The 133,257-nt window shown below is 40.4% G+C and overlaps 11 protein-coding genes and 1 long non-coding RNA gene across 15 annotated transcripts; 8 read left to right on the top strand and 4 right to left on the bottom strand.

Annotated features, from left to right (window-relative positions):
- Positions 1-2,037: 2,037 nt before the first annotated feature.
- LOC148904531 (uncharacterized) lies at positions 2,038-10,634 on the bottom strand. Of its 2 annotated transcripts, XM_089024811.1 has the most exons (3): positions 10,065-10,634; positions 9,631-9,691; positions 2,038-2,251 (listed from the first exon to the last, which is right to left on the bottom strand). In XM_089024811.1, the coding sequence occupies exons 1-3, from the start codon at positions 10,489-10,491 to the stop codon at positions 2,146-2,148; spliced, it is 594 nt and encodes a 197-aa protein (XP_088880937.1). In that variant the 5' UTR covers positions 10,492-10,634; the 3' UTR covers positions 2,038-2,145. The 2 variants fall into 2 exon arrangements, with proteins under 2 accessions (XP_088880937.1, XP_088880936.1); XM_089024810.1 differs by lacking the exons at positions 9,631-9,691; positions 10,065-10,634 and adding an exon at positions 8,278-9,438.
- Positions 10,635-10,648: 14 nt separating this feature from the next.
- LOC148904532 (uncharacterized) lies at positions 10,649-11,715 on the top strand. Its single transcript, XR_016118831.1, has 2 exons — positions 10,649-11,163; positions 11,674-11,715. It is a non-coding gene; the product is annotated as an uncharacterized LOC148904532 (long non-coding RNA).
- Positions 11,716-11,887: 172 nt separating this feature from the next.
- Positions 11,888-14,021, bottom strand: LOC116292976 (DNL-type zinc finger protein-like). The gene is made up of 2 exons (XM_031700347.2): positions 13,567-14,021; positions 11,888-12,776 (listed from the first exon to the last, which is right to left on the bottom strand). The coding sequence occupies exons 1-2, from the start codon at positions 13,911-13,913 to the stop codon at positions 12,671-12,673; spliced, it is 453 nt and encodes a 150-aa protein (XP_031556207.1). The 5' UTR covers positions 13,914-14,021; the 3' UTR covers positions 11,888-12,670.
- Positions 14,022-14,247: 226 nt separating this feature from the next.
- Positions 14,248-18,034, top strand: LOC116292975 (putative peptidyl-tRNA hydrolase). Its single transcript, XM_089024812.1, has 5 exons — positions 14,248-14,428; positions 14,723-14,936; positions 15,215-15,314; positions 16,095-16,140; positions 16,679-18,034. The coding sequence occupies exons 1-5, from the start codon at positions 14,288-14,290 to the stop codon at positions 16,916-16,918; spliced, it is 741 nt and encodes a 246-aa protein (XP_088880938.1). The 5' UTR covers positions 14,248-14,287; the 3' UTR covers positions 16,919-18,034.
- A 20,328-nt stretch (positions 18,035-38,362) lies between these two features.
- On the top strand, positions 38,363-40,446 carry LOC116308435 (uncharacterized). The gene is made up of 3 exons (XM_031718851.1): positions 38,363-38,840; positions 39,246-39,334; positions 39,803-40,446. Exons 1-3 carry the CDS (start codon positions 38,443-38,445, stop codon positions 40,141-40,143), a joined length of 828 nt encoding a protein of 275 aa, XP_031574711.1. The 5' UTR covers positions 38,363-38,442; the 3' UTR covers positions 40,144-40,446.
- A 691-nt stretch (positions 40,447-41,137) lies between these two features.
- LOC116308434 (folliculin) lies at positions 41,138-50,498 on the bottom strand. Its single transcript, XM_031718850.2, has 20 exons — positions 50,164-50,498; positions 49,974-50,050; positions 49,574-49,652; positions 49,004-49,137; positions 48,393-48,515; positions 48,099-48,164; positions 47,972-48,008; positions 47,757-47,850; positions 47,268-47,335; positions 46,365-46,457; positions 45,954-46,014; positions 45,785-45,834; positions 45,045-45,158; positions 44,494-44,547; positions 43,751-43,861; positions 42,979-43,010; positions 42,835-42,890; positions 42,211-42,313; positions 41,980-42,042; positions 41,138-41,391 (listed from the first exon to the last, which is right to left on the bottom strand). Exons 1-20 carry the CDS (start codon positions 50,230-50,232, stop codon positions 41,256-41,258), a joined length of 1,620 nt encoding a protein of 539 aa, XP_031574710.1. The 5' UTR covers positions 50,233-50,498; the 3' UTR covers positions 41,138-41,255.
- Positions 50,499-51,056: 558 nt separating this feature from the next.
- On the bottom strand, positions 51,057-64,209 carry LOC116308432 (CUB and sushi domain-containing protein 3). Its single transcript, XM_031718847.2, has 14 exons — positions 64,050-64,209; positions 59,412-59,462; positions 58,910-59,083; positions 58,187-58,360; positions 57,151-57,333; positions 56,678-56,851; positions 55,571-55,936; positions 54,632-54,808; positions 54,145-54,324; positions 53,738-53,962; positions 52,903-53,067; positions 52,333-52,506; positions 51,777-51,848; positions 51,057-51,544 (listed from the first exon to the last, which is right to left on the bottom strand). Exons 1-14 carry the CDS (start codon positions 64,123-64,125, stop codon positions 51,195-51,197), a joined length of 2,541 nt encoding a protein of 846 aa, XP_031574707.1. The 5' UTR covers positions 64,126-64,209; the 3' UTR covers positions 51,057-51,194.
- A 628-nt stretch (positions 64,210-64,837) lies between these two features.
- Positions 64,838-71,868, top strand: LOC116308431 (complement C2). The gene is made up of 12 exons (XM_031718846.2): positions 64,838-65,069; positions 65,596-65,656; positions 65,822-66,028; positions 66,697-66,867; positions 67,274-67,459; positions 67,703-67,882; positions 68,254-68,427; positions 68,588-68,861; positions 69,059-69,501; positions 69,940-70,056; positions 70,379-70,505; positions 70,902-71,868. Exons 1-12 carry the CDS (start codon positions 65,055-65,057, stop codon positions 71,503-71,505), a joined length of 2,559 nt encoding a protein of 852 aa, XP_031574706.1. The 5' UTR covers positions 64,838-65,054; the 3' UTR covers positions 71,506-71,868.
- A 1,400-nt stretch (positions 71,869-73,268) lies between these two features.
- On the top strand, positions 73,269-85,165 carry LOC116308430 (complement C2-like). The gene is made up of 15 exons (XM_089024785.1): positions 73,269-73,473; positions 75,276-75,336; positions 76,110-76,295; positions 76,687-76,873; positions 77,217-77,402; positions 77,765-77,953; positions 78,505-78,675; positions 79,332-79,517; positions 79,901-80,080; positions 80,354-80,527; positions 81,241-81,514; positions 82,175-82,605; positions 82,686-82,802; positions 83,629-83,722; positions 84,085-85,165. Exons 3-15 carry the CDS (start codon positions 76,260-76,262, stop codon positions 84,695-84,697), a joined length of 2,838 nt encoding a protein of 945 aa, XP_088880911.1. The 5' UTR covers positions 73,269-73,473; positions 75,276-75,336; positions 76,110-76,259; the 3' UTR covers positions 84,698-85,165.
- A 613-nt stretch (positions 85,166-85,778) lies between these two features.
- LOC148904533 (complement C2-like) lies at positions 85,779-93,181 on the top strand. 2 transcript variants are annotated; one of them, XM_089024787.1, is made up of 10 exons: positions 85,779-85,914; positions 87,008-87,065; positions 87,930-88,115; positions 88,494-88,673; positions 88,912-89,085; positions 89,799-90,072; positions 90,733-91,163; positions 91,235-91,351; positions 91,650-91,752; positions 92,097-93,181. In XM_089024787.1, the coding sequence occupies exons 1-10, from the start codon at positions 85,909-85,911 to the stop codon at positions 92,707-92,709; spliced, it is 2,142 nt and encodes a 713-aa protein (XP_088880913.1). In that variant the 5' UTR covers positions 85,779-85,908; the 3' UTR covers positions 92,710-93,181. The 2 variants fall into 2 exon arrangements, with proteins under 2 accessions (XP_088880913.1, XP_088880914.1); XM_089024788.1 differs by having other exon boundaries at positions 85,789-85,914; positions 87,011-87,065.
- A 427-nt stretch (positions 93,182-93,608) lies between these two features.
- Positions 93,609-100,683, top strand: LOC116308433 (complement C2). 2 transcript variants are annotated; one of them, XM_031718849.2, is made up of 12 exons: positions 93,609-93,710; positions 94,125-94,179; positions 94,273-94,458; positions 94,748-94,918; positions 95,313-95,498; positions 96,153-96,332; positions 96,655-96,828; positions 97,495-97,768; positions 98,277-98,707; positions 98,795-98,917; positions 99,246-99,348; positions 99,461-100,683. In XM_031718849.2, the coding sequence occupies exons 1-12, from the start codon at positions 93,705-93,707 to the stop codon at positions 100,065-100,067; spliced, it is 2,496 nt and encodes an 831-aa protein (XP_031574709.1). In that variant the 5' UTR covers positions 93,609-93,704; the 3' UTR covers positions 100,068-100,683. The 2 variants fall into 2 exon arrangements, with proteins under 2 accessions (XP_031574709.1, XP_031574708.1); XM_031718848.2 differs by having other exon boundaries at positions 93,615-94,179.
- A 1,917-nt stretch (positions 100,684-102,600) lies between these two features.
- Positions 102,601-116,883, top strand: LOC116308429 (sushi, von Willebrand factor type A, EGF and pentraxin domain-containing protein 1-like). The gene is made up of 4 exons (XM_031718843.2): positions 102,601-103,619; positions 111,913-112,080; positions 113,656-113,865; positions 116,702-116,883. The coding sequence occupies exons 1-4, from the start codon at positions 103,526-103,528 to the stop codon at positions 116,881-116,883; spliced, it is 654 nt and encodes a 217-aa protein (XP_031574703.2). The 5' UTR covers positions 102,601-103,525.
- Positions 116,884-133,257: the final 16,374 nt, after the last annotated feature.

Genomic DNA, 133,257 nt, shown 5'->3' on the forward strand with positions numbered 1-133,257 from the left:
GTTGATGCGTCTTTAATTGCCGCATGTATTCATGCAACTGTTCCTTGGATATCTCACCGCCGTAGTCGCTTAAGATGGTTTCCAGGTCAGACTTACTGGGTGTATAAAATACGACCAGGGAGCCTATGTTTTCCCTGAAGGGTTTAGAGACACTGGTAAGCTGCTGCGAGAGCAACCAAACGCTAATGTTGTCATGTCTGCCGCTGAAGGCGAGCTTCACTAATTCGGAAGTGCGTCTTTTTACGTCGTCCCCGCAGGCAATGTCATCCAGTATGAGTAAAGTCTGTGTATCTTTAGGGAATTGTTTGTGCCAAAACTTCAAATGGCTGGATAACTCGTTAGGGTCTAAAATATCTACGAAGAAGTCGTCATCTTTCACTCCTATGCCTTCCCAGGTGCGGTTATTTACGTAGGTGGGGCATAATAACACTATGTAGTCAAAACGGTATCTAAAGGGTCCTAATAGCTGCTCCACGATGAACTGGGTCTTTCCGCAGCCGGTGGGTCCTACTATCAGAGCGTTACAAGGCATGTGATCTGGATTCATATATAGATGGAACCAGTGGAAGCAGTAAGAATGATTACCGCCGGCGCAAAGGATAGAAAAGACACCATAGAAATGCAAAGGGAGGAGATAGACCGGTTAAAAGAGCGTGTGCAGGAATTGTATGATGAAATGTGTAGTCTGAAGCGTGCAGAACGGTTTGGTGCGGTTTTAACGATAGTGTGTTGGGCTGCGGAGTCCGTTAAGGACTTCATGAGATATCCCCTCTAGAACCTCATCGTCGTTGCTGGCGTAGCAGCGCATCTTTCATACGCATTTCAGCATAGCGACTGAAAGTACGTGCTTGTGATGGATCGTATAAGCACTGCCACAAGTGTTGTTCCTTCCTGACGCAGCCACACTTATCGCAAGTGTCGTTCCAGTAGTTTACGTTCTCCCAGGCGACCTTTTCAAATGTGACGTCGAAGTTCACAAAGAGGTTGTCTATTTCTTTTTTCTGGTTGTTTAATTGCCTTACCGTGTCGACTGGACAACAACGTTCTGCTACGTCGCCATGCTCTTCGCAGGCGACTTCTGAAAGGTCGTATCGTTTACATCTGTATTTGTGCCAGGCATCTTCAAAGGATGCGTTGCAGCTTTTGCAAAGAGATTTGAGGCAGACTCTGTGTTCCATGTGGTATGCTAGTGCTTGAGAAGAGCTTAGTACCTTGTTGCATTCTTCGCAAGTAAGGTTGTGTGCGTTGTTTCGGCGACAGACTTTGTTTTTGACGTGGTAGAAACAAGCTTGCGCGGTAGCAAAGGTCTTATTGCAATGTTCGCATGTCGTTTCTGTCGCGCGTTGCTTAAAGCAGACCTTGTTTTTGACGTGGTAGGAACGAGCTTGGCTGGTCGTAAAGGTCTTATTGCAATGTTCGCATGTCGTTGCTGCGCGTTGCTTAAAGCAGACCTTGTTTTCGGTGTGATAGTTAAGTCGCTGTAAGGAACTGAATCGTTTGTTGCAATCGTTGCACGTCATTATAGTAGGGTGTTCTTTATGCCTTATTAATAATCCTACTTCGTTGTTGCTGATAGGGTAGGGTCTCTTAAGGCCTTTAGTTTTAATGATTGGTTATTATTCTTTAATGTTTTAAATGTTATTAGGCTGATATTCTTAGGGCCTTTAGTTTTAATGATTGTTTATTATTCTTTAATGTTTTAAATGTTATTAGGCTGATATTCTTAGGACCTTTAGTTTTAATGATTGATTATTATTCTTTAATGTTACTTAAATATGATGGATGAAAAGAGGATAATATTAAGGACCCCTAAGTTAAGTCTTTACGTAACGTATTCTAAGAAATAATAATAATAATGAAATAATATTAAGGACCCCTAAGTTAAGTCTTTACGTAACGTATTCTAAGAAATAATAATAATAATGAAATAATATTAAGGACCCCTAAGTTAAGTCTTTACGTAACGTATTCTAAGAAATAATAATAATAATGAAATAATATTAAGGACCCCTAAGTTAAGTCTTTACGTAACGTATTCTAAGAAATAATAATAATAATAATGAAATAAGATATCCTTACGTCAAAGTTAAGGCGCAGGAGGAATCCTAGTAACCCTTTCAATATATGGACTGCATTACGTGTGAACTACCTGCCGACTGCATAATTCGTGAGGAGAAAAGATACGCCTGTCCTCATTGTAATAAGGTATTCCCCGAAGGATCCTTTGTTGGGCATTGGTGTCCCACAGATCCTAAAACACAAAGAGAATCTGTAAGTATATGGAGCGACTGCGATACCGTCCCATAAGCACCATTTGCGGTGACTGCGGTCAAAAGCTGTCCACCCTCCAAGCCTTACAATATCACCGCGACAACAAAGTCTGTCTAAATAACTACTGCCGCCGCTGTGATGAGCCCTTCTTTGAAGAGAACTGGCATAAGTACCGCTGCCGCCGTTACCACCTAGAAGGTATTGCCTGCGAAACCCACGGTGACATAGCCGAACGCTGTTGTCCCCTTGAAACCTCCCGGGCGCTGACAAAGCGTAAGAAGGAAATTGACCAAACCTTTGTAGGCTTTGACGATGTTGAGGGCGTTAAATGGGAGGACAGGGAACACTGGGAGGCTATTTGCGATCGCTGCTGCTGTCAACGGAGCGGACAACATATTTGGTGCTGTCTATACGACGGACCACGTCCTTTAGACCATTACCTGGCGGTACGAAAGGCTTGGAAAAATGATAAAGATATATGATTCCTCAAATCGCAGCATTCGTAGGAGGCGTCTTAATTACCGTATCCGCTTACCACATAACAGAAAAAATGAGGTCCGCCGTAGCAGACCAATACTTAACCGCCCATGAGGATGACTTCTAATCGCACAGAGGATTAGCATCTACCTTCCTTTCAACGTCGAACTTCCATCGACCGCTGACCTTACCATAGCTGCGTATGTGTGTGAATTCCTCACCTTGAAGGACATACCGCACGCAGTCCGGTGCCCACAGTGTGCACTCTTTACCGTCGTGTTCCAAGACCAACCTTAAACGGCTAATGTCTTCGAACACAACATAATTTTTTATTCTGTATGAAATGCCTTGGACTAATTCACGCCAGTGTGTCTGTTCAACTATCATTATATCTATGAAATATTCTTTGGTGAGTCCTTAACGTATCCTGCGTCTTAAAAGCCTTATCACACCAAGGACAAGGTATGCGAATGCCTTCCGCGTAATGGTCGATCTCCCTGCATATAAGGTCGTAATCATTGCACACCATAGTTAGGTAACCATTTGCTTTGTATTGTGCGAGTAATGCCTTTTGTTTTGAGGATAATACGCCGTTACCCTTAGGTGTCTTCAACTCCAAGCATAACCCATTATGTTTTTTATGTGCATTGAGAACTAAGATGTCAGGCTGACCTGCCTGGTAACCTTTCTGCCAACATACTATTCTTTTTCTAGCTGAGTCCTGTAGTTCTCCAAGACCTGGTGCCAGCAGTAGGATAGGGTGGAATCGACGTATGTAGTTTACGACCTTCTTATGCAGGTCAAATTCATTTTCTATTTTGAATATTAACTTATTAGGACTGTCAAAGCGCCGCTCTATTTCATACTTACCTGTTTTCCTGAGGGTAGGGAGAACATCGCCTAACACCCAGTTTCTGAACTCCTTAGCTACGGACTTTTCAGATCCGAATATTAACTCATAAAGACCCATTTCAGTGATGTAAACGGTATGTGGTTGCGCATTAGGGGTGTCAGTCAGATTGACACCCTTTATAGACCCTAAAGTTACCTTGTTTTCCTCTGAGACGTGTGCTCTAGCTGCATCCCTAGAGTTAACGTAACCCAACGCCAAAGCCACCTCCTTCGCTTTGAAATAAAGTTTATCGCCTTGCACTATGCATTGCAGTTTGGTGTTGTTGTTTTTGAATACGCGAAGCATTATATACGTAAGGGATATTTTTATCCTTTCTTGGATGAGGGAGCGCAGTGCATTAATATGCAACACTCTTTAGCTGATTCATTTCTACAGTCAGTTGCGCGTCAGAGACAACGAAGACGTATGCGTTGATCTTGTCTGAGTCACTTGCACTAGTGTTTGGATCTCGCTTGATTTCCAGGGTAATGCCGTCCTGGGTATTTACCAGACGCAATCCCTGTCCATGTAAATCCTCGTCGTCGGTGGTTCGCATGTCAATCCACAATGCATACTTATCGGTAAAGAACTCGCCAGGTGCAACTTGATCCCCAAACTTTCTTTTTATTTCCCTGTAGATGTCTGAGGGCTTCATTCCCTGCGAATACACCTTATTTGGAACTCCATTGATGCTAATCCCGACGTTGGTGATGTTGGGGTTATGAAAGGCTTCAGAGTCGCGCTTACCGGCTTCATAAGGTTTGATAAATACCAACATCAGCCCTGTAAGACTACGACGTGGTAAATTAATGCTCTGAGTAATTACCGCGTCTGTCTTATCCAGGAAACTAAAGGTTTTGTACATTACCGCGTGGTCATACAAGAAAGCCTTTCCGGAGCTGTATTCCATGCCAGCGCTGCGTGCTAAATCTTCGGAATGTATGGTTTCATACTGCAATTCCAGGTTGGTAATGGCGTATGGATGAATACTTCCCGACAACGCAGTGCTTAACCCACCAATGATGTTAGTTATGTTGGCTAAGGTCACTTCAAACTGCAACTCACTCAACTGTCTAGGATAATAAACTCCGTGGCTGGTAATAGCCTCAAAGTCCAATGGTATTACGTATTTAGTACCATAGGCTGTTTTAATGGCCTTTGCATCTGCCACTGCGGTTTCTCCGCTGCCGTCAGTAGGTTGTGTCTTGGTAGGAGTCCTAACCTTACGTAAGATTGTGCTACCAATACCCTGCTCTATCTTTTGTGCCCTTTCGAATGCAGTCAACCACAGATCTTTGTAAGTGGTGTAAAGGTCATAGTTGTTTAAGTCTAAGAGGGATTCCCCGGCAAACTTTACTCGCATCTTTGAAACAATGTTGCGACCAAGATTGTTAACGATAATCCTTTCATCTGCGACGGTAGGTTGCACCGTCAAATCAAACCTTAACGCCAGGGTGCCAGGAACTAACACTAGGTTATCTGTTAGGCGGGGCACACCTACGTACAGCGTTTCTCCAGGTTTAGCGCTGCTTGGGGTGAATGTGACTCGGTGAAAGGTGCGTTCTGCTTTCAGTCCGCCAACCTGCTTAGGTAATACGTTGGGATTTAACTTTGAGCTTATCATATATAATGGAAGTAGAAGGAACAGATTTTGATCCCACCACTGAAGAAGGTCAAGTCGATATTAACGACGAAGAATACGACGCATGGACTAAAGGCCCGGAAACCGACCCCTTAATCTACGACGCAGCCTTACACGATAAATATGGTAGTAGATGGAAAAGCGCCAAGGCCGCCTTAAATCGCATGTGGCAATCAAGACACCACGGCAAACCCATCCCTGAATACTTGGAGCTTCAAAACATGGGCGGAGCAACCGCGCGGGAAACTGTAGAGTGGGCAATGCAAGAGCTAAATGAGCGTTATTCCCGTTTCGATGCTGACGACGTAAGGCTCACAGAACGCGGAAACAAAGTCCTCATAAGCGTCCAGGACCTGAGATATCCTGACAAAGACCGCTGGACGAAACCACAACCCCTCTTTGATAAAGATGGTGAAGTTAGGGGTGACGTGGCGAGATTAAAAGGCTTCCAGCGTGCCACTAGAAGCATGTTAGAAAGGTTGGAAACCCTGAATGAAAAGGTCGCGCTAGAAAAGCGCGTCGAAGGACTACAAGAAACGTTGGAAGAAAGGGAAGCAGATTATATACGACAAAACCGACTACTCCTTGATACTCAAAAGAGAGAAGTTGACGACAAGAACCAAAGAATAATAGAAATGAGAGAACAAAGAAACAAAGCCCTACGTGATAGGGACCAAGCCCAAAAGGCCTTCGAACTTGCCTTGCAAGACCTAGACATAAACAAGGAAGAAGCTAGGAACTTACGTACCACCATAGCTAACTCTTTAGAGGAACGGCGGCAGTTGGTTGCCGAAATTAACGCTAAAGAAGAACAAATCCGGCAAAGAGATCAGGCTATTGAAGACCTGGAGGGACAAATAGAGCGGCAGCAGGAAATAGTTGCGGATCAAACTCGCCCCGAAGAGGAAAGGGAAGCAGCTCAAAAGGAAGTAGAAACCCTTCAGGAGCGCCTTGCAGAATTACATACGCAAAAGGAAAACCTGGAAAGAGAATTGGGGCTTACCACCAAGGAAAAGGTAAAAAGAGCCCTTTTGAAGTATGGCGTTCCGCTGGCATTCGCGGTCGCTATTTCAAGCGTAGTAGGAGTTATCCTATCCGCGCTTAAGGCTACGGGCGCGGGCGTAAAGAAATTAGGCAATGGGCTGACGGCCTTGGGAAAAAAGATGGCAGCCGGTCTTCCTGGGCTGCTGGGTTCGGTTGTTTCCTTGGCACTTAGGGCCGGCGGAGAACTGTTGAAGTTTGTGGGGAATAACATTTGGATATTAGTAGTAGCTATTGGGGTGGTACTCTTGAAGAAGATGAAGGTTTAATCTTATCTGGGTACGTTACTGGTGGCTTATCGTCGTCAGGCATCCGAGGTGTTCTCGACTGGGGATAAGTAAAGATAGTATTCGCGCCGCCTTGATAATGCGAAACTAAAGGTATGAAAGTCATAGTACTAATGGTCTTATGACTCCAGGTAGCATCCACCGGGGGGCCAGCTGCCGGATAGGTGGTATTTATCCCAACAATACCCGAATGGGTGCTCCTTGTGTCGCTTGGACGAATTTGAAGCCTCGCATGTTGACAATTAGCTATTATGTGAAAAGTCACCGGTGTTAGGTTCTCCGAGCTCGTGGTCGTGGGCTCAAAAGTGAAGTGGGTTAAATGCCTCTTATTATTTTTTTTCCTGTAGGGTAGTAGTGGGTGGTCATTCTCATCAAGGATTCTAAACCCAACATTGCAATCATTCCACGTACTAATGTTAATAGTGCATATGATCATACCAAGACCTCCAACCTTCACCTGCAGGTTGGTATCATGCCAGCTATCGTCAGAGTACTCCTCCTCCTCTAAATAATAAAAAAACGAATCTTCCTTTACATGTGGGTTATTCATATATACCAGGAAATAAGTTCCCTTCTAGAGGCTAACTACCGTAAGCACGCTAATAGTCTTGTGATTATAATTGTAATCTCTTTTATCATCTATGCTATTTACCGTAACCTTCCCCGTATCGTCTACTCTTATCTGCAGCTTTACCTTCCCATGACAATCGGCGACCATATGAAAAGTCCAAACGGAATGATTTTCAAGGCTGCTGGGGTTAGGCTCTACGGAAAAATGTGCAGGCTCCCTGTTATTATCTTTTACGCGCATGGGCTGCAGTATTCCGTTGTCGTCGCAGAAACGAAATCCTACGTTGGCATGACTACTTGCGCCAATGCAAATACTACAAAGGATTAACTTCTTTCCTGAGTAGTTCAAATTCACAGACATCCCTGTGACATCAACCCAAGATGCCTGGGTGTATCTTTTCTCACCTTTGTAAGTCGTATAAACACAATCTACTCCAGCCATGTAGGGGTTGTTCATCGCCATATATAATAGCTCAGACCAATGCTTGCAACTGTTAAGCCGGCTTTTAGTAAGTTATGGTTATATTCCTCAGGTATCGCAGGTAGGACCTTCTTTGATGGTTTCTTAACTGTGGGTAGCTTCGTTTCGTGTGACTTTTTTGGCTTCTCTACGAAGTGAGGAATGTTCCTAAGAGTGTCAGAGTTCACGTCGTTCACCCCAAACTTCATATCCTTAGTAGCTCGCTGCAGTTTGTTGTTGTATCCTACTACAGAACCAGTATTTATAGATAAATTACTAGGCATTAACCAACAACCCGGGGCTACTGCATAGTCCAACCTTGCCTTAGAATTTTGTATAGCTAGTTGGTAACGCTGTACGCCCTTGCTAATGTCGCCCTCCAAGATTGAACTTTCAAATAAGATCAAGGCTTCGGCTCGCGTCTCTTCTGCGGCGCCCGTATTTCCGATTATGCTGGATCGGGTGTTTACCTGAGCTCCAAGGATAGAATACACGTAAGCTTCTATGCTGCGGTTTAAACGGGCAAGGCCGGCTTTGGTTAGTCCTTTACCTTCTGGGGGTATGAAATTAAGATATTGCTTTGTTTGCTCGTCGTTGGTAATTTTGATAATCAGTGGATTAGCCCCTGCATACTTACCGCCCTCGTCTTTGAACAAAGGTCCGTCTCTAACTTCCTTAGTGGTCTTAGCGTTTGGTTCAAAGAAGGTGCTACTGTCGTGAGTTTCTTTGTGATACCCAGTGTTCCATCGTAGATTCAACGCATGAACTTCCTTATCACTTAGCTCGTGTCCACCAATCCCCCAATAAGCCCAAATATGCCCCAGACCATTGTTAGCGCCGGCAGTGCATCGGAAATCCTTCCCTACAACGTCAAACTCCTTACAAAGTCTGTCATAAGCCGGCACGCTGTATTTATTATCTCTTGGATAAAACGTGGCATCTCCCGGCAGCGCAATAACACCCATTTCATGCAGTATTCTTCTAACCGTGAAGTGAAAATGAAACATAAATATTGAATTCTTCATCAAGCTTGCGCTTACACCACAGCCGCTAGTGGCACACCAAACTGCAAAGTTTAGTTGCTGCGGCCAATAACGCATGTTAGGACCACTTAACCATTCATGAGATTCCTTAGCGGTGGTATGAACAATGGGTACGTCTTTGAAGATATCCCGCACCTTTAACGGAAAGGAATGCTTGTTAGAAATCCGCATGTTCAACGTTAAATCCAAGCTTGGGTGTTTATCAAATGAAACTGCAGGTTTCGGATAAGTACTGGTACCCAGCAATAATTCCTTTGACCAACTGGGTTCAACATGCGTTGGCGCTGGCGTTGGCTTATGCATTGGCGAATGCTTCAGTTGATCGTCTATTTGATTAACCAGCGTAGGCTTCAAATCCTCGTTGCTGTACATCCTAGAGCCGTTATAGTAAATACCATCGGGTCTTCTTTCGAACTTACTGGGGTCTGCATGTGGAAACATCTTCCTAAATGCTCTCCAATTCCAGTAATCCCGGTTGTCGTGATGTGGCTGCTCCTCAATATCATTCCCAAAAGCGTCGTACATTAGTATATATAATGGATGTTATACCATCAGCGCCTCCACTTTATCCTGAACTTCCTAAGGAACCTAACGAATTAAACGCTGAAAACTTTCGTCTGAATAAAGCGAACTTAATCCTGGCTTACTTGGAAGGGCAGACAAAACACTACGAAAAAGTTAGGAAAAAGTATGCTAGAGCCCGAAGCATATTACATAAAATCGCAATAACTTCCGGCTCCATGTCCGTGGCGTTAACAGGCACTGGCGTTGCTACTTCGCTTACTGGACCTGGGGTAATTGTTGGAGTTCCTTTAGCTAGCGTCGGCGCCGCCTGCGGCATCGTTTCCGCTGTTACAACAGGCATTATGAAACAGTTGTCAAGCAAAATATCCAAGCATGACACGACAATAGCTCTGTCAAAGGCTAAAGTAAATACTATCACTGACCTTGTCTCAAAGGCTTTGTGTGACAGAAAGATAGATGATGTAGAATTCTCGCTTATTCTAGCTGAAGAGGAAAAGTATGAGAAATTAAAGTCGGATGTAAGAAATAAAAAAACAATTGTAAGAGATCTTTCCGAGGAATCTCGCAAAAAGATCTACCAAGAAGCAAAAGAAGAGCTTCAAAGAAAACTCGCTCAGTAAAGATTTGCTTTGAAAAGAGCGTGACAGGATTCTATTTGCATATTGAACGCCGGCTGTCATATGCAAATTGACTGAATTACATCATCGCCTTGGAATCCATTCTAACAGGGGGTGGTTGGAATCAATTTCGTAAAATATTTCATAGATTACGTCAGGGTAATAAGGAATATCCTTATTCAGCTGACAAAACATCCACTCGGCTCTGCTCATATCAGAAACCTCAGGAATAGACTTACCGGTAATTTCAGACAAAAGATAGGGAATAGCTTTGTAATACTTCCCTAGCTTTAATTTTTCTAGCGTTTTCCGCAGGCTTTGTGGCGTTGGCTCTTCTAAGTGGTCTATAATTCTTTCCATTACTTCGTTATCTAAATATACTGGCTGATGACCTTGTATGTAACTCATCCAGCCTCTGAAGTATTTTATTCTTTTGTATGGAGTCTTCTTACGACCTCCATTGGCGTAATATTGCTCTTTGGTGGCATTTGGTACGGCATTACGAATATTCTTACCACACTCGTAACACTGTGCTGACGTGTCGTCTTCTATTTGCATTTTCTTACCACAACAAATATACTTATTTGGCTTAGTAGGTACAAACTTGGGTTTTAAGCACTTTATACAGAAGTCAAAAACAAACTCTTTACAATCTTCGCACTCCATATATAGACTAACATATCTTACATAGACGCGGGATGCGGGTAATCGCGGTACGAATCGAGGTGGGTACTTTAGACGGGTAATCCTCCGGTTGTCGTTGCGCTGGAACCCCCATCCCCTATACTACTCTCATATAAAATTTTTCTCAGAACAATTCAGAACATACTGTATTCCTCTGCTATCATTATTTTTAAATTAATTATCCTAGACTTACAGAGAGAAAATATAGGATACACATGCCTAGTCTGCACATATTTTGGAATTTGAATTTCATTATTTTATATTAAATGAATCAGCATTAAAAATAGAAACGTTTGAATGATAAAATATGAAACTAATAAGCCTCAAATAAAATTTCTCTCAGAACAATTCAGAACATACTGTATTCTACTGCTATTATTATTTTTAAATTAATTATCCTACCTAAGAGAAAAAATATAGGATACAAATTCAATATGCATTGTTAGAAACATAGAATCGAGGCTCCTCTGTCTTTGATTATTTGCATGTTAATTCTGATTTGCCACATTATGTTTACTCAATTACATCACAAGCTATGCCACGTGTAATACTGACAGGAAATGTTAGCTTCGTTCCCAGTTTTAGTTTAGTTAGTTGAATCGTCCACGAAAGAGTTACCCCCTGGCCCTTTAGAGTGCAAGCGGGAACAGATGTGTAAGTACAGTAATTAGCTTTACACCTTGTCTAAGCCTTAGCCTCGGGCATAATAGCCTTTTAGTTACTTTATAAGACCCGTCTATGGTTTATACCGTGTTTAGTCAAGCACACGGCAACGCCCTGAGATTTCTATTGCTTAACAAGCATTCAATTTACAAAGCCAGGCCTATATCTGTATTTGTACATTTAAATCTGTACCTTTAAGTCTAAAGCCTTTATTGATCTCATTATCGCTAGTACGTTTTCACGTCGCTTGGAGTGGCACACCCTAAGGCACAGCCAAAATCGCATCATTTATATTAGTATTCATAAGAGTTTATAGTAGTTATTTGATTGCTATGTTATCATAAAAACTATATAAGTATCATTCTACTTGTACCTTTAGTTTCTTAATTTTTTAGAGTTTGTCATACTAAAACTATGATCGGAACGCATGTTATTCTTCATGCGTGATTCTCTTGTAATCCTATCATTTAGTAATTATGTCATTGATTGTATTGTTTTCAGTTTACGTTTGATTATCGTCAATTAAAATCACCGTCAATCACAGCCGATTTTCCGTGGTTCCTGACCTTATTCAACCAGTAAAGCTCCCTGCACACTAAGCTTGCCGCGACAAGTTGTTTAGCTCGCTCTTCAACGCTCGCCGTAAGCCTAGCGCAACATGCATATTTTATAATTATAGACAATTGAATTAAAAAGTTTTTGAGTTGAACGCTGGTAAGGTATTTAATTTGTATTTAATCAACTCTGTTACTTTAAATGGATTAAAAACATTTTTTACTGTGAAATCTTTGCCTTGAGTTTTCAAACTTTAGTTGAAAATTTTATGTCCCTTTAGTCATTTGAGGGAACTTACTTATGCAAATAACCCATGAAAATGTGTGGGTGTAGATACTTCTTACTCATTGAACTTAAATAAACTTACAAAAGGTTTTAGAAATACAGGGTCAAAACAGGAAAATTAAAATTTATTTTTGAAGTAGCCATTACAGTACAGACATAATCATAGTAAAGTATTCTTAGAAATCAACTTATAATTTGTATAGGAAATGGCACGATCTCGAGTACGATTTGGAAATTAATAGACACGAGTAATGTTTTGAAAGTTCTTGTAATTGCACGAGCCTTTAGGCGAGTGCAATTAAAGAAATTTCAAAACATTACGAGTGTCTATTAATTCCAAATTGTACGAGAAGATTGTGCGATTTTTTGTTTATAGTTCACTCAACAAAATTTCAGTAAGAAATGCAAAGTGACGCCGTTCGTCTCTGTCTATTTGGCGGCCGATTTTCAGTCCATCGCGCAACTGAAATGCATAAAAAAGATTAGTTCTTATTAGTTTTTGCCAGATGTCAAATCAATCTTCATTGCTTGCTCCTGATTGGCTAAAGTTGGAATGCTTTGCTTTCTTTCTATGCTATGATAGGTTAACTTCGTAAACGTGTTCTCAGTTGCAGCGTTTGCATTATAGAGCATGAAAGAATTTATAGCAGAATTCAGTTTATTCTTGTTTTGATTCATTGTTGAGTAAAATTTCAGATGTACAATCATCACTGACTTGTTTTTTCACTGTTTCTCCTTTCTCTGCAAGTATGTCTTCAATGTTTCTAAAAAAAGATAAAATGTACCTGTTAGACATGGGCAATAGATCTGGAATTCCTCGAACTGAATTTCCTTCGTTTTTTCGTGCTTAATGCTTGAACGAAATAATTGGTAGTATTCAGACTGGTTCCATTACATTTTAAAATGTTTATCAGTTTGAAGTCCCCATTAGACAATCTGTCATTCACTTGCCCAATGTAGGGATAGGGGTGGGGAGTGTGACAATCCTCATCTCCACCCCTCTACCCCCAGAAAAGGTGACTTAAAAACGGCACAACTGAAGATTACATAAGTTTGCATACAACCAGACCAAAGCTGAAGAAAATTTAACACCTAACTTCCTATCATAGTGTACCATAGTAGTTTTCATATGAGTAGGAATCATATGGTATTAACGTTTAGCTTACACGTATGTGCATGGGATAACATACATGTCGTAACATAGAAATGACTTCCCATTGTCTTCCAGTAGTTAATATCCAGTCGCAGCACATATAGTTACAGCTTCGGTAATTACGTAGATACAGTAAGGCTACAGTGGGTAGAGGGCACACTTTCGAGCGCATTAAACATGTGCCTTTGGCTCGGGAGATCTGGGCAACCACTCCCCGCGTTATCAAAGTAAAACAAATTACCTTTACCTATCTTTACCTTTTTACAGTATGACTAAGGATTTGTCATAATATTTCCCTCTCATACGAAACAGCTATCATAATTCATAATGACTTTAAAAATGAAAATATAAAAAATATAAAGAGACTTATATGCACATTTTCAACAGCTTTCAAAATTTACCTTTTTTCATTATAAAACCATCTAAGATTATCAGCAATAAGATGATTATTCTCACATCCCGGACACTTGACAATAACAACACCCTTAGTATAAGCCTGTTTTGAGATGGTTTTCTTTGATCTTGTATTACAAACTTTACAAGTATAAATCAGATGGAACTTTTCCACATCCATTTTACCAAGAGCCGCATTCTCGCAGAAAAACCGCTTGAAATTCGCTGAATATGAACTAGAAGTTACTTTAGTCATTGGGCTTTTATAGAATATAGTTTTTTTAGGTAAAAATTGTGGTGTGACGAGTTTATGAGAAAGCATCCTACACGTTACCCTGACCCTCGATGCGGCCATATTGCTTTGCAGGCAAGTACTTCATGTACGACACTTATAAAGTAAGTTCATGTTAAATAATTACAGATTTTGTCAGCATGAAGTATATACCCTATCCCCCGCTGTCTGTATGAATTCGTGGACTCATAAACCACAGGTTCCTGTGTATGGTTTATAAGGGAATGTATGGTAGTTATGATATAGTATGAAAATAAAATGTTTTACCCAATAATTTGCCTCAAAACTTGCTGCAGTTGTTGCTTTTACTTTGTTCAGTCTTCTGGCAAAGTTTCAGCGCGATTTGAGGCCGTTTAGTGTTTTTTTTACAAAATCCACTCTTCTACCTAAATTATTTAACACAGGAACCTTGTTTGGGCTGCCTGTGTATAAACAAGATGGCGGCTGGATTTTTAAGAAGCAGTTTTTTTCGGAAAATTCAGTCCCTTCTAACTCTCCCACAAATGCAAGAAAGTCGTATCATTAGGAGACGTAGTTCTTCTACCCGCTCGTCGACATCAAGTGGACCTCATTATCTGGTAAATATTTAAAATTTAAAATTCACTTTTTTAAAGGTGCATACTTAACACTGGCTGCAAGAGTGAAATTTTAGACAGAAAAGCTTAATTTTGGTTATGTTCCAGTCTAGTTTCCTTACGAATCACTGAATCTATTAACTTCTTAGTGTAGTTGCTTGCCTGTGAACATAGTTTAGAGGGGACTAACCATGCTGTGAAAAAAATTACCTACATTTTGGTCTACATCTTGTGCTACTCTTCTCTTTTGTGCTTTAGTCATTTTTTGGCCGTTTACGTTATTTGATTAATTTGCAGGTAGTTGGGCTTGGTAACTATACCATGCCAGAAACAAGGCATAGCATAGGAATGGCAGCTGTCAATCACCTTGCTGACAAGCTTGGAGTCAGTTTTCAGTATGACAAAAAATTATCTGGGTTATATGGGATAACACAAATTGATGATGCTGATGTCATTCTTCTAAAACCTAAATTATTAATGAATATCAATGGAAGAAGTGTAGTCAAAGTTGGTAAGTTGCAAATTTATTTACTGATGTAGAGCAAATAGCTGCAATAGTTTTTGCATGTCAAACGCATTGCAGCATTGATGTGAGATTTGTTTTCAATGATGTTGAGATAAGGCAAATATGGTATGGTTATACGATAGTAAGGCTACCAATCCAATCTGTTGTGCTGTTTTCCTGTGTTTAACCTGCTCCAATGTACATTTTGTATGTCATTATCATACTTTTCTCACTATGTACCTGCATAAACCAAACAAATGACTTTGTGTGATCTTTTACTCTAGCTTCTGCATATAAAATAGAAGCAAGAAATGTAATTCTTGTCCATGATGATTTAGATAAAGATCTTGGTCGGTATAGCATCAAGCATGGCGGTAGTGCAAGGTGAGTCGATGACCATGGAGATACAAGTAGTAGCATTACAATACATATTTAATTGGAATAAAAGATTAATCTAGGAAGCATGGGTGTCAAAATGATGAGAGGTGAGGTGACCCAGTTTTGGTTCCTGAAACTGTGCATGTTGTGTCATTGCTTCCATCTTGGTTGACAATAACATAGCATTCCTCATGCAGTAGCTTCTCTTGTTAGATCAACCAAGATGGCGGCTGTTTCATTGTTATTCATATCTCAATGGATTTATTTTTCTTGAGGAAAAAAGGCCAAACTCCTGCCTGGAGCTTGGTTTTTTCCTGAGAAAAATTAGCTTGAAAAAACTTATATGTAATTTACATTAAGATATAGATAAGTTATAGTGCTTGGGAATGAGGTTATTCCGTGCGAAAGCCCTTGGAATTAAATTTGGAAAAATTAATTTCCATATTCTCATCTTTGCATCACAATTACCGCTACCTAACATCTATTTCACCCCGGTCTGCTCTCAGTCTGACCTCTAGCTCAGCTGGTAGAGCATCAGTAGTACAATTCCGAAGGTTGTGGGTTCAATTCCCAGCGAGGTCGGAAATTAAGGGCTTTCGCCCGGAATAACCTCCTTCCCAAGCACTATAACTTATCTATATTTCCATATCTTCATGTATTTCATAAGTCCTATGCTGTCCACATATTCTCATCTTTACAGTAATTTACATTAATTTACCAACAATTTACAGATCACAAAAAAAATCTAATACTGAAGGTGTTTATTGTAATGCTATCTTGTTTCAGAGGTCACAATGGCGTGAAGTCAGTGATAGGGTCTCTTATGTCTTGTGTAAGTTTATATATTACATTTAATATATATATATATATATATATATATATATATATATATATATATATAACACCTGCACTGATTAGCTGGCTTCTGTTTTACAACAGTGGTCAGAATTGGCACTTGTCTGGTGAATATCTCTTACGATGGTCCTCTTGACTGGTCACATTGACTGGACACCTTGACTGCATGGTCACGTGTTGATCAATCTCTTGTCACCAGCTGTCATGTCCAGCTGAGCAGCTATTGTTCTAGCTATGTGTTCAGTGTTTCAGCAGGTATTGTTTTTAGCTAGTAAAGTAGCTGGTAGAGCATCGGCAGTACAATTCCGAAGCTCGTGGGTTTGATTCCCAGCGAGGTTGGAAATTAATTTTTCTGAATTTTATTTCCAGGGGTCTTTTGCCTGGAATGACCTCATTCCCAAGCACTATAACTTATCTATATTTCTATATCTCAAAAAAAAAAAAAATGTATATATATAATTGTAAAAAAGTAATATTTGAGCAATAAAAACTATGTTCATTGTTTATCCTTTTAGGAAATGGAAAGGTTTCTTATTGGTATTGGAAGACCAAAGTACAAATCAGAAGTCATTGATTATGTATTACAAAAATTCACCCCAGCCGAAAAGGAAGTTGTAAAAGACATTGTAGATGAATGCAGTAATGCTATAATTGCGCATCTAAAAAGCTGTACTTCAAATAAATCCGAAAGTACAAAATCAGAAAACAAAAGAACTACAAAAGGGACAACAAAACTAGAGACTTCAGATAGTTGATATTTTAAAATTTTTAGAACTTATTAAGATGGCTTCAGATTGATGGTTTTCAACCATTCCCAAGAGAATTAAATAATAAAAGACATGTCGGCCATGTTGGAGGATATAACAAAAGAATCCATTAATGTTCCTCCAACATGGTGGACATGAAAACCATCAATACTGTAGTTTCAGGCTTTAAAGTAATAGAACTAGAAATTATTTTATAGAATATACAGGGCCCGGTTGTACGAAGCCTGGATAGCGCTATGAAACGGATAAATCTTATCCAGTGGATAAATTTATTGGAAAACAGCATTGACTTATCCACTGGATAAGGATTTATCCTCCGGATAGCGCTATCCAGGCTTCGTACAACTCGGCTCAGGTCTATATCTTGATACTCTGATAAGCTAACCATATAGATATTTGACCACATAGTTTTCCAGTTTTTATTTTTTTAAAATGGAACACATGCAACTGACTTTTCGTGACGTCATCAAAATAAAAATTCTTTAAGTTCTGGTGTTGCGCATGCTCATGCACAACCTGGCACGCACGTGAACAAAAACTATATGGAGCCACCTTAAAATATATCAATTTGTTATGATGAAAAAAATAGGTTATTTAAAGGCCAGGAAGTCTGGATAGGGAAAAACTGTGCCTAAGGTCTATAATGGTGTCAGTCCATTTTCGAGACAAAGGGCAGAATTTTTGCCTATCTGGACTGACTTCAGGATGGTAAATAACTTAATAAATTATTTATTTGCACTACAAAAAAAACCCTGGTGCATTGCAGTTTTATTGGTAGGATATGTTACACTGATATGCAACATAACTTGTCACGCATTCTATCATAATAAATAATTTACACCTGATGAAATATTATTGGCTGTCATAACAAATCGTTGCGTGACAAGTTGCAGGAAGGGTGTTACTCTAGGCAATGTCTTATCTTATAGATTGTATTTCTTGCAATGATTGTGGCAATGCTGCAAAAATACCAGGGGGGGTACTCCCATATATGGACTATACAGGGATGATCTGCTGAACAGGGTATGGTTTCTCGACTTCTTGTCATAAACATGGTATGCAATTTCACTCAAGGTCCAAATTCTTCATGAGTTTCTTGTCATATTCAGGGTTTCTACTTTCGTATTGACCAAAACTGGTTATCATGGTCGTAAAAAAAACTATATGCGAGATGACATGATAATTGAAACAGGAAATTGCGAGACCAGCTTCAAGAAACAGGGCCTAAGGTTGATTAGCAACCTGAGTAACTTCTAGTACGACATGTTTTTCAATCTCAAAAAAAAAAAAAAAAAAAAAAAATGCAGACAATTTGCAAAGGGTATTTCAAAGGCTGCGGAGTAGTACCACTGAAGCCAAAGTTCTAAGCTTAGTCTGGTAAGCCTGTCGTTGCATGAAATAAAGATCTAGATGTCCGTCTGTTACTGGTCCAAAGATTGGACATGGATTTTTGCTTCACCAACTTTTCAACTTTACCCACCCCTCCCTATTTGTTTTTTCTACTTCTTTTTAGTTTTCTTTTTTAACAGTGACTACATTTTGAGACTACTTTGGCAGGGAACATTAAGCTATTTCATTAGACAGCAATAGCTAATCTATTCAACGTACGTTGTATTTTTGGTGGCTGAGGCCGCCAATAATGGCAAACAGTATCACGTGCGATATTCATTGTCTAGAGTGGTTTTACTCGGACCGTGAAATCCCACCTACTTTTCTTTTGTGTCTACTTGACTATTATGTACACAAACTACTAGAAACTGCTTCACGGTCTGAGGATCACTCCGTATTATGTCTGACACAGTTGACCTTCATAAAAGAAGAAGCGTATGACCAGTTGGCATCATTTCTCATTACACACGAGGTCCAGAGTAGAGCAGAGCGAGGTACAGTGCAGATACAAGGCATAAAAAGCGCAAGATCCAGAGCCAGAGCCGTCAAGTAAAGGGAGTACCGTGTGCACGGCGTACAAATGAGACTCTACACAATCTTTGCTCTTCTCATCGTGGTTATCCTCACTCTCGATGCTCTAGGAGAATGCGAGGGAAGGTTTCGAGGGTCCAGATCACGGAGCAGTAGTTCCAGATCAACGAGATGGACGACTAGTAGGACCCGATCGACCAGTATTACCAGGACGAACGTTAGAAGTCAACGAAGATGTGGGGGATCCTACACTAAGACCACGAAAACTCGGAAAGTTTCGATAACTCGAACCTTGAAAACTTAGACCCATGCATCATCCAAAACAAGATTGTAATCACTAAAAACTGTACGTGAATTCGACATAAATTAGCGGAAAAAGACAGAGTAGTATAGGGAATGGGGGTTCCAGCGCAATCTCGACACGGGCAAGACCCGCGTCAAAAATCCATCTACGGACGACCCCCACTCCAAGTGTGGTTGAGGGCAACAGCGCACTTAAATATGTTAGTCTATATATGGAGTGCGAAGAATGTAAGAGAACTTTTAAGAAAGAAGCGGATTTGAAAAAGCATTTGAAAATGAAGACGAAGTGTATGAGCAGTTATGATTGTGGATGTGGTAAGAAGTTTGAGACTAAGGTTAAATTGTTTTGGCATTGTCAGGACTGTGAGTACGACTACGACGACCTAAAAAGTGCTTGGTATTAGGTATAAAATATTTCCTATTATATAGATGGAATCCCAAAGCAACTTCAGCACGGTGTCAATACCCGGTAACGGTGAGATTGACGTTAGACAGTTTTGGCGTCAGTCAGAAAGGAAGGTTAAAAGGACTCTCCGAAAAGGTATAGAAGAATTAGGAGCCCTGAAAGCGAGCATAATGGTAGAAGTAAGTTTGTCAAAAGACGAGGTAATGACGACAGCAATGTTGCGATCAAAGTCGTTAGTGATATTAGAATCCACGAATCTGGATAGGTCACTCAGTGAAGCCTTAGAAGCAATAATGGAGTCGCTGTCTAACTACACGAAAGAAGGATCGGGTTGGACAGTAGAGGAGGTTGAAGGAATAGAGATAAGTATGGCCAGGTACGTACCCATACGAGGGGGGAGTTACGTACCGCTACCAACGTGGGTAGAAAGGAAGAAGGCTATTGTAAACGTGAAGAATGAAGACAATCGATGCTTTATGTGGGCAATCAGGTCTGCACTGTATCCAGCAGAGAAGGATCCCTGTAGGACAAGTAAGTATCCCACAGACGATTTAGAGTGGGATGGTGTGGAATTTCCCATGCAGTTGATAGACATCCCTATATTTGAGGAAATAAACGATCTAGCAATTAACGTTTACGGAGTCAGAGAGCAGACGATAGTACCGTTAGTTCTGTCAAAAAGTAAAGGAGAGCGCGTACATTTATTCTACCACGGCGGACACTACTCATGGGTTAAACACATTAGCAGACTATTCTACAGACATACTAAGCACAAAGGCAAAAAGTACTTCTGCGACTGCTGCTTGCGCGCTGTCATTTACATCCTTAAATGCCCTAAAGAAACACGATGAGATCTGCCGCGGAGTCGAAGAAGTGGCGCAACGGATCCAGATGCCCACCAACAAAGAGCTTTCATACGCAAACCATCAAAAGCAGATGCAAGTGCCTTACGTGATATATGCAGACTTCGAAGCGTTGATAACTAAGGAAGAGCAGAAACGTGGTGCCACGAATAAGATAGGATTACACGAGATCTGCTCCTTTGGTTACATAGTAGTCAGATCAGACGGTAAAGCAAACCCTCCTGTGATTTACCGAGGTAAGAACGCAGCTAATGAGTTTCTAGAAGCATTGCGAGAAGAGGAGGGGGAGATTAGAGAACAATTAAGACGTCCAAAGAAGATGGAATTTACCAAAGAGAACCAGGAGGCTTTTAACAAGGCAAAAAAATGCCACATTTGTCAACATACGCTTCTTCAGTTTGGAAGACGAGCCAAGAAAGCGTGGGATGAAGATGGAAAGTATCTAGGAGAAGCTCATTTTAAATGCGGGAAGTATGCTAAGAAAGGTGAGAAGCCGGGAAAGCCCTCCACGCACTGCATTCACTGCCACAAAGCATTTGTTGAGGATTTCTATGTGGATAAGGTTAGGGATCACTGCCACATCACGGGTAAATACAGAGGAGCGGCTCATTGGAAATGCAATATAAACTTCAAAGTAAATCCAGACATGGAGATTCCGGTGTTCTTTCACAACCTCCGCGGTTACGACTCCCATTTGCTACTACAAGGAACAGACGGCTCCGACGTCAAATGCATACCCAACAACAAAGAGCGCTACATGTCCGTAACTGTGGGTAAGCTAAAGTTCTTAGATTCGCAGCAGTTTATGGCGGACTCCTTAGCAAACCTCGTAAAGTATAACACCAACTTTCCCATTTCCAGTCAATATGGCGCGGAAAGGAAAGGAGTCTACCCATATGAATACATGGATTCCTGGGAGCGATTCGAAGAACCCCTACCACCCAAAGAGAGATTCTACAGCACCCTAAACGAGTCCGGTATAAAGGACGAGGAGTACCAGCATGCGTTAGATGTGTGGGAAAAGTACTCCTGTGAGAATATGGGAGAATACCACGACATCTACCTACGTTCAGACGTAGTGCTGCTCGCAGATGTTTTCCAAAGCTTTCGAAAGATGGCAATGGAATACTACGGGTTGGATCCCGCTAATTTCTACACGGCTCCTGGGCTCAGCTGGAGTGCTTTGTTAAAGAAGACAAATGCGCAGTTGGATCTCCTAACGGAGTACGACATGTATCGGTTTATGGAAGACGGTATTCGTGGCGGCGTATGCGGACCCAGCCGACGTTACGCCCGCGCAAACAACCCCTTAGTAGAGCACGACCCAGAGAAACCAACCACATACATTTACTACCTGGATGCGAATAACCTTTATGGTTGGGCAATGTCACAGTACCTACCTGTGAGAGACTTCGAATGGGATCCAGTGAAGCCGATAGACTTCTACATGCAGGTAGGAAAGGAGGAAGACAAGGGTTACGTCTTAGAAGTGGATCTGGAGTACCCAGAGCGCCTGCACGATGAACACAATGAGTTCCCCTTAGCACCAGAAGCGATAGAGATACCATTTAAGCAGCTAAGTCCGCTGCAAAAGCAAATGTGCCCTGGTTACAAACCGTACAGGAAACTAACTATGAACCTGATGGATAAGAAGAAGTATGTGGTACATTACCGCAACCTGCAGTTCTACGTGCGACACGGAATGCGCGTAGAGAAGATCCACAGAGTCCTAAAATTCACGCAGGAACCCTGGATGCGCCCCTACATTGACTTTAACACGCAAAAGCGTACCGCAGCGAAAAATGACTTCGAGAAAAACCTCTTCAAACTGATGAACAACAGCGTGTTCGGAAAGACAATGGAGAACATCCGCAAGCGCGTAAGCGTAAAAATAGTCAGCACCAAAGAGGAAGCAGAAGCATACGTGTCACAGCCAGGCTTCGTTAGATACGTAGAAATGCTGAACTTCTACGTGATTCACATGAAAAGGGCAAACCTCTTACTAAACAAGCCCGTTTACACAGGCTTTACGGTGCTGGATCTATCGAAGCTGCTTATGTACGAGTTCTACTACGATAAGCTTAAGCCAAAGTACGGAGACCGCTGTCGCCTCCTGTACACAGACACCGACTCCCTAATTCTAGAAGTGCAAACGGAAGACGTTTACAAAGACTGCCTCCCCGACATAGACGAGTACGACACCAGCGGTTACCCGAAGGAGCACTTCCTTTACTCTGCGAAGAATAAGAAGGTAATTGGGAAGATGAAAGACGAAATGTTAGGAAAACCCATAGTAGAGTACGTGGGTCTGAAACTAAAGATGTACAGCGTGCTAAAGTTAGACGGCGTAGAAAAGAAAGCTAAAGGCGTAAAAAAGTACGTGGTTAAGAAGGACATTACGCACGAGTCCTACCTCAACGTATTACGAACACGCAAGGAACAGCGGCATAAGATGAACAGCCTGCGCAGCTATGGTCATCAGATACATAACGTCACGCAGGAGAAGGTGTCACTGTCTGCATTTGACGGTAAGCGATGGATGTGTGATGACGGAGTGCATACGATAGCATTCGGACATCACACGATAAGCAGTTCTTCCATGACGAACCCACGTGTGGGGCCATCGTGAAGATAATACAAGATGGGCTGACCCTTCTTAGCTATTACGCTTCGGATCTGGTAAGTTTCCAAAGACCAATTAGGATCCGTAGCTCTTTTGGATCCTCCTTCTAATTCACCCGGTCCGTAGAGATATCGGACTGTGACATTACCTAATTTTTTTTCATGGGGGAAGACCGCCCTTGAACTTCTGACGTAGGACTTGTGTTCCACGTGTTTCTTTTTTATGGCATCCTTGGGTTTTATCCCCGTAGCCCTGGCCGCCTCGTTGTTCAAAGCCGCGACGACCTGGGGGAGCCTCTGAGTCCATTCCCTGTTGCGTTTGGAGGGATCTTCCAGCTCTTTCCAATACTGGTACCCAAAGAGACGCTCGGCCAGGGTCTTATTAAATCTTTCGACAATGCTCTGACCCCTGTGGTACTCTGCTTCGGCTCTCCTAATTTTGGTGCTGTGGTCTTTCAGGGTCTTGGTAACCACGCCCATGAACTCTGTCCCCGCATCCACTTGCAGCAGCTTAGGCCATTTCAAGACGCGCTTATAAATCCTACCTAGGGCTTCTGCGACTTCCCCAGAATCCTTGCTGGTTATGGGTTCGGCGTCCTTGTATCTGCTTGCGATATCGACTACGGTCAAAGCGTATCTATAGGTCTTTTTTCTCACCTTGTCGTGCGGTAAGAAAAGCAAATCCGCCTGATGAACTTCATTAGGGGTATTTACGGTAAAGCTGGGCCTGGGAATGTACTTAGGCACGGGAAGATAAACCTGCCAGAGGGTTTGTTTTTTCAACCAGTTCTTAGCCGTTTCTTCTGATACCCTGGCCGCGGTCGCGAGTTTCTTGATGGCCGACGCTCCTTTCCAATAGCCTTCAGGCCCATAGTAAATCCTCTTGAGTTTGTCCTCTACGCGGCCCATTATATGAATTCCAGGACGAGATTGATCTTGCGTCCGTTGAAATCCACCGTCTTTCCGTCCACTTTAATGGTGATGTTTATGCTTTCTACCAAATTAGACAAGTCATAGCTCAAAGAAATGGGAGTGTATTCTACTGGGTCAAATGGATTACCTTTGGGTAGAAACTTGGACATAAGAGAAGACTTTTCCCCATTGCTGTAACTATTGACCAAGTCGCAATAGACTTCGTAAGAGGATGCGACTTTCCATTTCACATCATATGTACTGCCGCTATTTATCGTGGTACTAGTAAGGCCCAGGAGTTCTACCAATGAACTGTCCTTCAAATTGGCGCTCCCATTATTTCTCTTGAATGTCATTTCATGGGGCAATCCTGTGGTAAGAGTATATCCATGCTTTGCTAGCTCCTTAGCCAGTGTTATAGGGGTGTAATGGGAATCTGGTATTTTTGGTTTGGTGCCGGAAGTTCCGATGACAAAGCCATTGATCAAATTATACCAAGAACTGTACAAAGAGCAACTAACCAGCCGAACCTTATGGGCTTTAATGGGGGGATTCAGATAAGTGGTAAAGTTATTCTTATTGCTTTCCAAAAAGACGATCATTATATTAGATACGCCAAAGCTACGCCTCCCGCCAGCCCTGCGACTCCTACAAAGACCAATTCATTGTCTTTTTCTTTCTTAGAAGGCTGGTAGTAATTCTTGAACTGGGGCTTTCTCATTCTAAAGTCGGGGTGTGCTTGCGCATAGAGCTTAAAGGCGTAGTCTGTGTTTTCGAAGTTCTTATCCGCCTGCATTTTGTCTTGGTAGTTCTTGTCCAACCAATCCCTGTAAGCTTGTCTTTTTTCATTCCAAGCCGCCACGTCCCGCTGATATTTCTCCAGCGCTAAATCATGCCTTTTCCTTTCGGCAGCTAAATCTCCGCTTTTGTCGCCTCTAACTAATCTATCCAAATATTGACCACCATAATTAGCTCCAGTGAATGCTAAAGCTGCAATGACTCCACCTGCGATTAAACTAGCCATATATATTACACCGTAGGGAGGTACTTTTCCTTCCGTATGTAATCCTTTACCATGATAGCCCCGCCTACGGCAGCGGTCATCTTAGCAAAATTAGCGAAGCTCTTGCTTGGGTCTTCAGTAAAGTCTTCTTTGAGCACTTTCTTACCTACCCAACCAATACCCGCAACGATGGAAGTAATAATAGCTGCTTCTTCAACAGTTTTTAACAACGCGGTCGACATTATATTACAGAGCGAGAAGGAAAATCTAGGTCGCCACGGCACGTGGTGATAAATCTACTCCATTTCAGGGATCTTACTTTTTCTAACAGCCGGCTCCACAGGTGCGTGCACGGGCGCGTGATATGTTGGCGGTTCTACTTTTGGCTTCGTAGCCCGCCATTGTAAGTAAAGGCTGCCTGCTGCTATAGCAACTCCTAACGCGCCAATGACGTACCCAGGATTAATGAAGGATTCCTCTTCTTTTTCCTCCACCTTTTCTTCTTTTTTGGCTTTGTTCTTTTTATTCATCTCCGCGAGCTTCTTACCGGCAGCGACTCTGCCTGGAGATTTAACCTTGGTAATCTTTTGCTCCTCTTGGGGCTGCTCTACCTTCGACTCTGGTTCACTCATTTATATCTAAGGACTTGAAGGACTTGATAAGTACTTGACTAAGTACTTAAGGACGACTTGGAAATAACCTGGGCGCGACCTGACCAAGTACTTAAGGACGACTTAACTAAGTACTTGAGGCGACTTGATCAGGTACCTCAGCAAGTGCTGCCTGGAAGACCTTTTCGACTTCTCTGTCCTTTTTGAAGTCCTTCCAAGATGTTCCGAAGGAACCTAGTACCTCCTTCAAGTCGACATGCTGAGCTACGTGAAGTGCCGCAGAGGCGACTGCCATTAACTTACCGCACTTCAAAGACAACCACCCGCAGGTTATCTTAAGTTCTTGGGCGATGACATAGTCATCACTAATGTCCTTCCGTAGTTGCTCCACGTCGTCTATGGGCAGCGCAAGTCCGAGAAGCTTGGTGGCCAGCTTAATGGCTGAGTCTGCTACGGCGTCCGTGGTCTTACTTGCAAGGGCGGCCTCGTACCTCTTATGGAACTTCTTAACCTCCTCTTCTGACAACTTATTAACCTGCTCATGGGTAAGTTCCTTGCCTATCATTTCTTTGCACTTTCCCGAAGACACAAGGATGTTAAGTTGTTCCTTGAGGTTACTTTCATCTAACTGCGCGGGGACTTCATCTAAGAGCTGCTCAATGTCCATATATGTTAATGGAATACGGAAACCTCAAAGAGAAGATCATTTTGGAATGTTGGTGCGTCTTTAAGTGGCGCATGTATTCGTGTAACTGTTCCTTGGATACCTCACCGCCGTAGTCGCTTAAGATGGTTTCCAGGTCAGACTTACTTGGAGTATAAAATACGACAAGTGAACCTATGTTTTCCCTGAAGGGCTTAGAGACGCTGGTAAGCTGCTGGGAAAGCAACCAAACGCTGATATTGTCATGCCTACCGCTGAAGGCGAGCTTAACGAGCTCGGAAGTGCGCCTTTTTACGTCGTCCCCGCAGGCAATGTCATCCAATATGAGGAGTGTCTGCGTATCTTTAGGGAATTGCTTATGCCAGAACTTCAAATGGCTGGATAACTCGTTAGGATCTAAGATATCTACGAAGAAGTCGTCGTCTTTCACTCCTATACCTTCCCAGGTGCGGTTATTCACGTAGGTGGGGCATAATAGCACGATGTAGTCGAAGCGGTATCTAAAGGGTCCTAATAGCTGCTCCACTACGAATTGGGTCTTTCCGCAGCCGGTGGGTCCTACTATCAGAGCATTGCAGGGAATATGGTTCGGATCCATTATATATACGATGGACCCAGTGGACGCAGTAAGAAGGATTGCCGGCGACGCAAAAGATAAAAGAGACACCATAGACATGCAAAGGGAGGAGATAGACCGGCTGAAAGAGCGCGGGCAGGAATTGTACGATGAAATGTGCGGTCTGAAGCGTGCAGAACGGTTTGGCGCGCTGATAACTATGGCAACGTGGGCTAAGGAGTCCGTTAAGGACTTCATGCGATATCCCCTGTAGAATGTTGACGTTTAGGTTAAATCTTTGTTAAGACACCACAGAAACTATTTAAAAGGTGTCTCAGAATGTTAACAATAAGGTTAAATCTTTGTTAAGTATATATGGAAAGCCCGTAATGGTTAGTAGGCGGCTTAAAATAGTAAAGTAGGGTTCGCGCAAAGAGTCTCAAATCCCATTTTTATTTTTATTTATTATCATTAAGAATAATTAAGGATATTTAATAATAATAAATAAAAATAAGAACCCCTTTGAACAAAGATTTAACCTAAACGTCAACATTCTGAGACACTCTTTGAAATAGTTTCCAGGCATCCTTAACAAAGATTTAACCTAAACGTCAACATTCTGAGACACTCTTTGAAATAGTATCCGGGGCAAAAGAGTCCATTAAGGACTTCATGCGGTATCCCATATAAGGGTTATTAAATCCTTATTATATATGGAGTGTGAGCGGTGTAACAAGGAGTTCAGCAGCAAGCAAATGTTAAAATACCACGTTGAAAAGAAGATGTGCGCTAAGAAGGCACGCGAAAGGCGTTGTAAGGAGTGTAATCGCCTCTTTAGCAGCGCGCAGATGTTGGATTACCACGTGGATAACCGCGTTTGCCTAAAGAACGTATGTGAGCGCTGCGAGGAGGACAAGAACGACGAATGGCATCGACATCGGTGCCGCGGCAATTACGACCTGCTAAGCGTGGCTTGCGAGGAGCACGGCGACGTTGCCGCACGATGTTGTCCGCAGGAAACTCAAAGGAAGTTAACGCGCCGGAAGAAGGAAATTGACCAGCGCTTTGCGGAGTTTGACTGCGTCGAAGGCGTAAGGTGGGAGGATAGAGAATATTGGGAGGCAACTTGTGAGCGCTGCGGCTGTCAAAGAAGTGACCAACATATTTGGCAGTGCCTCTACGAGGGTCAAGGCGGCTTTAAAGAGTACTTAGATTGCTTCGAAGCTTGGCATGCCGGCAATGAGGCCGCAAGGAAAGCCCGTAATGATTAGTAGGCGGCTTAAGATAGTAAGGTAGGGTTTGCGCAAAGAGTCTCAAATCCCATCCTTATTTTTATTTATTATTATTAAGGATAATGAATAATAATAAATAAAAATAAAGACCCCCTTTAAAGGTATATGCTAGCCTACGCAGCCGCCTTCTTTGGAGGATTCCTGATCGCCCTTTCAATATATGGACTGTATTACGTGCGAACTACCTGCAGACTGCATTACCCCTTGTAAGCCGCGTAAAAAATACACCTGCCTTCATTGCGACAGGGTATTCTCCGAAGGATCCTTTGTGGGGCATTGGTGCTCCGCGGATCCTAAAGCGCAGCGGACTTTAGCAGACGCGCTTAACTACAAAGAGGAGATGGAGTGACTGTTCTTTCAATGTCAAACTTCCATCGGCCATTTACCTTACCATAGCTGCGTAAGTGGGTGAATTCCTCGCCCTGAATTACGTACCGCACGCAATCCGGCGCCCAAAGGGAATATTCCTTGCCTTCTAAGTCTTTGAGGACTAACCGTAAACGGTCGATGTCTTCGAAGACGACGTAATTTTTTATTTCGTATGCTTTACCGTGGACAAGATCACGCCAGTGAGTCAAGCTGAGCTTCATTATACCTATGGAATATCTTTAGGTGCGTTTTCAAAGTGGCGTAGGACTTAAACCGCTTCACACAGCCCTTACAGGGAATACGAATACCATCCGCGTAATCCATCAGGGCACGGCAGATAATGTCGTAATCGTTGCTAACCATCGTTAGGTAACCATTTACGTCAAGCTGTGAGATTTTCTTAGATTGCTTCGCGGATAAGACGCCGTTTCCTTTTGGGGTTTTCAACTCAATACACAACCCGCGGTATTTCTTATGCGCATTTAGGATTAAAAGGTCGGGTTGACCGGCTTGGTAGCCTTTTCGCCAGCAGGTTATTCGCTTGCTGTCTGAATCTTGAAGTTCGCCAAGACCCGGCGCTATGATGAAATCGGGGTAAAACCTACGTATGTAGTCGACTACCTTCGCGTGTAGGTCGGCTTCATTTTCGATCTTAAATACTAACTTGTTTGGGCCGTCGAAGCGCTTGTTCATCGCATATTTACCCGTCTTTCTCAACGCGGGTAGGACTTCTTCGAGGACCCAATCTTGGAATTCTTCTGCCTTTGCCATCTTCGAGGAGAATATCAACTGATACAATCCGGATTCGTTCACATACAGGGAATGTGGGTGTGAATTGGAAGGGAGGCGATTCACCTCCATTCTAAGTTCGCTAAGCCTTACCTTGTATTTATCGCGAACGTGCACCTTAATTGCATCTTTTGGGTGTTCGTAGCCCAATGCGGCCGCTACTTCCTTTGCTTTGAAGTACAATTTATCGCCTTGCACGACTTGCAGTTTCGTACCGTTGCTTTCAAATACGCGAAGCATTGTATATTCAAGAAATATTTTAACATTGACGACTTCATTCCTCAGCCGTCCTAGTAGGCAACGCTTTTCAATTGGTTCATTTCTACGCTTAACTGCGCGTCAGACACGACGAAGACGTAGCAGTTTATTTTATCACCGTCGCCCGCGGAGGCATTCTTGGTGCGTTTGATCTCCAATGTTATGCCATCCTGCGTATTTACTAGACGGAGGCCTTGACCATGTAGGTCTTCGTCGTTAATGGTGCGCATATCAATCCACAGCGCATATTTATCCTTAAAGAATTCCTCGGGGCTAATTTGGTCGCCAAACTTGCGCATGGCCTCTCTGTACACGTCTGCGGGCTTTATCCCCTGGGAGTAGACCTTGTTTGGAACGCCGTTAATATTCACGCCGACGTTAGTAATGTTGGGGTTGTGAAAGGCTTCGGATTCGCGCTTACCGGCCTCGTAGGGTTTGGCAAACACCAACATTAACCCCGTGAGACTTCTTCGGGGGAGGTTAATGCTTTGGTTGATAACCTCATCCGTCTTATCCAGGAAGCTGAACGTCTTATACATCACTACGTGGTCGTAAAGGAATGCCTTTCCGGAGCTGTATTCCATGCCAGCGCTACGGGCCAGCTCTTCGCTGTACACGGTCTCATACTGTAATTCTAGATTAGTGATAGAGTATGGGGTTGTTGTGGTAAGTGCAGTGCTTAGCCCACCAATGATGTTATTAGCATCTGCTAAAGTTACTTCAAACTGCAGTTCGGATAACTGTCTTGGGTAATACACACCGTGATTCGTGATTACTTCAAAGTCCAGCGGTATGACATACTTGCTACCATAGGCGGTCTTTATTCGCTTTGCGTCTGCCACTGCGGTTTCTCCGCTGCCGTCAGTAGGTTGCGTTTTCGTAGGTGTGCGGACCTTACGTAGAATGACACTACCAATTCCTTGTTCTATCCTTTGCGCGCGGTCAAATGCTGTTAACCATAGATCCTTATAGGTGGTATACAGATCGTACCTATTTAAGTCCAGCAAGGATTCCCCAGCAAACTTGATTCTCATCTTAGAAACGATGTTGCGACCCACGTTGTTAACGATAATCCTTTCGTCTGTGGGGCTTGACTGCACCGCTAAGTCGAACCTTAAAGCCAAGGTGCCAGAAACTAAGACTAGGTTATCCGTTAGGCGGGGCACGCCTACGTACAGGGTTTCCCCTGGCTTTGCGCTGCTGGGGGTGAATGTGACCCGGTGAAAGGTGCGTTCTGCTTTCAGCCCGCCAACCTGCTTAGGTAATACGTTGGGATTTAACTTTGAGCTTATCATATATAATGGAAGTAGAAGGAACAGACCCCGACTTTGATCCCACCACTGAGGAAGGTCAGGCTGACATTAACGACGGTGATGAAGAACCGCTGCTTCCCACCCAACAAGTCGACGATTCCCTAAGGGATAGGATTGCAAAGGCCCTAAGACATCCCAAAGCACGCGAGTACACGTTTCCGCGTGAGCACATAGAGCTTCAAAACATGGGCGAGCCGGAAGCAGCCGCGCGGGAAACCGTAGAGTGGGCAACGCAAGAGCTAGAGCTGCGCTACGACAACTTCGATGCTGACGACGTAAAGCTCACGGAAAAGGGAAACAAAGTCCTCATAAGCGTCCAAGACTTAAGATTTCCCGACAAAGACCGCTGGACAAAACCGCAAAACCTCTTTGATGAGGAGGGCAACGTTAGGGGTGACGTCTTGAGATTAAGAGGCTTTCAGCGTGCTACTAGAAGCCTGTTAGAAAGGCTGCACAACTTAACCGAAAGGACCAACGCGGAAAAACGTGCCGCGGATCTGCAAAGGGAGTTAAGAGAAAAAGATGTAGAATATGCAAAGCAAGGTCAGCTACTTGCCGATGCTGAAAAGAAGTCCGCCCATCAAGATGAAAGAATAAAAGAAATAGGAAATCAGGTGGATCAGGCCCTGCGCGAATTAGACAAAGCACGGGAGGACTTAGGAGAAGCCCAAAGCTCTGGCGCCTCAGTGGAAGCGCTGCGGGAAACGTTGGAAGAAAGGGAGGAGGAATACATGAAGCAAAACCAGCGGCTTGCCGACGCGCATAGGAGGGAAGTCGAATTTAAAAATCAAGAAATAAGGGAGCTGGTAGACCAAAGAACCCAAATTCGACGCGAAAGAAATCAAACTCAAAGGGCTCTTAACCTCGCCCTGCAAGAGTTGGATCTAATTAAAGACGATACCGATAACCTGCAAACCACCATAGCCGGCTCTTTAGTGGAACGGCGACGGTTAATGGCTGAAATCAATACTAAGGAGGAACAAATCCGGCAAAGAGATCAGGCCATCGAAGACCTGGAGGGGCAAATAGAGCGGCAGCAAGAAGTAATCAATGACCAGGCGCGCCCCGAAGAAGAAAGGGAGGCAGCTCAAAAGGAAGTAGATACGCTCGAAATACGCCTTGCGGAATTACAAGCGCAAAAGGAAAAGCTGGAAAAGGAGCTGGGGCTTACCACCAAGGAAAAAATAAAAAGAGCTCTGGTGAAGTATGGTATTCCGCTGGCATTTGCGGTTGCTATTAGCACCGTAGTAGGAGTTATCCTATCCGCGCTTAAGGCTACGGGCGCGGGCGTAAGCAAGTTAGGTAAGGGACTAACGGACTTGGGAAAAAAGATGGCAGCCGGTCTTCCTGGGCTGCTGGGTTCGGTTGTTTCCTTGGCACTTAGGGCCGGCGGAGAACTGCTAAAGTTTGTGGGGAATAACATTTGGATCTTGGTCGTCGCTATTGGAGTGGTACTCCTGAAGAAGATGAAGGCTTAATCTTGTCTTTATATATTACTGGGGGCTTATCGTCGTCGGGCATCCGAGGCATCCTCGACTGGGGATAAGTAAAGATAGTATTCGCGCCGCCTTGATAATGCGGAACTAGCGGCAGCACACTCATGGTGCTAATGGTCTTATGATTCCAAGTGGCATCCGTCGGGGAATCTCTTGACGGGGCGGCATTTATCCGAAGGTAGGCAACGTCGTTGGGAAGAACTTGTAACTTCGCATATTGGCAATTGGCTATCATGTGAAAAGTTACCGGCGTTAAGTCTTCTCCGCTTCTTGGAGGGGGTTCCGACGAGAAATGGGCTGGGTTCCTGTCGTTATCTTTTTTTCTGTAGGGTAGTAATGGATGGTTATTCTCATCAACGATCCTAAACCCGACATTACACGAATACCCCGTCGAAATGCTAATGGTACACATGACCAATCCCAGGCCCCCAACCTTTACCCACAGCCCGGTGTCAAGCCAATGCTGTTCTAAGTAGTCCTTCTCCTCCAAAAAATGTAGAAACCAATCTTCCTTCGCGTGTGGGTTCATATATTTCAGGGAATAAATTCCCTTCTATAGACTCATTACCGTAAGAGTGCTAATGGTCTTGTGATTGTAGATAGTATCCCTTTGATTTTCTATGCTGTTTATGCAAACACTCCCGGTGTCATCTACTCTTATCTGCAGCTTTACCTTCCCGTGGCAATCGGCAACCATGTGGAAAGTCCAAGCTGATAAATTTTCGGCGCTGGCTGGGTTGGGCTCTACGGAGAAATGCGTAGGCTCCCTGTTGTTTGTCTTATTTCTCATAGGCTGCAGTATGCCATTGTCATCTAGAAACCTGAAGCCCACGTTGGCGTGACTGCTCGTGCCAATGCAAATGCTGCATATTATCAACTTCTTTCCCGAGTAATTCAAATTCACGGACATGCCCGTGACATCAACCCAAGAGCTCTGGGTGTATTTTTTCTCGCCTGTGTAAGTCGTATAAACACAATCTACTCCAGCTACGTAGGGGTTGTTCATCGCCATATATAATAACTCAGAGCAATGCTTGCAGCTGCTAAGCCGGCCTTTAGTAAATTATGGTCATATTCCTCAGGTATCGCAGGCAGGGCCTTCTTTGATGGTTTCTTAACTACGGGTAGCTTCGTTTCGTGTGACTTTTTTGGCTTCTCTACGAAGTGAGGAATGTTCCTAAGAGTGTCAGAGTTCACGTCATTCACCCCAAACTTCATATCCTTAGTAGCTCGCTGCAGTTTATTGTTGTATCCTACTACAGAGCCAGTATTTATAGATAAATTACTAGGCATTAACCAACAACCCGGGGCTACTGCATAGTCCAGTCGGGCCTTAGAATTTTGTATGGCTAGTTGGTAACGCTGTACGCCCTTGCTAATGTCGCCCTCCAAGATTGAACTTTCGAATAGAATCAAAGCTTCGGCTCGCGTTTCTTCTGCGGCGCCGGTATTCCCCACTATGCTGGATCGGGTGTTTACTTGGGCTCCAAGGATAGAATACACGTAAGCTTCTATGCTGCGGTTCAAACGGGCAAGGCCGGCTTTGGTTAGTCCTTTACCTTCTGGGGGTATGAAATTAAAGTATTGCTTCGTTTGCTCGTCGTTGGTAATCTTGATAATCAGTGGATTAGCCCCGGCATACTTACCACCCTCGTCTTTGAACAAAGGTCCATCGCGAACTTGCTTGGTATCTTTAACTGGACCCTCCAACCACCACCACTCATTCTTCAAACGATAGTGGGTTTCTGGGTGGGAAGCCATGGTCCATTGTAAATTCAACGCGTGGACTTCCTTATCACTTAGCTCGTGCCCACCAATCCCCCAATAAGCCCAAATATGCCCCAGCCCATTGTTAGCGCCCGTAGTGCATCGGAAATCCTTCCCTACAACACCAAACTCCTTACAAAGCCTATCATACGCGGGAACGTTGTATTTATTATCTCTTGGATAAAACGTGGCATCTCCCGGCAGCGCAATAACACCCATTTCACGTAGTATTCTTCTGACCGTAAAGTGAAAATGAAACATAAATATCGAATTTTTCATCAAGTTCGCGCTCACACCGCAGCCGCTAGTGGCACACCAAACCGCAAAGTTCAACTGCTGCGGCCAATAACGCATGTTAGGACCACTTAACCATTCGTGGGCTTCTTTCGCCGTGGTATGATTAATGGGTACGTCTTTGAAGATATCTCGCACCTTTAACGGAAAGGAATGATTGTTAGAGACCCGCATGTTCAACGTTAAGTCCAGGCTTGGGTGTTTATCGAATGACACCGCGGGTATCGGATAAGTACTGGTACCCAGCAATAATTCCTTTGACCAACCGGGTTCAACATGCGTTGGCGCTGGCGTTGGCTTATGCATTGGCGAATGCTTCAGTTGATCGTCTATTTGATTAACCAGCGTAGGCTTCAAATCCTCGTTGCTGTACATCCTGGAGCCGTTGAAGTAAATCCCATCGGGTCTCCTTTTGAACTTACTAGGGTCTGCATGCGGAAACATCTTCCTAAAGGCCCTCCAGTTCCAGTAATCCCGGTTGTCGTGATGTGGCTGCTCCTGTATATCATTCCCAAAAGCGTCGTACATTAGTATATATAATGGATGTTATACCATCAGCACCTCAGTTGTACCCAGATGTTCCCTATACTACACCTAACGAACTAAACGCCGAAAACTTTCGTCTGAATAAAGCGAACTTAATCCTGGCTTACTTGGAAGGGCAGGCAAAACACTATGAAAAAGTTAGAAAAAAGTACGTTAGAGCCCGGAGTACGCTACATAAGATTTCGATAACTTTGGGGTCTATATCTGTTGTGTTAACGGGCTCCGGCGTTGCTACTTCGCTTACTGGGCCGGGAATAATCGTTGGAGTTCCTTTGGCCGGCGTTGGGGCAGCCTGTGGTATTATCTCGGCTGTTGCTACGGGTATTATGAAAAAGCTATCCACGAAAATATCCAAGCATGACACGACAATAGCTCTGTCTAGGGCTAAAGTAAATACTATTACCGACCTTGTCTCAAAGGCTTTGCGTGACAGAAAGATAGACGACGTAGAATTCTCGCTTATTCTGACCGAAGAAGACAAATACGAGAAACTAAAGTCGGACATAAGGAACAAAAAAACAGTCGTAAAAGATCTTTCCGAGGAATCTCGCAAAAAGATCTACCAGGAGGCAAAAGAAGAGCTTCAAAGAAAGCTTGCTCAGTAAACATCTGCTTTGAAAAAAGCAAAACAGGATTCTATTTACATATTGAACGCCGGCTGTCTGGTTCATATGCAAATTAGTTTCACAAAATATTACACAGCCTGCATCGTTTTCACAAAATATTACACAAATGTGAAAAAACTTGTGTAAAATCATCTTCTCGGAAGCAAAACAGGATTCTATTTACATATTGAACGCCGGCTGTCTGGTTCATATGCAAATTAGTTTCACAAAATATTACGCAGCCTGCATCGTTTTCACAAAATATTACACAAATGTGAAAAAACTTGTGTAAAATCATCTTCTCGGAAGCAAAACAGGATTCTATTTACATATTGAACGCCGGCTGTCTGGTTCATTTGCAAATTAGTTTCACAAAATATTACGCAGCCTGCATCGTTTTCACAAAATATTACACAAATGTGAAAAAACTTGTGTAAAATCATCTTCTCGGAAGCAAAACAGGATTCTATTTACATATTGAACGCCGGCTGTCTGGTTCATATGCAAATTAGTTTCACAAAATATTACACAGCCTGCATCGTTTTCACAAAATATTACACAAATGTGAAAAAACTTGTGTAAAATCATCTTCTCGGAAGCAAAACAGGATTCTATTTACATATTGAACGCCGGCTGTCTGGTTCATATGCAAATTAGTTTCACAAAATATTACACAGCCTGCATCGTTTTCACAAAATATTACACAAATGTGAAAAAACTTGTGTAAAATCATCTTCTCGGAATCCATTCTAACAGCGGGTGACTGGGGTCTATTTTATAAAATATTTCGTAAATTACGTCAGGATAATAAGGAATATCCTTATTCAGCCGACAAAACATCCACTCGGCTTTTGTCATATCAGAAACCTCAGGAATAGACTTACCGGTAATTTCAGACAAAAGATAGGGAATAGCTTGGTAATATTTCCCTAGTTTTAATTTTTTCAACGTTTTCCGTAGACTTTGTGGGGTTGGCTCTTCTAAATGGTCTATGATTTTCTTCTTTACTTCGTTGTCTAAATATATCGGATGTAAACCTTGGATATGACTCATCCAGTCCCTGAAGTATTTTATTCTCTTATATGGCGTTTTCTTACGACCTCCATTGGCGTAATACTGCTCTCTGGTAGCATTTGGTACGGCATTACGAATATTCTTACCACACTCGTAACACTGTGCTGACGTGTCGTCTTCTATTTGCATTTTCTTACCACAACACCAAAAGGGTTCTGGCTTAGGTATGATAACTTTAGGTCTTAGACAAATTATGCAAAAGTCGTTAACGAACTTCTTACATTCTTCGCACTCCATATATAGACTAACATATTTAAGTGCGCTGTTGCCCTCAACCACACTTGGAGTGGGGGTCGTCCGTAGGTGGATTTTTGACGCGGGTCTTGCCCGTGTCGAGATTGCGCTGGAACCCCCATTCCCTATACTACTGACAGAATGTACGACATACTGCAACTAGTTTTATTAAAAAATCCTTGAGGCTGCTTTCTTACGTATCACGTGTTGTGTATACTGATCGAAAAATTCCGCTCGCACTAAAATTAATGTTCGTTAAATTTATGCTAAGAGGGGTTAAAACACAAGGTAGAGGTCAGTATTCGACAGTTAAGATAAACGTAAGAGTATAATAATAATATGTGATTCTTATATAGCGCATTTTCACATTGTCTCAATGCGCTTTACATGCAGTGGAGGACTTTACGGGCTGCGTCATTTTAAATGCATTTTAAAGCCGTCATTTGTCTTTGGTGAGAAGTTCTGCCACAAAATGTAAAGTGAAATAGTAAGAAAGCGATGAAAACGTGGTCATGTTTGCCGATCACGAGAAAGGAAAAGTGGGAATCTTGATCTGTCCGAGGCAAATTTTGCTTGCAACTTGCTACCGTCTGGGGGAAAAAAAACAAACAAAAAACAAAAAAAAAAAAACAGACAATGCCGAGTGTGACACTCTTCTTGCAACTTGTCTTCTGCAACGATTTGCGGAAATACCCAACCTCGTTCCCAGAGCCGTTGTTTCTTTAGTGCGCAGTGAGAAATAACGGCTTTAGTTTGGAAACGAATGCCAATGTTATACGATTTTACGCGTGCACTGTAGTTAGCATGAAACATGCCTGCCGGGCATGGCTGCCGAGGAAAACGCCCAGTTTGCGCTTCTCAACCACTTGAAAAACTTTCTCTAAATGCACATGGAGCCAGGGAATTTAAAGCGTATCATGATGTAGATTTTAAGGCTTTACACCGGAACTCAGCATTTACTAAGATGGATGATACTTCACTTTGCGCATTTGAAAACTTTTATATCGATATTTGCGCAATATAAAATAATTAGTTAAGTTTTTAACGTGCAGTGTCCCAAACTCGGAATTTTAATAGATTGTCTTGTCAATGGATCGAATTTTGTAGAATGGATGGTGCGTCTAGTGACTCAGTTCCGGTCGGTCGTTCAGTTTCAGCTCGAAGCGCGTTTGAGCAAGAAACGTGGTGTGAAGACGGTTGCGTAAAGGTCAGACAGGTTCAAGTTTCACTCCTGGATGAAATACCCTTCTACGATTTGAACGGAATAAATAGTCGAATTTCTCCCGATGTTTTGCTCTTTTTTCCTTATCCGCCGTTCTTGTCAGCCGTCGGAAAAATGCAAAAAATAAAATGAAATAAAATAAATAATAATAATAATGAGAAAGAATCTCAAAAAGAACATCTAGACTGTTTTATTTTTTACGAAAACGCAGCAGGCGCTTGGTATGCTCATCGGTATGATAACAAATCAATGATAGATAATCTGGCTGACAAAATCCAGATAAAAAGTACACGTCATTTCATTATTGCGTCCGGTACAGTTAACTATAAAAGGCGTAAGATCCAGAGCCAGAACCGTCGAGTAAAGAGGGTACCGCACAACTAAGGCGTAAAAATGAGACTTTACACAATCGTTGCTCTTCTCATCGTGGTTATCCTTACTCTCGATGCTCTAGGAGAATGCGAGGGATGGTTTGGTGGAAGGTCAAGATCACGAAGCAGTAGTTCTAGCAGCATGTCACGGAGTACGTCTGTTGGGAGATCGCGTGGCAGTAGTCGACGGACGAGTTCTTCTAGGAGGACTGGAGGGATCTTCGGCGGTGGATCAAGGAGAAGCAGCTCTAGATCAACGAGCAGGACTAGTAGGACTCGATCGACAAGCAGAACTAGTGCGGGTAGTCGACGGAGGAGCTCTACTCGAAGAACTAGTGGGGGATTCTGGGGTGGCAGTCGAAAAACCAGCAATAATTCTCCCAGCAAGACAAAGACAGTTAGCATCAAGAAAACCGAAAGGTTAGAGGTTTTTTCCCCACACAAAGCCAATTTAGATTCAAGAGAATACTTGTCGAAATTCGTGTTGCTATTTCAAACCCTAAAATAACCTCTGGGCTAATCAGTCACGGCACGGCTAGCTGTAATTTAGCGGAGGAAAAGCAGAGTTACCGGAGAAAACACCTCAAATCAAGAAAAAAAAAGCTCGATACAGGAATTTTGCTTTTTTTAAAAAGAACACTATTGATACAGCTTTTACTCCGACGAAGGACTAGCGTCCGAAACGTCAGTACGTTTTTTCATCTTTTCACGGTGTATAATTTACCTTTTTATCATTACTGTTTCATTAGAAACACCGACGCAGCTCACACTAGTTTTTAGCTAGTTATCTCTTATTGATAAAGACGTTGATCTCTCATGTTTCAGAGGTACGACGATCACTGCTGGTAAGACAAAAGCTCACGTCAACAATTTTGGAAAGATCCGAGACAGAGATGAAACAGGACACAGAACTGGTAAGAGAACTAGAGTTTGAAGGCTCGCTTGTGTTTTTAAACTCTACCGATCCATACAAGGCTGGATGAATAGTGGTTGATTTTATGAATACATCGTAAGCATGTGGCTCTGATTTTTGCGGCGGGAGGAAAATAGGACTCGAAGCACAGGAGAGAACCAACAAGCATCTCCATTCACATGCCAGGTTTATTTTACATCATCACGTTGTGGCAGCCATGACAGGAGGCAGGAACAATTGATAATCTGATTTTCATGAGAAATTATCCAGTTTCCCGTCATGGCTACTATCCAAAACGGTGCGGTGAGAGGTGGGGCATTAGTAGCGCCATAGTTAACTATAGTAGCGTACACCATCCGTGCTCCCCTAACATTAATATCGTCCATACGCCGCAATTATATTGTTACACTCATACCTTAAATCTAAAGCTGCATTAAAAGCTATAATCAAATCAAATTCTCTTCCAAAGGTCTTGGCACCCTTGCGAAAAAGATGGTTTCACAACCAGGAAAGACTATCGACGCCATTAAATCTTTCGCCAAGAGTTACAAAGATATGAAGAAAAAGAACGTCGTGGGTGGAAACCTCCCTGCGCATCGCCAAGCCAACAAAGACGCCACCTCGAAATCCGATGCGCAAACTGCCGGCGCAATCAGCGCACTCAGAGAACAATACAAGAACTTTCGCATCAAGCAGAACAAAGACGGTAGTATTCATATCGGTGATACGAGGACCAAGAAAGAGAGAGATGACACGATGAATGCCAATAAGCAGGGAAGGGACGATGCTAAAAAGAAGGGATCGAACTGATTGCGCAGAAAAGTAGGCTTCCAGGGGGCAAGCCTGTAATTCATAGCTAGTATTGTTTTGTATTGAGGAGGTATTTTACTGTGACGTCACGCTAACAATTTTTTAAAAATTTGATTTATTTTTTCGTTTTAGAAAAAAGAGTTTGCAGTCAAATTTTTCATAAAGATATTAGTAAAATTGCTGTGAGTTTAGTAAAGATTGTTTATAATCATGCTAGAGAACGTATGCACAGTTTTAAAATTTACAACTTTTATTGAGAAATGTGTGCATCGCTTTTCCGCATTAAAAATGTCCTTTGCATGATTTAGCGTTGATCAATGGATGCGGATCTCCGAGATTACAGGGTTAATTTCAAACCTTTTCCGTGGAACCGAAAGTTCAATTGATTAGTGCATATGGTACTATGGTACACTCATTATTTATATCTAGAATGGTATGAATCAAAACTAGTATTACAAAAAAAAAGTATTATTATCATCCCTTTTGTATGAAAATGTTTAGTCCACCCCCTCTACGTTTGTGTGTGCTTGTGGGAAATTCAAATGATCCCATTCAAGACCATCCTATTCCCCCCCCCCCCTTATCTGTTAATTGTATGACAGCCCCCTCCCCCAGATATAAATATTATGCTAGATCCCGTAGATCCCGTTCACATATCAAACAATGAGTGTCAAAGCTCTCTTTCCCGGTCTTAAAATAAGGGACTGAGGAGAAGCTTCTTTTTTTTTTCGTATTTTTTTGTAGTTTTTTCTTGTTTTTCGTCTTCGCCAAGCTAGTAAATGTCTCTCACCCGTTTCGCCAGCCGACGAACACGCTTGTCCGCCATCTTTGACCTCAGGGTAAAGACCCGCAATCCAAATATTGAATTATATGGTTCCATATATGGGGTGACCTTTCTCAACTCCAACTTTGACACTAATGTATGGAGCAAAACTTGATATGCAAAAAGGACACAAACATAACAACATAAACAACACAACAGCACGAAAAAACATTATTTCAAAAATCACTGATTAATTTAAATTATTTCTAAACGGGTACCATTATATACAAATATTTTATACACTGCCTGTGTCATGCGTTTCGTCGAGATTCCCCATGTTCTATTTTTGTCACGAGGGGGGAGGGGACGAGGGGCTATTTCCTGTGCAGGTTAGAAGATGGTTGCGGTACTGACGGTTCAGGCCTGTCATCCAAAACTTAAGCACGATTTCATCTTCTGGTTTAGTGCCTAATACTTGAAGTAGTCTGCAACAAAAGTCAAAAGAGCACACTTATAAATTGATGTATTTATTTAACTAACTAGTTATTTATCTCAATTGTTTATGTTGTAAATGTATTGCTTTACTGCGATTTACGATATATGGATTATATATATTTTTCCTTTTATTTCTAATTCCTTCCATCTCTTTCTCATTCCATTTAATTTCTCTGTTTTCTTCAGTTTCCTTTTTTCCAGATCCTTCCATTAGATTGCCTTCACTTCTATCTGGCTCTTCTTTGTACATCTTTTCCCTTCTTTTTCTTTCCCTCTCTTTACTCTTCTTTTCCTTTTCTTTTTTCTGCTAACTCAATCTCCCTTCCCTTCAGCTTTCATTTCAATTTTTTGTTCGCTTTCCCTTGTTCTTCCCTTTCTTTTCTTTTCTTTTCTTCCCTTTCTATTTTCGTCCTTACTTTTCTTCTGGTCCACACACTTCTCCCTGCCCAATACTCTACTTCGCTTCACTTCCCTTTCCTTTCCTTCCCTTCCTTTTCTTTTCCTTTCTTTTGACTTTTCCCAGTAGACTTCACATCCCTTCTCTTCTCTTCATTTCAAATCTTGCAAGTAAATCTTACTTTTCCTTGTCTTCCTTGCTTGTTGGCCCTGACCTCGCAAACTTGAAAACAACTTTCACTTTGCTAAATAAAGACAAAAATATACCGTTATTTCATTGTATATGAAACAGTTCGGCATAGTTTGGAAGAACAGAGTGACTGACAGCTTGAATTTGAATTTAAAGTTGACACAAACTATATTCGTTACTTTGTTGAGATCTTGCGATCAGTATATCAAGCTAGATTACTTACTCCATCCATTCTTCTTTCAGGCAAAGCAACATCTGCTCCAGCACTTTGTCAGAGATATTATCAATTGACAGACAGTGTTCTATTTTATGTAAGATTGTTGGGGCTGTAAAATGAAGAAGATAGATTTTATGTAGACGCTTTCTCGCTTCATGTCTTCTCACAATCAAGGGTCGTGTAGCAGTAGTGTATTTCCCTGAGTGTTTGTTAGGTTTTCTCCCTTTATTCGAGGATTTTTCTCCAGGTTACTCCGGTTTTCCTCCCTCTGCGAACCCCAACATGCTAAATTTCAATTTGATCTGAGTTTTAGCCATGCCCAGACTTAAATCAGCCTAGAGGTTGTTTCAGGGTTCAATCTTTGAGTTAGCCATGACCTGACTTAGATCAGCCCAGAGATTGTTCCAGGGTTCAATCTGTGAGTTAGCCATGCCCTGACTTAGATAAACCCAGAGGTTGTTCCAGGGTTCAATCTGTGAGTTAGCCATGCCCTGACTTAGATAAACCCAGAGGTTGTTCCAGGGTTCGATCTGTGAGTTAGTGGTGCCCTGACTTAGATCAGCCCAGATATTGTTTCAGGGAATTGGTAAAAGTTTTTTCATCAAGATATCAATAATTTCAAGGACTTACATGGCGCACTTTCTTTTCCACAAACTGTAAAATCATAGTCGGTAAAAGTTTCTTCACTGAGAAAATAAAGATAATACAGTACCATAGATTTGTTAGGGGCACCTCCACATAACTGAGGTCTTTCAGTAATTGAAGAGGGCTTACCTGTCTGAGGAGTTTTCACTTTGCTCTGTGATCTGTAAAAAAATGAATAGAGGAATATAAGGATAAAAACTAGGAAAGCAATTTGTATAAAGAAAAAAATACAATAAATGAATAATGAATGAACGAACGGATGAATGGAATGAACAAATCAAATGAATGGAAGGCCTATGGGTGTGTGGAAGGATGGTCAGATGTGTGGGTGGGAGAGTGGATGGATGGATGGATGGGTGGGTGGGTGGATGGATGGATGGATGGATGGATGGATGGATGGATGGATGGATGGATGGTCAGATGAGTGGGTGGGAGGGTGGATGGGTGTGTGGATGGATGGATGGTCAGATGGGTGGGTGGATGGATGGTCAGATGGGTGTGTGGATGGATGGATGGTCAGATGGGTGGGAGGATGGATGGTCAGATGAGTGGGTGGGAGGGTGGATTGATGGATGGAAGGAAAGAAGGATGGATGGTCAGATGGGTGGGTGGATGGATGGTCAGATGGGTGTGTGGATGGATGGATAGTCAGATGGGTGGGAGGATGGATGGTCAGATGAGTGGGTGGGAGGGTGGATTGAATGATGGAAGGAAAGAAGGATGGATGGATGGATGGACGGATGGATGGATTAATGGATGGATGTTCAGATAGGTGGATGAATGGGTGGGTGGGTGGATAAATGATCAATTGGATAGGAAAAAGGATGGATGGATGGGATAGATATATATGAATAAATGGGAACGGTTGATTGCACAAGCGATAAACATCTAACCAACATACATGATGTATTGGATGATTTATATCCAAGAGAACAAAAAGATCTGAAGACAAAATGTGGACAGGAATCTCTACACTTGGGGCCAAACCAAGAAAATTACATCTCCAGGAATCCTACAAAAATATGTAGACAAAACATTAATGACATACCATTGAATGCATTGATCTGCTGTCAGTTATAATCATGAAACATAGTGGCCTATAATGATGTGAATATATGTATGCATACCATAAACCTTCGGAAATAAGCGCTAACTCAATGTTCATGGTTGGGAGGCATATTTTCAGGGTCGGCTTATAGCACTACATGGGTGGATCCAGGATTTTGTTCAGGGAGGGGTGCTGCACACAAAGTTAACCCAGGGAGGGGTGCACCCCTTAGAATTAAAGGGAAAAAACAATATAGGTTGTCTTCGAAGTAGGGGCACAAGGTGGAAGCAAGGTGGGAGGGGTGCGCACCCCCTGCATGTCTCCCCTGGATCTGCCCCTGCACTAGTTGCTGTGACGTAAGTTATAGTCATCACTATGCCAACCAGAGATCAATTCACAAAGCAGCTTGACAAGAACTATTGTGATAATGGTTATCAAATGAACATCACAATGCTAATTGTAAGCATGAACTAGTGTTAATTGAGGGGGGAAACAGACTGGGGAATTTTTGGAAGACACTTTGGGTCTCTCAAACTACCATATTTAGTGTTGTTATCTGTGTTTGTCTCATTTGCCAGTGAAAAAAGGGAGTTTACCTTGTACTCTGTACTGTATGGGATGCAATTACAACAGCCACTAGGAATGAGAATCTAACAATGAAATAAGAAGCATATATTAAAGCCTTTAACATTTTGGGTTGTTTTCAAAAATATCCATATCTTTCCCATGGCCATGGAGCTCGAGTGGGATCAGAATTTCCTGGAAGGAACGGAATGTCTGACCTGAAGCTGTTATGTGTTGCTCTCCCATGGAGTGGGGGGTTGGAATTTCCAAGCGATGTTGATCTATATTGTATGGTTCCAGAACATATATCCACACCTCCCCAGTGGATGGAGGGTGATCAGAATTCCCAAGGGGTGGTGAGGGTTATAGATAAGCCTACCCTGGTATATTGTACAGTTTCCAAAAATATCCATACCTCCCCCATGGAGGGGGATAGGAATTTCCAAGGGGGGTTAAGGCTTAGTCTGAGGAGAGTATATTGTGTGGTTCCAGAACAAATCTATACCACCCCGTCCCCTGGAGGGGGTCAGAATTTCCTAGGCATAGGGATGGTCTGCAGGAGAAGGCATTTACAAGTACTAACCTTGAGAGCATTCAATGCTGATGCAACAGTCTTCCTGTCCCTACCCCTGACAATAAGTTGATTGCCTTGAATCACATGATATGCTAACATGTGAAACTGTCTGGTGCCAAGAATCTAAAAATATAAAATAACCCACTCAGCTCTCACATCACCTCTCTCCACCAAGTCATAGAAATGGTTACCACAAAGAAAATTGCTTTGGGCAAGTGGTGCCTGACATAGGCATAGCCAGGATTTTCCAAAGGAAAATCTTAAAAGCCACCACTTTGTTGCCACGAATAGAAAGGGTGGGGGTGCTCGGCCTCCCCCTTGCCTACGCCCCTGCTGGAGGTGCTGCTAAACTGAGCACCCTGTTTGACAGTAAAAAAAATTTCACCAATAAGACTCAAGTATCTCTGATATTTTCAACTGGGACGGACTTCACCTTTAAGGGTCATTTAATGCTTTTAGGTCCTTTTACAATATATTATAGCGCAGCGCACTGATTCTAAAATAGCTTAAAGATTCGAACAAACCTTGCATTCTGTTTAACCACTACGAACTGATTTCATTATTTTTACTTAAAGTTACAATAACAACCCATGTAAACTAAGATCAACTGTGATTGGCTGTGAAAATTATCTGCTGAAAGTAAATTTGTAAGTTTGTTTGTCCAAATTTCGCCTTTGTCTTCGTTTTTATGACGTCATGGTTGCACTGCTCTATTACACAGTCATCCTTGTCATGACTTCTAGACTTACCTTAACCATGTGTCTTAGTGATGTAAAGAGAGGAACAGGCTCACTTGATTCTGTTAATAAACAGGAACATACAACTGCTATAAATTTCATATTTGAGTTTTGGAAGGGAGTGAAATAAGAAAATATTAAACAATCTGACTTGTAAATTAAAGTAAAGAAGATGACTCACCATCATGTTCACTTAAATCTGAGGTGAATTCTGACTCATGATCGTCAGCAAGAAGTTCTTCCTGTGAACAGAATGACAATATGAAATTACTGCTTGGGCAATCTATAAAACACATCTTTCTTGTGCTGAAGGATGGGAGATTCTTCAGAAGGGAGGTTAGGCCAGCTTTCATGGAGGATTTTCAATTGATTTCATTTTTCTTAATTTTTCTACTAAAAATTAAGCATTCCCTCATGGGCGCATTTGATCATATTCACATGCAAATTTGCACCATATAAGTATTAAATCATTGTTATTGTTATTAGGGTGATAAGTGCATGGACATGAATCCACTGATCCTGTCTTAGATCCACAATTTACTAGCAGTATATTTTGGGCTTTGTAATGTAACTGCAATACAGTATGCCTTACCTTTGGTGGACCTTCCAACAGTTTTTCTGAGATGCGATTACCACAAGCTTTCAGCATCCATGCAAATCTTTGATGCAACATTGCAAAAAGATTCTAAATGAAACAAAGGCTTCATGGATCAATTTACTCACTCGCACATGCTGCACAGTACATGAAAAGAAGCACAAGTGGATCCAAGAGTTTCTTTTTTTGGGGGGGGGGGGGGGGGGGGGGGGGGGGGGGGAGAGGGGTTGAGGTGGTTGCTAGTTCTAATCTCCCCTACAGCTGTTCTTACTGTAGTGTCGTCATGCAATGCTCGCTCTCCACAAATGGGGAGTGTGTAGTGGAGAGTCAGCATTGCGCGATGACAATACTTCTCTTCCCAGTAGACCGAGGTAATTGTGATTTTTTAATCGCCTTCGTAGCGTCTGTTATGTTATGCGCAGGTACATTTCAAATTGACCACGTGATGCCAAGGTTGTACCACGAGGACAATATTTTTACACCACGTGATCAAAATTCAGTCAAGTTTTAATCACGTGGTGTAAAAAACTTGTCCTCGAGGTACAACATTGGCATCACGTGGTCGATTTGAAATGTACTTGCGGATAACATAACAGACGCTACGAAGGCGATTAAAAAATCACGACTACCTCGGCCTACTGGGAAGAGTAGTAAGAACAGCTGCTGGGGAGACTAGCTGCTACCACAAATGACAAGAATCTTAAATTTTCTTTTTTTTTCTTTTCTTTGATATCAATTTTGACTTAAATTGCCGCCACCAATTGCTGACTAAAAGAAAGCAGGGTTAGGTCTTGATTAAAAATTGGCAAAGATTGGGGGGCGGAGGGGCAGAAAGAAGGGGAGATAGTTACGTTTGTTAACCCAATTTGTCACACTATTCCTAATATGTACCACAAATACCTTATCCTTTAAGAGATCTGATATGGAGCGATACACTTTGTGCCCACCACGCTGCCTACGGAACTGGTCTACAATGGGAAAAACACGTCATCAAACAACAATATGCACCTGAGTCCTTTTAATTTAGGGATAAATATTTCCCATTTCATATACCTGCATGTGTCGTTTTCTAGAGTATCACAAGAAACACATGAATATATGGATACAAATGGATCAAAAAACCTAAATTGGTCCACAAGGGCGGATCCAGCCAAAATTGGGGGGGGGGGGGGGGGGGGCTAACTTCCATCAATGGAAAACAATAAAAAAAGCATCTAATTCTTCAGTTTTTTTTTCTGCTGAAGGGGCCGGGGTGGCTTCAGCCCCCCTTTGTCCCCCCTGGATCCGCCCTTGGTCCATACATGCAAGATTAGGTTAAATGTAAACTGATAAATCCAAAATTGTGAAAGATAAATTTACAAAATAATAATTCAAAGATGTCGTTAGTACCTGGAGTAAGGACAAATCCTGAAGTTCCACCTGATTGCAATCCTTGTCCTTTTTGAGCACTTTCTGCCTGCTCTGATTCATATACTTTATTCGACTATAGGAAAATAATGCCAAAAAATGTACTAAGAAAAACTTACATCTGGTAGCATTGTTACAGGATCCAGAGAAACTAGTACCATTAATGCAATGAAATAAAATGAATTTTGTTAACAAACCTTAACTTGCAGTTCATCTATCAATTCTCGAAAATGGCTAATAAACAAAATTAATACCTATTAGACGATTATGTTATCATAATGGAAAATTGGAAAACGGAACTAAATTGATCTATTAATAACATACCTGACGAGGAATGGCCAAGAATTTATCAGATAAATTTTATCTTTCATCACACAAATAATGCTATACCTGCATAATGAAAAAATGGAAGAACATGTCAAGCACATGCATGGAAAAAATACTTAAAATAATTGATTATTTATGGAGAGATGCAGATAGTGTTGAGAAGATCTCTGTTGCATTGTGCTTGTCCCGACGCTTTTCTAGACTCATTATGCTAATCCTTTGAGCTTATGACTGCACACAACACATGCATATGTCATTGATATTTTATACAATTCAGGAATTGCACATTACCATCTCTGGAACCCTCTGGACTGCTTGTCTTTCAAGAAGAAAGTATGTGTGAAGACATATCCTGTTGCTTCCTCACCAAAGAACATTGGTCCTTCACGACCTGGACAAACTTCACAACTCAAGCTAATTTAGATGGAAAGGAAAAGAAAAATAGAAGGAAGCTTAAAGGAGAGGTGTACTATATTGCATGGCCATGGGGTAGAATCATGAAAAGAGTTTAATATGTGAATACTTAGCAATACCAACTTTATCTATACAGGATTTACTGTACATTATTGACAGTTATTTAACTGATAAACTCATGGTTTTTAACAACTCTCTATCGATTAGGGACCATTATAAGATATTTACCAGCCTAAAGTCAGTTAATTAGATAGGGAAAAACTGTGCCCACAGACTTGAAAAAAGACATTGGACAGTGTATTCAAGACCTTGGGCAAAGTTTTTCCCTATATCCGGACCTTCTGGCTGGTTAATAACATATTTATGCTGGACTACATAGATAGTGCCATGGTGGCTAGTTTCATCCAACTCCTCCTTTCTAATTGCTAGATCATCAGAGCTTATGGATATTTTTTTGGGGAATACAAAATAAAAATATGTGATGATACCTTCGAACACATGCCTGTCTGACAATACTATATAACTCTTGTTGCCCTGGGTTACGGTTGCTATAGTAACTGATGTGGGCTTCTTTGTCAATACTAATGTATCCAGAATGAGTGGAGTCAAGTGAGTAACATGCCTACAAGAAAAATGGATTCATTTATACTCTTAATAATTTAATAACATAAAATCAGATGTCAATACTGAATTGGGAAATGTTTGTCTAAATGACCATGCATGATATTAAAAGAAAAATGAAAAAGCTCAAGCATAGAAGACAGCGATGGCAAAACAATGATGCAAGCAAGTTTTCAAAATGGTTTTTGTGCGCTTGCCATTGTCGATGTTCTTGGCGTCGCTGTTCTCGTCGCTGTTATACTAGAGAGACTAGCAATGCCAAGAATGATGGTACGCACAAGAAATTAACTGTTTTGAAAATATGCTCGTATCATAATTTTGGCGTCCTTATCCTTGATTCTTGAAGTTCGATCCTACTGTTGGGAAGCAAGTTCATATAGGTTGACAATTTAAAAATGAGAAATAGTGTCCGTGACTACTTGTGCTAAGTGTATTACCTCACACTGGCTTGATTTGGGTGTCGTATTGTTACTTGCTCCCTCGGATGTACTTGTTGATATTGAACGACTAAAACACCTTACAGAAACGTAAAAAAAAATACATGTGAACTAATAATAATATAATGATAATAATAATGATGATATTTATATTTCATGATAATACAATATGGAATACCACAAGTTAAAATATAAATTACTGAAACCCACACCAAAAATAATCCAAATTTACCGCATCACCACAAACCATTAAAACCCAAATTTTTCCCAACTTAGTTGAAACTTTTCATTACGATAACTAACTGGTAATATGCCAGTCGTTCTAAAAGTTATTTTATGGGAATATATATATGATTGACAGCATCTCAACATTAATTTTGTGAATTGTATTTGATCTCACCTTTTAGCACAAGAACCACAGTCTGAGGAAGAAAGATTATCAGCTCCTATAGGATCGTGTTCCTCACAGTGAAACGCCTACAATTTGTACACAAATAAGTACTGTTTTTATGTAAGAAAGGAATTCGCAAAGGTTGTCGTTTTTGTAAAAATTACTGTGTAGTACAAAAATATCAGCATTCTTTTCTTACCTGAGTGCAAAATAGCACCGTAGGACCATGGTATTCACAGAAATGACACAGTGCAATAATAGCATTCATGATTCTAGCGAATATTTCAACAACAACAACAACATAATGGAAGAAAAATCTCTAAATTCGTGCAGATGAAGACGTGACCCAACGACAACATCCAGGTTTAAAGAAAAAACAGGCAAAAATCTCGAAAAGAAATTGTTTCTTAAACCTGAGAATTAATCTTTGCGACTTTCCTAAGGTCCTTGTAACGAATACATAAAATTCTGCGATATTTTCCAGGAATTTTTAGATATTTTTTCGCTCTGTTTTACTTTTCGTATTTGTTCTATTCCAACATGATTGTCATGTGACTGAATATAGCGTGACATGAGTCATGTCACGCGATTAAACTTAGTACCCAGGATTACAGAGACAACTCAAAGGTATCCCAATCACAGGTTTAGGATTTTGCCGAAAGAAAATAAAAGTTGAGAATTTATATAGGGGTTTGAATTCGGGACTTGAATAGGTGAAATATAGGGGAAAAAAGGGGGGAAGGAACTGAAAAACAGGGCAGAAAAAAGGGAATGAATAAAATCCAAAATTAACTTGGAGATTATAGTGCGAAAAAGAGATTTGAAAAATTGGTGAGAAAATTGTAGAAAGTAAAAGGAGGGAACCGGAACGACAAAAATAGGAGGAAAGTAACCAAAAGAAAGAAAATAGGAAGGGAAGGGGAGGAAAGAGGGAAGGAAGGGAGGAAGGAAGGAAGGAAGGGAAGGGGAGGAAAGAGGGAAGGGAGGAAGGAAGGAAGGAAGGAAGGAAGGAAGGGAAAAGGAAAAAAGAGGGAAGGAAGGAAGCAGGGAAGGAGAGAATAACCAAGAAATGAAGAAAAGAAGCAAAAAAGCTCAATTCTACTTTTTTTAATACCAAATCTTAGCATCGGCTCCCTGTGTCTCTATTTTATGACATTACACCCTTAATTATAATCTAACAAATGCTACTCCCCTTTACACAAGCTAAATAGAAGTTACATTTTATGCACTTTACAGAAAATCTCTAGGTACAATCAACTGACTGCCACACTTTTTTTCAATCTGCTTCCAAACTCTCGTATTCCAGCCGCTGGTATAAGACTGTGGGCTCACAATTACCCCACTCTTCGAGTCAGCGGTTTTGTCAGTAGCGATCCCACCAATCAGGACGAACTTCTTGTTCATTGGGATGTGAAGGCAGGAGCAGTTTGTTGTCGACCCGTACGGGACACTGATGATGGTTTTGCCCTTGGTCACGCTACTAGAGGTGTCCTTGATGACTTGATGGATCACAAGGTGGTAACGCAAGAGATGTTTCTTCTCGTCTTTGGGCAGAGCTGAGATCACTCTTGCCAATATGGCTAAAACGTAAAATGCAAACATTAACCGGCCATCACGAGATTTTGACACACGGGAGTGTCTTTCTAATAATTTCATTCGGGGGAGGGAAAAATGGATAATTGAATGGGAGCTAATTGCTGTAAATTTTTTATAACAGTTGTTAAAAAATAAAATGAAAAGAAATGAAAAATGGAAAGTACATTGACAAAAAGATAAAGTAAAGGAAAAAAATGGAAATTAAATGATACTCACCTAAATTACTGTTTTGACAAGCTTGATGTAGCCTTACGCGAACACAATTAGGACAACTTCCTCTTGCTGCAACTAAAAACCATAAAAATGTCCATGTTTAGAAAATATTTCTATACACTTTTAGCCTTATCGGGCAAATTTAATGCAGATCCATTTTTATTCCTCAGGGTTTGTTTATATAAACTATTTCCACTCAATTCTCAGCTCACTTCTACACTCATCCAATCCATTTCAGGTACATTCCTTATTCCTATACGTTCATCCCATCCATTTGGGATGCATTCTTATTCCTATACGTTCATCCAATCCATTTCAGGTAGATTTTCATTACTATACGATCATCCAATCCATTTTAGGTACATTCCTATTCCCATGCGTTTATAATCCATTTAAGTGCCCGCTTCTCATACTAGCCATATCTCTCATAACTGCAACTTATAACTCTATAAATGTTGATTATATCCATATACAAAAGGACAATACAATCATTAACTATAAAACATTATCTTTATTATATCATGTGAATTCTTATTCCTATGCGATTAGATGATCTCACCTTTTCCTGGCCTACATCTCCTCAAACACAGCTGCTTTGATAAGAAATTGTTCTCGTTACCATAACAACCACCATAGTTGAACCTTTTGCATCGACCGGTCACAGAGTCAAAGGTCCATCGGGAAACTTTTTGTGTACATGGCCCACGATTGACTGGCTGTTTACAGATATCCCCTTTGAATTAAAAAAATATACCGTATTTAGTCGTTTAAGCGTCACCCACAATTAAGCGCCGCACTCAAATAAGCGCAGCACCTAAGTACAAAGTTATTAATAAGCGTCGCCCCCGAAAAAGCGCCGCTTTTATCCATTAAAAAAGAACAAAACAAAAAACAAAAAACAAAAACAAAAAAAAAAAAAAACAACAAAAAACAAAAAACAAAAAAACAAAACAAAAAAAAAACAACAAAAAAACAAAACAAATACAACAACAACAACAAAAAACAACATTGGTACGTTTGTATTCGTGTTGTATTAAATGATTGGTAAAACATAATGGTAAATAATGTAATATGGTAAAAACATGCAGGGGGTCCATAAAAAGGTCAGAACTCTTATCTCTTGGCTCACCAAGGCAAGTATGGTTGCAAAGTTGTTTTGTTTGGAATCCATTCCAGCCACTTGGATGACATCCACCAGCGATGAAGTACTGACACTGTTGGCTTGTGGAGTTGAAGAAGTAACGGGGAAAGTAACCGCGACATACACTGTAAGGAACTATCTGGCATAATCCTCCTGGAATGAGGCAATCAAATACGTTCATAAAATTCGAGCCCCGCCGTGCTCGGTGTCGTATGTGAGTAGAGTTGTTTGTGCTTCAAGGGTTTTTCTCCGGGTTCTCTGTTTTTCCTCCTTCCTCAAAAATTAACTTCTAAATTCCAATTCGATCTTGGGCATTCACCTAGCATGGATCTGAGGGTTCCGTTCGTGATTGTCCCTCTCTGTGATTACAGACAAAACTGGTAGAATTTTTTAAAAAAGATTTTTTTAAATGGATCAAGAAAACGGTCATTTAAGGTGCTCGGACTGCATGACTAATAGACCTTATTCGTGGCGTGACAAAGTTCCCGATTCAGCGTGACAAACCTCCAAAGGATTCATTTTTGTTTTTGCTCTTCGAAAAATTCGTGAGTGTCCCAAAGGATACGAAAGAAATAACGATGATATCCCGACGAGTTTCCAACCAATAGCTGTTCATTCTCCTATAGAGGTCTGTCAAATTCAATTGTGAAAACTTTGTCACAGCACGAATAGGGTCTATTCAATGCACATTTTATTCCAAGTGGTCGCTCTAGGGAGGTCGTCGTCCATGAAGTTGCCTTTCTTGATTTTGCGTCCCATTTGGTTTGGGAGCACACACACCGTACATTCAAAAAGTCTATTTTACGGAAGAATAGTTAGTTACCTGGAACGCATCCTCCCTCATCAACCATTGTTATCGTCTTCCCAGTTCGACAGGCTGTTGCAGACATGATACAATGACTGTTGTACGAATTACCATCCGATCCACAGACCGGTTCGTAAAGCGCTCGGCAGTCTTCGTTCTCACGACAGACGCAACGTGGGCCAACATCTTTTACGTACTGACATTTCTCACCAACCGTGTTGCATTTGAAGTCATCGCACACATCTTGTGGAATATAAGCAAAAAACATGTTACGTTTGGGGTGCTACCGTACAAAATGAAAGATATTTAATCCATAGGCGTGCCCCTTCTTTCATAGTTCCGCCGGCAGCCAAAAAAATATCGGAGCGATGAAAGAAGGAGCCAACGTAAGGACTAGAGAATGCTTATGTAGTATCTCTACTCACTTTTACAAACCGGTGGAAGATGAGACCAGCTACCATTCATGGTGCAAGTTAGTTGTCGCTGACCAACCAAAGCATAGCCATCATCACAGGAGAATTCCAAAGTGCTTCCAATTGTAAAGTTATTCCCTGCTCGTTTTCCATTCCTTGGTGGGAAAGCGTCAAGATCATCACACGAGGAGACTTATTTAGGAAACAGAAAAATCTTTTAATTGAAATGACACAAAAAAGGTACAGTGAAAAAAGAGAAGAAGAAGAAGAAGAAGAAGAAGAAGAAGAAGAAGAAGAAGAAGAAGAAGAAGAAGAAGAAGAAGAAGAAGAAGAAGAAGAAGAAGAAGAAGAAGAAAGAAGAAGAAAAGGAGAGAAGAAGGAGAGGAGGAGAAGAAGAAGAAGAAGAAGAAGGAGAAGGAGAAGAAGAAGAAGAAGAAGAAGAAAAAGAAGAAGAAGAAGAACAACAACAACGACAACAACAACAACAACAACAACCTACTGGTGCACTTAGGTGTTGTCCCTGTCCACGTCCCATCCTGCTGACACAATCTTGTTTGGGATCCAGTCATCTTGTACGTGTATTCACAAGTGTATATCACCTCCATACCAGGAATGAACTCCATCAGGTCATCTTCTCTTGAGCTGAACGCTGGACGACCAGGATCGCTGCAAGTGGCTAAGAGAGAGAGAAAATACATAGTGCTTTCATCTAAAAGGGCTTCTTTTTCTCTTGCGCGTCTAATGCTATCAAATTGTATCGAAGGTAAGGGCCTAAGGAATTCAAAGGGCTATGATAAAAATATCAACAACTGTTTTTCTCTCAGGAAGGAGCAAATATTGTGTCCCTGTTCTTTCAGTCTTCTTCGGTGGCAGAAATATGTATTGAAAAAAAACACAATTCTTTTCTTTTTATTCAACTACATGTACGTTTACAACATATAGAGCAATGTATATTTAATAAAATTAATTATGCCTGTAGAAAATGAATACGTACCTTCCTAGAGGGTGACTTTTCTATAGGTTTGTATAAACTGTAAGAATTGCTGTTTTTATCCTTAATGTGTGTGCGTCTGTCAAATGTAACACCCATATTCCCATATTCACAGCACATTATTACAATGATTGACATGGCTTTTTTGAATTACCTTTCTGCTGATACTGAAGTGCGCAGTGTCCACTTCACTCCGTTTCTCTCTCTCTCTCTCTCTCTCTCTCTCTCTCTCTCTCTCTCTCTCTCTCTCTCTCTCTCTCTCTCTCTCTCTCTCTCTCTCTCTCTCTCTCGGTGTCACATCTATTGCCTTTGCATAAAGGATCGCAAAGACTTGAATCAACAATCAAGTGTGTGAGGTGACTGGGGATCAATCTATAGATGCCCTGAGTGCACAACAAACAACTGATTCCCAATAAATAATAAATAAATAATATATAATCAACTTACAGCAGAAACGTGGAGGTTCAAGTGTTCGGATGTTATCCAGAGGAACCTCTTGGTGATCATTCCTCCCATCAAACTGGACACCATATAGGCTCCCACTGTTCATTCTTACTGTACCTAGCATGAACTTACGATCCTGTGAGTTCACTGCCAGAACGCGGGTACCATTAAATATCTCACTTTTTGATGGTATTCTGTCTTCTACCATGGCATAATGTTGAGTTCCTTTTCCAAGGACGAGGATGTCTTCTTCCTCGTCTTCTGCCTCGTAGTACACAGTCACCTGGTTACCAGACTTGGATTGTACTGTTCCATGTTTGAAGTGAGAAGGTTTTCGCACAAAAACTGGTGTTCCAACTCTAGCGCACTCTAGAACAAGTCAAAAGCAACGTGAATAGTCTACCAGACTCCATCGCACACTTTCTTTTGTTCAGTTAATTAGCACCAATAGCCAATGTCCAAGAGCAGGAACCTAGCACAAAGCATGATGGTAAACTGAGTACTTACGCTTTTTCAGCTCCTCTAAAAAACCCTCTGACAATTTTTCCTTCCACATTATCTATGAAACTGTAAGCATTTCAACAGACAAAAATAACAGTCAATTTTTTCTGATAATTCTATTGATTTCCTTGCTTGTTCTGATTTGTGTAGTGTTCGGTTTTCCGTAGTGCTTTGTGATAAAGATTCGTGCTCGTGCACATTGGCTATTGTCTTACTATTGTCATGAGTAAAATACACATTTGAATAAGAAAAAAAATTCGCCAAGCATTAAGGTAGTGTTTCAAATGTCGCCCATACAAACGTCCTATTCTATAATGCAGTATACAATATAGGTTGTGCGCAATTACAACGCATAAAACGTGCACTCGAGGAACATTCCAAGTTGCGCATCAACTGCCTGAAACTGATAATGAGGGTGGAATGGAGTACATTATGCACTCTTACTGTCACTTTGCAGTGTAGTTATGTCCAGGGTCGATTCTTCTCCATGAAGGATTCTCCGGTTTTCAAAATAAACATGTGAATTGAGTGTTGTGCGTTCTAGTACTGGTAGTATTATTTTATAGAGAAAATTGGCAATCATACTAGCAGCATAGACATGGAACTCACCAAAGCATGTTGGTTCGGGCCCTGTCCATTGTCCAGTTTTCAAGCATTTTCTCCAGTGAGAGCCGAAGAGTGTGTAACCAGGATTGCAAAAGAAGCGCACGATTGATCCCTCGGTGTTGTTATCCATTTGAATAGCTCCATTCAGAAGAACTTTGGGTCGAGGACATCGAACCTCTGGAAAAAGGAAAAAAACAGATGTGTTACGACTTTATGGCGCACGACCTTTAATCAAAAGTAGCATTTTCACCAACTTTGACCAAGAATAACACCTGCAATAAACAAAAAAACAAAAATAAACAAAAATCGATGTCACAGTTTTGGTTGAATTTTTTCCAAAACCAAACTGCAAAAAAAAGATTGATTGAAAATTGATATCTACTTCATTGCGGTGTAGCGTAAATTCTGACAAAATTTTCTCAAGACATCATGAAGGCGGTAGATTTAAAACACAAATAGGAAACTTGTATTTGTACCTTTGCAAACTGGTAGAATTCCATGCCATTTACCATCATCCCCACAATAGATCTTCTGGTTGCCTTCTCTGTAGTACCCTGGCTTGCAGACATACTCAATCTGATTTTTATACACCAAGCCACCTTCACCATAGAGGAAAAGCTTGGAATGCGAAATGGACGGCGGCTCACCGCATGGAATAGCTGTTTGATAAAATTGATATAAAAAAGCAAATTAGTCAATTTTAATAATGGTAATTTGCTCATGTGCGCATGCCCAACTGGTTATTGATTTTGTTCAGTAAGGCGTACTCAAAAGGCATCAAAGATTGGCCGACAATACACCTTTTGCTGTTCATTTACAGAAAATGTACATTCATTTGTGCAAATAGTTGTATCAATAACGTGTAATGTACTTTCATCAACGCCGCAAGTGACATCAATAGCGCGGATCAACTTTCAATAACTTTTTATTTCTCTTATTGTTTATTCGAATCATGCAAATGTTTGTCGAACCACGCTATAGAATATAACGTTGACCCTCATGATTGTCCAAGCGCGTTATAGATTGTCAATGATTATGCTAATAGCACTAATGAATTTTCACTTTCGGGTAAATGATTGTCCATAAATGCTATTGTTTGTCTTTTGGTGTTATTGAAGTTGAATTTCGCGCACAAGAAAATACATTCCGCGCATATGAATGTACAAACGCGCTATTGATTGTCCTTTGATGCCTATGAATGTACACGCATATTCAATTATCGTTATTGAAAGTTGATCCGCGCTAATGATGTTACTTGTGGTGTTGATGAAAGTACATTACACGTTATTGATACAACTATTGGCACAAATGAATGTACATTTTCTGTTTATGAACGGCAAAAGGTGTACATGAAATCTTTAGTTTTCAAAATGTCTACCCCAATCTTTGATACGAGTAGCAATAAACATTTGATATTCTATTAAAATGTATAGAGAATTATATTTGAGTTGAATAAAATGCGCGCACGATTTTTCGACGTCAAAGCAATACATTTTGCACTAAGTATCTTACGTCTGCAAATCGGTTGTGAATCGCTCCATGTTCGGTTTGCCTGGCAAGTACGCGTAGCTGGACCTTCTAGAAAGTAGCCTTTGTTGCAGGAGAAGCTCACGGTGTTGGAATACTGGAACATCATCCCAATCCTCTTGCCATTGAACGGCATTCCAGGGTCGCCACAACTTCGAGCTGAGAAAACATAATGTCGTATATCAATGATGAACCCTGCTTATTTTCTTCGACTCAGGACCCAAACGAATAGCCAAAGAATAGACCTTTTCACTGATGCGGCAGCCATCTTGATTTATGGGATGCCAAGGAGCAAACGTAGAAAATTCTTATAAAGCATAGAGTGACGGGGTTACGTTGTCAAATGATTTGAAGTCTTGGTGTTTTGAATTTTGTTCCAACTACCAAAAAAGTCAATTCACCATTTTCCATACATCGGTTCACTGGTCAAACACAAAGCGCTCAAGCGAGACGACAAGATACTTTCAAAGGATTATTCAAATTTGAACCTTGCAACCTCGGCTGAATGCTTTGTGTTTGACCAGTTGACCAATGTATGGAAAATGGTGAATTGCATTTTGATGTGCTTCTTTTTGAAAAGCGTAACGTTATATATATAAGAATATACCCTGACAGCTGTGCAGTCTATAATTTTTACAATAGTTGCCCCCTCGGCATCCCATAATGTTACAGAATTCAAAATGGCCTCCTGCGAGGTTATAACCATACCTATGCAAGTAACGTTGCTATCGGTCCATCTACCGTCTTTCTTGCATACAGCGAAAGGGTATCCTCTCCTAAAGAAGCCATCGTTGCACATAAGATGGATGATTGATCCAGCGTCGTATTGGTCTCCTTTAATGTACCCATTGAGAGGTGATACTGGGGATGGACATGTGATGCCTGGACAGAAATATAAAATAGATGTGAATTGAAATGAGAAGCAAAAACAAAAATTGTAATAATCGTAATAACATGAGACATTTTTCGGCTGCACGGCAACGCGGCAAAATTAGGGTATTGGTGCTATTTAACAAAAGATTTCTTATTAGCATCCATTGTTATCGCTACAAGAAGGCTGTCATGTTTTTGGCTTTTCCTGCACTCTCTTGGAAATGCTTCCAACCGATTTATTGAAATAAAAGGGTTGTTAGCCTGTCCACTTTTTCTCAGGGGGGACAAGAGACACTGTTTTGGCCAAATACAACCACAAAATATTGGTAGCAATTACCTGCAGTTGTCGGGAGAATCTCAGAACTATTGGTAGAAGCAGTAGTCTTTACTGGAAAGCAAAAAAGAGCTATGTCAGGGTGAAACTTTTACTAGTACATAACAGATTACGAGACAATTTTATGTCGTTATTAATATTCCTTGTGAAACTTTTTTTAGTTGCCAATTAAGTAGTGTGCGGGGGGGGGGGGGGGGGGGTATTCAGGTTAAGGGATACTCCTTAGTCAGGTAAAGGGGTACTCCTAAATCAGGTGAAGGGATACTCTTAAATCAGGTGAATGGATACTCCTAAATCAGGTGAAGGGATACTCCTAAATCAGGTGAATGGATACTCCTAAATCAGGTGAATGGATACTCCTAAATCAGGTGAAGGGATACTCCTAAATCAGGTGAATGGATACTCCTAAATCAGGTGAATGGATACTCCTAAATCAGGTGAAGGGACACTCCTAAATCAGGTGAATGGATACTCCTAAATCAGGTGAATGGATACTCCTAAATCAGGTGAAGGGATACTCCTAAATCAGGTGAATGGATACTCCTAAATCAGGTGAATGGATACTCCTAAATCAGGTGAAGGGATACTCCGAAATCAGGTGAATGGATACTCCTAAATCAGGTGAAGGGATACTCCTAAATCAGGTGAATGGATACTCCTAAATCAGGTGAAGGGATACTCCTAAATCAGGTGAATGGATACTCCTAAATCAGGTGAAGGGATACTCCTAAATCAGGTGAATGGATACTCCTAATTTAGGTGAAGGGATACTCCTGAATCAGGTGAAGGGATACTCCTAAATCAGGTGAATGGATACTCCTAAATCAGGTGAATGGATACTCCTAAATCAGGTGAATGGATACTCCTAAATCAGGTGAAGGGATACTCCTAAATCAGGTGAATGGATACTCCTAAATCAGGTGAAGAGATAGTCCTAAATCAGGTGAATGGATACTCCTAAATCAGGTGAATGGATACTCCTAAATCAGGTGAAGGGATACTCCTAAATCAGGTGAATGGATACTCTTAAATCAGGTGAAGGGATACTCCTAAATCAGGTGAATGGATACTCCTAAATCAGGTGAAGGGATACTCCTAAATCAGGTGAATGGATACTCCTAAATCAGGTGAATGCATACTCCTAAATCAGGTGAAGGGATACTCCTAAATCAGGTGAAGGGATACTCCTAAATCAGGTGAATGGATACTCCTAAATCAGGTGAATGGATACTCCTAATTTAGGTGAAGTGATACTCCTAATTTAGGTGAAGGGATACTCCTGAATCAGGTTAAGGGATACTCCTAAATCAGGTGAATGGATACTCCTAAATCAGGTGGATGGATACTCCTAAATCAGGTGAATGGATACTCCTAAATCAGGTGAATGGATACTCCTAAATCAGGTGAAGGGATACTCCTAAATCAGGTGAATGGATACTCCTAAATCAGGTGAATGGATACTCCTAAATCAGGTGAAGGGATACTCCTAAATCAGGTGAAGGGATACTCCTAAATCAGGTGAATGGATACTCCTAAATCAGGTGAAGGGATACTCCTAAATCAGGTGAATGGATACTCCTAATTCAGGTGAAGGGATACTCCTGAATCAGGTGAAGGGATACTCCTAAATCAGGTGAATGGATACTCCTAAATCAGGTGAATGGATACTCCTAAATCAGGTGAATGGATACTCCTAAATCAGGTGAAGGGATACTCCTAAATCAGGTGAAGGGATACTCCTAAATCAGGTGAAGAGATACTCCTAAATCAGGTGAATGGATACTCCTAAATCAGGTGAATGGATACTCCTAAATCAGGTGAAGGGATACTCCTAAATCAGGTGAAGGGATACTCATAAATCAGGTGAAGGGATACTCCTAAATCAGGTGAATGGATACTCCTAAATCAGGTGAAGGGATACTCCTAAATCAGGTGAATGGATACTCCTAAATCAGGTGAATGGATACTCCTAAATCAGGTGAAGGGATACTCCTAAATCAGGTGAATGGATACTCCTAAATCAGGTGAATGGATACTCCTAAATCAGGTGAAGGGATACTCCTAAATCAGGTGAATGGATACTCCTAATTTAGGTGAAGGGATACTCCTGAATCAGGTTAAGGGATACTCCTAAATCAGGTGAATGGATATTCCTAAATCAGGTGAAGGGATACTCCTAAATCAGGTGAATGGATACTCCTAATTTAGGTGGAGTGATACTCCTGAATCAGGTTAAGGGATACTCTTAAATTAGGTGAAGGGATACTCCTAAATCAGGTGAAGGGATACTCCTAAATCAGGTGAAGGGATACTCCTAAATCAGGTGAATGAATACTCTTAAATCAGGTGAAGGTATACTCTTAAATCAGGTGAATGGATACTCCTAAATCAGGTGAAGGGATACTCCTAAATCAGGTGAAGGGATACTCTTAAATCAGGTGAATGGATACTCCTTAATCAGGTGAAGGGATACTCTTAAATCAGGTGAATGGATACTCCTAAATCAGGTGAAGGGATACTCCTAAATCAGGTGAATGGATACTCCTAAATCAGGTGAAGGGATACTCCTAAATCAGGTGAAGGGATACTCCTAAATCAGGTGAAGAGATACTCCTAAATCAGGTGAATGGATACTCCTAAATCAGGTGAATGGATACTCCTAAATCAGGTGAATGGATACTCCTAAATCAGGTGAATGGATACTCCTAAATCAGGTGAATGGATACTCCTAAATCAGGTGAATGGATACTCCTAATTTAGGTGAAGTGATACTCCTAATTTAGGTGAAGGGATACTCCTGAATCAGGTTAAGGGATACTCCTAAATCAGGTGAAGGGATACTCCTAAATCAGGTGGATGGATACTCCTAAATCAGGTGAATGGATACTCCTAAATCAGGTGAATGGATACTCCTAAATCAGGTGAAGGGATACTCCTAAATCAGGTGAATGGATACTCCTAAATCAGGTAAAGGGGTACTCCTAAATCAGGTGAAGGGATACTCCTAAATCAGGTGAAGGGATACTCCTAAATCAGGTGAAGGGATACTCTTAAATCAGGTGAAGGGATACTCCTAAATCAGGTGAATGGATACTCCTAAATCAGGTGAAGGGATACTCCTAAATCAGGTGAATGGATACTCCTAAATCAGGTGAATGGATACTCCTAAATCAGGTGAAGGGATACTCCTAATTTAGGTGAAGGGATACTCCTGAATCAGGTTAAGGGATACTCCTAAATCAGGTGAATGGATACTCCTAAATCAGGTGAAGGGATACTCCTAAATCAGGTGAATGGATACTCCTAATTTAGGTGGAGTGATACTCCTGAATCAGGTTAAGGGATACTCTTAAATTAGGTGAAGGGATACTCCTAAATCAGGTGAAGGGATACTCCTAAATCAGGTGGATGGATACTCCTAAAGCAGGTGAATGAATACTCTTAAATCAGGTGAAGGTATACTCTTAAATCAGGTGAATGGATACTCCTAAATCAGGTAAGGGATACTCCTAAATCAGGTAAGGCAGAGTAGTTAAAGATAAAACCCGTAGAATAAGTAAAAATATTTTGGCACAAATTTTCTGAAGTTTGCAGTTGATAAAGACCGTTGTTTGTCAAAATAGATCATATTATTTCGGGCGTATTTCTTCCGCATTTCAGGCCACTTGTCACTCCCTTGAATGTTATTCTTTCCTCTTCCTGTATTGCTAAATAGGATACATTAATCTAATAGTGGTATCTTATAACAAAGATATCTGACATGGGAAAACAGTTCGTTAATGCACAAAAATCAATTCAGATCAAAAGCCTTCAAGTTAGCGAATTTGTAAGCGGGTTGTACTATCTGAAGAATTTGTTGGCCACTTTGGCAACGATATAAGGACTATATATCTCAAGACAGATTAATAAGAAAGATACAAATAAATTATTTAGTGGCTCAACAACATCAGCCTCATATTTTCCCATGAAAATTATATCAATATTATGTCTGATAAAGTAATTTATAGCGGAAGTTGGGTCTAAAAAGGAAGTTACAATCTCGCACCTTTGATTAGTTTTATCTGATCACCGGAAATACGTCAGACCGTAAGGTCAAAATAACACCACCACTAGTACCCCCCACCCTAAAGACCGTTGTCATAAATGCACCTCTCCCTGTGGAATGACAAAATACTCTACCCACCCTTCCATGGGAAAGGTAGGATTTGTCCCTTCCCCTGTGAAAAAAAGACCAGTTCCTCTAGGGAGAGTACTGTCGGTGGGAATTTTGGCCATGGTATTTTGACTGTATCCTCAAATCAATAAACAGATGGCCTCAAGGCCGCAATGTGGGTAAATACAATAAAAATCAGTAAATTTACTAAACTTTCATAGCAATAAATTGTCTTGTATGATATTAACGAGAAATTATATATCTTAAAAATTTAAACCAGCTTCAGTTGTCTGCCCGAAAATGCGTCAAGTTTTTGGAAAAAGTGAGGCTACCTGCCTTCGCAAGATACGGTGATTTCGAATGCATCTTCCAAAATATCAAAACTCGCTACACAAATGCATCGTAGATATAAAATTCCGTTGTTCATGTACGAGCGGATACGTAGAAAAGTGTGAAAAAATCATATCCTCTTATTCGCCTTTACTTACCCGACACGCCAATAGTTGGTAGAGCTTCAATAACAAAGAAGAAAAGCGAAAAGACGAAAAAATTGATGAATTTCATGGTTAAATTTCTGTTGTCCAAGTGGAACTTCAAGAAATGTTTTCTCAGCGAGTATATGGACTGTTCGACTAAGGTTACAGGATATTTCTAATCATTTGACATTTTAATGATTGATAAATAGATTTGGGATTTTTTGCATTGACTTTTGGAACCCCGTCGACATGACCTCATCTTGGACTGCATGAGTCGTTGTTTACCGAGAATTTGACCAAATCAACAATCGGAAAACGACGCTAAGAGAAAGCAATTAGAAAAAAAAGAAGATATTTTTGAACGTTTGGCTCTAATGCTTTAAGTTAAGCCAAAACGAAGAACCCAACGAAAATTTTCCTTATTGGAAATTTGCAGGCTTAAAACTCAATTGGATAATGTCCAAAAGTATTTGTCACCTTTCTGGTCCTTTCGTTACGTGTTGAGACATGAATTCATTTAGTTGCGCAGTTGAAATATCGGCATGAAAGAGAAAGAATTGTAATCAGTATAAGGTATCAGTACCAAAAATTGATTTAATGGTTTTGCAGAAGAATATAAACAGGAAGACGATATCAAAATGCAACGTAAAACTTTCATCAGCTTTCTGTAATCCCACAAGAGAAGACACAGACATCCTGCCTATCTGAAACGATATACGATATACCCAAACTCGTTGCCTATTAAGTTCCGTGGTACAGGTCACGATCGATCTGTGCCAAGATATACAGTTCATGCTTTATACTTATTGACCTTATTCTGATGGAAATTCCATACGTAATTGGCCAATGGATGTAATTCTTGGAGAAGATTAGTTGAAAGTTTACTAATGATATGGCAAGAAAAATATAATACAGAGATATAGACTTGGTGATTCTGGAAGCAGGCTCTTCTCACAAGAGGACACCCCTGAAACTATACAAGTTTATAGTGGAATTATTAACAGAATATAAGCATACATGCTGCCTTTAAGGGTAAGTTGGCACCAGTTTTGCAATTGAATGATCGATGTTTTATTTTGGACTTAAGATGTAACCGATAATTATCCAAAACATCTTCATGCAGTGCAAGCAAGCAGTTTTGCTTTAGTACGTAGCTTGATTATTACTATCCTGGAGGTTTTGCAAATGAGTATTTATTTCACTTAATGGTATAAATGCTACGTATATGATGCGATAATGCATTCAGTACGTTTTGTGCGTTGCATCTTGAAATGCCATTACGATTCTTTATTCAGTGATTATAATTTGATTTCCAAATTTTTTACCAGATTTTGTTTAATTTTACTAAGTGTTCAATGCACAAGATAAAAGTAAAAGTAAAGTAGAAGAAATGATTAATTAATCATTAATATCATTAATTGATATTACTAATATCACTTTTATCAATTGGCAGAACCAATCGGCTTTAAGTGTAACGACTAAGTGTATATTGGTAAAAGTAACGTAGAAGAAGATGCTTGCGAATGTCGTGTTTTTTTTTAAACTTTTTTTTGGACAGGAGTTGGCTGTTACTTTGTTTGTATGGATTCTCTTCGTCAATGTAGTTACTTCTGCACCAGGTAACCGATGTTGCATATAGAACTATTCTTATATCTATTATTTCGTCATACTAATACGAGCTAACTTACCGGATATGGACAGAGACAAATGTCCGTATTATAGAGGATACATTTGCAAGAAAGCATTTAATCAACTGATGTAACATGATGTAATGTTCTGTTTAGGTGGTAACCACACATGTGAAGAGGTCCTACGTAACCTCAAGAAAAATCCCCCTCCCCACACCATTATCCGCCTTCAAGAGCCGTTGAGGAAAACCTGGAGCGTCAAGTATAAATGTGTTAAAGAGGCCAAGATGGTACATGGTAGTGATACAGCTGTGAGAAGGTGTGAAAATGGGACGATGATTGGGGATGAACCGCAGTGCAAGTGTGAGTAGAGGAAATACTTATGATGCCGTGCTGTGGCCATTTATCGTAGGATATGCATTCAAGCTGTATTCACTTTTTCGCCAGCCAATCGCCTCATGCAACTAATATGCATATGTTCTTTCATCCATTTACTACATCCAACCCCTTTCCCATACTATCCATCCTTCCATCCATCCACCCATCTTTCCATTCATCCATCCTTCATTTTATCTCTCCATCCATCCACCCACCCATCCATCCATCATCCATCCATCCATCCATCCATCCATCCATCCATCCATCCATCCATCCATCCATCCATCCATCCTTCCATCCATCCATCCCTCCATCCATCCATCTTTCCATTCATGCATCCTTCACTTTATCTCTCCATCCATCCATCCATCCATCCATCCATCCATCCATCCATCCACCAACCCATCCACCCATCCATCCATCCATCCATCCATCCATCCATCCATCCATCCATCCATCCATTCATTCTTTCTTTCTTCCTTTCATTCATTCATCCATCCATCCATCCATCCATCCACCCATTCTTCCTTCTGCCCACCCTCCTATCCATTCACACTTTCAAGCAACCAACCAAAACCATCTATCCTGTCTTTCTTTCGTTCTTTCATCCATCCACAAGTCTGTTTTCATTTACCTTTTTATGCGATTTCCAGTAATTTCTTGTGGAAAACCGGTTCCAATCCCTCATGCTAACTTCAATGGGCCAAGTTTCACATATAATAGCATCGTCAGGTATAGATGCCAAGAAGGCTACCGAATGAAAGGAAGAAATTTCAGAAGATGTAAAATCAACGGAAAATGGACAAAGAAACCTAAATGCATGAGTAAGTACTCCTAGGTAGTTTTTCCCTCGGTATCTTGTCTAAGAAGGCTTATATACACGTACTACCTATTAATGTTATCCTTAGTTTACATCCTATTCAAAAAATTTAAGTGCTTTCATCTTTATTCTCATTCTCATTTTTCATACCTTCCTTCCCTTTCGTCCCTTCTTTCCCTATATTCCTTCTTTCCCTTCGTTCCTTCGTCTTTTCCTCTCCTTTGTTTCTTGCTTCCTTTCTTGCGTCGTTTCCCTTCTTTCCTTCCTTCCTATCTTTCTTTCCTTCTTATTTTGACATGTTCTGTTATTCCAATATCTCTCTTGTCTCATCTCTCACATCACTGAACGCTTTCTTTTTTGAAGTTCTAAATAGTTTGCACAAAAACATGCACTCTACTTTCCTTTCTCAGTACAACGCTGTACATCGGCAAAAAATCTTCGAATTCGGAATGGAACGATCACCACAACAGACCCCAACTACCGCCATGGAGCAACACTTGTATTCCAGTGCAATGACGATTACGAGCTCTCTGGTCAAGATACCATAACATGCATTGGGAGTAAATGGAGTTCTTACAGTCTGCCATACTGCAAACGTAAGACAATAAAGTACAAGCGGATTTTATGTGTGAATGATTGTTACCAAAATACTTGAAACAAGTTGAGGCTTAAAAACTATCTAAAAAGTTTCTTGAACAGTTTATTTGAGTCTTTAAGTTGACGTGGTCATCCACAAGCCACGGTAAAGGCCTAATTGTGAGTTACCTATGGGTTTAAAGACACTTTTCTTATTTATTCATAATGCAGTGTCCATTGATACATTCCTTGTAATTTTTTAGCCATTAGGTGTCCTTATCCTGGGATCCCCGTAAACGGCCGTCGCATCGGCAGTAGGTTCACAGTTGGTGCAACAGTTCGATTCCATTGTCAGTCAGGATTCAAACTTCTTGGCTCATCTACTCGAGTCTGCCTTAAAAATAGAATGTGGAGTGGAAATCTGGCTGTGTGCGACGATGGGCGTAAGTACTTAGACGTCTTTCTGTCACTCTAAATCTTGAAAAAATCGTATCAATAGCAATAATAAAAAATTTCTTTCGGGTGGGGTAGAGCATTCGCCTCTCACCTCTATGGTTAATAAAACCTTGGACTCGGAATTCCATGTAGGTAGATATTTTTCCTTGATTGCATGTCTCTGCAAAACCTAACATGACAAATTCTAATTCGACCCTATGAGTTTAATTAGCCCAGAGGTTGTTTCAAGACTCGAAAAAATTGATGATTACATAGATGGTTGCCGGTTGACGCCAAAAAAGGAATCAAACGGTTCTGCAAACCTTATCTTGGTTTTTATATTCAGTTTTGTTAATAACGTATTTCCTTTATAATCCAGATTCGCACTGCCCTAAGCTTGGTACCCCTATCAGCGGCACGAAGAAAGGCAATCGATATGATATCGGTTCGTTCGTGAAGTTCTCGTGCAAAGAAGGGTATGTTCTTGTTGGCTCTTCAGTCAGACAGTGTCAGAAAGATGGCACGTGGAATGGAACCGAAGCCAAATGCATGAGTGAGTACAAACTAAATAGGCTGTTACCCTTGCAGTACGTCGAAATGCAACTCAATTTATGATTGACGTACATCATCAACACACATTAGAGCATTCAACCAGACATTACTAATAAAACCGAAAAACCAACTAACCAGGTTGACCGTTTTCTCCTTGATAGACGACTTTGAGTACATGGTACGAGACTCCAACAGCACAGCCAAGATTTTAAGGCAAAATATCGACAAAATGTTAGAATACACTTGCTCCGGGGTAAATTCTACTTGCAATTTGACAGCTGTTGACATGAGAGCGCGGGCAATAAATCCTAACCACGCCGGGGGACTGGACCTCATTTTTGTCTTTGACGCATCAAGTAGCATCAGGAAACCTGACTTTCAACTTGGACTACGCTTTGCCCAAGAACTGGTGAAGCTGTTGGGGAGCACTTGGAAGTAAGTTAAGGATAATGGCGCGCGGGAGTCAGGGTTTTTTATTTTGCCTGGCATTCCTGGCATGTCTGGCATGCATCCCTGATAGATGAGAAATAGATTGATGGATGGATAAACGAAATTGAAGTACATCTAAGTGTTTACAAATACAACATGTTCAATCAAATCAACAAAACGCTGCAATGTCTTCCTATTTTCAGGCCAGGAGGAACGCACGTGGCGGCCCTTACATACGGCACCAACGCTAGGATCGAATTCAACCTGGGAGACGCCTCTGTGAACTCAGCCAAAAAGGCCATGGAAAGAATAGGCGAAATCAAACGAGCGGGCGGTGGAACTGCAAGTAGGCCAGCCTTGGACTTGGTCAGAAATGCTATTGTCCCGTTCACTCGCAAAGGTAGCCAAAAAGTGCTATTTTTCATAACAGACGGGCACTCGAACATTGGCGGAAGCCCGCGAAAAGCGGCCAAATTTTTACGCGATGAGAAAGAATTCGAAATTTACGCTATTGGTGTTGGAAAGAAAGTAATGAGAAGAGAATTAATGGAAATCGCATCTGAACCGGAGGACGAACATGTGATTTCTGTGCGGAAATACAAAGAGTTGCTTCATGCAGTAAAACAAGTTGTAGATATAAAAATAGGTAAGTCTCCTGTGTGTAGCACTAGCGCACTTGCCTCTCACCTCTAGGGTCTCAAATTCAGTTCACATCTTATTGAGTACGTTAGGTCTCTCCCTTTGATCGAGGGTTTTTCTCTGGGTTCATCGGTTTTCCTCTCCGCGCAAAATCTACATTCTAAATTCCAATTCGATCTGTGAGTTAGTCGTACCCTGACTTTGATCAGCCCAGAGGTTGTTTCAGGGTTCGATCTGTGAGTTAGTCGTGCCCTGACTTAGATCAGCCCAGAGGTTGTTTTAGGATTTGACAAAAGTTGAGGGGTTTTTCCTTTATCAGTATAGAAACACGTTTTAAGAAATCACGGATTTTGAACAATGTATTATAAGAAGTAATTAACTGGATTGTTTTATTAGAACCTAAGAAGAATGAAGACCTATTAATAATGTTTTACTTTAACAACAGACTACTCACCTTGTGGGTTTAGTCCTGTCAATCTACGTGCCAGAATCGTTGGCGGGAACAAAGCTGGTCGAGGAAACTGGCCTTGGCAAGTTGGAATACACAAACTTGACAATACCAGTATGTATTGGAGGAAGATTTTCCTGAAATCAAGATATGCATTTATTAGGGATCATTCATAATTCACGGATTGATGGGGAGGGGGGGTGCTCGCCCAACCAACCCGTAACTTATCGTGGGAGATGGGATGGGATGGGGGAGGGTGGGGGTTATTTTTCAACCAACATATTAGGCTTGCAAAGATTATATTAGTTGTGCTACCAAAAACAAAGACCCAAAGACCCAAAGATCGCTGGGTTTTCTTTCTGGATACCTTGTGTTTCCCATTGCAACATTCTATTCCCTCTTTTCATTTTAAAATAACATTTCTTTTTTCACGTAGATAAACTTGTACTGAGGTGCGGAGGAGCCCTGATCAAACCAGGATGGGTCCTTACTGCAGCTCATTGCTTCATCTCTTTGGATCCAGTAACCTTTAAAAGATACAAGGATGTAGTCCCGGCACAAATGTGAGAAAAATAACCTGAAGAAGAATATGATTGATTTTTAACAACCATTTTAATAGGAGTGTCATTTGTGATTTCATTTCTAGAAAGAAATAGATATATAGAAAACTGACAAACGAACTAACGAATAATAAAAAAGAGAAAGCCTGACAGACAGTGACAGCTTGCAGTCAAAAACAAAGCTACAGACAGTCAATCAATTCTTTAGTCAGTCAGTCAGTCAGTCAGACAGACAGACAGATTATACAAGCTGACAGACATTGACGTTCTGGTATGTGATACCCCTAATAATGATGGTTATGGGCGTATTCAGTAGTCCTAGCCCTCTCACAAAACAAACTTGTAAATAAGCAAAAAAGGCCTGAAACTGAATTTTTTACTATCATCATATTTTGACAGATATACGGTTAGAGCAGGCGATCACCACCTTACATTCAAAGAACCAACACAACAAGACGTCACGGCCAAAGACATATTCATTCATCAAAACTACAGAGACGTTCCGTTCATCGAGAACGACATCGCGCTTATACAACTCCGCGAAGACATAAAACTAGGACCATCAGTACGCACGGTTTGTCTACCAAGAAAAAACGAGTCGTTGCTTGAACCAGGACATTTTGGAATTGTTGCAGGATGGGGCGCAACTCAGGTTCTTGAGCTCAGAGAAAATCCAAAAAAGAAAAAGGCATCTTCAAAAGTACTTAGGCATTCAGCATTTACCATACAAACGAACGAACTTTGTGACAATAAAACAAAATTTTATTTTAACTCGGAAGTGACGTTCTGCGCGGGAGATGGCAAGGGTGGTAACGATACGTGTAAAGGAGACAGCGGTGGAAGCTTTGTCAGAGAGGCACTTCGTGATGGCGTATACAGATGGGTAGCTACAGGTGTAGTCTCGTGGGGGGAGGGGTGCGGACTTGTAGGAAAATACGGCTACTATACTAGGGTGGAGCGCTTTGTTGATTGGATCGAAAAGACAATTAAAGACAATGAGTAATGATCTAGAGTAGTAATTCGCATACATGTTGAAGGTGAAAGGATATAGGAAATCGATAATAGAGAAAAGAAATAATGTACGATTTCCTATAAAGTACAAAGAAAATATTTCCTGTAAATTATTTAATGAATATATATTTTTTCTTTAGTAATCATTGGTCAAACGAGTGATAGAAATAAAATAGAGCGAAATCATCAGAAACTACTGTAAACCATGTACAAAACCCAAAATGGTGATATCAAGTGGCTATAATGACGTCACACTCAATAAGCACTTTTTTATAGGAACGTTTTTAAGCTTAGACGCGGAATTAGCTTCATGAAATTGAGGCGCATAATCAAAATACATTGACTTTATTTCCTAGAGTATATTTTTTCTTCTTAGTTACCTTTAAGAATGATCAGCACAATGGATAGATGCCATCCTTGTACCATCCTTCTCCCTGGGGTGGTTCATTAATATCATCCTTCTCCCTGAGGTGATTCATTAATATCATCCTTCTCCCTGATGTGGTTCATATGTACCAACCTTCTCCCTAAGGTGGTCCATTGATGTCCTCCTTCTCCCTGAGGCTGTCCGTCAATGTTATCCTTTCCCTGAGGTGGTTCATTAATGTCGTCCTTCTTCCTGAGGTGGTTCACTCATACCATCCTTCTCCCTGAGGTGGTTCACTTGTACCATCCTTCTCCCTGAGGTGGTTCATCAATGTCATCCTTCTCCCTGAGGTGGTCCATCAATGTCTTCCTTCTCCCTGAGGTGGTCCATTAATGTTTTCCTTCTCCCTGAGATGGTTTATTTGTTCTCCTTGAGGTGGTTCAATCGTACCATCCTCCCTAAGGTGGTTCAATTGTACCATCCTTCTCCCTGAGGTGGTTCATTTGTACCATCCATCTCCCTGAGGTGATTCATTTGTACCATCCTTCTCCCTGAGGTGGTTTACTTGTACCATCCTTCTCCCTGAGGTGGTTTACTTGTACCATCCTTCTCCCTGAGGTGGTTCATTTGCATCATCCATCTCCCTGAGGTGGTTCATTTGCACCATCCATCTCCCTGAGGTGTTTCATTTGTACCATCCTTCTCCCTGAGGTGTTTCATTTGTACCATCCTTCTCCCTGAGGTGGTTTACTTGTACCATCCTTCTCCCTGAGGTGGTTTACTTGTACCATCCTTCTCCCTGAGGTGGTTCATTTGCATCATCCATCTCCCTGAGGTGGTTCATTTGCACCATCCATCTCCCTGAGGTGGTTCATTTGTACCATCCTTCTCCCTGAGGTGGTTCATTTGCACCATCCATCTCCCTGAGGTGGTTCATTTGCACCATCCATCTCCCTGAGGTGGTTCAATTGTACCATCCTTCTCCCTGAGGTGGTTCATTTGTACCTACTTCTCCCTGAGGTGGTTCTCTCATACCATCTTCTCCCTGAGGTGATTCTTTTGTACCATCTTCAATCTGAGGTGGTTCATTTGTATCATCCTTCTCCCTGAGGTGGGTAATTTGTAACTACTTCTCCCCGAGGTGGTTCTCTCGTACCATCCTTCTCCCTGAGGTGATTCACTTGTACCATCCTTCTCCCTGAGGTGATTCACTTGTACCATCCTTCAATCTGAGGGGGTTTGTCAAATAAAGAAGAATTCCTTCTCACATCTTAAGTCAATTCCCACCTCTCGTTATTCTTGTGCCATCTACTTCCTGCTTTGCTTGATTGAAATTAGAAACTCCCCCAAGACCACAAAAAAAGTTCAACTCTCTCGAAATAAATCATATTGTGAAGGTCACCTAAATATCAATTTCTGTCCCTTTGATTTGTTCAAAATTGCAAGGTTATTGAAATAATTCCAAGTGCTTTGAGACTCAGACAACTAAGGAACTTTTATACTTAAGCTTAAGTGAGTTTCAATTTAATTGAGAATTCAAGGAAATTCGCAAAGATCTTCAACTGCAAGACCATGGCGTCTATAAACTTGAAGGTATGAAACGTTAAAGTGCACATGAACCCTTCGACAATACTTTCAGTACTGATTCTACACGAAGTAAATAGTTGAATGGTAAAATATTTCTTGATTTGAGTGATGCGTTTCTAAGTTATGAAGGTTTATACTTCCAATATGCTAATGAGTGTGACGTCTATTAAGGCTTAATCAAATATACAAAATCGAACTGGTTCATAGAAACAGTATTTAAAAAGCATCATTATTTTACTCATGGTTTACATGAAAGCTATTTACAATTTTTGTTTTCAAAATGGCCAGCATTTAGTATTACTAGTTACAACAAAAACACTCAAATACCTTACCTGACGTCATCATCATTAACATATTGGAAGTATAAACCTTCATAACTTAAAGACGCATCACTCAAATCAAGAAATATTTTACCAATCAACTATTTACTTTATGCAGAATCAGTACTGAAAGTATTGTCGAAGGGTTCATGTGCACTTTAAGAAACTAGTTTTTATTCAGTAGATTTTTTTGCAAATATTTCTATGTGGAAACAGGCTTGCTTGCTTTAGCATTGTACCTAGCTGAAAGATACAAACTAGTAAGTTCAAATACTAAGACATGGACTAATCATGGAGATATTTACTGATGCATGTGTTTATTATAATGATCGCATTAATAAACTTGCAGTAACAGAAAAGAGAGCGATGATAGCATGGCAGGATACGTAAAGACTTATACAGAAAACGTTTATCAAGAACAAAGCATTCAAATGATATTATTATCAAAGATAGCGCCATACAATAACGATTCGGAAGTATCAAGCAGCATGCGAAAACAAGGCTTTATTTTATCTCCAATTGGCATATGTTTTTTCCGTGAAAATTTCGAGTTAATGAAATGCTACAAATCATGCATCTCTTGGCTGACATCCAGGCACCATGCTAAATGTGAGTTCCGGTATTTTATTAGGCTATAAAAATCTTGTTTATCCATAGCTAGCAAGGTCAACCTGTAATAAAATGCTGCCCCAACACGTCCAGCTCAGCCTGCAGGCCGTAATTTCAAAGTACCAACCTTTCGTCTCGTAATTGCGTCTGTACAAGGTCACAAAAGCGCTTGAGATTTGATTTCAAATGCTTTCGTTTTTAGTAAGTGCGCACTTCAAACTTTCAAAATATTTAAGTTATAGCAATTTTAGATCTGTAGAGATCATATTTACCTTTTTAAAAATGGTTAGAAATAGTCTGCAACAGCTTGAAAAGAAAAGTTCAGATTGAAATACTATCTGTCCTTCTAGAACATTCGGTTTCTCTCAACTGTGTGTCCAGCTAGCCTATATGGTTGGAAATATTTTTGCTTTTCTTATATTGGTTTGTGATTTTCTTTTCCTCCAAATAAAGAAAAACATGAAATAATAAAATCAACTACTAATTATTTGATATGTAAACTGAACGACAACATCAGAAGATTAATTATAACCTGTCTCTGCATGTTCCGCTTCCTGCGACACTTACCTTCCGAGTCATTTTCTGGTTTTTCTAAATAAATAAAAAAATAGTAGTTTTATCCACCGAATTTTGCAGATCTCACTGCATTTTGATAGAAGATGATAGCGGACTTCGCAACTGTATAATTGATAAATAATGACTTATTTTTTCTTAGTCCGGTTCATTTCATGCATTTTTCAAATCAGTGTTCTTTCCGTCATCATCTCTTGCCAAAGGCCAGCAATGCTATTCTCCTAGCACAAATACATAGGCTTCATGGAATACTAATATCCATGATGATGATTATTGCGTTATACTAATTTAGATCTCATTTAACAGTTCATTATATGCGTTGTTCTCGTCTTGATCGTTCTGGCGGAACCTCTTCCATGGGCAACAGGTGAGGCAAGCAATTTAGTATACATTAACATGCACTTAAATGTATTATCACTATATAATCCCATATAAGCAACTATTGTATTATTTTTAAATTCTCTTTCCTGTCCAAATTAAAGACGAATTTGGATGGTTTCCATTTGCATCTTTCCGCGAGGGAAAACTATGACCTATGGAATCAGTCTAGTATAGTTTGGGATGATATAAGTAATCTGCAATATATATAAGACTACTTGTCTGTCCAATTTGGAAATAATTGAATTCAACCGGCCTCTTGCAATTTTGTCAGTCCTCGGATTTTATTAGCATGTAGTCCTATTACCTATACTAATACAAATTCAATAATAATTTTATCTTATTATTAACTGTACACAATTGAACTCCATGCATGCATAGCAGTGCAGCATGAATTTGAAGTTCAAGGTTATAAACATCCATAGCACTGAATAGCACCCCTTAAATCCATCTTTATCGATGCGAAGAGTGAAGACTTCGTTTTCATGTTTATCCTTCCTCTATTAACTATGCATGAATCACCTTATACCCTTAAACGAAAGACAAAAACTGGCAGTGCGACCAACAAAAATTGATAGCCACAGAACCATATTGACCTTCAAGGCGTCCGTCGTATTAAAGACAAAAAGAGCAATAATTTTGTTGCGCGAAAATTCCTAAAATCAAACTTTGATTGCTTTGAAAAGGGAACTTCAAACTACAGTGTAGCTGAGATTGAGCTTTAATCTTTATATTTTCTTCTATTTTTCGGGCGGGAAACAGAAAGAGAGGTTCGCTGCAACGATCCTGGACAAATTTCTAATGGCAATCGAAGTCCTGCTGAAAGTATCCACAGCGCTGGATCCGTAATTCATTTTGATTGCGTTCCTGGATACACTATCAATGGTACTGCAAATCTCACTTGCATGAGCAATGGACAGTGGAGTGATGAGGTTCCTCTCTGCCAAGGTTGGAATTTTGTAATTAAATTCATGATTCGAGCTAGTCAGTCAGTTAGCTAAGTTCTAAATAATTTGCTGGTTGACATGGCCGCCATTACCATATTATATGTACGTGTTCATACATATATTCATTGCGACTTATCGTTCTAGTGCCTATTGGCACTAATTGGGGACATTATTATTATGGTGATTTTCTAATTTTCAGTCAGTCTCTCTCGTTTCATCAGCAAAAATGGCCGACACGGCTTTTACTTTCAGTGTAGTTTATTCTCGTGATTCAATGAATGCAAAGCAGCAATACATTTATCACTAACCAATAACACTATCATCAACAATCGTGATTATTTATATTCTCCTGGAATGATTGAAAACCAGCAATACTTTTTTCACGAATGCAGAAAAAAGTGTCATCTGCAAAAAAACCAGGGCAGATACGACATGGCATGCTGAACACAACCAATGAAACGTACAGTGCAGGAGAAGCTGTCTTTTATCAATGTCTTCCTGGATTTGAAATCCAAGGGGAAGCGTCTCTTACTTGTACTCAAAATGGAACATGGAGCAATGACCTGCCTGAATGCAAACGTAAGTTGTTTCTTTTCTTTTCTTTTTGTTGCATATTTTGTAAGGGAAGTAGGTCTGCGATAAAGGGAACACCAATGAATACCTTTTTCTTGTGAAACTTTGTGTATGAAAATGATATTCAGAAAACGCATGCCCGGCTTTGTACTTTTCTATCAACATTTTTATCAGGAGTTTTTTCTTTGCTGAACAACGACATTTTCAAATTAATATTGAATTTTCTCTTTTTTCAATTTTCGTAAAAAATCATCTAATTTTCTAAACATCATGGCACAAACGTAAAACCCAAACACACTATAGCTAGAATAAACTAAGAGTTTATATCATTTATTTATTGTGGCAACAGGGAAAGAAGTTGTCTGTAAAGATCCTGGAAGAGTGAAAAATGGCAAGCAAAGCATCTCAAGAAAGAGATACAGTGTTGGCTCAAGAATTCTTTATCGTTGTCTTTCTGGCTATAGAATTGATGGCAAAGCATTTATCATTTGTAGAAGTAATGGAAAATGGAGTCACAAAGCTCCCTTATGCGAAAGTAAGTAGAAACTATCTTTCTATTTTGCAGCAATAAATATTTTTTGCTTAAGATGGGAAAAGATAAAGCTATTTTCCCACATTTCTTGCGTTCTCTCAACCAGTATATCTGCCTTCTTAGAGTGCTCTATTTATTTAGATTACCTGACTGTGCTGACATGAATAGGCAAGCATGCAAACCCTGGACTAATAAATTTTGAAGCCAATATCTTTTCTGGCATTTTACTAAGTATTCAGAACCATTTAAATTTATTCTTCAAATTTGCCATCCAAACATTATTATCTATTAAAAACCCGTTAGTCATGCCTGTAACATGTGAGAGCACTCTTACAGACATAAGTTCTTTTTTTTTCTAACAACAGAAAGAGCTTTACGCTGCAAGGATCCGGGTAGAATCAGGTACGGCAAAAGAAGTGTTCAGATTAAAAGGACTCATCGTATTGGCTCAACAATTCTTTACCGATGCTATGCTGGCTATAAAGTTAACGGTACAGCCTCCATCACTTGCAAGAAAGATGGAAATTGGAGCAATGAAATTCCAACTTGCCAACGTAAGTACAGTTTGTCTGGAAAAATGAAGTTTAGTTATTGCACACCAAAGGAGGCTTGGAGTCTGCATGTCGTGCGCGACAACAAACTCGTGCGCAATTAGTTGTTGACCGTGGCTTTACTTGCAATTTGAACCCCTCCAAAAATTACATAATGATTTATGTGATTATCTTATATGACTAGTACCGTCATTTTTGGACAACTGCGGAACCGCATTTTCTCCTGTACGTCGAGGGTTTTCTATGGGTTTTCCGGTTAAGTTCCACAGGTTTTTGGTACAGATGCTGCTGCTGCTGATGATGATGAATTTATTTACATTTATTTTTATCTATCAATGTTGAGGCGACTTTCTATCTGATCTTCTTTGTCTTTAGCTATCTCGTGCGGAAAGCCATTTGTGAGGTGTAATCCTCGTAAACCAAGCATGTTGATGTAGATAATGATACAGATGATGCTACGGATGCTGCTGCTGCTAATGATGAATTTATTTCCATTTATTTGTTTTATCAATGTTGAGTCCAATTTCTTATATGATCTTGTTTAATGTCTTTAGCCATCTCGTGTGGGAAGCCTTCACACATCAAGCATGGTAACTACACTGGCAAAGAGTTTACCTACCGCAGTGGGGTGACTTACAAGTGTGATGTTGGATACCAGCTGATTGGAAAACCCCAGAGACGATGTAGAAGTAATGGAAAATGGACCAAGAAACCTAAGTGCGAAAGTAAGACCTCAAAGAAGTCCTTTGTATTTTTGGCATTTCAGATTTTTACAAGCATGCGAACGAATATAAAAGGAGTTGATGCACATATTATGTCAGTGCTGCATCACTGAGTATTCTTTAATTTTTGATTGGGGGTAGTAAATAGAAAAATCCTTTTTCTATTCAAGGTTGGAAAAGAAACCCCTATTTCATAAACCATGCCATCGCCAAAGGCAAGAGGCAATAGCGATAGGTGAAAAATGCCGATGATATGAGATAGGTCATTCCAAGATCCAAGAATAGCTGGAATGACTTGTGTTTCTGCTTCTTATTCTCGTCAAGAACATGGACCTTAGTGTTGAGACTGACTCGATGTTCTTTGTATTCAATGAAACCATTTCCATGTCGGAATGACCTATCGCCTATCGCCTTTGGCGATGGCAACGTTTATTGAAAAAGGTGTTACTTCGTACTGTCATTATTAGAAAAAGTGCATCTAACTATACTTGAAAGACGAAGTCCAAGATCTTAATTTGAGGTGGGGATATAAGTTGGAAACTTACAATAGGGTACTGATATACTTATGCTAAAGTGTTCGAAAGCACAGGAATCATTGTTTAGCTGTGTTTGACTTTTCAAAGGAATTAAGTGTATTTTTCACGTCTCTTTTCATACAGTTTACAAATGCAGAATAAAAGGAACTCTCGGGATCAGATATGGAACAATAAAAACCACAGACAAAACGTACTCGCATGGTTCCACACTTCTCTTCAAGTGCAACAAAGGTTATGAGCTGGTGGGGACAGATTCCATAGGTTGTCTCGAAGGAAAATGGTCTGCTCGAAGGCTGCCCTACTGCAGAGGTTTGCTCTCATTCTTTCCATAGGAACTGGTTAAAGTGGATTTATTAATCTATTTTTCATTTTTTACTCAAAGGTTTAGGAACCATGTATCTCTTCAAAGACCTTCAAACGTCTAGCATTAATCAATTCATCCATGTCCATGTTAGACCTATACTCAAATCCCGTAGGGTTTCTCATTTCAAACGGCTTTTTGCTAATACGTTTGTAAAAATACAAAAACAAAAGAAAAAGAGATACTGTTGAAGAGAATTGCAAATGCATTCAACTAGAATATAATCGGTGTAACTTTTACTATCACTTTTTATTCATCCATTTTTCATGGGCTAGACGTTTGGGCCACGACTATTTAGGAAACTGTTGATATCAAAAACCTCTCTTTATAGTCAAGGCCTGTCCGAATCCTGGGTTTCCTGACAACGGTCGCCGAATTGGAAATAATTTTCGCATTGGTCGTACTGTACGGTTCACTTGCCAGTCTGGATTCAAGCTCACAGGATCACCAGTGCGTACTTGTCTGAAGAACAAACAGTGGAGTGGAAGCGTGGCTGTCTGTGACGATGGAAGTAAGTTCCCATTTCGTACCTAAAGTTGGATACAGGAAAAGAAAGTTGTTAAACAGGCAAAAAAAGGGTAGAATTAAGCTTTTTAATTCATATGAACGAGCTAAACAAAGAAAAGAAACACAAGCTTACTTACTACTCCTATAAAAATCTGCTCAAGCTGACGACTTCCTAAAGTTTGGAAAACGAAAATGGAATCTAATCTTCTGCCTAAATTATACACAAGTGGTCCCATACATTAAAAATTTCGTTCACAATTCATTGACATGTTTCTAGGTACAGACTGTCCAATCCTGGGAACCCCCATCAGTGGTATCAAGAAAGGTAATCGATACAGCTTCGGATCCGTTGTTCGGTTTGAGTGTAAAGAAGGCTATATACTCCAAGGGTCGAGTATCAGGCGTTGTACTTTTAATGGCACATGGAATGGAACCGAAGCTAAATGTGTTGGTAAGAAAGAGTAGTTCTTTATATTTGTTGACATTTACTAGTACTTGGAAGTACGACCTCAAGGTCGAGATTGGTCCAAGTTTTGCATTTGCACGTTGCACAGTGCGGTACAATAAGGTACTGGTTGACCAGGTATTCTTGCAAATAACTGTGGATAAGGTTACCGAATGGCATGCCATCCAGGAAAAATAGTGATAATCATGTGAATGCTATAATAACCGGATATAAAATCTAGTGCTTGTTATTGGAACGTACTTTGAATTAACAAATAGACATCAGATTTTTATGTGTCTGTCCTCTTATTGACGATAAATTGCTCCATCACATTGTCAAAGTAGTGTGGATCCGCATACTACTTTGACAGTGTGATGGCGAAATTTACCGTCAATAAGAGGACAGACACATAAAAATCTGATGTCTATTTGTTAATTTAACAATACCAAAAACGATAAAAACTTCTAATTTTTAGCGATCAAAACAACCAACGGAAAGAGCGCGCGCTCGTTGACGTCAGCTTTATCTGTCTGTCCTCTTATTGGTAATAAAAAACAACCCATCAGCGCCGAGATATTTGTAATTTGTAAAATTATATTTCATAATCTAGCCTCAACGTAAGAGTTTCGTTAGTTTAATTAAGTCTATAATGTGAAAACATTCTGCGATTATCCAATATATTAAAGATCAGTAAAACTTCTCTCTTTTTTCGTACAAAGACGAATTTCAACACTTCGTTAAAAACGTTAATGCCACCGCAATTCTTTTCCGCAAAAACCTCGATGCTTTGATGGAGTACACTTGTTCTTCGGGGAACTCAACATGTAACATTAGTGGCTTGGACACCAGGGCGAGAGCCATAGATCTTGGTGCACAAGGAGGATTGGATGTTCTGTTTGTTCTCGATTCCTCCTCCAGTATTGAAAATAAAGAATTCAAGCTTGCAAAAGACTTTGCTATAGCAATTGTCAGACAGCTTGGTGCGACGTGGAAGTCAGTATTTATAATTAAAAACATTATTATAAAATAATTGTTCTTAATCTCGCCGAGATTTATTGTTGGGAGCGCGTGCTTTATGACAGCACACAGCACGCGCGCGCACTTTCAGTTTTTTTCAGTCAAAAAACTTGCTAGTTGTGCTGTGCTGTGTGGAGTTATAAAGCACTTTGGGATTGGCAGATCACTCGAGAAGTGTCGAAAAGCACTCCGCTACGCGTCGTGCATCTCCTAACACTTCTTTCGTGTTCTCTCAACCCCCGCGTGCTTTATAACTGCAGACAGCACGCGCGCGCGTTTTCTATTTCTTCTATGTATTATGACTTTTACAAAGGGGACACTTTAACCGAGTTAACCGTTTGGTTTTTACCCAGGTTATTACTACCTAAACTTTCTATTGTTTCAAACCCTCTGAAATGAAGCATTGAGCTCAAATACACCAAGTGATGAAAATAAATCTTATTTCCAATCGATTGGCTCAAGGGATGATTTACAGTATGGTTTTAAAAAAAACGTAACGAAAAATTCGAAAGTGTTCATGGTTCGAATGTCCTCACTGTAAATCAGTTTCTTAGTTCAATATCAATTTTTTCCAATATATTTTTTTGAGAAAAGGATATGAATTTATGATCAGAACATTTTTTCTAACATTTTTAGGCCTAAAGGTACTAGAATCGCAACCATCGTTTACGGTACTAGACCAGAATTAGTATTCAATTTTGGAGACCATGGAGCAACTTCAACAAATGGTGTTATAAAGAAGCTAAGTAAAATAAAAAGATTGGGTGGAGGAACTGCGACAAGGCACGCCCTGGAAATGGCTAGAAAAGCTGTGTTTGTGACAAGGAATAGTAAACGACAACGTGCTATGTTTTTTATCACTGATGGTCGTTCTAACATTGGAGGAAAACCGGAAGAAGCAGCGATAATTCTACGGAAGGAATACAACGTTCAAATTACAGCCATTGGAGTTGGGAAAAATGTACACCCTCGCGAACTTTACGCGATTGGAAAAAACGAAAAAGACGTGATTATGGTGAACGACTATGAAGAACTGAAAAAAGCAATTGATACATCTGTAAAACTTGGTAAGTTGATTGCAGCACAGTTTTGTAGCCGTTTTCTAAAAAAATATTAGAAACCTTATTTTTTGTATTAATTATACCAGATTATACTGTATGTGGAGAGAGTGATTATGACCCGCGAGCAAGAATGGTTGGAGGCAAAATAGTTGATTGTGGAAGATGGCCATGGCAGGTTGGACTTCACAGAGTGGATGAAAAACGTACGTTGATGGCATCTTAAAATATATGCAGTTCGTTACGTGACCGAAACATGATCCTCGCACTCTTTATACATCCCTTTTATCGCTGGTACTTATTGAGATGCCTATTTATTATGTTTTTGTTACCTTGAAGACATTTTTGTAAAAATTATTTTGACCAAAACGTACTGAAGGACTCATGCAGACATTTCCTTAATCTGCGTGCGGCAATCCTGCAATATTATAGTTAAAATTTTCATGTGCTGGAATGCGGATCAGATTTTAATATCCCTGAGCGTTTAAGTAAAGCTTTGAATCGGATATTAAAATCGCGTCAGTTGGAAAACAAAAAACCGTGAACCCTCGAGTTTGACAACCAATCAGATTACGAATCGAAAACAATAGAATTCGAGTTACATGTGTTGAAAGTTTATAAAAGCTATTCAAGGAGATGAAATGATGAAAGAGAAGAAATAAAAAATAAATAAACTGAAGTGTTCACGGTTAGTGTAGAACGACAGTAAGAGATATCTTGCATGGCGGCGAGCGAGAAAATGCAAAAAAGATCTTAAAAAAACTATTTAAAAAAAGACGTTTCAGGTTACAATTCTCTAGTGTTCAAATTCTGCACATTATCTTTTGCAGTAAATAATTGACTTCTTGAGCTCCTATTTAACCAATTCTTATACTGGGCATGCAATACATATCGATTCCAGGCCTCGGTGCGAGTCTGTTTATTGGTAGCTACGATAAAATAAAAGAGAACATAACAGAAACTCAATTCATTTTTTAGCTAAAGACCACTGATGTATATTCTCTTCTTTTTTTCTTCTTTTTTTGCTTTTAGATAACTTGAAAGTTTTCTGTGGAGGAGCACTGATTTACAAGAGATGGGTTTTGACTGCAGCACACTGTTTTGAAGGGCATTCCACACCAGAATTGTAAAATAAAAATATTATATACTTACATTTTTTTACTTGATTATTTTTTTTCTCGCTTTCTTATTGGTCCAAAGTCGTGGTAAATAAGAAGACATACAAGACAATTATGTCAACAAATTAGAAATCGATAAGGCACGGGGCCAGCGTGAGCTCGGAACCTTTTTTCTTTCAAACTTCTTCCTTTTTTTCGTAGTAAAAATCTAATTTCCGATGGTTTAGCGTGGTATGTCCCCTTATTTATCACAAAATAACGTCAACATTTGGTCGGTTAAAGTTTATTGATGTACTCGAAGCTTTTTTTTTGAGGAATACGTTTTCCACTTTAAATTATTAATACATGTATCTGTGTACTGTCTTTTTAGGTGGACCGTAAAAGCTGCTGATCATGATCTTAAGGAAAAAGATCCATCGGAACAAGAGTTACAAACTACGAAGATCTCAATCCATCCTGACTACAAGCCCAGTCCACTCATTGAAAATGACATAGCATTGGTTAAACTTAGCAAAGACGTCAAACTCGGTCCCTTCGTCCGCACAGTTTGTCTACCAAAAAGTAACGAGAGATTACTTGAACCTGGAGACGTTGGGATTGTAGCAGGTTGGGGTGTTACTGAGAAACTTCTACCCGGACAGCCCCCATCTGCTGCCAATATTAGATCTAAGGTTCTTCTACAGTCGGCATTTGAAATTCAGAATAACAAGCTTTGTAGAGAAAAAACAAAGTTCCATTTAAACTTGAATGTCACTTTTTGCGCGGGAGATGGCAAGGGCGGAAACGACACGTGTAAAGGAGACAGCGGTGGAAGCTTTGTAAGGCAAATACTACGTGATGGAAAATTAAGATGGGTGTCTGTTGGCCTGGTTTCGTGGGGGGAGGGGTGCGGTTTGAAAGATAAATACGGATACTACACAAGGGTAGCCCCTTTTGTTAGCTGGATCAAAAAGACCATGAGAGAAGAAAAGGGAAAGAAATAATGACTAAATGATAAATAAAATGTGTTTAAAAACATTCGTAGGCTTTTGTTATACCAAAAAGAAATAAGTAAAGGTGTTGCCTACGCAATAATGGCTAGTTACTATTAATCATACAGTGATATTGAAAAATGAGAAATTTTATAGGTGTAAGACGCAGGTACCAACTATTATCTGTTAATCATCGTTTCTTTGACGCACTATAAAGTCATATGTGTTTGATTAATCCAAAATGACTAATCCAGATTGCAAAAAAAAAAATCAGTTGCATAATAAAACGACTATTTTGATTCCTACATATATAAACGCCAGTTAGACAGATGCATGCAGTTACTGTATGGTAAGAGAAATATAAAACTAGATCTAGCTGTTGGGGTAAACTAGAATCATTTTAGGTTTAAATAAAAAAAGTAGCTTTGGAGGTTAAATGTGTGGAAAAGTGCTTTTCTTGAATAAAAAACTTGTACCAGATATCTTAGTCTTATTTATGTAATTTTCTGAAAAAGCAGATTTCAAAGATGCAATTAATGGAGATCACTCTATTTTCCAATTACTAGTCCATATATTTTTGTATTGATATTAAGATTGCTTATAAATAAATAAATATATTGGTAAATCAAAGGTGGCTTAGCGGTAGGCACTCGCCTCTCACCAGGGGAGGAAGGGGGGAAGAGAGGAAGGGGGGAAGAGAGGAAGGGGGGAAGAGAGGAAGGGGGGAAGAGAGGAAGGGGGGAAGAGAGGAAGGGGGGAAGAGAGGAAGGGGGGAAGAGGGGGGAGGAGAGACCTTAATTCTTCTGGGCCCATCTTTAAGGACATAACATGGAAAAACAGCGGCAATCCTAGATATCCTAATATTGATGACAAAAACGATGTCGAATGAACAGTATAAATATAAGAGAGTAGGTCGCTTTGACTTGTCTTGGAAAGCCCCACTTGATTGAAGTAATGGTTAATTTTAGACCCAAAGACTTGACCAAGCATGCTTCTCTTGGCTGGCATCCAGGCACCATGCTAAAATTGAGTTCCGGTAATTTATTAGTCTATAAGATTTTGTTTATCCATAGCTAGAAAGGTCAACCTGTAATAAAGTGTAGCCTCGACACATTCTTAAGGGATGTCTTCAAGCTGCTTAAAGAGGAACTGAGAACATGATCCAGTAGGTTCAGCAACACGTATGAGGTTTTGATATCCGCAGTAGCTACGCCTTCCAACAAATGCAGGTTTGACGACCTTGATATTTTGTCATTGTCTCCACTTATTGCACGAAAAACCTTATAGACTCTATAAATGTTATTTCGGTCAGTATGAGCTAGGCATTTCAACTTTGTAACAAGTTCCACTGCACGCTCTATATCTCTTCGATCGACTTCCGCTAAGCTACTTCAGCCCAGCCATTGCAAAGCTACACTTTTCAGGAAATTTTTTTCAACAGCATAGTTTATCTAGGGAATGCTTTGTCATCCTCAATCCGCAACTGCTCCTCTACGAAAACTTTCAAACTTCTTCTTTACAGACACTAAAACTTGACACTACATTTGACATTGACAGAACTAGAACCTGGAAGTCATACTGTTCAAAATGCCGCTCATACAATATCCCCTGGTGCTCCTAAGTTCTGATAGATATGTCAGCAGCATCTTTCTGTTTTTAAAGTTTCTTATTAGTAATTAGTGTTCGTAAAACGTTTATTTTGGAGGAACTATATGGGACTCTTGTCCTGTGGTTTCCCCCCCTCATGTTGTATGGAGCTAGGGAAAATCCTGTTTATTGATCTAGTTATGCATATAGTAGATAGGAAAATATATGGAAAGACAGACAGAAAAACAGACAGACGGAACGACAGACAGTACATTGAGTGAGTATCTCTTAGACAAACAGGAAGTTCCATGCAAGATCCCTTCACTAGGCAGTCACTTACCAATGATTAGGCCATCACCAAAAGGTAATTCAAGCAGACAGGGAAGTAGTGGGAAAGACATACAATAACACAATCGTACGCAGGGGTGGATACAGGACTTTAAACAGGGGAGGTGGATAATTATTTTAAAGTTCAGTTGAGCTTCTTTTTGCAGTACAAAGGGGAAAAAATGATTAGATTATAACATACAGTGTACTGCATACTTGTGAATGCAGCTAAATTTTGACTCTTGGCATATTTTGTAATTAGATGCAATCATATTCCTTCTTCTAAAAAAATATTCACTTTTACTCTAAAAAGGGGGATGGAAATCCACCCAATCCACCTCCCCCCCTCCCCGTATCCGCCCCTGGTAGATAGACATTCTCTTCTTTATTGACATTCTTCTTTTTTAGCAGCTTTTGATATACATTCTTGTCGTCTGTGTGGGGCTGGTACACGCCATTCCAACAGGTAAGACATGTCATTAACTGCTTTATTCCCCACGAAGTAATATGTAACAAAAAATCACGCAATAAATAACTAAATATATATATTGATTTACACCTTCCTGCAAGTGTACGTTTTCCACTTTGGATTAGACCCTAGCTAACAAAACTATCTTGGATGCAAGGCTAACATGGAGATACAAAAAAGAAACAACGAAAAACAAACAAACAAACAAACAAAAACAAAAGAAAAAAAAACAAAAAAACAACAGTGTTTCTAGATGGCATTTGCGAAATTTTCTTGGTATGCAAAAAAAAAGCATCAAGTATGGCAACTATACGAAACCATGTCGAACGAAACTATTATTGAAATAGGTGTATACCTAGAACTGTCATTATTAGAAAAGTGCATCTAACTATACGTCAAAGAAGAAGTCGAAGATTTTAATTTAGTGGGGATATAAGCTGGAAATTTACAACAGGGTACTAATGCATGATGTAATATTTCAAACACGCGAGAGAGTTCTTCCTCCGATTTCCAAACACCGAAAAGTGAGTTGTAAAAACGAGGCGCAGCCGAGTTTTTTTAACTGACTTTGAGGTGTTTGGAAATCGGAGGAAGAACTCTCTCAAGTGTTTGAAATTACTTCTCAAACTAATGAATATTTCTTGGAGAAAATCAAAGAAAAATTTTACGAAATTTAATGCAAATTAAGAACACATTTCCAAACGACCGTCACAGTAGTGATTTGCTTTGTTTTCTCCTAATTAAATATTCATGAGTATGAGAAATGCTTTTGCGAGAGTGCTTGATGAGCACAAGAATCATTAACCTTTGTTTGCCTTTTCAAAGGAATTAAGTGTATTTTTCACGTCTCTTTTCATACAGTTTACAAATGCAGAATAAAAGGAACTCTCGGGATCAGATATGGAACAATAAAAACCACAGACAAAACGTACTCGCATGGTTCCACACTTCTCTTCAAGTGCAACAAAGGTTATGAGCTGGTGGGGACAGATTCCATAGGTTGTCTTGAAGGAAAATGGTCTGCTCGAAGGCTACCCTACTGCAGAGGTTTGCTCTCATTCTTTGCATAGGAACTGGTTAAAGTGGATTTATTAATTGATTTTTTCAATTTTCAATCAAAAGTTTCCAAACGTGGAGCATTAGTTAATGTCCATGCTAGACCAATAATTCCAATAGGGTTTCTCTTTCAAACGGTTTTTGGTAATACATTTGTACATAGTTAATAGATTATCTATTAACTATGATTTGTAGCAAAACAAAACAAAAGAAAAAGGGATACTGTTGAAGGGAATTGCAAATGCCTCCATTTAGAATTGAATTGGTGTAACTTTTACTATCCCTTTTTATTCATCCATTTTTCATGAGCTTGAAGTTTTGGCCACGACTATGTAGGAAACTGTTGATATCAAAAACCTCTCTTTATAGTCAAGGCCTGTCCGAATCCTGGGTTTCCTGACAACGGTCGCCGAATTGGAAATAGTTTTCGCATTGGTCATTCTGTACGGTTCACTTGTCAGTCTGGATTCAAGCTCACAGGATCACCAGTGCGTACTTGTCTGAAGAACAAACAGTGGAGTGGAAGCGTGGCTGTCTGTGACGATGGAAGTAAGTTCCCAATTCGTATCTAAAGTCGAATCCAGAACTTAGAGTTTCTAAGAACGTTATTCAACAGGCAAAAAATAAAGCTTAGCTCAATCGTACTTACTCTTCCGATAAAAATTGTTTTAGCCGACAATTCCCTAAAGATTGGAAAATGAAAATGGAATTTTATCTTCTGCCTCAATCATACAAAAGTGGTCCCACACATTAGATTTTTGTTCACAACTGATTGACATGTTACTAGGTTCAGATTGTCCAATCCTGGGTACCCCCACCAGTGGTATCAAGAAAGGTAATCGATACAGCTTCGGATCCATTGTTCGGTTTGAGTGTAAAGAAGGATATATACTGCAAGGGTCGAGTATAAGGCGTTGTACTTTTAATGGCACATGGAATGGAACCGAAGCTAAATGTGTTGGTAAGAAAGAGTAGTTCTTTATATTTGTTGACATTTACTAGTACTTGGAAGTACGACCTCAAGGTCGAGATTGGTCCAAGTTTTGCATTTGCACGTTGCACAGTGCGGTACAATGGGGTATTAGTTGACCAGGTATGCTTGCAAAATACTGTGGATAAGGTTACCGAATGGCATGCCATCCAGGAAAAATAGTGATAATCATGTGAATGCTATAATAACCGGATATAAAATCTAGTGCTTGTTATTGGAACGTACTTTGAATTAACAAATAGACATCAGATTTTTATGTGTCTGTCCTCTTATTGACGATAAATTGCTCCATCACATTGTCAAAGTAGTGTGGATCCGCATACTACTTTGACAGTGTGATGGCGAAATTTACCGTCAATAAGAGGACAGACACATAAAAATCTGATGTCTATTTGTTAATTTAACAATACCAAAAACGATAAAAACTTCTAATTTTTAGCGATCAAAACAACCAACGGAAAGAGCGCGCGCTCGTTGACGTCAGCTTTATCTGTCTGTCCTCTTATTGGTAATAAAAAACAACCCATCAGCGCCGAGATATTTGTAATTTGTAAAATTATATTTCATAATCTAGCCTCAACGTAAGAGTTTTCTTAGTTTAATTGAGTCTACAATGCAAAATCATTCTGCAATTATCCAATATATTAAAGATCAGTAAAACTTCTCTCTTTTTTCGTACAAAGACGAATTTCACCACTTCGTTAAAAACGTGAATGACACCGCAATTCTTTTCCGCAAAAACCTCGATGCTTTGATGGAGTACACTTGTTCTTCGGGGAACTCAACATGTAACATTAGTGGCTTGGACACCAGGGCGAGAGCCATAGATCTTGGTGCACAAGGAGGATTGGATGTTCTGTTTGTTCTCGATTCCTCCTCCAGTATTGAAAATAAAGAATTCAAGCTTGCAAAAGACTTTGCTATAGCAATTGTCAGACAGCTTGGTGCGACGTGGAAGTCAGTATTTATAATTAAAAACATTATTATAAAATAATTGTTCTTAATCTCGCCGAGATTTATTGTTGGGAGCGCGTGCTTTATGACAGCACACAGCACGCGCGCGCACTTTCAGTTTTTTTCAGTCAAAAAACTTGCTAGTTGTGCTGTGCTGTGTGGAGTTATAAAGCACTTTGGGATTGGCAGATCACTCGAGAAGTGTCGAAAAGCACTCCGCTACGCGTCGTGCATCTCCTAACACTTCTTTCGTGTTCTCTCAACCCCCGCGTGCTTTATAACTGCAGACAGCACGCGCGCGCGTTTTCTATTTCTTCTATGTATTATGACTTTTACAAAGGGGACACTTTAACCGAGTTAACCGTTTGGTTTTTACCCAGGTTATTACTACCTAAACTTTCTATTGTTTCAAACCCTCTGAAATGAAGCATTGAGCTCAAATACACCAAGTGATGAAAATAAATCTTATTTCCAATCGATTGGCTCAAGGGATGATTTACAGTATGGTTTTAAAAAAAACGTAACGAAAAATTCGAAAGTGTTCATGGTTCGAATGTCCTCACTGTAAATCAGTTTCTTAGTTCAATATCAATTTTTTCCAATATATTTTTTTGAGAAAAGGATATGAATTTATGATCAGAACATTTTTTCTAACATTTTTAGGCCTAAAGGTACTAGAATCGCAACCATCGTTTACGGTACTAGACCAGAATTAGTATTCAATTTTGGAGACCATGGAGCAACTTCAACAAATGGTGTTATAAAGAAGCTAAGAAAAATAAAAAAATTGGGTGGTGGCACTGCGACAAGGCACGCTCTGGAAATGGCTAGAAAAGTTGTGTTCGTGGAGAAGGAAAGTAAACGACAACGTGCTATGTTTTTTATCACTGATGGTCGTTCTAACATTGGGGGAAAACCGGAAGCAGCAGCGATAATTCTAAGGGATGAATACAAAGTTCAAATTACTGCTATTGGAGTTGGGGAAAATGTACACCCTCGCGAGCTTTACGCGATTGGAAAAAACGAAAAAGACGTTATTATGGTGAACAGCTATGAAGAACTGAAAAAAGCAATTGATAAATCTGTAAAAATTGGTAAGTTGGTTGGAGCACAGTCATTTGTATCAGTTTTGTAAAAAACATATATTTTTTTGTATTCATACCAGATTATACTGTATGCGGAAAGAGTGACTATGATCCGCGAGCAAGATTGGTTGGGGGCAACATAGCTGATCGTGGAAGATGGCCATGGCAGGTTGGACTTCACAGAATTGATAAAAATAGTACGTTGAATATCTTAAAATATATACAGCTCATTCTATAAGCTAAAAGCAATCCAACCCCTCCACCCTTTACCCCTGGAAATCATTGACATGATTTTCTCTTATTTACATAGTAATGTTTTCCCATTTCAGAACATGTGCCATTCCCTTGAGAATAAGATTCTTTGTTAAACGATTGAGCATGAGAAGACACATGAATATGGCTACAATTTAAACAAAGAATATTATTTTTAAGAGAATGACACGTGGTTAACCATAAACTACTAATGTATTATTAATTTTTTTTTTTTGCTTAAAGATAAGTTAAAATTTTACTGTGAAGGAGCACTAATTGACAAGAGATGGGTTTTGACTGCAGCACACTGCTTTGGAGAGCTTGCATTGCATTCCACACCAGAAATGTAAGATTTTAAGATTATTTAAACTTAATTTTTTCAAAAAAAAATTTCATTTTCGTCATGAAGGAATGGATGGACAAATTCGATGATACGGCAGGCATCTTGGATCACAAGGCATTTCGGGGCATCCAGGCGGCAAATAAACTTTAGTTACATTCATATAATGACGTCGATTGATATTAACAGCTCACCACAAGAGAATACAACAATATATGAATTAAGACAGCATGCACATCGTTCATCTTTACTTTAAAAGAGAGACAAACACTCAAAGCCATTGCTGGGGGCCCAACACGATGTCAACTTTAGGTTATTCATACATACATATGTTATTCTGTCCTTTTTAGGTGGACTGTAAAAGCTGGTGATTATGATCTTGAGGAAGAAGATCCATCGGAACAGGAGTTGCAAACCGAGAAAATCTCGAAATATCCAGGCTACAGGCACTTTCCATTTTATGAGAATGACATAGCATTGGTTAAACTTAGCAAAGACGTCAAACTCGGTCCCTTTGTCCGCACAGTTTGTCTACCGAGAAATAATGAGGAATTACTTGAACCTGGAGACGTTGGGATTGTAGCAGGTTGGGGTGCTACTCAGATACTTCGACTTGGACAAAGCCCATCTTACGCCAATAGAAGATCTAAGGTTCTTCTACAGTCGGCATTTGAAATTCAGAATAACAAGCTTTGTAGAGAAAAAACAAAGTTCCATTTAAACTTGAATGTCACTTTTTGCGCAGGAGATGGCAAGGGCGGAAATGACACGTGTAAAGGAGACAGCGGTGGAAGCTTTGTAAGGCAAATACTACGTGATGGCCAATTAAGATGGGTGACTGCTGGCCTGGTCTCGTGGGGGGAGGGGTGCGGTTTGAAAGATAAATACGGATACTACACAAGGGTAGCCCCTTTTGTTAGCTGGATCAAAAAGACCATGAGAGAAGAAAAGGGAAAGAAATAATGACTAAATGATAATAAAACGTGTTTAAAAAACATTCGTAGGCTTTTGTTATACCAATAAGAAATAAGAAGAGGTGTTGGCTACGCAATAATGACTATTCACTAATAATCATACATTGATATTGAAAAATGAGAAATTATATAGGTGTAAGACGCAGGTACCAACTATATCTCTTGATCATCATTTCTTTGACGCACTATGGAGTGACATGTGACTGATTAATCCAAATTGTGCTTCAGATTGAAAAAAAAAATCAATTCCATAACAAAACGACTATTTTGATTCCTACATATACCAAACGCCAGTTGGACAGAAGGATGCAGTTACTGCATAGTATAAGAGACTGAAATATCCAACTTGATCTAGCTGTTGGGGTAAACTAGAATCATCACGGGTTTAAATTTTAAAAAATAACTTTGAAGGTTAAATTGTAGAAAAGTGCATTTCTTGAATAAAATGCGTGTACCAGATATCTTAGTCTTATTCGTCAATTTTCTAAAAAAGCAGATCTCAAAGATGCACTTAATGGGGGAGGAGAGACCTTAAATCAAATTGGTTATTCTTCTGGGCCCATCTTGATGAGCATGATTCTTTTGTATTACATTTTACAACGGCAATCCTAGATATCCTAAAAATGATGACAAAAACGATGTCGAATGAACAGTATAAATATAAGAGAGTAGGTCGCTTTGACTTGTCTTTGAAAGCCCCACTTGATTAAAGTAATGATTAATTATAGACCCAAAGACTTGACCAAACATGCTTCTCTTGGCTGGCATCCAGGCACCATGCTAAAATTCAGTTCCGGTATTTTATTAGCCTATAAAGATTTTGTTTATCCATAGCTAGCAAGGTCAAAATGTAATAAAGTGCAGCCTCGACACATTCTTAAGGGTTGTCTTCATACTGCTTAAAGAGGAACTGAGAACATGATCCAGTAAGTTCAGCAACACGTATGAGGTTTTGATATCCGCAGTAGCTACACCTTCCAACAAATGCAGGTTTGACGACATGATACCTTGATATTTTGTCATTGTGTCCACTTGTTGCACTAAAAACCTTAGACTCTATAACTCAAGATCTAGGATTTTTTATTTGATTTAGTGGTATGTGAAGGAAAAGCCCAATGCAAACTGACTAACGTGTTAGGTTAAGGCCTGCTTAGTAAGCTAGTAATGCATATAGGGATAGGGAAAAAGATGGACAGATAGACAGACAGACAGTTTATTGAGTCAGTTTATCTCTTAGACAAACAGGAAGTTCCATGCAAGATCACTTGGCATCCACTTACAAATGATTAGGGCTTCACCAAAAGGTAATTCAAGCAGACAGGAAAGTAGTCCGGACAGACAGACAATAACACCAACGTACAAGAAACAGGTAGACATTCTTTTCTTAATGACATGTATTTGCAGCTTTTGATATACATTCTTGTCGTCTGTGTGGGACTGGTACACGCCATTCCAACAGGTAAGACATGTCATTAACTGCTACCTTTTTCCACACGAGTAATACAATATAAACGCAATAAGTAACTAAAAATACTTATTGTTTTCTCTGCAGCGTCAAAAGTCCTTTGCAAAGATCCTGGGCCAATTGACCACGGCAGAAGAAGTGCTTCTAAGGCCTTCCATCGTGTTGGTTCGGTGATTCTTTACCAATGTCTTTCTGGATATCAAATTCAAGGTGGAGCTTCTCTCACTTGCAAAGACAATGGAAACTGGACAAAAGAGGCACCTTCCTGCAAGTGTACGTTTTCTGCTTTGGAATAGACGTTACCTCACAAAATTATGTTGAATGCAAGTCTAACATGAAGATACAAAAGAAATCACACTTCATCTTTATGGAATTTGTAACATTTCTTTTGGTTTTTCATGTTAACCTCGTTTATCCAAAATAATTTTCGAGAGCGGTCGATTGCATGAATTTCTCAAATTTCTGCATAATGACATCTTATCTCAAAAGATTTAATAGTCAAGGGTTTAAAAAGGTCGTTTATATTTTGATTCTATTGCTATTAATTTGCCTACATCCTCAGCCATCTCGTGTGGGAAACCTTCAAACATCAACCATGGTAACTACACTGGCGCTGAGTTTACGTACCTCGGTGAGGTGACCTACAGGTGTCATGTTGGATACCAGCTGATTGGAAAACCTAAGAGAAGGTGTAGAAGTAATGGAAAATGGACCAAGAAACCTAAGTGTGAAAGTAAGATAGGGATCCTATTTGTGTTTGGTATGAAAGAATACTTCAAAGGAATACTTCTATTTTATTGCTGAGAACTCACAGATCGAATCGAAGTTTTTGGTATATTAGGTTTAGCTGAGGAAGGGAAACCAGATTTAAAAAAGCTTTGAAACGCAACATGCTACCACCCACACAAGTAAGAGATGGAGTTGCGCACACCTGAATACAGAATATTCCTTTTCTTGGTGGGCGGGAGCTAGTGGAGAGAGAGAGGTAAAACGCGTTAGATTGACGCATATTGTTGGAAAGAACATTAAAACTCTGCGAAGTGTAACTGAGTTTTTAATTGAATTTTTTTTGCTGAAAGATTTTGCATCTTATACATGTGAACTCTTTCTGCTGTTTGATTGTCTAGAACATAGATGTCAGATCAACAGACGTCCGCGCTTGCGCAATGGAAGGATTAACATTACAGATCCCTTGTACTCCCATGGATCTAAACTCATCTTCAAATGTAACAAAGATTACGAGCTCGTTGGACCAGACGAGATTAATTGCCGCAAAGGACGGTGGAGCCATAGACAGCTACCTCGTTGTAAACGTAGGATATGCTTGAATTTTTTATACACCTCCTTTACTATCATACCTGAAGGTTCCTTTTTCTTTAAGCTGTTATTAATCAATCATACATGAAAAGCATGGCGGCCATTTTGGTGCCGAAATTTTTTTTTAACTGGCGCCAACGCTCCCCCTAGAGGCCTTGATGGCGTGCGTATTCTAGTAGAATCATAGTGCAAGAAATCGAAAACCGACATCCGTGATCACGCCACTTTCCGGAATATCACTATGTGTTCACGTGGCCGAGAGATAACTATCGAGTGCCCGATTGGACTAGCGTTTAGATGTAATGAGGGAAAAATAGCCTGCCAATATTCCATTGTTAGTTTAATCAACAAGCACCTAACTACGCATACTATGCGAGTTGTGGCTAATTTAAGACATCACCCAATTGCAATGCATGTTTAAGAGTAAATAAATCCAATGACAATGCATGCTAGCTAGTAACGAGATAGGAGATAGGTCATTCCGAGACTGGAAATACAAAAAGGACCACTTCATTGGCTGCTGACAGCATGTCTTAATAAATATCAGAATACTATTAAATATTAATGACAACTCACCTTTCACCTCACCTTAAACTTGGAATTTCCTTGGGCTCCAAAAATATTTGAAATGAATTAATTTTTTTTGGTAGTGCTTGCGTGTCCAAATCCTGGCTTTCCAGAGTATGGTTTTCGCTTTGGCAATGATTTTCGCATTGGTCGATCAGTTCGGTTTGTTTGCCATAGTGGAACCAAGCTCACAGGATCAGCAGTCCGCATTTGCCTGAAGAACAAGCAGTGGTCTGGAAGCGTTGCTGTCTGTGATGATGGAAGTAAGTCTGTGAACAAATCAATAAAACACTAAAAAATGGCACTTTTTCTGGAGAGCTAGTTTGAGGTCGGCAATGCAAAAGCCCGTATACAGCGTTTTCACGTGACGTCACAGTGGCCATATTGGTGTACCAAAACAAAAAAATTCTTTCCTGGGGAAATTGAACTCTATTTTTATGCAAAAACTGTGCAGAAAGTTTCTATTGCTTGGTACACCAATATGGGTACTTCTCAGATGTCAGATTTCCGAGATCTCCAACGGACAAAGGTTTTTTTAAATAGGTGTATACAAACATTAAAACAACACACGTATCTTTTATCTAGTTACAGATTGTCCAATTCTAGGTATCCCTGTCAGTGGAATCAAGATCGGTAATCGATACCAGTTCGGATCTGTTGTTCGGTTTGAGTGTGAGGAAGGATATATACTCCAAGGGTCGAGCATCAGGCGTTGTATGCCCGATGGTAAATGGAATGGTACTCAAACAAAATGTATTGGTAAGCTATCTTATACGTTATAGAGGTTTTGCACCATCAGGTGATGGCAGCCAGGTTAGATGGCAGGAAAAATACAATTGTTTTACATGAGAACAAATTCAATTCCCGACAGCAAAGGGATTTTATTGTTATGGAATCTAACCACAGGCAGCCCAAGCTGTATTATGGGCGTGGGCACCTAATGATGCAAAACCTCTATTGATTTTTAAAAAATGTGGTTAACTCAGTCATCTCGTAATTTTTTGTTTGAATGAGCAAACTATCCTCGTAACTATCAGTTACAGAAATAAAACATGGAATTTATATAATAGATATTTTAAAAAAACATATCAATGTATAAATCAATTTACGTCACTCATTCAAGTTTTGCCCATTCTTTGCAACATCATCAAGAGTGGGTGTGACCCGCCCACCCAACCCATAATGTGGTGAACAACCCCTGCAATCTGGCTAAAAGAAAATACCGTCGTCCACTCTCGTTGACAGCAGGCATTTCGGCGTATTGTAGGTACTGAGAAAATGTTTATATTTCATTATCAATAGTTCAATCACTAAAGGTATATTGAAAACGTGCACAAAACTTTTAAATACTAAAGAGTATGCTTACTGCACATAGTCTATTGTAAGTCTACTGCACAAAGACAAATTTGTTTCTTATCCCAACAGAAGAGTTTCAGTATTTCGTAAGAGGAGTAGACGAGACCGCGATCATTCTTCGAAAGAACATCGACAAGATGTTGCAATACACGTGTTCGGGGGTGAACTCCACGTGTAGCAGCACAGGCATCGACACCAGGGCGAGAGCCATAGATCTTGGTGAACAAGGAGGATTAGATGTTCTGTTTGTTTTAGATGCCTCCTCCAGCATTAAAAGAAAGGATTTCAAGCTTGCAAAAGAGTTTGCTATAGCAATTGTCAGACAGCTTGGTGCGACGTGGAAGTGAGTATTCAATTAACTGCATGACGCAATAAGAACACTTATAGATAGCTCCCGACATCGCAGACAGCTTGAAAAAGGAAACTAATGTTTGTATTTATTAGTCGGTAATTGGAACAATATTCAAAGTGTTTATAAGCCTTCAAATTTAATTGATATCCCGAAACAAGCTGTTGGCTAACCTAAGTGAGGGCACGGCTATCTCATCTGAGATCGGATTGGAATTTACCTAGTTTTTGCAGCAAACGTACGGGAGAACCTGGAGAAAAACCATCGAATCAAGTGAGAGACCTAACAAACTGGCTCTACTCACATGTGATGCCGAGTCCAGGAATCAAACCTGAGACTTCAGAGCTGAGAAGCGAGTGTATTCAACGCCAACAGCCTCAGATACCACACTTGTCTTAACTTGTACATTAAGATTCAGTACAGTTATCATAGACGGATTATGGACGCGACACTGGTCCTTATGACAAACACCAACTTTATATTTCAATTCTCTTCGTTATAGACCAAAAGGAACAAGAATCGCAGTCATTGTTTTTGCTACTGAACCAGCGTTAGTATTCAATTTTGGAGAACATGGAGCAACTTCAACAAATGGTGTTATAAAGAAGATAAGAAAAATAAAAAGATTGGGTGGTAGCACTGCGACAAGGCATGCCCTGGAAATGGCTAGGAAAGTTGTGTTTGTGACAAGGGAGAATAGACGACAACGCGCTATGTTTGTTATCACTGATGGTCGCTTTAACATTGGAGGAAACCCGGAAGAAGCAGCGCGAAATTTACGGGTTGAATACAAAGTTCAAAATACTGCCATTGGAGTTGGGCGAAATGTACACCCTCGCGAACTTTACGCGATCGGAAAAAATGAAGAAGACGTGATTATGGTGAACGGCTATGAAGAACTGAAAAAAGCAATTGATAAATTTGTAAAAATTGGTAAGTTGGTTGCGTCACAATCATCACATGTAGCAGTTTTGTAAAAAAAGCTTTTGTTTTTAGAAAACTTTTTTTTTTTGTTTTTAGTACCAGATTATACTATATGCGGAGAGAGTGATTACGACCCGCGAGGAAGAATAGTTGGAGGTAACCAAGCTCATCGTAAAAGATGGCCATGGCAAATTGGACTTCACAGACTTGATATAGATGGTACGTGTAAATATCTTCATAACACTCCCCACTTCAGCGCACTTACTTATAGAGAAGCATGTTTATCATTTATAAAACTAGTCTTCTCCGCAGCCGTCGCTGTCATTGGTTTTGGTCCCAGATCCTCAGGGGGCCTCTCCACTAACGGCGTTCTAGGACCGAAATTAATGACAGCGACGGCTGTGGAGGAGTCTATTACATAAAGGGCGTCATAAACGTACTGATAGAGCCATTTACACCTTTATATTTCTGACGAATGATTGCATGGGTTTTAACTTGAAAATAATCCACTTGTATGTTATAACTGAAAATATGTTTTACTTTTAAGGAAGGTTAAAATTATACTGTGGAGGAGCTCTGATCGACAAGAGATGGGTTTTGACTACAGCAATCTGCTTTGGAGGTCGTGCACGGTATTCCATACCAGAATTGTAAGATTAGATGATTAAATAATTGCATCATTTAAATTCGTTTTCGTTATGAAGGAATTTTAAAAGCTTTTTCGTTAGCAATACTTTCTCAACTTAAAATTGTCTTTTTTAGTTGGACGGTAAAAGCTGGTGATTATGATCTTGAAGAAGAAGATCCTTCGGAACAAGAGTTACGAGCTGAGCAGATCTTCATTTATCCTGGCTACAAGCCCAGTCCATTTTACGAGAATGACATAGCATTGGTTAAACTTCGCAGAGACGTCAAACTCGGTCCCTTCGTCCGCACAGTTTGTCTACCGAAAAATAATGAGGAATTACTTGAACCTGGAAACGTAGGGTTTGTAGCAGGTTGGGGTGTTACTGAGAAACTTCTACCCGGACAGCCCCCATCTGCTGCCAATAGTAGATCTAAGGTTCTTCTACAGTCGGCATTTGAAATTCAGAATGTCAAGCTTTGTAGAGAAAAAACAAAGTTCCATTTAAACTTGAATGTCACTTTTTGCGCGGGAGATGGCAAGGGCGGAAACGGCACGTGTAAAGGAGACAGCGGTGGCAGCTTTGTAAGGCATGTTCAACGCAATGGTGAATTAAGATGGGTATCTGCTGGCCTGGTCTCGTGGGGGGAGGGGTGCGGTTTGAAAGATAAATACGAATACTACACAAGGGTGGCACCATTTGTTGAATGGATCGAGAAGACGATCAGAGAAAATACACCTTAAAAATCGATACAGGACGCAGTTACGTTTTTCATTATCAAACCGTCCCTTACAATACAAAATAAATATTTTGCTAGCTTATTATAGTGGAATTTCTATTGCGTAGATGTCTTAAAGGTTTGATTTGAATATAGGTTGTTTGGGTTCTTAGTCATGGGAGTTTAGTAGATTTCTGGCCTTCTTTACGCTCTTTCAATTACATTTTCTTGCAGCTTACAGAGAGAACTCTCTTCACGTAGTTTTCCTTGTTTGATCCAACAAATTTCAATTATGCTCGATCGTTAGTGTCCAACTATATATATTCCATGTGACTGTGTTGGTGCATCTTTTTTATAATAAAATGTGAGAATTTTACACCAATCTGTGCTCGAGTCATCAATGAACAAATTGCAAGAGCAAATACATTCCACCATATTCATACAGAAAAATTGGTAGAAGCGTTACAAATTGACCTCTTACGGTACGTCGGAAAACAGCTCCATTTGGAGAACACAACAATAGGTGTCCAATTCTCAGGAGATCGTAATTCGTTTGTTTTGCAAGGGGGTTTTGATAGAAAGTGCCTGTGATAGTACGAAAGTATTTTATTTTAATACTTTTTTTAAATAAAGCCTTTTGTCAGTGGTTCAAACGATGCTGTCTATTTCGTACTGTGAATTTGCCATAATCAAACACCGGCACCAAAATATGAGTGCGCTGACTTCCTCTTATCCTTTTCAAACTGATCTGTTCCAGACCACCTGCCAGTCAAGCTATTGTTAGAGAATTTGTTATTGATTGATCGATTATGAAATTAGGACCATACCTCCAGACGTGGTGCTGAAGCGCAGTATGGCAGCGCGAAGCATTTACGGCTATGCCGGAGATTTCGGCCCCGACACCGCTATCCCTGGATTTACAGACTGATCAGGAAGCTCGGCCGAAGCCTAAGGGAGAGGTTAGTCGGCCCCTAGACCGTAGATGAATAACCCCTTGCTATGACCAGCATACCCGAAAAGTCACTTGTTTCACTGATGGGTTGCCATGCATGTTCACTCCTTCCCATGTGGGATGTGTTTTGAGAAACTAGCTGTGAAGTATAATAATACTGAAATATGGAATTAATTATATATTGTTTACGACCATCAATAAAAGGATAAGAAAATCGAAAAAAAAAATTGCGATAAACCAGCTTAGTGAGTGATGCGCATGCGCAAGCATGCTACGTGCATCAGCAGGAAAATAATGAAATCAACTGATGCAAACCAAATTTCTAATGTTTGTTAATTAAAGTTGAAGTTGTAGTCGCCTCATACACCAACTTTAAAGCGCCTCAGGTGGTGAGATACCATTATGTGAAAAAGGATTTCTGCGACTTCGGAAAAAAATATCGATCTGTTTTTTTTGTGATCAATCAAAAACGCACATGAAGATTGAAAAGATAACGAAAAAGCAGTGAAATCTTGTATTGAGAAAAAAAACTAGTTTCTCCCAATAGCAAAAACGAATTCTGTGTTCCTATCATTTCGCATTTGCTTCACCAAATTGGCAATCGATCCAACGATCTTTTTAGCCGGCTTTAAAATAAGAAGTCTTGTCAACATACTCATGCATAGGCAAGAATGTTTATTCCGGTAATTTATAACCAATATAGAAGTGCTTCTCTTCCTAGTCGCCTGGCGCTGATTATGAAGCAGCTTGGCTCTTCTGATGATCCAGTAGTTTCGGCAAAAATAAAACTAACACAGAAACGACTTGTTTACTTTGTAGTAGCATTGCGCAACTACATACGGGTTTTCCGGCAATTTACAGATGGCATCGATATATTGATGGATGGATGATTGACAGCATCCAAAGGCGCCAACTATACTGAAGAGGAATAGACAGTAAAGACTTTCGCAAGGCTGCAGTTTAGCTTTTGTGTTATAGACTCCCAGAAAACTATCATTTTTAAATCGTGAATTGCATAATCTTTGAGTTATTATGAAATGAACAAACTAGAGTTCCCTTACAGTAAAATTTACAAGGAAATATGCAGTATTCCGTCGCAAATGACCGTCATTTTGTTGCCTTACGCCGGAAATTGGGAAAAAACTGCTCTTTTATGAGTTATCTCACATGCTTGTGTTCACCCCAAATTAATTAGCTGACTGAGAATTAGTGCAGGCGGCTATAGAAAAAGGTTCTTAAGGGAACAAAACACAGTCGTTTTGCTGCCTAAGGTGAGATGGGAAACTGGTCTTGTATGTGCCCAAAAATTAGTGCACACTGGTAATTGGTGAGGGTGGTCTACAGGAAAAGGCTGAGTGAAATAGAAAACAAAACACCAGAATTTCACGAATGCTTATTATTCATGTTTTTCCGCATGTTTATCGCGCATCACCCAAGGTAGCGGGTAAATCACCCATCGATGGGTGGCTCTGAGAAGGTTTAGATCCCAAATACCCCCAGGTCCTTTATATAGCTCTCTTTAATCTGATTAAATTGTACGACTATAACAACATGTAACGCGGTCAAAAAGGGGGTCAATTAATGAAGTTATACGTCCCCCATCTCAGTCCTCATCGCGGGAGAAATTCCTCTAATTAGAGCTTGAAGGTAAACAAACAGGATACATAGAAAGCTAATGATCTTGTTTTTCTCAGACCGCTACTCCGTAACACAGAGTAATAACAATACTACGAGGGCAGATTCAAATCGACTGATCACCGGGGATTAAATTGCTGAGCAAGATTGCAAAATCACTTGGCCAATGTTTAATATTTAGAGAGAGAACAGCGGTACTAATTGCACTTCCAGCCAATGAGTTAGTGGCTTATTGAAAACAACTTTATACTACATCAAAATGTCGCAATTTTAAAAAGCGATAATTACCTCCTTTCATTTCATTGGTAGACGATCTTTCTTCATACTCCGGAAGTATATAACAGTTTCCTAGCGCCGACGATTCAAGCCGACAGGATTACAAGGATGAACAACTGGATCATTTCAAGTTCTTGACGTTTTTGAATCGAAAAAATCACGACTCTCTTCCATTATTCTTGAATATTTTTCTTCTTTAATGAGCCATAAACTCAATTTGAACGAAAACACCGACTGATTCATCTATATTCAAAGCTCGCTGACCTCCAGGGGTGTTGAAATAATTTTCGATACGTCGACTAGGGGTAAACAGAAGTGGTTTCCGATTACTTATCTACTGAGGTAGATTATGTTGCTCTTGAGCTAGCTTTTGATATACGCCTTGTGTAAAGCCAAGGTTGTAAGAATTTCCAAACTGGCAACAAGTGCTGGAGTATACTACAACTGATATTTGCCCTCGGCCGACTTCTAATGGTTATTGCTGAATAGATAGACGGGTCGCTTTTGATAAGAGTTTAGATTACCGAGCTTTCATTGGTCGGGATTTTATCATTTTGAGCTTGACACGAAGTTGAAAGACGGACACTCTATAGCACAGGACATCCCAGAGACGAGAAGCCATGCTGAACCTACTTCATAGAGGAATTTGCGTTATTTTGCTATTTTTGATGCAACAGACACTTAGGAACACCGTGGAAGGCTGGAAGACAAAAGGTAGGGACTCTAGTGCGTTTGCTATGTTTTTCTTCCTCTACATGTGCTGAAAATGTGGTTTGTTAGAGTAATAAGTAATGGAGTCAAGGGCTGCGGTGTTTATTGAAATATACACATCAAATATCTCTTTGAAAGACACCGTTTATTTATCTCCCACCGTTTCGTATCTTAGATGGAATTTCAGTACCTCTCTGCAATCACTTCGATTCAATTCGCGTGTTTCTGTCGCTGCTCGCTTCATTCATTTCCCCTCGAAATCTTACGCTATCTTCAGCATGGGGATTTCAAGAAACGCTTTATGTAATCGAAACCCCGAGCTCTAAGATCACAGCACAACGAAATCCCGAACACCAGTCGAACGTACCAAGTTCATGCGATTTTCACTCGGAAACTAAGGAGCAAGCGAACGGCCACACAGAGCGAGATCACCAGTTGCCGAATTATACATCTGCATAAGACGATGGCTGCCCTAATTCGCAAGGTATTCCAAATCACTCGCTAGAATAATATCTTAATTCGCCAGCGGATGTTTGGAAAACATTTTTAGTCAAATCCTTTAAATCAGAAGTGGGCCAACTTGATATGCAGACACCCAAATGTTGGACTAAATAATAACTTGTCTAGAAATACAATGCGATACGATGACTATTTGGAGTAAGCAGATTGAGAGTAGAGTAGTGTATCTAAAGTAAAAGCCGTATCAAGTAGACTAGCGCGTGCAGCGTTTTTAGATCGAACCCTGATAAGAGACACTTCATGAGTGATCGAAAAACCTTCTGTTTTAATGACACGAATCGCTCGAGCTTTTAGTGATTCTACCGAGAAATCCTTTCATTTTCAAATAAGATTTCTTCGAGTTTATTTTAGGGAGAATTGCGCGTGGAAACGTGCTTTAAAGGACTTGAAGGTGACAAATGAATTATTTTTTGTTATGGACCGCAATCATCAGTACCCCATAAATGATTAATTACAAGAAAAATGAAAATTCGAAAAAATATTCTAGATGATTTCTTCAAGGTGCACGAAGCCAAAAACGCTGAATTTTAACTTTGTTGAGCATAAAGCCAGGTTTTTGTACTTTGAAACTCAAGTCTTAAAGTGCATTAAGTAATTTCCAAGTGCACTTTATCTACAATTCAAAAACAATCACCCCATGTCAGCAGTAGTCTTCGATTTATCAAATAATATAAACATATAAAACTTACCAAGAAATATCTTCTCATTAGGAACTTTAATTTAGCTAATTCAAAAGTGTAATCTCAGCGAAATTTTTGAAGCGGATATTTTAGCAAAATTTTATTAGAAAAATGCATGTCAAAGAGAAAAAACCGTACCATGTAAAAATTAAAAAAAAGAGAGAACGAAAGACAGAGAAATTTAAATAAAAAGTAAACGTGTATATATGTATATATCAGTTTATATTTTTGTATATTTTTCACACCATAAACAAACCAGAAAGTATGAATAATTTATAAGATATCGAAAGCCTACAATATTGTTTATTTTTCATTTCCCAAAACCAGCAAAAAAAATCTTTTTTGCTAATCATAGGTATAGTATTTTTTCTAGAACTTTATACGATTGTCTGGAAAACGATTGTGTACAATAAATTTAAATAATAATATTTTTTACAAGACTATCGGATGATAATTTTCAATAGATTATTATGTATTTTTGGAAGTTGTTTCCAATATTTAAGGAACTGAAGCTCAAAAATAAGCTAGAATTGAGATAAACTAACTTGTTACATAACTTCCTTTTTTTTGGAAACATTAAAGGAATTGTTTTAAGTTTCACTCTCTCTCTCTCTCTCTCTCTCTCTCTCTCTCTCTCTCTCTCTCTCTCTCTCTCTCTCTCTCTCTCTCTCTCTCTCTCTCTCTCTCTCTCTCTCTTTCTATAACCAAATTACTTTAGATTTTAAGACCCAGGGTAGATGAAATAATTTATACAATTTAAATGGCTACAACATTATCAGTCAACATTATAACATTATCAATCAAGAAGAACAGGTTTCTGGCACGGCTATTTCCTTTTTCAGTCGATAATAATTCCTTATTTCTCGGTACTTCTAACAAAGCGTTCGTATGCCTTTGTACCTTCCCATGAGTCTTTACATGTATTTCGAAACCTTTGGTCACACGTTAATTAATAATTAAACTAAACTATTTTTAGAACAGACTGATAGAGAGAATACTTGAAGATTGAGTGACGTAATGTTATTATTCAGTAGCTGCAATGGAAATGATGCTAAAAAAAGCGTGGTCAGAATATTTGAAAAATTTGAAAATTCTAGCGTGAACTTCAAAAGTTCAGGGCACGGTGGTACGAACCCTGGACTGCGCTATCCAATGGATAAATTTTATCCAGTGCATAAATGTATTGGGAAATAGCATTGACTTATCCTCTGGATAAGGATTTATCCGCCGGATAGCGCTATCAGCCTTCGTAAAACCGGGCCCCGTAGTGTCTATATCTATATGTATACATAGATCGTTATTTTAACCAGAAGTTCCAATATGATATTGGTAGTAGTGCTAATGATGAGAGTAGTGGTGGTGTTGATATATAGTTGTAGAACGGTGTCAGAAGTAGTGTTTTTGTTTGTGGTAGTGTTAACAGTGTTTGTGATAGTCATAGTTGTTATGGTGTTTATCGTGGTGTCAGTAGTAGTGGTAGTAGTGGTGGTGGTGTTTGTGTTAGTCATAGTTGTAGTTGGTAGTTATGGTACTTGTTGGTGTTTGTCGTAGTGTTAGTAGTGGTTGTGGTGGTGTTTGTGATAGTCATAGTTGTTATGGTGTTTGTCGTAGTGTTAGTAGTGGTGGTAGTGGTGGTGGTTGTGTTTGTGTTAGTCATAGTTGTAGGCAGTAGTTATGGTACTTGTTGGTGCTTGTCGTAGTGTTAGTAGTGGTGGTGGTTGTGTTTGTGATAGGCATAGTCGTATGCAGTAGTTATGGTACTTGTTGGTGTTCGTCGTAGTGTTAGTAGTGGTGGTGGTGGTGTTTGTGATATTCATAGTTGTAGTTATAGTTATGGTACTTGTTGGTGTTTATCGTAGTGTTAGTGGTGTTGGTATAGGCAGTGTTCAGTTGTGATAGGCATAGTTGTAGGTAGTTGTTATGGCGTTCGTCATAGTGGTCATGCAAAGCAACAGCAACAGCAGAGTTATTGTAGTATGATGGCGATTTTACTTTAAAATAGTATGATAAATAGTAGTAGACACTAATTCCTTTATTTTCTTTTGTTTAACTACAATTTTGTTCCATGGGCCAAATAAAATTAGTCTAGTGGCAGTGAGTTGGTAGAAATATAAACAGTGGCTAGCAGTAGTGATCTTTTCTCCCCTCTTAACCTTAAAGTGCACATGAACCCTTTGACAATACTTTCAGTACTGATTCTACATGAAGTAAATAGTTGAATGGTAAAATATTTCTTGATTTGAGTGATGCGTTTCTAAGTTATGAAGGTTTATACTTTCAATATGCTAATGAGCGTGACGTCTATTAAGGCTTAATTAAATATACAAAATCGAACTGGTTCATAGATACAGTATTTAAAAAGCATCATTATTTTACTCATGGTTTACATGAAAGCTATTTAAAATTTTTATTTTCAAAATGGCCAGCATTTAGTATTACTAGTTACAACAAAAACACTCAAATACCTTACCTGACGTCATCATCATTTACATATTGGAAGTATAAACCTTCATAACTTAGAGACGCATCACTTAAATCAAGAAATATTTTACCAATCAACTATTTACTTTATGCAGAACCAGTACTGAAAGTATTGTCAAAGGGTTCATGTGCACTTTAACTGTCATGACACCCATCATTGATCATTCGTACAGTAAGCAAGGAGTGTCACAAAACATCGGCTTTCTTTTTTTTCCTTAATTGATGGTTTTCACGGCGGCCATGTTGGAGGAACTTAACAAAAGAATTGTCAATGAATTCTTTTGTTATATCCTCCAACATGGCCGCCGTGTCTTTTGTTATTTAATTCTCTGGGGAATGGTTGAAAACCATCAAATTCTTTTTTTCTATCATTTTATCTGTTTGTCAAAGACAATTGCCATCTCATACATTATAAGTCACTTTTCTTCATTTCTTTTAACGAGTATCATCCTATTTAAATTGCGATTAATATGACATAAAAAAGATTAACATTGCCCATTAGTTTTCAATTCCAAAAGAATGAAGCACAATGTATCAGGTATAAATAGCTTTCACGACAGCCATGCTGTAGGTCAGCGATCTCCACTGCAATATTTTAGCACAAAAAAGTGAAAAAAGGAGAAAAGAGAGAAAAAAAAAAAATTCTCCAGAGTAGAAATTTAGACTGTTTTCGCTAAAACATCGCTGCCCTGATTAGGATCAGGTGAGCCTAGGGTATTTTCTCTCGCGACCTCGTAATACCCTTAAATTCCGGCACTTCCTCGTTACTATTCAACAAAGGTTATCCCTAATCTTAGATAATCACGTATATAACTTCCGAGAAATGTAATCAGAGGTTTCGCCTAAAAAGAAAGGCTTTACTTAGGCTTCAACTAGGGTGCTACACATTCTTGAGTTGCACGTTATTCGGCCTTGACTTTGACTCTCGCTGACATTATAGAGTTCAGCAAAATAATAAGAAAAAGAGATAGTGTTAACCTCTGAAAATAACCCTGAGCTTATATATGTATTGATATATATTGGCTTGACTTTGTGTATCTCAGTGTATCTTTGGGTGGGCTTCTTTACGAAGGGGAGGGGAGTGAGGGACTTGGCTTTGGAGCTTATTGTAAGCATTAGGCAACATTTACGGGCAACAGTGCTGGGTTCTAAACAGAGGCTAATATTTGAGCACACGTCGCTCTTGACTCTCGCTTTTACTACCTTCTGCATTGGTGGCACTCTCACTCAAATGACTGTAGTGATAACAGATTTGTTTAACGTTCTGCTATGGCATCAGCTTACGCCGTATTTAGACTATACCACAAAACAGCCTGTTTTAAGGCTGTCATTAGTGTCTACCGCGAACTTTGATCAAGATGAAAAGATGTAAGATTTGGCGAGCCTAGTGGGGATCTAATGTCTGTCCGTCCAAGAATCGCTTTCTAGAATAGATGTATTACATTAAAGTTTTTACTGCCTAAAAAAAGCTTGGCCAAAGTGCGCCAAAAATTTATCCAGAAATTGTGGCGCGTTTGGTGAAGAGCCGTCGTTTGTCTGAGAACTGCTAGAATAAATACGCCAATTGTTTATTGTTATTTGCAAGGGCCTTATTGAAATCATGAGAGCTAACTGTTTTTGTTTGGTTTAGCGGAGAGTTTGTGTATTGTCTCATTTTTCCATTGGAAGTGATTGTGTTGGAATATGTAGTTGTTCCGGATGTATTCCATTATAAGAGACGGAACTTTTAAGGCTATTTATGAAATCTGATTCGAAAATTATAAAGGAGGAGAAAGAGGGCGATAAAACAAGCAAAAGAGCGCATGTCACGTCCAGAAAACAAGTGATAGACAAACAAATAGAATGGCAAACCTACGAAGGGCTTTAGGGCAACCATGTTGTGGGATATGAGTTTGCAAAAAAAAAAAAAGGAAAAAGGAAAAAAAAAGGAAAAAGAAAAAAAGAAAAAAGAAAAAAAGAAAAAAGAAGAAAGCAAAGAAAAGAAAGGGAGTAAAAGAGCTTCGTCTCCCGAAAAAGAAAAAGCAATAAGATTTTTTACCATACACCATGGTTGCCATGAAAGCACTTAATAAGCAAGACAAACAAAAACGACATTCAAATAATTAAATAAAATTAAAAACTAACAAACATGCAAGCAACTAGAAAATTAAAAACTAGACAATAAATGAAAATGACCAAAGAAACGAAAACAAGTGATCAAGCAAACATGCAAAAAAGGACAAAAATGAAGAGTTTAACAATCTAAAAAAACATGTTTCCTGACTGAAATCAAAGATATTCTATATATCCTCAATGCATGCTGGCTGTAGTGTCGTTATTCTCGTTTTTGATATAAATAGCTGAAACACGAGAACACATACTCTGCGATAACATCTTTCATTTAAACATATACATGTCAAGGGCTTCTTATATGTACAAAGGTGAGTCTGGAGCTTTTCTCCCAAACAGACTCCTCTAAATCCAGGCCAACGAAATTTACAAAACTCGGACGATGAAAAATTCTTTAAATTCTTAATTTGAAGGCGCTTCTAGTCTTCACCTTGTTTTCAATTACGGAGTCCTTTGGAAGATTCCTTGTCTGGGGACTCTAACAAAGTGAATACTGTAAATCTTCACCGTAGGTTTGTCGGTTTTCTTAGATGTCTGGCTTATAAGCAAACTGGCTACAAAAGAATTGATAAGTAGATTTATTTTGACTGAAGAAAAATATTTTCGTTGAGGTATCTAAAACCCGACGTCCACTGCACGTTGGTTGAGTAAACAATTGAGAGTCACTCCTTTTGGTCTTGCCTAGGTACCCTCATTTGTCATTAGCTATTTCTCATATTAATAGCCATATCATCACGAGCAGCGAATGTGTCATTTCTGTATGCTGTTTGCAAGGTTATTTTTAAAATTCTTTCCTAAGTTTTTGTTCCAAAAACTTTTTGTTTATTATAAACTGTTATTTTTTCTAGATGATCTTTTACGCCCCTGGGAAAATCCTAGTCCTCCTGCGTATTATATTTCTTTGAAGCTTCCAAACAACTCTTTTTCTTTTGTTTATTTTCTTTCCTTCCCTACTTTACTGCTTCTCCATTTAGCAAAGGATTTTTATCTCGCCACGTATTACTCTAGCTTATGTCATATCTATTTTATTTTATTTTATTTTATTTTTTGACTGCTACTAGTATTAGTACTGGTACTTAACTATGGTACTATGCAGCAGTTATCATTCTTGTTGAATTGCGTTGTAAATACCCTGTGTCTATTATTCTACTATTTATCGTCTGCTGCTCAAGCTGTTACTTCTATTGCTTCTGCCGATACCACACGTTGAAACTCTATTCCCGTTACTGCTGTTGTTTCATATGTCAAAAGTTACAGTTACGCATTACTGTAAGGAGAGTTCCGAGGTTAGGAGAGAGCGTCAGCGTTTTGGCGCCAAATTAACAAAACTCATTAAGAAACATCAACGATTCTACTTCATTATCGGTCTACGTCACTAGAGAGATGCGTGCGCATCAGTTGCTTGCCTTAAGATTTGATAAAATAGGAGTATGCCAAGTCAAGAATGGACATGGTAGGGGTTGGTGTTATCGGACCCTACCAAACTACATGTCTTAAGTTCTACTTTAGTATTTTTACGTGATTTTGATTAATTAAAACTCGGACTCATGTGAAGCAAGGCTGTAGGAAATGGCTTCCTACTTGACCTGCACTGACCACCTGACGTGAGCATTCCATCAGTCACGTGACTCACGAAAACAAATTTCAACTACGCTACGCTTTTTAGGCTGAAAGAAGCAGGTTACTAAGTCCTAGTACAAGTATGCTCATGTTTCGCAGTAAGTTTCGGAGGCTTTGAATAAATTATTTTGAATGGAGGTGAAAATTTCATCAAGTTATGAAGTGTTAAGGGTGACCAACCGGAAGAAATTAAAAATAATTGAATTACATTTTGCCGACAAAAGATGTGTATATTTTGACTAATTAACTGATATTGTCAGTCGTGAATATATCGATTATAACTTCATTATCAACTTCATTTTTCAAGTGATTGAAAAATTGTATCCCTTAGTTCTATAGGATATTCATATTGTTTAAATGAAAAACGCCATAACAAACATAAAACTTCATTAGCCTGTTCCCGAACACGTTCACGAAACTGATTCCCTAGGTTTTATCATAGCCATGGTTCAAAAGAGGTATAAGCAGGATCAGAAGATTTGCCAGATTTGCTCACGCTGGTCAAACATAGCTCCGAAACTTGAGACAATGATTTTCTTGATTTGGTGAAATTCAAAATGGCATCGATTTGGTTTATCTATTCTCCCCAGGAACTCTTTGGGGACTTTCTCTTATACGAGTTTCGTAGCTATTTGCTAACCCGAGAGTTTTTTTATGGTTATTTACTAATAAAATTTAATATCAGAGAAAAGAATTACCAAATGGCTTCTGAAATTTTGCAAAGTACTTTATAGCAAGTATTTTGTGAAAATACTAAAAATATATTCTTAGTATGTTTACAAAAATGCATTTAATGCAGGTTGATTCATACTTTAAAATATAATAAATGTAAGGTATCTTTCATTAGAGATAATTTGACTATTAATGTACGTGTATTTCTTATGCAGGATGTGAGAATCCCGGCGAAATAAAACGTGGCTATCGAGTTGGGACTAATTTCAGTTCAGGAGCAACAGTTGAATATTTTTGTGATCCTGGATTTCGCCTGGTGTCTGGATCGCGCCTGCGCACTTGCGAGAACGGAAAATGGAGCGGTACATCGCCACGGTGTCGAGGTAAGAAGAAAACTGATGTTTAGATTTTTTTGCAGTGAATCGATCCCCTATTAAGCGGCCGACCTCTATTTGTCGATAAGTTGTCAAAGTCCCACAGTGTTTTGTCAAAGTCTCACAGTGTTTTATCACTGTTCCATATCTCGAGAAAAAAAAATTGGAAAGGAGACGCTGCCAACAGGGTATACCTCTATAGTGGGTAATCAACCTTCATTTGAACGTGACAAATCCTCTGAGGTGCCCTTTAAGAGTTCTAGTTTATTACAATCTCATCGTATAATATCAGTCTGCTGGGGAAAAAACCCTAATAAGGTTTAAATGATATCCGTATAGATATATAACGTGCGAGATCGTCACTAGACGAATTTCAAATCCAGAGATCTGTGTGCAAACAGATCCTCTATCCTTTATTTGAATTCCTTGTGCCATACAATTGAGCAGTGATTGACTATCCTCATCTAAAGTTCGAGAATCATTTTCTCATTTTCCCGCCAAAACAAGCAGCTCTTACAAGTTCATTGAAGTTGCGTAAAGTTTGATGTCAAGGTGTCGATGGACGTAGCCACAGTAGATGGGCTCCAATTACGACTTTCAGCCTATTTAGGTTTATAGGATTAGTGATAGTCTTGTGGTCAGATGTTGTCGGCGTCCTTTATGTAATGCATTCGCGCCATGTGTTCGCTTCTACGTTAACTCTTTTTAACTTTTCAATTCAGAAATAAGGATTTATGACAGAAGTCTATTAATTTACCAAATTCCCAATTTCTCTTTGCATCGATCGGTGAGAAAAGGAAAATAGGATTTAAAGTCACTTAATTTACTAATATGTTTTCAAAGAGGAAGCCTTTATACTGCTGTAAGAAATAAATCAAAGATGAAAATAGTAGCTAAATTGTAGATAAATATGTATAGTTTTATGGTGTTGAGTCTTTTCAGTTCACTTGCTAGGTTCTCTCCATGGTGGACTTGCAATGCACTAATCGCTTAACCGGATTAACTGGTATAACTGGCTGATCTCCACGTCATTGCTGTCTCCTCCCTGTTTAACTGCATGCCTTATTGAAGTCCGCAGCTTTGTGTTTGTCACCTTGTAACTCGTGACATCACTGATCACATGTTTGTGTATTCAGGATTTCCATGCTATGTACCATATCTTGCATCCTCGGAAACCAAGGGGTAAAATTCTGTCGCTCCTTTCTCGCTCCCAGAAAAACGAGCGACCGAACTTTACCCCTGGGTTCCCAAGGATGCATATCTTGGCGTCTGAAAATTTATGTTGTTTCGGTAAGGATTAAAAGCAGTTAGTTTTTGCACGGAAGAAAGATATTTGTATTTCAAAAGCGAATTTCGGCGAAATTGCAATGAAATGATTGACTTGTCTAATTGGCAAAATAATAACTGCTGCACACTAAAAGACCAAAATAGATACTATTATGTATAGCATATGTTGCTAAAGACAATGATTCCTTTATGAAAAAGTAGAGAAAGCAGAGGTAGTGTTTAAAGAAAAAAAATTATGTCCACTGTGTCACGTGACCACATTTGTCTCACCCATTCATATTCACTCTTGCTGCGCAGACTTGAATGAGTGTTTGCAATATGACGATCCGTCATACCGTGCTCGAAGCAATGACGTGCAAACGCCGGAAGGTTACATGTGCCATCCCCTGGCCACGTGCCTCAACTCGATTGGCTCCTTCAAGTGCAAGTGCAATGCTGGTTACCATGGAGACGGGAGGGAATGCTTTCCCAACTATCTTTACGGCATGAGGGAATTTGTGATGAAAAGTAAGTGCTATGATTTCCTATTTATAGATTACAAAAAAAAAAAAAAAGAAAAGGCATTTCGTAAATGCAACCGAAATGGGAAACATTTGTTCCAGTTTACATATATTTGTAAATTGCTTCTACTTTTGTTGGAGATTTTTTAAATTTTTGTTGTCGGAATTTTTCTTGCTTCTGAGTGAAAGATTTCTTTCATTGACGACTAGTTATCGCCCATAACAGGCAGTGTGTGTCCGTCACTGTCAATCACAGATGAAGAAGGCGTTGCATTAGTCACCCGTGCACCGTTAAAGTGATACCAGATGTCGGTATCGGATATGACGGAAAATTTGCCGTTATAACCTACTAACAGCCCGAGCACAAATTTCTCGTTTGGGCTTCTATTTTTCCTTCCTTCCTTAAAATCCAAATTGGATCACAAAGATTAATCAATCGAAATTATTTTGTGGGAAGGTTAGTGTTATGCCTTGTTTCATTAGGAGCGTGAGTCATCGCGAACTTGTTAGCACTACCACATCCTTAGCCTATGGCAAGGGTTAATGAATGAATGATCTCTAACGTCAAACAACCTGTTGCTGTCACTCACGTTGAATCTATATTTCGTGTAACACGGAAGACGTGGTTAGCACGTGGAATATAATTAATCACGAAATTCGCTTCTTAAGAGACCACTTTTGGAAATTGGGTTGATTTCCAAATGACTGGAGTCAAATACATTTAGTATTTTGAAGTGAACTCAAAAGGATCCCATGAAAACAGTCCTAAAAGATGGGATGAGTACATGACTAGTGAAGGCTATTAAATCATTTTTCAGTCGAGTGTGCTAGTGGGGTGCAGTACGACAAAAGAGACGAGCATCGGACAACCAAGTAATTTGTTTTACAAATGACGCCCTTGCACGCATATGTGGCCATTCATGCCTTCTCGTTAATGACGCTTCAGGAGGTCTCCTGTGCGATCCGACAGGAAAGGCCGGCGCACCAACCAACCGTTTCCTTTGTTTCTTGGTCATTGCGCACACTATACTGATTTGTTAATCCTCGATCCTAAGTATATTAGGTTTCTGAAGTTGAATCGAGCCCATATCTCCACGCTCGCCCGCTTCCCCTCGGAAGAAAAAAACTGGATGCTATAACCTCGATTCTTTGATATGTTTTAGAGAACTATGATGTCACTAAGTGTAGAAAATTTCAGATCGTTTCATCGTTTTGCTTCTAAGTTGTGCGAATCTTATTTTCTAATCGGTAATCCTCACTTTACGCTGATTACGTGTCTAAAAAGTCAAAGAAATAAAGATATTTTTGCCAAATCAAACAATTTTAGTGTCATACAAGTTTATATATTAGATTTGTACATGTTTGAAGTGAATTTGATAAATTTTTGTCATTAAATATTTTTTTGAAATATTGTCCGCCATGTTGGATGATACTAGATATCATCCAGCGAGTTTTCGCAATACATTTACACTAATATTCGAAATTCTCTAATGCTCCAATCCTTTTCTCAGACTTGTATTATAAGTAGCTCTATATGGTCATAAGGACTGTTTTTTTGATTGGCACCAAAAAATCCTTTAGCGTGAGAAAAATACACGTGGTTGCAAACGAAGAATAAGTTTCAAAACTAAGCGGTCACTATTTAACAGGATTAAGATGCGTAACAACGTTAATGGAGAAATGGGAAATTAGTAAATACGTTCTCAGTTGACACTGTCGTGCGGTTTTGGCAGTGATTACCTCGCGCGCGCACTTTATTTAAAAAGATAACACCTAATCAGGATAATAAAAATAGCTTCTTCAAAAAAAAACTGGCCCACCTACCACGCGGCCATATGCGAGCGTGTGTATGTACCTTAAATGTAAGGAATATATCCTATTGAGATAAATAAGGAGGAATGTTAATTCTCGGCCAAGCGAAACATCAGTAATGCATCCAGCATGTTTACCAAAACGGGATATTTCCGCCCGAGATGTGATTTTACAGCATCCATAACAATGTGGTGTGTTAGTTGTTGCGCGGAGGTTAGACCACATGGGGTGTCGATAGATCACATAAAAACACCGATATTCCCAGAGTAAATTCAGATAAAATCCTTTGCTTTCTTGAAGTCTATGCTCCTTTGTGATTTTGTTTTTCCCATTTTTCCTATTTATGAAAGAACTCGCGCTTTTTCTGAAGCTTTTCTGTGATTATCTATAGAAAAGATCACTCACGTGGCCCAGCTTAAGTCAATGATGTGGAGAATCTTGGAAAAATGATATCTTCTTTTCAGTTAGAGAAATATGACCAAAAATATTGCATAAATATTTGACATTCTTTCCCTAATGTTTCCATCGAGAGGAAGCGAATTGGACATTGTTAAACATCTCAGCTCTGGCTTTTGACCTTTTGGTACTTCGATCTTGGAAAGAGATTTACGAATTTCACAAATATTTAGTTTGACCTTCGTTCACAAAAACACTCGTATCTACTTGGGCTAAGAAGTGCAATGCTCACGACATTCGTGCGAAATTCACGAATATTTTTCTTTCAGTTGTTTTATATGTCACGGGCAAAATGAAATGTTTTACTATGAAAAAAGAGTGTTTCGACGTAGTCAGGTGCGTTGAATCGGTATTTTCTTTTTCAAAGAGTTTGAGTGCATTTGGACATGCACGATTACGAAATTGTTTCACGTGCTTAGAGTCACCGTTTTTGACCTTTGATTCAATTATTTTTCTTTGGAGGCAGAGACTGAATAAGGCTTAAGAAAACAATCCATAGAGCAAGGGGCGTTCTTATACTATTTGTTTAATATGAAATAAATGACAGACTATTTTTCTTCTCTTGTTTATTACAGGAAGAAACAAACTTTCTGCCTATGCGTGTGGGACAATTGTCTCAAGGAACACGTCACGTGTTCGTAGAATAGTTGGCGGTAAAATCTCGAAGCATGGCGCATGGCCATGGCAAGCCGCGATATACTACGAAAATGGCGGTACGTTGATTTCATCTGTTTGTTTGTTTGTCGTTAGAAAATAATTTTTTTTTTATATACATTTCTGTATTTTATTAATTTGTTTACGATCTATTTTGCGAAAATGGCGGTAGGTTTATTTTGTCTGTTTGTCGTTAGAAAATAATTTACATGTTTATGCATTTACCTTTATTGTTGACACTTTGCAACTTTGCTTGATTCCAGAAGAGTAGTATAGGGAATGGGGGTTCCAGCGCAATCTCAACACGGGCAAGACCCGTGTCAAAAATCCACCTACGGACAATCCCCACTCCAAGTGTGGTTGGGGGCAACAGCGCAAATATGTTAGTCTATATATGGAGTGCGAAGAATGTAAAGAGTTTGCTTATGATTTCTGTGTAAAGTGCTTGAAACCCAAGTTTGTTACCCCACCACCAAATAAGTATATTTGTTGTGGTAAGAAAATGCAAATAGAAGACGGCACGTCAGCACAGTGTTACGAGTGCGGTAAAAATATTCGTAATGCCGTGCCTTGTGCTACCAGGGAACAATATTATTCCAACGGAGGTCGTAAGAAGACGCCATACAAAAGAATAAAATACTTCAGAGACTGGATGAGTCACATTCAAGGTCAACGGCCGGTATATTTAGACGACGAAGTAATGGAAAGAATTATAAACCACTTAGAAGAGCCAACCCCGCAAAGTCTACGGAAAACGCTGAAAAAATTAAAACTAGGGAAATATTACAAAGCTATTCCCTATCTTTTGTCTGAAATTACCGGTAAGTCTATTCCCGAGGTTTCTGATATGAGCAGAGCCGAGTGGATGTTTTGTCGGCTGGATAAGGATATTCCTTATTATCCTGACGTAATTTACGAAATATTTTATGAAATAGACCCCAGCCACCCCCTGTTAGGATGGATTCCGAGGCGACAATAACATATTACGCGTAATTCATACGATGAATTTATATTACGCGTAATAATTTGCCAAATAAGGTTATGCAAATAATTTATATTACGCGTAATAATTCGCTAAATGATTCATATTACGCGTAATAATTCGCCAAATAATTCGTATTACGCGTAATAATTCACTGAATTTATATTACGCGTAATAATTCACTGAATTTATATTACGCGTAATTTCTAGACTGACGTTCAATATGTAAATAGAATCCCGTCACGCTCTTTTCGAAGCAGATGTTTACTGAGCAAGCTTTCTTTGAAGCTCTTCTTTTGCCTCCTGGTAGATCTTTTTGCGAGATTCCTCGGAAAGATCTTTTACGACTGTTTTTTTATTCCTTATGTCCGACTTTAGTTTCTCGTACTTTTCCTCTTCAGCTAAGATAAGCGAGAATTCTACGTCGTCTATCTTTCTGTCACGCAAAGCCTTTGAGACGAGGTCAGTGATAGTATTTACTTTAGCCCTTGACAGAGCTATTGTCGTGTCATGCTTGGATATTTTGCTTGACAACTGTTTCATAATACCCGTAGCAAAAGCCGAAATGATACCACAGGTTGCCCCAACGCCGGCCAAAGGAACTCCAACGATTATTCCCGGTCCAGTAAGCGAAGTAGCAACGCCGGAGCCCGTTAACACAACAGATATGGATCCTGAAGTTATCGCAATCTTATGTAGCGTACTCCGGGCTCTGACGTATTTCTTCCTGACCTCCTCATAGTGTTTTGTCTGCCCTTCCAAGTAAGCGAGGATTAGATTTGCCTTATTCAAGCGGAAGTTCTCGGCGTTTAATTCGTTAGGTCCCTCCCTAGGTAAATCAGGATAAAGCGGAGGTGCTGATGGTATAACATCCATTATATACTAATGTACGACGCTTTTGGAAATAACATAGAGGAGCAACCACATAACAGCCACTGGAATTGGGAAGCATTTAAGAAATTGTATCCCAAAGCAGTAACCTCGAAGTTTGAAAGCAGATCTGACGGGATTTACTTCAAAGAGTATGATGACTTAGTTTACAGCAATAAGGATTTGGAAGAGGGATTGGAAAAATTACACCCAAAAACACCCGTTCATAAGCCCGTTTATAAAGCACCTAATTTTCCAAGGAATCTATTATTAACCACGGAAGATTACCCATTTTACGATGCTGAAGGTGGTGTAAACAACTTCGAAAAATTGGTAACGCATCTAGAGATTTTAGTGGGTAAGCAATCATTTAACGTAGTAGTAAGGAATATCTTTAAAGAGACGATGTTGAAGCATACGTCAGGTAAAGAGGCCAGGGAATGGTTAGCAGGACCCAACATGCGGTATTGGTCACAGCAGTTAAACTTTGCTATTTGGGCCGCCACTAAAGGTTGTGGTGTTGCCGCGGACATGTTCCACATTTCATTTATGCGGTTTCACGTTGCCTTTACGGTAAGGAGGTTGTTGAAGGAGCTTAACGTACCCCTACCGGGAGATGGGGCATTTAATCCAATGAATAACCGCTACGACTCCGCAGCCCTGGAAAGGTTAATTAATGAGTTCAAACCACAGCAAAAAGATTTTCGTTATAAGGAGGGTAAGACGCATGGGCTTGGCATTGTTTATGTTTGGGGTGCCAATGGTGAGAAGCCAGCTGACTACGGACATCAGGAATACCCAAGTAATGAGTTAGAGTTCGGTGATATGGGCGGCGATAAGGGTAATAATTCATTAATTACTAGAATTCAAACGAACTACCCCGGCACTTGGGATCCGTTCGTGTTAATGAAAGGAAAAGGTTTAAGGAACCTAGCCAGGATTAACCGTAGCATTGAAGCATTCGTGTACTGCATCCTGGGAGCGCAGGTAAATACCCGCAACCCCATTGTTGGATCCCAAGGCGCTTCACAGGAAACGCAACAAGAATTCCTAACTTTATTTGAGTCTGCAATAATAGAAAATGACATATCTAAATCGGTGCAGAGATATCAATTAGCGGTGCAGCAGTCTAAAGTGCGACTGGATTACGCTTTGTCGCCTGGTTGTTGGTTAATGCCAAGTAATTTGGTTATTAACACCAATTCCGTTGTGGGTTATAACAACAAGCTGCAGCGAGCTACTAAGGATATGAAGTTTGGGGTGAACGACGTGAACTCTGACACTCTTAGGAACATTCCTCACTTCGTAGAGAAGCCAAGAAAGTCACACGAAGCGAAGCTACCCGTAGTTAAGAAACCATCAAAGAAGGCCCATGTTATGCCTACGATACCCGAGGAATACGACCATAACTTACTAAAAGCCGGCTTAGCAGCCGCGGGTGTTGGTCTGAGTTATTATATATGGCGATGAACAACCCCTACGTAGCTGGAGTAGATTGTGTCTATACGACTTACACAGGCGAGAAAAAATACACCCAAGCATCTTGGGTTGATGTCACGGGCATGTCCGTGAATTTGAACTACTCGGGAAAGAAGTTGATATTATGCAGTCTTTCTTTGGGGGCCGTTAGTAATGCAAACATAGGATTTCGTTTCTGCGACGACAATGGAGTATTGCAACCCATGCGCGCGAAGACGAACAACAGAGAGCCCACGCATTTCTCAGTAGAGCCGCCAACGAATAGCGCCGAGAATCTTTCCGTTTGGACTTTTCACCTAGTTGCCGACTGCCATGGGAAAGTGAAGCTGCAAATGCGCGTAGATGACACCGGGAGCGTTTGCATAAATAGCATAGAAAATCAAAGGAATACTGTCTATAACCACATGACCATCAGCACTTTGACGGTAATGAGCCTTTAAATATATGAATCCATACGTGAGGGAAACGCGTTATACCCACCGCTTAGATGAAGAGGGATATGACAACGGCGCCTGGCATGACGTTGGACTGTGGGTTGAGGTTGGGGGCACTGCATTGGTCATTTGCACTATTAGCATTAATGCAAATACGCATGCGAATGTGGGGTTTAGGCTTATCGATGAGAATAATAAGCCCCTGCTTCCTTATCGAACTTCAACGAACACCAGGAAAGTTACCCATTTTTCGATGGAGCCCTACACTAGGTCCTCTGAAGACCTAACGCCAGTAACTTTTCATATGCTAGCCAATTGTAAATATGCTAAGTTGCAAGTCACTTCTGATGACGGCAAGTTTGGGATAAATCGCATAGGTCGCAGGCCTGCTAATGCAGCCTGGAGTCATAAGCCCATTTCTACCATGAGTGTGTTACCGTTGGTTCCAAATTACCAGGGCGGTGCTAACACCGTCTTTCATTATCCTCAAAGCAGGACACCGTCCGATGAGAAGATTAAGCCTTCATCTTCTTCAGGAGGACCACCCCAATAGCTACGACTAATATCCAGATGTTGTTACCCACGAACTTCAACAGTTCTCCGCCAGCCCTAAGTGCCAAGGAAACAACTGAACCCAGCAGCCCAGGAAGACCGGCTGCCATCTTTTTTCCCAAGTCCGTTAGTCCATTGCCTAATTTCTTTACGCCTGCACCTGTAGCCTTAAGCGCGGATAGGATAACTCCTACTACGCTCGAAATAGCAACCGCAAATGCCAGCGGAATACCATACTTCACCAGAGCTCTTTTTACCTTTTCCTTGGTGGTAAGCCCCAGCTCCTTTTCCAAGTTTTCCTTTTGTGCCTGTAATTCCGCAACCCTTTCCTGAAGGGTTTCTACTTCCCTTCGGGCTGCCTCCCTTTCCTCTTCAGTACGAGTTTGGTCATTGATTATTTCCTGCTGCCGCTCTATTTGCCCCTCCAGGTCTTCAATGGCCTGATCTCTTTGTCGGATTTGCTCCTCTTTAGTGTTGATTTCGGCAACCAACTGCCGCCGTTCCTCCAAAGAGCCGGTTATGGTGGTTCGTAAGTTTTTAGCTTCCTCTTTGCTTATATCCAGGTCTTTTAGAGCAAGATCGAAGGTGTGTCGGGCTTGGTCTCTTTCGTCTAAAGCCGTTTCAGCTTCTCGCTTGAATTGCAGTATGACTTCGTTCTTGCCCTTGATTTCTTTCTTTTGAGCATCTAGGAGCAGTCGGTTCCGTCGCATGTATTCTGCCTCCGTTTCCTTCATTATTTCCTTTAGTCTTTCGACTTCCCTTATCGCCTCAAACCCTTTTTGTTGCCGCTCTACCATGGTCTTAACACTTTCGATGGCTTCGTCAATATTCTCACTATTTTCTCTCATTCTTTCGGATAAGTTGGGTTCTCCTAAGACCTTTCTAAGGGTTGAAGGAATATTTTTATCTGCGTAGTATTTACCATTTATGTCCCTAATGACATACGGACGAGCATTAGACCTATTTAACCTTGCTACTATGACTTCCCTACCCCATTCGTTATCCGCGTTGAACATTACTTGGACTTTGTTTGGATCCCAGTTTGGGAATTCTTCCTTGATCCTATCAAAGTCGTCCGGGGTTTCTTCCATGGATTCATCCATTTGTTCCTGAACCTTACTAAGCCATGCAGCGCTGGGGGCTTCGGGGACAGGCCCCAGATTTGTCATTTCAAAGCGCTGTGGAATGGGTTTGCCTGGATTTTTGGTCTTAAACATGCCCCTGAGGGTCCTCATAACGCTACTTGCTCTGCTAACGCCGTAATTCCTTTTGACCCTTTCGCCGGTGGTTAGACCGTCTCTTTCGCTGTCGGCGGTTAGGTAATCATATTGGTCATCGTTAATGTCTACTTGACCTTCTTCGGTAAGGGGATCAAAATCCGTTCCTTCTACTTCCATTATATATGATAAGCTCAAAGTTAAACCCCAACGTATTACCTAAGCAGGTTGGCGGACTGAAAGCAGAACGCACCTTTCACCGGGCCACCTTTACCCCCAGCAGCGCCAAACCTGGAGAAACGCTGTACGTAGGCGTGCCCCGCCTAACGGATAACCTAGTCTTAGTTCCTGGCACCCTAGCACTAAGGTTTAACCTAGCAATACAGCCAGATACCGCAGACGCGCGTTACGTCGTCAATAATGCGGGTAGAAACCTCGTTTCCAAAATGCGTGTAAAGTTCGCCGGGGAATCCCTCTTGGACTTAAACAGGTACGATCTGTACACCACGTACAAAGACTTATGGTTGACAGCCTTTGACCGCGCGCAAAGGATAGAGCAGGGAATCGCCAGCGAAGCCATGCGCAAGGTAAGAAGCGCAACCGACAGCGCCTCAGGAGAAGACGAAATAAAGACGGCTTATGGCACTAAATATGTCGTTCCTTTGGACTTTGAAGTTATTACGAACCACGGTGCATACTACCCAAGGCAGCTAAGCGAGCTACAGTTTGAAGTAACCCTAGCAGATACTACGAACATTCTACAGGGAAAAGATGTAAGTTCATCAGCCGTGGATCCTTATTTCATCAAGAACTTGGAGCTGCAGTATGAAACGGTATACAGCGAAGACTTAGCACGTAGCGCTGGCATGGAATATAGCGCCGGGAAGGCTTTCCTTTACGATCACGTCGTGATGTACAAGACCTTTAGCTTCACGAACAACGTCGAAGAGGTCATCAACCAAAGCATTAACCTACCCAGACGCAGCCTTACAGGGATAATGTTGCTGTTCGCAAAGACATACACGGCAGGATTGCGTGACTCTGAGGCATTCTTTAATCCTAACATCACTAACGTAGGCGTTAGCATTAACGGAGTACCTAATAAGGTTTACTCACAAGGGATAAAGCCCACGGATATGTACCGGGAAGTCGCGCGTAAGTTTGGCGATCAAATTAGCCCAAAGGAATTCTTTAAGGATAAGTATGCGCTGTGGATCGACATGCGCACAACGAACGACGAAGACCTACATGGTCAGGGATTGCGGCTGGTAAATACCCAGGACGGTATTACGTTGGAGATCAAGCGCACCAAACATGCTAGCGACACTACTAAGATAAATGCATATATCTTCGTTGTGTCTGACGCGCAACTGAGCGTAGAAATGAATCAGCTAAAGAGCGTTGCCTACTAGGCTCGCGAAAGGATAAAAAATATTCCTTACGTATAATATGCTCCGCGTATTCGAAAACAACGAAACTAAACTGCAATGCATAGTGCAAGGCGATAAGCTGTACTTTAAAGCAAAGGAGGTAGCAAAGGCATTAGGTTATGCAGACACCAAAGATGCTATTAAAGCCCACGTGCGGGACAAGCATAAGAAGAGACTTAACGAATTTAGAATAGAGGTGAATCGCCTCCCTTCTGGCTCACACCCACAATCCCTGTACGTGACGGAATCTGGTTTGTATCAGTTAATATTTAGCTCCAAGCTACCGACAGCAGAGGCATTTCAAGATTGGGTCTTCGAGGATGTCCTACCTACGTTAAGGAAGACGGGGAAATACTCGTTGGATGGCCCAAATAAGTTGACCTTCAAGATCGAGGATGAGTTCGACTTACATAAGAAGGTCATCGATAAGATACGCAGGTTTTACCCTACGCTGATATTAGCGCCTGGACTCGGGGAATTGCAAGATACCACCAGTAAAAGGATAAAGTGCTGGCAAAAGGGCTACCAGGCAGGTCAACCCGACATCCTAATTCTTAACTCCCATAAGAAATACAATGGGTTCTGTCTGGAACTGAAGACGCCAAAGGGTAACGGCGTATTGTCCGACAAACAAAAAGCGGTATTGACGCAATATGAAATGAATGGATACTTAACGATGGTAAGCAACGATTACGATCTGATCTGCAGGGAAATCGACCGTTACGTCGACGGCATTCGCATACCTTGCCCTTGGTGTGTTAAGGCTTTCAAGTCGCAGGAGACGCTACAAACGCACCGAAAGATATTTCATAAATATAATGATAGTTGAACAAACTCACTGGCGCGAATTAATACAAGGCATTTCATACGAAATAAAAAATTACGTCGTCTTCGAGGACATTAACCGTTTAAGGTTGGTCCTCTTAGACGGCAGCCAAGAGTACAGTTTATGGGCTCCTGACTGCGTACGGTACGTACTGCAAGGCGAAGAGTACACTCACATACGTAGCTATGGTAAAGTCAACGGTCGATGGAAGTTCGACGTTGAAAGAAAGGTGGAGGCTAATCCATTGTGTGATTAGTCGTCCTCATAGGCTTCTAGGTATTGGTCTGCTACGTCGGACCTCATTTTTTCCGACATGAAATCGATCGATATCGTAATCAAGGCTCCTCCTGCGAACGCTGTGACGTAAGGTAACATCATATATTAGACCATTCTTTTCGTATTGCAAGGTAATGGTCTAAAGGCTTGGGACCTTCGTACAGGCAACACCAAATATGTTGACCGCTGCGTTGACAACCACATTTATCGCAGATGCCGTCCCAGTGTTCTCGGTTCTCCCATCTTACTCCTTCGTAGTCGTCAAAGCATACGAAATCTTGGTCTATTTCTTTTTTACGCAGCACTAAAGCCCGGCTGGTTTCAAGGGGGCAACATCGCTCTGCTAAATCGCCGTGGGTTTCACAGACAACTTCTTCGAGGTGGTAACGCCGGCAGCGGTATTTATGCCAGTTTTCTTCGAAGAGGGGTTCATCGCATCGCGGCAATGACCTTTAAGGCAGACTCTATGCTCGCGGTGATATCGTAGGGCCTGTACTGTGGACAGTTCCTTACCGCAGTCACCGCAAACAGTGCTGATGGTCTTCTGACAGACTTTCTTGGAAAGATGGTATTGCAGTCGCTGCTTGCTACTAAAAGCTCTATCGCATTGCATGCACTTCATTATATATACCTTATTTTTTATTGTTAAATTGTTAAACCCTGTAAGGGGTTTTAGGATAGGGTCTATTATTTCTTGTTATTTTGTTAAGCCCCCATTAAGAGATGAGGTATCATTCTTTCTCATCGTTGAAACCAGCAAAAAGATAATCATGTTAACCATTCTTCGATTACGATGATTTAACAAAATAACAATAAAAAATAGGTCCTTACTTGAGACCTCTTTGCAGCATTTAACAAAATAACAATAAAAAAGAAAGACCTATGCTAATTCCCCTTGCCGGGGCTTAGTAAGATCTTCTTTGCGACCTCTTACTCTTCTCGAGCGTCGTCTAAAGTCCTTTGTGCTTTAGTATCCGCGGGACACCAATGTCCAACGAAGTCTTCTTCAGAGAATACCTTATTACAGTGACAGCAGCTGTGTTTCTTACGAGGCGTCGGAGGGGTAACGATGATGCAGTCAGCAGGTAGTTCGCACGTAATGCAGTCCATATATCTATGGGGGATATCGAATGAAGTCCTTAATGGACTCCTTAGCCCAGCTCGCCACTGTCAAAAGCGCGCCAAACCGTTCTGCACGCTTCAGACCACACATTTCATCGTACAATTCCTGTACGCGCTCTTTTAACTGGTCTATCTCCTCCCTTTGCATTTCTATGGTGTCTCTTTTATCTTTTGCGTCGGCGACAATCCTTCTTACTGCTTCCACTGGGTCCATCTATATATGGACCCAGATCACATACCTTGTAACGCTCTGATAGTAGGACCCACCGGCTGCGGTAAAACGCAGTTCGTGGTAGAGCAGCTATTAGGACCCTTTAGATACCGCTTTGACTACATAGTGCTATTATGCCCCACCTACGTGAACAACCGCACCTGGACTGGTATAGGCGTGAACGATGACGACTTCTTCGTAGATATCTTAGATCCTAACGAGTTATCCAGCCATTTGAAGTTCTGGCACAAGCAATTCCCTAAAGATACACAGACTTTACTCATACTGGATGACATTGCCTGTGGGGACGACGTAAAAAAGCGTACCTCCGAATTAGTGAAACTCGCTTTCAGCGGCAGACACGACAATATCAGCGTTTGGTTGCTTTCCCAGCAGCTTACCAGTGTCTCTAAACCCTTTAGGGAAAACATAGGCTCTCTCGTAGTATTTTATACACCCAGTAAGTCTGACCTGGAAACCATCTTAAGCGACTACGGCGGCGAGATAAGCAAGGAACAGCTGCACGAATACATGCGGCATTTAAAAGCGCACCAACATTCCAAAATGATCTTCTCTTTGAGGTTTCCGTACGAGGTTGGAATCTATGATTCCTAATGTATATGGAGATTGAGCAGCTCTTAGATGAAGTCCCCACACAGCTAGATGAAAGTAACCTCAAGGAACAACTTAACATCCTTGTGTCATCTGGGAAGTGCAAAGAAATGATAGGCAAGGAACTTACCCATGAGCAGGTTAATAAGTTGTCAGAAGAGGAGGTTAAGAAGTTCCATAAGAGGTACGAGGCCGCCCTTGCAAGCAAGACCACGGACGCCGTAGCAGACTCCGCTATCCGACTTGCCACTAAATTGCTTGGACTTGCACTGCCTATAGACGACGTGGAGCAACTACAGAAGGACATAAGAGATGACTATGTCATATCCCAAGAACTTAAGATAACCTGTGGGTGGTTGTCTTTGAAGTGCGGTAAGTTAATGGCAGTCGCCTCTGCGGCACTTCACGTAGCTCAGCACGTCGACTTGAAGGAGGTACTAGGTTCCTTCGGAACATCTTGGAAGGACTTCAAAAAGGACAGAGAAGTTGAAAAGGTCTTTCAGGCGGCACTTGCTGAGGTACCTGATCAAGTCGCCTCAAGTACTTAGTCAAGTCGTCCTTAAGTACTTAGTCAAGTCGTCCTCAAGTACTTAGTCAAGTCGTCCTTAAGTACTTGCTCAGGTCCTATTAAGTTACTTATCAAGTCCTTCAAGTCCTTAGATATAAATGGAATCAGAGTCGAAGGTAGAGCAGCCCCAAGAGGAGCAAAAGATTACCAAGGCTAAATCTCCAGGCAGAGTTGCCGCGGGGAAGAAGCTCGCGGAGATGAATAGGAAGAACAAAGCCAAAAAAGAAGAAAAGGTGGAGGAAAGAGAAGAGGAATCCTTTTGGAATCCTGGGTACGTCATTGGCGCGTTAGGAGTCGCTATAGCAGCAGGCAGCCTTTACTTACAATGGCGGGCTACGAAGCCAAAAGTAGAACCACCAACATATCACGCGCCCGTGCACGCACCTGTGGAGGTTAGAAAAAGCAAGATCCCTGAAATGGAGTAATAATCTTCTCGCTCTGTAATATAATGTCAACCGCGTTATTGAAAACTGTTGAAGAAGCAGCTATCATTACTTCCATCGTTGCGGGTATTGGTTGGGTAGGTAAGAAAGTGCTCAAAGAAGGCTTTACTGAAGACCCAAGCAAGAGCTTCGCTAATTTTGCTAAAATGACCGCTGCCGTAGGCGGAGCTATCATGGTAAAGGATTACCTACGGAAGGAAAAGTACCTGCCAACGACGTAACTCGTGAAAATCCCTGTGATTTTCTAATATATATAATGGCTAGCGTGGTCGCAGGTGGAGTTATTGCAGCTTTAGCATTCACTGGAGCTAATTATGGTGGTCAATATTTGGATAGATTAGTCAGAGGCGACAAAAGCGGAGATTTGGCCGCCGAAAGGAAGAGACACGACTTAGCGCTGGAGAAATATCAAAGGGACGTGGCGGCTTGGAATGAAAAAAGACAAGCTTACAGGGATTGGTTGGATAAGAATTACCAAGACAAAATGCAGGCGGATAAGAACTTCGAAAATACAGACTACGCCTTTAAGCTCTATGCGCAAGCACACCCCGCGGCATTAACGGGGTTAAGAAGGCCTCAGTTTAAGAATTACTATCAGCCTTCTAAGAAACAAAAAGATAGTGAGCTGGTCTTTGTAGGAGTCGCAGGGCTGGCAGGAGGCGTAGCTTTGGCGTATCTGCTCTAACGAAGGAAACTGTGTTTCCTGAAATATATGATCGTCTTTTTGGAAAGCGACAAGAATAACTTTACCACTTATTTGAATCCCCCCATTAAAGCCTATAAGGTTCGGCTGGTTAGTTGCTCTTTGTACAATTCTTGGTATAATTTAGTCAATGCCTTGATCACTGAGCATAAAGGCGGCGGCAATTATCAAGGCGTATTGCTGCCCGATGGACATTACACACCAATCACCCTTGCTAAGGAATTAGCAAAACACGGTTATACTCTCACCACAGGATTGCCGCACGAAATGACCCTCAAACATAATATGTCGAATTATTCAATGACTTTTGGAAAGTCTGACCCACTGGGATCTTTATTATGTGCCTCGGGCAAGACAATTACCGACACAGCCATACCTGTGAAATGGAAAGTCGCATCCTCTTACGAAGTCTATTGCGACTTGGTCCATAGTTACAACAATGGAGAAAAGTCTTCTCTCATGTCCAAGTTTCTACCCAAAGGTAATCCATTTGACCCAGTAGAATACACTCCCATTTCTTTGAGCTATGACTTGTCTAATTTGGTAGAAAGCATAAACATCACCATTAAAGTGGACGGAAAGACGGTGGATTTTAACGGACGTAAGATCAATCTTGTTTTGGAATTCATATAATGGGTCGCGTAGAGGACAAACTCAAAAGGATTTACTATGGGCCGGAAGGCTATTGGAGAGGAGCGTCAGCTATCAAGAAACTCGCGACCGCGGCCAGGGTATCAGGCGAAACAGCTAAGAACTGGTTGAAAAAACAAACCCTCTGGCAGGTTTATCTTCCCGTGCCCAAGTACATTCCCAGGCCCAGCTTTACCGTAAATACCCCCAATGAAGTTCATCAAGCGGATTTGCTTTTCTTGCCGCACGATAAGGTGAGAAAGAAGACCTATAGGTACGCTTTGACCGTAGTCGATATCGCAAGCAGATACAAGGACGCCGAACCTATAACCAGCAAGGATTCTGGGGAAGTCGCAGAAGCCCTAGGTAGGATTTATAAGCGCGTCTTGAAATGGCCTAAGCTGCTGCAAGTGGATGCGGGGACGGAGTTCATGGGCGTGGTTACCAAAATCATGAAAGACCACGACACTAAGATTAGGAGAGCCGAAGCAGAGTACCACAGGGGTCAGAGCATCGTCGAAAGATTCAATAAGACCCTGGCCGAGCGTCTCTTTGGGTACCAGTATTGGAAAGAGCTGGAAGATCCCTCCAAACGCAACAGGGAATGGACCCAGAGGCTCCCCCAGGTCGTCGCTGGCTTTGAACAACGAGGCGGCCAGGGCTACGGGAATGAAACCCAAGGATGCCATAAAAAAGAAATACGTGGAACACAAGTCCTACGTCAGAAGTTCGAGGGCGGTCTTCCCCCATGAAAAAGAATTAGGCTATGTCACGGTTCGATATCTCTATGAGCCGGGTGAATTAGAAGGAGGATCCAAAAGAGCTACGGATCCTAATTGGTCTTTGGAAACTTACCAGATCCGAAGCGTAATAGCTAAGAAGGGCCAGCCCATCTTGTATTATCTTCATGATGGTCCCACGCGTGGGTTCGTCAAAGAAGAACTGCTTATCGTGTGATGTCCGAATGCTATCGTATGCACTCCGTCATCACACATCCATCGCTTACCGTCAAATGCAGACAGTGACACCTTCTCCTGCGTGACGTTATGTATCTGATGACCATAGCTGCGCAGGCTGTTCATCTTATGCCGCTGTTCCTTGCGTGTTCGTAATACGTTGAGGTAGGACTCATGCGTAATGTCCTTCTTAACCACGTACTTTTTTACGCCTTTAGCTTTCTTTTCTACGCCGTCTAACTTTAGCACGCTGTACATCTTTGGTTTCAGACCCACGTATTCCACGATGGGTTTTCCTAACATTTCGTCTTTCATCTTCCCAATTACCTTCTTATTCTTCGCAGAGTAAAGGAAGTGCTCCTTCGGGTACCCGCTGGTGTCGTACTCGTCTATGTCGGGGAGGCAGTCTTTGTAAACGTCTTCCGTTTGCACTTCTAGAATTAGGGAGTCGGTGTCTGTGTACAGGAGGCGACAGCGGTCTCCGTACTTTGGCTTAAGCTTATCGTAGTAGAACTCGTACATAAGCAGCTTCGATAGATCCAGCACCGTAAAGCCTGTGTAAACGGGCTTGTTTAGTAAGAGGTTTGCCTTTTTCATGTGAATCACGTAGAAGTTCAGCATTTCTACGTATCTAACGAAGCCTGGCTGTGACACGTATGCTTCTGCTTCCTCTTTGGTGCTGACTATTTTTACGCTTACGCGCTTGCGGATGTTCTCCATTGTCTTTCCGAACACGCTGTTGTTCATCAGTTTGAATAGGTTTTTCTCGAAGTCATTTTTCGCTGCGGTACGCTTTTGCGTGTTAAAGTCAATGTAGGGGCGCATCCAGGGTTCCTGCGTGAACTTTCAAGACGCGATGGATCTTCTTCACGCGTAAGCCGTGGCGCACATAGAACTGCAGGTTGCGGTAATGCACCACATACTTCTTCTTATCCATCAGGTTCATAGTTAGTTTCCTGTACGGTTTGTAACCAGGGCACATTTCCTCTGCAGCGGACTTAGCTGCTTAAATGGTATCTCTATCGCTTCTGGTGCTAAGGGGAACTCATTGTGTTCGTCGTGTAGGCGCTCTGGGTACTCTAGATCCACTTCTAAAACGTAACCCTTGTCTTCCTCCTTTCCTACCTGCATGTAGAAGTCTATCGGCTTCACTGGATCCCATTCGAAGTCTCTCACAGGTAGGTACTGTGACATTGCCCAACCATAAAGGTTATTCGCATCCAGGTAGTAAATGTATGTGGTTGGTTTCTCTGGGTCGTGCTCTACTAAGGGGTTGTTTGCGCGGGCGTAACGTCGGCTGGGCCCGCATACGCCGCCGCGGATACCGTCTTCCATAAACCGATACATGTCGTACTCCGTTAGGAGATCCAACTGCGCATTTGTCTTCTTTAACAAAGCACTCCAGCTGAGCCCAGGAGCCGTGTAGAAATTAGCGGGATCCAATCCGTAATATTCCATAGCCATCTTTCTGAAGCTTTGGAAAACATCTGCAAGCAGCACTACGTCAGACCTTAGGTAGATGTCGTGGTAGTCGCCCATGTTCTCACAGGAGTACTTTTCCCACACGTCTAACGCATGCTGGTACTCCTCATCCTTTATACCAGACTCGTTTAGGGTGCTGTAGAAGCGATCTTTGGGTGGTAGGGGTTCTTTGAATCGATCCCAGGAGTCCATGTATTCGTATGGGTACACTCCTTTCCTTTCCGCGCCGTATTGGCTGGAAATGGGGAACTCCGTGTTGTATTTAACCAAGTTTGCTAAGGAGTCCGCCATGAACTGCTGCGAGTCTAAGAACTTCAGCTTGCCCACAGTTACGGACATGTACCTTTCTTTGTTGTTGGGTATGCACTTTACTTCGGAACCGTCTGTTCCTTGTAAAAGTAAGTGACTGTCGTAACCCCTTAAATTGTGAAAGAATACGGGTATTTCCATTTCTGGATCTACTTTGAAGTTTATATTGCATTTCCAATGAGCCGCTCCTCTGTATTTACCCGTGATGTGGCAGTGATCCCTAACCTTATCCACATAGAAATCCTCAACAAATGCTTTGTGGCAGTGAATGCAGTGCGTGGAGGGCTTTCCCGGCTTCTCACCTTTCTTAGCATACTTCCCGCATTTAAAATGAGCTTCTCCTAGATACTTTCCATCTTCATCCCACGCTTTCTTGGCTCGTCTTCCAAACTGAAGAAGCGTATGTTGGCAAATGTGGCATTTTTTTGCCTTGTTAAAAGCCTCCTGGTTCTCTTTGGTAAATTCCATCTTCTTTGGACGTCTTAATTGTTCTCTAATCTCCCCCTCCTCTTCTCGCAATGCTTCTAGAAACTCATTAGCTGCGTTCTTACCTCGGTAAATCACAGGAGGGTTTGCTTTACCGTCTGATCTGACTACTATGTAACCAAAGGAGCAGATCTCGTGTAATCCTACCTTATTCGTGGCACCACGTTTCTGCTCTTCCTTAGTTATCAACGCTTCGAAGTCTGCATATATCACGTAAGGCACTTGCATCTGCTTTTGATGGTCTGCGTATGAAAGCTCTTTGTTGGTGGGCATCTGGATCCGTTGCGCCACTTCTTCGACTCCGCGGCAGATCTCATCGTGTTTCTTTAGGGTATTTAAGGATGTAAATGACAGCAAGCAGCAGTCGCAGAAGTACTTTTTGCCTTTGTGCTTAGTATGTCTGTAGAATAGTCTGCTAATGTGTTTAACCCATGAGTAGTGTCCGCCGTGGTAGAATAAATGTACGCGCTCTCCTTTACTTTTTGACAGAACTAACGGTACTATCGTCTGCTCTCTGACTCCGTAAACGTTAATTGCTAGATCGTTTATTTCCTCAAATATGGGGATGTCTATCAACTGCATGGGAAATTCCACACCATCCCACTCTAAATCATCTGTGGGATACTTACTTGTCCTACAGGGATCCTTCTCTGCTGGATACAGTGCAGACCTGATTGCCCACATAAAGCATCGATTGTCTTCATTCTTCACGTTTACAATAGCCTTCTTCCTTTCTACCCACGTTGGTAGCGGTACGTAACTCCCCCCTCGTATGGGTACGTACCTGGCTATACTTATCTCTATTCCTTCAACCTCCTCTACTGTCCAACCCGATCCTTCTTTCGTGTAGTTAGACAGCGACTCCATTATCGCTTCTAAGGCTTCACTG

The sequence above is a fragment of the Actinia tenebrosa genome, unplaced genomic scaffold, assembly GCF_029948245.1.
Source record: "Actinia tenebrosa isolate PJP-AT-01 unplaced genomic scaffold, QUT_ActTen_1.0 PGA_scaffold9__36_contigs__length_13948895, whole genome shotgun sequence".
Classification (NCBI taxonomy): Eukaryota; Metazoa; Cnidaria; class Anthozoa; order Actiniaria; family Actiniidae; genus Actinia; species Actinia tenebrosa.

Excerpts from the sequence above, each read along its gene's own strand:
- LOC116308431 (XM_031718846.2), top strand. Across the intron at positions 67,883-68,253 it reads GGCTGTGTGCGACGATGGGC|ATTCGCACTGCCCTAAGCTT; the intron begins GTAAGTACTTAG and ends TTTATAATCCAG. Across the intron at positions 68,862-69,058 it reads CTGTTGGGGAGCACTTGGAA|GCCAGGAGGAACGCACGTGG; the intron begins GTAAGTTAAGGA and ends TCCTATTTTCAG.
- LOC116292976 (XM_031700347.2), bottom strand. The coding sequence starts at position 13,913 with ATGGCCGCATCGAGGGTCAGGGTAACGTGTAGGATGCTTTCTCATAAA. Across the intron at positions 12,777-13,566 it reads TGGTTTTATAATGAAAAAAG|AAACATTGAAGACATACTTG; the intron begins GTAAATTTTGAA and ends ATCTTTTTTTAG.
- LOC116308434 (XM_031718850.2), bottom strand. The coding sequence starts at position 50,232 with ATGAATGCTATTATTGCACTGTGTCATTTCTGTGAATACCATGGTCCT. Across the intron at positions 49,653-49,973 it reads TGTGGTTCTTGTGCTAAAAG|GTGTTTTAGTCGTTCAATAT; the intron begins GTGAGATCAAAT and ends CGTTTCTGTAAG. Across the intron at positions 48,165-48,392 it reads TCCAGAGGGTTCCAGAGATG|GTATAGCATTATTTGTGTGA; the intron begins GTAATGTGCAAT and ends TTCATTATGCAG.
- LOC116308430 (XM_089024785.1), top strand. The coding sequence starts at position 76,260 with ATGGACAGTGGAGTGATGAGGTTCCTCTCTGCCAAG. Across the intron at positions 76,296-76,686 it reads TGAGGTTCCTCTCTGCCAAG|AAAAAAGTGTCATCTGCAAA; the intron begins GTTGGAATTTTG and ends TCACGAATGCAG. Across the intron at positions 80,528-81,240 it reads AACCGAAGCTAAATGTGTTG|ACGAATTTCAACACTTCGTT; the intron begins GTAAGAAAGAGT and ends TTTCGTACAAAG.
- LOC148904533 (XM_089024787.1), top strand. Across the intron at positions 88,116-88,493 it reads AAGGCTACCCTACTGCAGAG|TCAAGGCCTGTCCGAATCCT; the intron begins GTTTGCTCTCAT and ends CTCTCTTTATAG. Across the intron at positions 91,164-91,234 it reads TGATAAATCTGTAAAAATTG|ATTATACTGTATGCGGAAAG; the intron begins GTAAGTTGGTTG and ends TATTCATACCAG.
- LOC116308432 (XM_031718847.2), bottom strand. The coding sequence starts at position 64,125 with ATGAAATTCATCAATTTTTTCGTCTTTTCGCTTTTCTTCTTTGTTATT. Across the intron at positions 58,361-58,909 it reads TAGCAACGTTACTTGCATAG|CTCGAAGTTGTGGCGACCCT; the intron begins GTATGGTTATAA and ends ATGTTTTCTCAG. Across the intron at positions 53,068-53,737 it reads TGAGGGAGGATGCGTTCCAG|GAGGATTATGCCAGATAGTT; the intron begins GTAACTAACTAT and ends GCCTCATTCCAG.
- LOC116308429 (XM_031718843.2), top strand. The coding sequence starts at position 103,526 with ATGCTGAACCTACTTCATAGAGGAATTTGCGTTATTTTGCTATTTTTG. Across the intron at positions 112,081-113,655 it reads TACATCGCCACGGTGTCGAG|ACTTGAATGAGTGTTTGCAA; the intron begins GTAAGAAGAAAA and ends CTTGCTGCGCAG. Across the intron at positions 113,866-116,701 it reads GAGGGAATTTGTGATGAAAA|GAAGAAACAAACTTTCTGCC; the intron begins GTAAGTGCTATG and ends TGTTTATTACAG.
- LOC148904531 (XM_089024810.1), bottom strand. The coding sequence starts at position 9,208 with ATGTACGACGCTTTTGGGAATGATATTGAGGAGCAGCCACATCACGAC. Across the intron at positions 2,252-8,277 it reads TTTGTTCAAAGACGAGGGCG|GATCTGTGGGACACCAATGC; the intron begins GTAAGTATGCAG and ends TTTGTGTTTTAG.
- LOC116292975 (XM_089024812.1), top strand. The coding sequence starts at position 14,288 with ATGGCGGCTGGATTTTTAAGAAGCAGTTTTTTTCGGAAAATTCAGTCC. Across the intron at positions 14,937-15,214 it reads AAGAAGTGTAGTCAAAGTTG|CTTCTGCATATAAAATAGAA; the intron begins GTAAGTTGCAAA and ends CTTTTACTCTAG. Across the intron at positions 15,315-16,094 it reads AAGCATGGCGGTAGTGCAAG|AGGTCACAATGGCGTGAAGT; the intron begins GTGAGTCGATGA and ends ATCTTGTTTCAG.
- LOC116308433 (XM_031718848.2), top strand. The coding sequence starts at position 94,113 with ATGTATTTGCAGCTTTTGATATACATTCTTGTCGTCTGTGTGGGACTG. Across the intron at positions 98,708-98,794 it reads TGATAAATTTGTAAAAATTG|TACCAGATTATACTATATGC; the intron begins GTAAGTTGGTTG and ends TTTTGTTTTTAG. Across the intron at positions 98,918-99,245 it reads TCACAGACTTGATATAGATG|GAAGGTTAAAATTATACTGT; the intron begins GTACGTGTAAAT and ends TTTACTTTTAAG.
- LOC116308435 (XM_031718851.1), top strand. The coding sequence starts at position 38,443 with ATGAGACTTTACACAATCGTTGCTCTTCTCATCGTGGTTATCCTTACT. Across the intron at positions 38,841-39,245 it reads AGCATCAAGAAAACCGAAAG|AGGTACGACGATCACTGCTG; the intron begins GTTAGAGGTTTT and ends CTCATGTTTCAG. Across the intron at positions 39,335-39,802 it reads TGAAACAGGACACAGAACTG|GTCTTGGCACCCTTGCGAAA; the intron begins GTAAGAGAACTA and ends TCTCTTCCAAAG.